Genomic DNA, 144,179 nt, shown 5'->3' on the forward strand with positions numbered 1-144,179 from the left:
AACGTGAGATTAAGATGACCTAAGAGTAGATATGAGTAGAAGCGTTCGAGTATAAATGCACAAGTAGTCAAGTAATTCCTACTTTAAGTCTATATGCCGGTTGTAGTCTAGACTCACCAATGTACCCTATGACTCGAGGTTGACACCAATGAACTCTAAATCCCTACAACCAACGCTCTGATACCATCTGTAGCGACCCGACAAAATCGTCATTGACGGCGCCGTCTACTTAGGTCCCGTTACGTGGTCATAAGTCTTTAAAACAACGTTTGACCAAAAGATATGTCGCATTCATTTCAAATGTAAAGATTGTTCAAAGTTTACAAGAATAGTTCCACCACAAGTTACGTTACAAAGTTATAAGTACAAATGAAACTTATGCGACACAATTTAAAAGTAGCCAAAAGAAGCTCCATGTATGCATATATACTCGACATCCAATGCAAGTATCAAAATAATGAGCGGAAGCATGTATCATGTATCGTTCAAGGACCTGAGAAAAACATAGAAATCTGTCAACGAAAACGTTGGTGAAATCATAGGTTTAAGTAAGTAAGTAAGTACAAATGAACCACAAGATTTATAACATTTCAATAATAGTTAACCATTCCAAAAATTTGTTATCACGAGCACCCAATTATCAATGCTTAACATTCCTTCCATAGAACCCTATCACCTTAGTGCTAGAACATACACTGTTTCTCGAAAATATATTTCATTCATAAACGGTAGCGAACCGTTTGAATGAGGGTTTGTCAAACCCATATGGCCATATAACATAAGTTCTCGCTTACACCCGGCAAGTGTAACTAATGATAATCGAATTGAGGATTTTTGTTCTAAACTCGTATGTAGAATGTTTGTTTTCCTGTACTTGTGTTCACTTAGTTAAAAAGGAACGTTTATGTTTTCTCATCCCAAATGTAAGTTTCAAAAGAGTAAAAGTGGGACTATGATCTCACCTTGAGTGCACGAGTAGTAAAGTACTTCAACAAGTAAACGTGTGCAAAGAACAATGCTAGTCTTGACCTAAACAATAGGTTGTATCAATAACGGTAAACACGATAGGTCAAAGACGTTCAATTAGTCCTATGGCTCGTTACGACTTGAATACTACAACATGTGAGTCAAATTGTCATGTTTCATGCAAGATACGAGTATAAAAGCATGTTAGAACGATTTGCACAAACATTTGGTTAAGTTTGATTAAAAGTCAACTTGGTCGGGTCAAAGTCAACGAAAAAGTCAACACATTCGGGTCGGGTCCCGAACTATTTCTCTGAGGTTTTTAATCATATATGAGCACGTTAGAACAAGTTACATGTGAATCGGAGGTGCGTAGCATAGTAAACATTTTTCAAAAAATGGTAAAACGAAACAGAAACTTCAAGTGTAACTGGACGGCGTCCAGATTTTCTGGACGGCGTCCAGTATTAAAGGACTGGATGGCGTTCCAATATCTGGACGGCGTCCAGTATCAAAGAACTGGACGGCGTCCTAATATCTGGACGGCGTCCAGATTAGTATTCAGGTTCTGTTTGCTGATAGTCTCAAGTGCACGAACCAAAATCCAAACAAACACAATTTATGATCCGCAAACAATCAAGACAAGTATCTTATACCGTTGGGAAGGTAATTTGACGAGGAAAACAACTAAACACATTTCATCAATCAATATACCTATTACAACAACCAAAACCGCATCTAATGCTTAACATTAACCGCATACAAGTTCATAAATGCAATTCAATGATTCGGGCAACCAATTTACATGAATGATATGCCATTTCGAAGGTAATCAAGCATACAATCCAACTAAACACTTACCAATAATAATCCATGGTATTCAATGCATCAAAAGTCCATTTCAAGTTCATCAAACCCTAACCCAAATTCACCAAAATCATAAATCAAGTTCATGAACTTTTCTAAAGCAACCTACACATCAAATTGAAGCTAGTGATACTAGGAACACAATTAGAACATGAACTTTTAACATCTAACAACATATGATCATCCAAAACTCAAGAACAACACACCAAAATTCAAGTTCATGCTAGTTACTTCAAAACAACAAGATCGAGCATACAATTCATATATTCATGTTAGACTTGAGCCATAGACACTAATTAACACTTTTATAAGTTAAAAACATCAAGAACACAAAATCTAGTGATTTTAGAAAGTTACCCAAATGTAATGAAATCGGTATGGAATCGAAGAGGAAGATGCAAGGATCACGAATTTGTAATTTGTTTTGTTGCTAACTTCCTAATCCGAATTTAGATGATGAATTCTTGTTGGTGTTTTTGAGAGAAAAAGAAGAAGAAGAAAGATGGAGAAGATGAAATGAATGGATGAGAGGAGTTTGACTCCTTTGACCTAGTCACCATTTTGGAATTTTGGCAAGTTTAGTCCCTCAAGTTTGAATCGGGTGCGTGAATTACCTAATCGAGATAATTTAAAACGCGTATTAATGAAAGATGTTATAAATATATAACGGACTTTAAAATAGTTAAACGGAAAGTAACCGGAAAAAGGCGGGATGTTACAATTCGAATAGTGGCCGGTTTTACAACCGGGCTAAAAGTCTCATGACAATCAATACTAATATGTTGAGAACGGCCATCACCAACTAGTCGAGCTTTATAACGTTCAAAAGAACCGTCCGACTTCATTTTGCGCCTGAAAATCCACATAGATCTAATAACCTGCATGTTAGGTAAACGAGGAACAAGTATCCAAGTATTATTATCCATAAGAGCCTTATATTCGTCGGCCATAGCATGTTTCCAATTTGGGTCCGCGAGAGCGTCTTTGGGGTTCGATGGGATTGGAGAAAGCGTGGTGGTGGATAGATTAAATGGGATTTTTGGTTTAAAGATGCCGGACATGCTTCGTGTGTGTATAGAGCGGGTTGGTATTGGAGGAGATGTAGGTGGAGATTGATCAGTATCGGAAGAGGTAGGTGAAGTTTGTGTACTAGTTTATTGAATAGAAGATTGGTTAGAAGATGGGTCCGGTGGTGTAGGTGATGAGTTTGGGCTGACAGAAGATGGGCTCGATGGTGAAGGGTTGCGATTAATAGGTGGGTCGTGAGAAGTATTGTGGTTAGAGGAAGACTGATGAATAGGTGGGATGATAGGAGTATTAGATGGAGTAGATGAGATAGTTGTATTATATGAAATAGGAAACGAATCATCAGTGAAGAGTTTGTAGGAGTCACTAAGTTGAGGATTGGACTTTGAGAATGGAAAGGTAAGCTCATCGAATATTACGTGTCCGGAGATTATTATTTTGTGAGTAGTTAAATCGTAACATTTATATACGCGGTGATTAGGGGGATAACCTAAGAAAACACAAGGTGTTGAGCGAGATTCAAGTTTATGTATTTTAGTTGACGGGAAAAGTGGATAGCAAAGATAACCAAAAACGCGAAGATGGTTATAGGAGGGTGATAATGCTAAAAACGAACATATATTTCATAGCATTATCCCTCAAGAAAGACAAGCTTTTAGTTGCAATTGTTCTATTTACAAGTGATATTCGTTTAAATAATAAAAGGTGAAGACAAAAGACAGATTCGACGAATTGAAGACGCAAACGACCAAAAAGCTCAAAAGTACAAAGTACAATCAAAGTGGTTCAAATTATTGATGAGAAACGTTTAAAAGTTACAAGAGAACGAGCTGCAAAACGCAAAGTACAAGATATTAAATAGTACGCAAGGACGTTCGAAAATCCGGAACTGGGACCAGAGTCAACTCTCAACGCTCGACGCAACGGACTAAAAATTACAAGTCAACTATGCACATAAATATAATATAATATATAAATAATTCTTAAAATTATATATATATATTATATTATATATTAAAAACCGTCGGTAAACTAGAAGACAAACGATTGTGAGCTGGATTCCCAGGCCATGCGATCGCATGGCCAGAAGGCACAAATGCCATGCGATCGCATGGAGCAAAAAGGTTGGCCACATCTATAAATTTCGCAGTTTTCAGCCGATTTATGCACATCTTTTTCTACTCTCTATCTCTCACAATATATATATATATATATATATATATATATATATATATATATATATATATATATATATATATATTATAATTATATATTATAATTATAATTATAATTTTAATTTAAGATTAATAATAATAAGGGTATATTAGCGAATGTTGTAAGTGTGTAAGTCGAAATTCTGTCCATGTAACGCTACGCTATTATTAATCATTGTAAGTTATGTTCAACCTTTTTAAATTAATGTCTCGTAGCTAAGTTATTATTATTCTTATTTAAATTGAAGTAATCGTGATGTTGGGCTAAATATTAAAGACGGAGTAATTGGGCTTTGTACCATAATTGGAGTTTGGACAAAAGAACGACACTTATGGAAATTAGACTATGGGCTATTAATGGGCTTTATATTTTTTTAATTGAATGATAGTTCGTTAATTTAATATAAAGATTTACAATTGGACGTACCTATAAATAACCACATACACTCGATCGGACACGATGGGCGGGATATTTATAAGTACTAATAATCGTTCATTTAACCGGACACGGGAATGGATTAATAGTCAATGGACTTATTAAAATAGGGGTGAATTACATACAAGGAAAATTGGTGTAATTATAGTTTAAGTCTCCAATTAGTTGGAATATTTGACTTCGGATATAAGGATAATTTGACGAGGACACTCGCACTTTATATTTATGACTGATGGACTGTTATGGACAAAAACTAGATGGACATATTGAATAATCCAGGACAAAGGACAATTAACCCATGGTAATAAACTAAAATCAACACGTCAAACATCATGATTACGGAAGTTTAAATAAGCATAATTCCTTTATTTCATATTTCATCGCACTTTTATTTACTGTCATTTTATTTAATTGCACTTTTAATTATCGTACTTTTTAATTATCGCAATTTTATTTATTGTCATTTTATTTATCGCACTTTAATTATTGTCATTTACTTTACGCTTTAAATTAAGTTTTATTCTTAATATTTTACATTAGGTTTTAACTGCGACTAAAGTTTTAAAATCGACAAACCGGTCATTAAACGGTAAAATCCCCCTTTTATAATAATACTACTACTTATATTTATATATATATTTATATACAAATTTAGTTTTAAAAATATAGCGTTAAACTTGGCTAGATCCCTGTGGAACGAACCGGGCTTACTAAAAACTACACTACTGTACAATTAGGTACACTGCCTATAAGTGTTGTAGCAAGGTTTAGGTATATCCACTCTATAAATAAATAAATAACTTGTGTAAAATTGTATCGTATTTAATAGTATTTCGTAGTAAAAATATAACTATTTCGTATACACCTCTACACACATCAAGTATTTTTGGCGCCGCTGCCGGGGAACTGCTTAAACGCCGGAAGCGAAACGCTATAAAAAAAAGATTTTTAATAAGTTTTAATTTCTTTCTGTAAAAATACGTCTTAAATATTAAAAATACAAAAATATAAAAATAAAAACCAAAAGATATATATTTTTAAGAGTTGTTCAAAATATAAAAAAAATTAAAAAGTTGGTATTTTCTTTTAGTTACAAAAACTAATAGGTAGTTTTTTTTTAAAATTAAGTATTTATTTATTTTATATAAATACTTTATATAAATATAAAAAAAAAATATAAATATATAATGTACTCGGCCCGACACTGTAGCAGCCCATAATCTGGCCTGGAACCCTAACCATGCGACCGCATGGAATTATAACTCCAAACTCATGCGATCGCTTGACTGGAATTGACAGCCCAGGTACCTGGTACGACCAGAATTAGGGTTAGTTTAATAATAATTATTATTATTAATTAGTTTAGGGTTTACTTAAATATTAATTAGTTAAGTTTTAATTAAATTTTGTATTTTTTAGTTATAATTAGTTTTATTAATTATAAACCTAATACTTTTTATAAAAATTATATTTTTATAAAAATTATATTTTTATAACTTTATTTTTATTTTTATATTTTCGTATCTTTTTGGTCGTTTAATCATAATTTGTATATTTATCGTTCGTAACTAGTTTTAATACTTAGTATTTTGCCGTAGTTTATTTATATTTATATTTAGGCTTTGTCGTAAAATCTCTTAAGTGCTTTTTCTTTAGACTAAAATTTAGGCGCTTTAGAATTTTACGACGTCGCTTATAGCCTTAATATTTTAATATATTTTAGTACTTTTTAAGTTATTGCCATTTTGGATATAGAATTTCTTTAAGCTTTAATACTTTTAGACGCAACTTTTAATTCTTAGTTTTTAGACTTTTAAGTTTCGAAGCACTACGTTCTTTTTATTATTTTTCGACCTTTTATTTTTCGACATTTTTCGACGCACTCTTTTTCTTTCTTATTTCTCGACGCTCTAGTTTTTAGGACATAGAATTTTCTATTTCTTCTCTAAAATTTCTTTAAATTTCGACAAAAAATTATTTTAAGTGGTTAAATTAATAGACATCCAAAATTTTCTGGTTCGTAGTAATAGTTGGATTTGTTAGTGGCGAGCTGTGGGCTTCCAATTTAAAGGGTCCTGGCTACCTGCTGCATCTATTGGCTATTCGAAACGTGGGCAAAATCAGAAAAGTCTATTAATTTGATAACTTATATAATTTTTATTTTTATAACTAATAGGATATTCAGTGAATGCACCGAGCAAAACGTTCACCACCTTTTATACGTTCACCACCTATAACTCGATCAAGACATCTAGCCAACATTGTCGCCGTTGATTTTTCTTTAGAATCGTCATCCAGTCGACCAAGTACTCCAATTCAAATTTCTGATAATCCATTTTTTGAACCCGACTTCACAATTGAGAACCCGGAGGATATTCAGGGACAATTCAGAGATCCTGAACCACTAATCTTTCCTCCTGAACCACAAATTACTCATCCAGAGATTGTCGAGGAACAGACCATTAAATCAGAATCCTCTAGTGATTCAGATTCAACAAATTCAATCATGGAAAATCTGGAACCTCTAAGTATGGAAGACCGAATGAGAGCTAAACGCACTGGACAAGGTCACGCAATTACTCAACCAGACATTAATGCGCCAGATTATGAAATCAAAGGACAAATCCTACACATGGTAACTAATCAATGCCAATTTAGTGGTGCGCCGAAGGAAGATCCAAACGAACATCTTCGTACCTTTAATAGGATCTGTACTTTATTTAAAATAAGAGAAGTTGAGGATGAACAGATCTATCTCATGTTATTTCCCTGGACTTTAAAGGGAGAAGCCAAAGATTGGTTAGAATAGTTACCTGAAGGGGCGATTGATACATGGGACGTCTTAGTTGAAAAATTTCTTAAACAATTCTTTCCGGCATCTAATGTAACATCCCGCGTTTTTCCGTTAAATTTATTTTAACACCGTCTTTTTTTTTAGATAATATCTTTCATTATCTAAATTTGTATCTTTCGTTAACTAACGTTCGTGATATTTCCATTATTCGATTATAACATCTCCCGTATATTCTAGCATTTTTAAAATATTCGTTCAGTTGATTCACGCACTCGCTTTCAAACTCGAGGGACCGAAGTTGCCAAGGGGCCAAACTAGTTGACTAGGTCAACTAGTCAACCCACCTTTCTCATCCATTCATTTCATTCATCTCCCACCTCCTCTTTCTCTCTTCTCTACTTCCATTTTTGGAACTTAAACACCCAACTCACAAAATCATTATCTAAATCCGGATCAAGAGGCAAACATCAAAACAAATTATATTTTCGTGATCCTCTCTTCATCCTCTACATTTTGGTACCAATTTCATCACATTTGGGTAACATTTCTAAAACACTAGATTTCTCTAAATTCGTTTTATATACTTGAAATGGTGTTAGTTAGTGTCTATGGCTCGAGTATAACATGAATATATGTTTTGTTTGCTCGATTTGTTGTTTTGGAGTAACTAGCATGAACTTGAAAATGGGTGTGCTTAATCTTTGATTTTGGATGAGTTAATGTTGTTAAATTGTTAAAGTTCATGTTTTAATTGTGTTACTAGTATCACTAGCTTCGTTTTGATGCGTAGGTTGATTAAGAAAACTTCAAACACATGATTATTGATTTTTGTGAATTTTGGTTAGGTTTGATAGACTTAAAACAAACTTTCGATGTTTTGAATGCCATGAAATGTTATTAGTAAGTGTTTAGTTGTAATGTATATTTCATTACCTTCAAAACGGCATATCATATGTGTGAATTGGATTCCCGAATCTTTAAATGCAATTTGTGAACTTGAAACTTTGAAAATAAACCTTTAATGATCACTTGACGAGATTTCGGTTATTGCAATTAATGTTTTTGCTTGATGAAAAGTGGTTAGTTGTGTTCCTCGTCAAAATACCTTTCCGACGATATAAGATACGTGTTCTAAGTGCTTACGGTTTGTGTTTTGTGCTAAATTGAAGTTTGGTTGAGACTTGAACTTTTGAAACAGACCAGGCACCAGGCCATGCCTATTGGCGCGGCGCGACACCAGGGGCCGCAGCGCAGCATTTGCCGTGTTTGGCTTCTGACCTACTTTGTCAAATTTTGAAAAATGTTTGCTATGCTACGCACCTCCGATTCACATGTAACTTGTTCTAACATGCTTATATATGATTAAAAACCTCAGAAAAATAGTTCGGGACCCGACCAGAACGTGTTGACTTTTTCGTTGACTTTGACTTGACCGAGTTTGACTTTTAGTCAAACTTAACCAAACACTTATGCAATCGTTCAAATCTTATTTTATACTTGATTCTTGCATGAAACTTGACAACGTGATTCACATGCTATATTTAATCGAGTCGTAACGAGCCATAGGACTAATTGAGCACATTTCCTCCGACCTTGTGACGTAACCGGTTAATTGATACAACTTACTTGTTTAGATCAAGGCTAAGCAACTTTCATGCACACGTTTACTTTGTGAAGTACATTTATACTCATGCACTCCAGGTGAGATCATAGTCCCACCTTTTCAACAACTTTTATACTTTTAAATAGTGGGCTGAGAAACATATACTTTGTTACGTCTTGTACTACTTACATTTATGTTTTGAACACAAGTCCGATGAAACAAACATTCTACAGCGAGTTTAGAACAAAATCCTCAATTCGATTATCATTAGTTACACTTGTCGGGTGTAAGCGAGAACTTATGTTGTATGGATCCATATGGGTTTGACAAACCCTCATTCAAACGGTTCGCTACCGTTTACGAATGAAATATATTTTCGAGAAACAGTGTATGTTCTAACACTATTGTGATGGGGTTCTATGGAAGGAATGTTAAGCATTGATAATTGGGTGCTCGCGAACAAACTTTTGGAATGCAACATTTGGATGATCAATTTTATGGAAATACTAAATCTTGTGATTCAAAAATAACGTTTATTACTACATCTATGATTTCACCAACGTTTTTCGTTAACAGTTTTCTATATGTTTCTCAGTTCATACATGGCTATTTGATACATGCTTCCGCGTACACTTTGATTACTTGCTTGGGGTCAAGCATACATGCATACACTAGTGATAGCATCTTTGGATTCAAACTTTAAGCATACATACTTACGCTATTTATAGCAACCGTGACTTTCAGCTTATATTATGTCGCAAGTTTATTTCATTTATACATTATACTTTTGTAAACTTAAACTTGTTGTCTAACCGTTTGGTAAACTAAACTTTGCAAGTCTTGTACTTTTCAAATGAATGCGACATAATTTTGGTCAAACGAGTCTCATATAGGGACTACGATCACGTTACGGGACCTAAGTTAGCGGCGCCGTCAATGACGATTTTGTCGGGTCGCTACTTCTAAAGCCGTAAGACTTCAAGGAGAAATTGTTACGTTCACACAAAAACTAAATGAAACTTTATATGAGGCATGGACAAGATTTGAAAAGTTGTTAAGAGGATGTCCGCAACATGGTTTAGACACTTATCAAATAGTACAAATATTCTACCAAGGATGCGACATCACTACAAGAAAAGACATCGATATAGCAGCTGGTGGTTCCATTATGAAGAAAACCGCAACTGAAGCTTACAAAATTATTGATAACACTGCTTCCCACTCACATGAGTGACACCAAGAAAAAGATATCGTTAGATCATCTAAAGCGGCTAGAGTCGATTCTAGCCATGACTTTGATTCCATTTCCACAAAGATAGATGTTGTCGAGAGACGAATGGAAAAGATAACTAAAGATATTCACTCAATACGAATTAGTTGTGAGCAGTGTGGAGGACCGCATTTGACAAAAGATTGTCTCAGTATTGAACAAACAATGGAACAAAGAGAGAATGTTTCATACATGAACCAAAGACCTGAAAATAATTATCAGAATAATTATCAACCACCAAGACCAATCTACAATCAAAACCAGAATTATAACCTAAATGTTCCATACAACAACCAACAAGGTCGTAGCAATCAACAAGTATCCAATAATACTTACAATCAGCAAAGACCTATTTTTCCAAATAAACTACCACAAACCGATGATAAAAAAGCCAAATTTAGAAGATATGATGTCGAAGCTAGTTGAATCTCAAACGCAGTTTTTCACATCTCAGAAACAAACCAATGAACAAAATGCTCAAGCATTTAGAAATCAACAAGCTTCTATTCAAAACCTGGAACAAGAAGTGAGCAACCTAGCAAGGTTGATAGGTGAAAGAAAACCTGGAAGTCTACCTAGTGATACAAATGCTAACCCCCGGAATGAAACAGCTAAAGCCATTACCACGAGAAGTGGTATTACACTTAAACCACCTGAAATACCTGTAATTTCTGATGACTCTATTCCTACTCCACAAGAACCACAACCTGAGCAAGAAAAGGAAACAGAACTGGTAGTTGAAAAAGTTAATGAAGATAACACAGTTAAGGCTAAACTTTATGTTAAACCATATCAACCACCACTTCCTTACCCAAGTAAAATGAGAAAAGAAAGACTTGAAGCCGAGCAATCCAAATTCTTGGATATGTTTAAACAAATAAATGTAAATCTTCCTTTCATTGATGTGATTTCAGGAATGCCAAGATATGTTAAATTCTTGAAAGATCTAATCACAAATAGAAAGAAAATGGAAGAACTCTCGGCTGTTACTATGAATGCTAATTGTTCTGCAGTGCTGTTGAATAAGATACCAGAAAAATTATCAGATCCAGGAAGTTTCATAATTCCATGTTTTCTGGGTAGTCTTAGTTCAATAGAAGCATTGGCAGATTTAGGTGCTAGTATAAATTTAATACCGTATTCATTATACGCTAAACTAGACCTTGGAGAATTAAAACCAACACGAATAAGCATACAACTAGCAGATCGATCAGTAAAATATCCTAGAGGGATAATGTAGAACATGCTAGTTAAAGTTGGTACTTTAGTATTTCCGGTAGATTTTGTAATTTTGGACATGGAAGAAGATTCTCGAGTTCCTTTCATATTAGGAAGACCATTCTTAAACACGGCTAAAGCAATAATAGACGTGTTCGGTAAGAAATTGACCCTAAGTATAGAGGACGAGAGTGTTACCTTTTCTGTGGATAGAGCCATGAAACAACCGCAATCTGCAGATGATACATGTTATTACATTCAAACTATAGATTCACATGCAGAATTGTTAGAAGAATTTACAGAATTACAAGGAACAGGAGAATGTTCTTTAGGAGAAGGAATTGAACCAATTAATGAAGCTGAAATGTTAGCTACACTCATGGCTAATGGATATGAACCAACAACAAAAGAAATTCAAATGTTAAAAGAGGAAACTGATATCGATATAAATCATCGATAGAAGAACCACTGACATTAGAGTTAAAGCCACTTCCAAACCATTTGGAATGCGCTTATTTACATGGTGAATCTGAATTACCTATAATAATATCGTCTTCTCTTACTGAAAATGAAAAATCTCAACTCATTTCTGTGCTAAAAGCTCATAAACCAGCTATTGCATGGAAGATTCATGACATTAAAAGCATAAGTCCTTCGTATTGCACACATAAAATCCTTATGGAAGAAGGTCATAAAACGTATGTGCAACGCCAACGAAGACTAAATCCTAATATGCAAGATGTTGTTAAGAAAGAAATTATTAAACTGCTAGATGCAGGTTTAATTTATCCAATCTCTGATAGTCCATGGGTAAGCCCAGTTCAATGCGTACCTAAGAAGGGTGGCAAGACTGTCATCACAAATGAGAAAAATGAGCTTATTCCTACTAGGACTGTAACAGGATGGCGTGTTTGTATTGATTATAGAAAATTAAATGACGCCACCAGAAAAGATCACTTTCCCTTACCTTTCATTGATCAAATGTTGGAAAGGTTAGCTGGAAATAGTTATTATTGTTTTCTTGATGGTTTTTCCGGATATTTTCAAATCCCAATAGCACCCGAGGACCAAGAGAAAACCACTTTCACGTGCCCTTATGGTACTTTTGCTTACAAAAACATGCCATTTGGACTTTGCAACGCCCCTGCAACCTTTCAAAGGTGCATGATGGCGATTTTTCACGACATGATAGAAGAATGCATGGAAGTTTTCATGGATGACTTTTCAGTCTTCGGTGATACATTTGAAACGTGTCTAGTTAATCTTGAACGAATGCTTATTAGATGCGAACAATCAAATCTAGTACTTAATTGGGAGAAATGCCATTTCATGGTTAGAGAAGGCATCGTTCTTGATCATAATGTAACAACCTAACCCAATATACAATCGAACACGTGTAATAAATTTTTTTTAAGAAGAGTGCGCCACGCGCATCACCTCAGGGTGCGCGGCGCGCACAGGCCCACATTCAGTTCTGACCGGTTTTGTAAATTTTCAATTAAAGATCTCACACTTCCCGACATATTTAGACGAAACGCTTTTCACAACATGTTATAATGGTTAAAACTCACACGATTCAATAATAAAATGAGTTTTACAAAACGGGGCCCACATCGGCCATTTTACGAGTTTCATACAAAAGTTCGAGTTTCGACCACACTAGTTTAAATTCCAAATGACACTATAAGCATGGTGTTTGGGGTTAAACTACCCATATCTCGGTCAAACTCCAAAAGCTATCACATCCCAAAAGCGTCCCCTAAACAACAAGCGGGATCTCTAATCCAATTGAAAGCCCTTACCCTTGTCAACGCCGGAGCCTATAAAAAAAGATAAACAACGAGAGGGTAAGCAAAGCTTAGTGAATGCAATAATTATACCCATATATATATATATATATATATATATATATATATATATATATATATATATATATATATATATATATATAATATACCTACTTGCAATCACTTACACATATACCGCATACACGCTAGCAATACAATTAGCATACCATCTCAAGTACAAAGCTAATAATCTCCAACAAATCGCTACTAGCGTAATCAATAACATATAATCGACATAATATAATATGCTACAAAACAAATACACAACCATGCTTAACCATTCTCGCGTCATGGTGCTACCGGCTCTTTGGTTCACACCATACGCATTTGTCATGATGCTACCGGCTCTTTGGTTCACATCACAACTCGAGTCATACTCACGCTAGAGTGCTACCAGCTCTTTGGTTCACACTCTAACAACGCTAAGGTGCTACCGGCTCTTTGGTTCACACCCTAACAAATCGTGCTATAGCGCTACCGGCGCTTTGGTTCACACTATAACACACGTACTATGACGCTACCGGCTCTTTGGTTCACATCATAGCACGCTCGCACATACTATGGCACTACCGGCTCTTTGGTTCATACCATAGCATACAAATAAATACATTACATACATATGCATATAATCATTCCACTCACCTTAACGATTTGGTGATGATTTATACCTCCACAAGCTTCAAAGCAAGGTACCTAATATAATAAGTACTCGATCAACAAACAAACTTATTGGACTAAATACCAACACTTCACTCAAGTGCATTTAATGACTTAAATGCATTAAATGCCCCGTTTTCACCAAAACCGCCCTTAAGGGTCAAGACCATCATTAATCACTCAAAAGCTAGTGATCAAGGTCCAACAACACAAACTATTACACAATTAAGGTATTTCATACCCATAATTCCCAACTAGGTCAATCATTAGCCCTTTGACTAATTTAAAGTCAACACACCCATTTCGGGTCATCCACTAACCCATCTAACACCCATTTACTAATTTACTAGGTGTGCTAGTGATTAACTAACCAATTAGGACTCATAAACATCAATTAACATTTTGAAACCCTAGGTTAGTCGCCATTGAGTCTTCATGACTCCATCTTACCCAAGAACACCCAAAATCATAAAATATGGGTTTTATGTTCATCACTATCCCAAACCCTAACCCTTACATAAAATAAAAGTAAGGAAATTAAAGTTAGAACATACCACTACAACCAAAACGTAGCTAGAGAAGAGATGAACAACTTTATAACTTGAGCTAAGACTCAAAACTAGCTCCTTCTTCCTTTGCTTGAGCTTTCTCACACAAGAATCTCACTCTCTCTCTCTCTAAAATTAAAGTGAAGAAGATAAGGTTGTTGAAAATGGAGTGAATGCTACTCCACAAACTGACCTACTGGCCTTTAACTCGTCCATAGGAGAAATTACCAAAATACCCATCAAAATATCTGAATAAAAGAGCTGAATTCGGCTACAGTAGAGAGTGCGCCACGCGCACTCTTAGGTGTGTGCTGAGCGCACTAAGCCCAGCTCAGCTTCTGACTTCTGTTCAACTGCACAATCATTCCCACACTTTATGTACTCTATTTACTCTGCTGTACAATGAAGATTAGGGTCTTACAACTCTCCCCCACTTGAATCGGAGCGCATCCTCGCGATCCAAGCCGCATGACAAGAGGGATGATAAACTAACACAAACTCTTCAGGCTCTCAAGTAAACTCGGAACCTATACTACGACGAAATTGAACTTTATAAGTTCTCACTTCTTTATTTCTCAACCTTTTGACCTTCTCATCGAGTATGGCAATCGGCTCCTCAATATATTCTAATTTATTGTTTAGCTCAATCTCGTCTAACGGCACCCAATAAGAATCATCCGCAAGACACTTACGGAGATGGGAAACATGAAATGTATTATGGATCCCCGTAAGCTCTTTAGGTAATTCCAATCGATACGCAACTTCACCAACACGAGCTAAAACCTTAAATGGCCCAATAAACCGAGGAGCTAATTTTCCCCGTTTTCTAAACCGAATAATGCCTTTCCATGGTGAAACCTTAAGCATCACCATGTCACCTTCTTGAAAATTCAATCATTCTTCTACGCTTGTCGGCATACGACTTTTGTCTATCTTGCGCCTTTTTCAAATGATCCCGAATCATATCAATCTTGCTATTCGTTTCTAAGACCAAATCGGTACTCCCGATTTCTTTTTGACCAATTTCACCCCAACAAGTCGGATTTTGACACCTCCGCCCATAAAGCATCTCGTAAGGTGGCATCCCGATGCTAGTATGATGACTATTATTGTACGAGAATTCCACCAAAGGCAAGTGCTCATCCCAACTACCACCGAAATCAATAATACAAGCCCGTAACATATCCTCCAAAGTTTGATTCGTACATTCGTTTTGACCGTCCATTTGAGGATGATACGCCGTGCTCAATTTCAATTGTGTACCCACATCTTCATGAAACTTTTCCCAAAATCGAGATGTGAAACGGGTATCTCGATCCGAAATAATAGATATAGGAACCTCGTGTCTCGCTATCACCTCCTTGATAAACAACTTAGCCAAAGTCTCCAATGATATCGCTTCCCCAATGGGAAGAAATAAAGCACTTTTTGTCAATCGGTCAATCAAATTGGGTTCTCGCCGTCTTTGGTAACTTTGTGATAAAATCCATGGTAATGTGCTCCCATTTCCACTTCGGGATTTCTAACGGTTGTAACTTACCATACGGCTTTTGGTGCTCGGCTTTAACTTGCAAGCACGTGACGCATTGCTCAACATACTTTACAACATCATGTTTCATGCCCGGCCACCAATACTCTTTTCTTAAATCAAGATACATTTTTATCGCGCCCGGATGAATGGAATACTTTGACTTATGTGCTTCATCAAGTAGCACTTGTCGATAATCACCCATCTTAGGCACCCACACCCTTCCTTGAAAAGACAACAAACCACGCGAACCCATAGTAATGAATTCCAATTGCCCCACAATTAGTTCCGCATGCTTGTTGTGAACGTAAGCCTCTATTTGAATCACACTGTAAAGACCCGAACTAATCCTCCCGGACGAATTCTTCAACAGTTGGTCCCATTGCGATGATCGACTCCAAGTAAGGTCCTTAATATGAGCTATTGCACAGCGGAAGACTTAATTCGTACCTGAGAATAACATGCTTTAAAAAGTCAACATAAAGTTGGTGAGATATATAGGTTTGATGCTAGCAGTGTTATAACTATGGACCATAAGATTTCATATATAAACATTTTAATAAAAATATTCTAAGTGGTTGAGCACTTGGTAACCATACTTAACATTTAATCACGTCGCATATTCCCTTTATTATGAAATCTTACTACACCGTACCAAGGTGTAGTCACGAAACGAAGTACTGTGCAACCGTTGAATACTGGTCGTCCAGTCCGGTTGGGGTTGTCAGGCCCGATAGATCTATCAACAGGATTCGCGTTTACAATACCGCTGTAAATAACAGTTACCAAGCTACAGGGAAGTATGCCAGTGGTACAACTCAACGTAGAATATATTTTTCAGTTACTTGTGTCCATAACGTAAAACATAAAATACATGTATTCTCATCCCGAAATATTTAGAGTTTAAAAGTGGGACTATATACTCACCATATTGTATTTTGTAGTAAAAATACATATAACATCATTGAACACTGCAGGGTTGGCCTCGGATTCACGAACCTATATTATTTGTAACTATATTAACACATATAATAACCGAACAAGTTTATATATTATTATTAGTGGTATAACTGTTATACCTAATAATTTATAGGCTTCGTTAAATATAAATATATATATATATTATTTAGATATATAGTTAGTATCAAAAATATTAATATAGTCTTGAAAAGTATAAATATAAATAATTTTTGTTGTAATAATAATAATAATGAAAATGATAATTTTAGTAATATTAGTAATAATAAAATGATAGTTTTTAAAAAAAATAATTTTTACTAATCAAGATAATTTTAGAAATAATGATATTTTTAATAATAATAAGATTACTAACAATAGTATTAATAGTCACAATTATCGTCATGTTTAAATTGTATCTTAAAATTATAAGCTTAACAGTTCTAATTTATAATTATAATCTTTATCGTACATGTGTTAATATAATTATAACTTTCCTCATAAATCTAACCATATCATCTTTTATTACTTTTAAGAAATGGTTAAGTCTAAATCAATAACATAATAATAATAATAATAATAATAATAGTAATAATAATAATAATCATAATCATAATCATATTAAAAAGAAAAAGAAACTACCTCAATCTAATGAGCTTTAAAAATAAATGGACGTCAACGCCCAGGTTCGAACTCCCGACCTCTCAGATAACCGCTAACACATCAAACCAGCTACGCTGGCTTGTCTTTCTGTTTTTATACTCGATAATATAGTTTATAACCCGTTTCTATTTTCTTTAATTTTCTTCTTCTTCTTCCCACAGAACCATCGACCCAAACCCTTTTCAAATATTCACCACATCGATTAAGACTTAACATCCAGTATATAAATACTCGTTTGTGACCAATTGGGTTTTTAAAAAAAAAAAAAAAAAAAAAAAAAAAAAAATATAAAAGGGACGAATCCCTGTTGCTGCTGCCGTCGCAAATTTTAATAAAAAAAAATTTGATTTTCAGTTTTTGAATATGTTTTATACAACGATTATAACACGAAGTATGTTTCAAATGATTCATAGAAGCTGTACAACTCATTAATTTCAACGAAAACAATACCTGTAATCTCAATTTGATCTTAGAACACTAGTTTGACTTTCTTTGAATAAATGTTTGACTCGAAAATTCATCCTTGATTTTGTGAATTAGAGTTTGAAAAGTTGCAGATAGTTTGAGAAGAAGATTTAAAACATGACTGCATTATTAGATTTCAAAAATCGATTCTGTTTCTAAGCTTTTGATATTATGAACCAAGACAGAGGTATCGAGTTTATTTATAAAATAAGATCTGTTTAATTTCCCTTAAAATTTGCAGTAGCTAGCTTAATATGTAATTGAGTGTTGATGATAGAAATCGACTGGTTTACATCATATTTGAGAACCGATCGGTTATGAGGGAAAAGAAAAAAAAAGACTCAGACATGTTTTCACGAGAAGCCAGAAAGGGGAAGAAAAGATGAATAAAAACAAAGAAAATTTTGATCAGATAGTGATACAGATATATGGGCCGAGATTTGAGCTGTCTCCTTATATAGAAATTTTATATTTTTTTTTTTTAAATAAATTAATAATTAATGTTAATGTTCATAATTCATAATATCATTTATAAGTTAATAATATTATCAATACTAATAATACAATAATCTATTACTAAAGTTAACATATAAATAATATTAATACAGAGAATAATAAATCTTAATGTTAACATTCATCGTAATATAATAATGGAAGTAATAATAATAATATATAATAATTTTGTTTAAACTGATAATCAAATTTATATATTATTATTTATATCACATTGATAATATATTCTATGATAATATATTTTGTATATTTATTATATATTTAAATATATATTCTTTTTAATAATAACTTATTTTTTTATGTATTACTTTAAATATTCAATTCAGTTCAAATAATTATCTTGAATTTTTATTATCTTTATTTATTATTCATACTATTAGTTACATTTATATTTATTTATATAACTATATACACATACATATTTGCTTACAACAATTGTTCGTGAATCGTCAGGCATGGTCAAAGGGTATTTAAAAATATGAACATAGTTCCAAAGTTTTCGAGACTCAAAATTACAGTTTTTGCTTATCGTGTCGGAGACATATAGAAGATAAGGTTTAAATTTGGTCGGAAATTTCCGGGTCGTTACAGTACCCACCCGTTAAAGAAATTTCGTCCCCGAAATTTGTTAGAGGTCGTTATGGATAACAATAGGAATGCTTTCATGACGAATATGAGGTGATAACGGAGTTTTATCATTATTGATAGATATAGATAAAACATTTCGATTATGTGAAGCGTACTAGCGAAGCTATCACAAAAGAGAGTGAAATGAGTAAATATAGAATTGTTGTAACCGATGACGTGATTATGATCGATTTCCGGAATTTAAGGGTTTTGAGGAAAATCTTATGTAATAAGATTTAGTTTTGCGGCGATCAGGATCTTCTTTGATTTAACGCAGCAATCTGTTTTGATTTCTTTGTCGAACATCTCACTATAAATTTACCTCCTTCTTTTCCTTACTGCCCACACCTTCTATTCTTTCTCTTTAGTTTCTACTTTAAGACATTCACTAAAAATGCTCCATCCCATTCTAATCCTTGTTATATTTTTAACTTTCATATCTTTCATTCTTCTTTTTCATCTATCACCAGAAGAATCTATTTTCTTTTATCCTTTCCTTGGAATTATAATGTCTTTAATTCTCCCGTGCCTTTACGTTGCCATACGTATTGATATGCACGGTTTGTAGTTTCAAGGTTGTGGTTAGGTTTTATATCTTCCCGTCCTCGAACCAAGCGAATAATGATCCGAATTTCGTAGGTATGAGATTCAGAATGAACATAGATATTGCTCTTAGAAAGAAATGGTAATGGTATGATTTTGATTAGTAAAAATTATCAGAATATTTTGGGAAATTAGAACTATCAGGGTGATACGTTCTAATATGTTTGAAGATTGTATAGAATGTAAGAGCCGCGTAACATGGCACATGAGGATGGTACTGTGAATCATCACATTTCATTAAAAACTTATCATAACTTAATGTAATATAATGAAGTTGATCAAGTTTCATTATATTATACTAATTTATGCATCAGTTCTCAACACTGCTTCAGAACATTCTTATTTTAACCTGAAGGTTTCAGAATTTAGAAACTAACACAGTTTCTTTTACGTTGTAACGTAGATATTACGGAGGAATGAATGATTTCAAATAAGGATAGCTTCGAAAACATCTTCAGAAATATTGAGGATATTTATAATGAATGATATGATAATGTTTTAGAATTTCTAATGTCGAAGGATGATGATGAAGATTGACCCGTAAGGGTTTAGATTCGGAAGCAAGGTGTTTGCTATGGAATTGTCATGATTCTTTTATGTACAAGTTTAGTCCTTGTAATTTGTTCAGAGTCTCCTTCACGATTTGCTCAATCCGGTTTTCAGTACCAAATTTTCTATCGAGCATTCCTAACACTTCCTCTTTTTATCATCAAGTTTTGGTCATTATGACTGTCTTACAACATGTTGCTTCGTCGGTATTTCAAGAACTACTTCATAGTTCAAGACGTTCTTCAGAAACTTCACATTCGGGGTATGAAGTTCTTAGAGATAATATCATAAGTATAGATGAAGAAATTCTAATACGACTTGCGGATTCCGTCCTAGGAATGTCAAGCTGCTGGTACATCTGCTGATAACGTTGTGAATTATAAAAGATTCTTCGGTGGTAACGGCGAAAGAACAAGGTATAGATTTCGAGATTATAGTAGGAGTAGTCTTACTGAGAAGCCGAAGTGGAGCTGTGACAAAATTAGCTTCTTGAAAAGGAATTGTAGGGTTGTTTTGCTAATGAATGACGGAGGATTCAACACAGTATGTGTTAAACTTATGAATTTGGTTTCGAGAGTTTTTCGGCGTATAAATCTTTGCTTCGGTAGACGAGGCGCGGCGGTTTCGACTTCTCGATCGAAATGTTTTCAAGAATCATGAAAGGATTTGAATACGAATTGTAATCGTCAAGATACGAATGAGGTTTGAGATAAAATCAAGTGGCAAACTTGAAGAATTGTTTAGTTTCATATGTTATATTCTATATTTTAATTCATTTTACTTGTCCATAGTTAGCAGTCTGTTAGTTCGATTGTCCAATAATACAATAGTTAAATAATATATATATATTATAATATTCGATTTAAATAATACATATCGTGACCCGTGTACCGGTCTCGGTATTGATCACAACTCAAACTATATATATAGATGGGTCGATATGATAAATCGAAACCTTGTATACGTGTCCCGTTATATAAAGTGCGTAAAATAAATAAATGTATATCATGACCCATGCACCGGTGTTGTCTCAGAATTAATCCGACGTGTTGCGTACATGTGTCCCGACAGTAATACAGTGCGGAAATTAAAATTGCGGGAATGTAAATTGCGGAAATGTAAATTGCGAGAATATAAATTGCGATAAATTAAATGTTAATCAGTTAGCTGGGAACAGTTAGCCGGAACAGTTAGCGTGAAATCCTTAATAGATTTTCAATTAGTTAAATCGTGTGTTTCTAACAATTTTAATATATCCAATGTTTTCTTCATTATGCCACTTGTTGGATTCTGATAAGTCAAAATCCGAATATGAAATGAGAATGGTTATTCTGGGATGAGCGGATACGAATACCGGTGGTTGCGAGTAAAATAATAGATGACCGTTGAATCAGATTCAAAGAATGTACAGTGTACTTATTAATGTGAATTCTAAATATTCCTCGGGTGCTACCCACCCGTTAAAATATTTTCATCATTAACAGTTTGTACGAAAGAAATTTTTAATTACAATCTTTATGAAATATACTTGCGTATATATTTTCATCGGATGTAATCATGGATTTAATGAGTCAATAAGATATTAAACTCATTTGATTTACCATTAATACTAGATTACATAATCTCTAAAACTTTAGAAATTACATAATCGCCATGTCGAGCTAAGATAATCGATGTAGAATGATTCGTAGAACGATGATTATACTCGAGGTGCAGAATGAGATGGTGAGGCATGGATTGTTGAAACTTGGGTTATTGGTGGTACTGGTACCGTTGGTGCTGAAGCTGGTGATGTTACTGGTGTTGGTGATACTGCTGGTGCTTGCAAATTGTGTACCGTGCTCTCTAAAGTTAACACTCGAGCTCGGAGTTCTTTAACTTCTTCTACTAACCCTGGTTGGTTATCAGTGTGAGGTAAAGGTCGAATATCTTCTCTAGTTCCGTTAATGGTAGCCTCAAGACGAAAAATTCTTGCAAAAAGGGTATAAACGGTGTTGCGAACAGGTTCGCCGGTGAGCGGGTCGAGCACTCCGACGTTAGGTGGTAAGTTCGGCTCGTGATATGGAGTACCTTCTTCATTTCTCCATAGGGTAAGTATTTCGCGAACCCATCCCCACTTTCTAAAGAAATCACGATAGTTGATCGGTTGGTGCGCTCCCGTCACGCTATCTTCGGAGTCAGAAGAACTTGGTCGATTCGTAGAGGCCATCGTACACGATCACAGAAAAGATTTTTGGTATGAAAAGCTTAGTGACAGCAAATAATAGTTGGATCGTATTCTCAATGCATAATATGCATAGATATATATAGTACCAGGATCCCTTAAATTACGGAGAAATTTACGGAAGATATTAAGCAAAGTCTATCGTAATAGATACGCTAAGATATAAATTTGTCTATACACTATCTATGCAATAAAGGCAGTAAGGTATGTCTAGACTTAAGAATGGTAAGCAGGCAATTCCCTAAGGATGATAAGTAGATGATTTCCGACTAGAATTGATAAGCAAAACTTTTGACATGTAGACACGGTCAAAGTCCAGACTCATTAATGTATCCTAACAACTACTAGTCAGACACACTAATGCAAGACCTGGTTCGCTAAGACCAAAGCTCTGATACCAACTGTAAAGACCCGAACTAATCCTCCCGGACGAATTCTTCAACAGTTGGTCCCATTGCGATGATCGACTCCAAGTAAGGTCCTTAATATGAGCTATTGCACAGCGGAAGACTTAATTCGTACCTGAGAATAACATGCTTTAAAAAGTCAACATAAAGTTGGTGAGATATATAGGTTTGATGCTAGCAGTGTTATAACTATGGACCACAAGATTTCATATATAAACATTTTAATAAAAATATTCTAAGTGGTTGAGCACTTGGTAACCATACTTAACATTTAATCACGTCGCATATTCCCTTTATTATGAAATCTTACTACACCGTACCAAGGTGTAGTCACGAAACGAAGTACTGTGCAACCGTTGAATACTGGTCGTCCAGTCCGGTTGGGGTTGTCAGGCCCGATAGATCTATCAACAGGATTCGCGTTTACAATACCGCTGTAAATAACAGTTACCAAGCTACAGGGAAGTATGCCAGTGGTACAACTCAACGTAGAATATATTTTTCAGTTACTTGTGTCCATAACGTAAAACATAAAATACATGTATTCTCATCCCGAAATATTTAGAGTTTAAAAGTGGGACTATATACTCACCATATTGTATTTTGTAGTAAAAATACATATAACATCATTGAACACTGCAGGGTTGGCCTCGGATTCACGAACCTATATTATTTGTAACTATATTAACACATATAATAACCGAACAAGTTTATATATTATTATTAGTGGTATAACTGTTATACCTAATAATTTATAGGCTTCGTTAAATATAAATATATATATATATTATTTAGATATATAGTTAGTATCAAAAATATTAATATAGTCTTGAAAAGTATAAATATAAATAATTTTTGTTGTAATAATAATAATAATGAAAATGATAATTTTAGTAATATTAGTAATAATAAAATGATAGTTTTTAAAAAAAATAATTTTTACTAATCAAGATAATTTTAGAAATAATGATATTTTTAATAATAATAAGATTACTAACAATAGTATTAATAGTCACAATTATCGTCATGTTTAAATTGTATCTTAAAATTATAAGCTTAACAGTTCTAATTTATAATTATAATCTTTATCGTACATGTGTTAATATAATTATAACTTTCCTCATAAATCTAACCATATCATCTTTTATTACTTTTAAGAAATGGTTAAGTCTAAATCAATAACATAATAATAATAATAATAATAATAATAGTAATAATAATAATAATCATAATCATAATCATATTAAAAAGAAAAAGAAACTACCTCAATCTAATGAGCTTTAAAAATAAATGGACGTCAACGCCCAGGTTCGAACTCCCGACCTCTCAGATAACCGCTAACACATCAAACCAGCTACGCTGGCTTGTCTTTCTGTTTTTATACTCGATAATATAGTTTATAACCCGTTTCTATTTTCTTTAATTTTCTTCTTCTTCTTCCCACAGAACCATCGACCCAAACCCTTTTCAAATATTCACCACATCGATTAAGACTTAACATCCAGTATATAAATACTCGTTTGTGACCAATTGGGTTTTTAAAAAAAAAAAAAAAAAAAAAAAAAAAAAAATATAAAAGGGACGAATCCCTGTTGCTGCTGCCGTCGCAAATTTTAATAAAAAAAAATTTGATTTTCAGTTTTTGAATATGTTTTATACAACGATTATAACACGAAGTATGTTTCAAATGATTCATAGAAGCTGTACAACTCATTAATTTCAACGAAAACAATACCTGTAATCTCAATTTGATCTTAGAACACTAGTTTGACTTTCTTTGAATAAATGTTTGACTCGAAAATTCATCCTTGATTTTGTGAATTAGAGTTTGAAAAGTTGCAGATAGTTTGAGAAGAAGATTTAAAACATGACTGCATTATTAGATTTCAAAAATCGATTCTGTTTCTAAGCTTTTGATATTATGAACCAAGACAGAGGTATCGAGTTTATTTATAAAATAAGATCTGTTTAATTTCCCTTAAAATTTGCAGTAGCTAGCTTAATATGTAATTGAGTGTTGATGATAGAAATCGACTGGTTTACATCATATTTGAGAACCGATCGGTTATGAGGGAAAAGAAAAAAAAAGACTCAGACATGTTTTCACGAGAAGCCAGAAAGGGGAAGAAAAGATGAATAAAAACAAAGAAAATTTTGATCAGATAGTGATACAGATATATGGGCCGAGATTTGAGCTGTCTCCTTATATAGAAATTTTATATTTTTTTTTTTAAATAAATTAATAATTAATGTTAATGTTCATAATTCATAATATCATTTATAAGTTAATAATATTATCAATACTAATAATACAATAATCTATTACTAAAGTTAACATATAAATAATATTAATACAGAGAATAATAAATCTTAATGTTAACATTCATCGTAATATAATAATGGAAGTAATAATAATAATATATAATAATTTTGTTTAAACTGATAATCAAATTTATATATTATTATTTATATCACATTGATAATATATTCTATGATAATATATTTTGTATATTTATTATATATTTAAATATATATTCTTTTTAATAATAACTTATTTTTTTATGTATTACTTTAAATATTCAATTCAGTTCAAATAATTATCTTGAATTTTTATTATCTTTATTTATTATTCATACTATTAGTTACATTTATATTTATTTATATAACTATATACACATACATATTTGCTTACAACAATTGTTCGTGAATCGTCAGGCATGGTCAAAGGGTATTTAAAAATATGAACATAGTTCCAAAGTTTTCGAGACTCAAAATTACAGTTTTTGCTTATCGTGTCGGAGACATATAGAAGATAAGGTTTAAATTTGGTCGGAAATTTCCGGGTCGTTACACACACCAAGTTTTTCAAGAAAATCGTTAGTAATAATCATACGTAACAATCCTAATCGTAACGCCGGGTGGTGACTCTTTTGTGATGACCCGGGAATTTCCGACCAAATCTAAACTTAATCTTTATACAGTTTTGACACGATAAGCAAAGTCTGTAAAGTTGAGTCTCAAAACTTTGAACTGTTTTTATGAATTCGATTACCCTTTGACTATTCCCAAAGATTCACGAACAATTGTTAGTTACTAATTATGTATGTATATATATGTACATTGTAATATAAAAGATATAAATATTATGTGTTGAAATTTATAATATCTTTTACTATTATGAACTAATATGATATAGTAAATAGAGATATAATAATATAAAACATTATTAAAGTATTCATATTTACATATATAATATATAATATAACTAATATGTATAAGTTATCATATTATTATCAATATTACTATTATCATTAATAAAACTAATAAGATTATTATTATCATTATTAGTAATTAAATTTATTAAATTGCTAATAATAATATTATTATTTATCATCTATTAATATTAGACTTTTTATTAATAATATTAATAATGATATTAGTACTAGTGTTATTAATTACCTTAATATATTTACACTTACTAAATATCAAAATTAAAGAAAGTGATATACACATATATAAAAAGTTATATAAACACAGGTACATATAAATACATATACATATACAAAATAATATATTTATATATGTAAACGAGTAAACAAGTATAGATATACGTATAAAATTATCGAGATACATATAAATTAATATATATACAGATTAAAATATAAACAGATATAGATATATAAAATGTTAATTATCATCACCTTTATAATAATAATTTTAATTAATATATATTATCGTATTACTAATAGTTGTTATTATTAGAATTATTATTATTATTACTATTAAAATTAATTTTGAATATTAATGTTTGTAAAATTAATATTATTAGCTTTCCTTATATATATTTAATATACATATATACATATATATATAAACAGTCGATATAGTTTATACAAATACAGATATATTTTAAATACATATATATATATATATACAAATATTTAGACTAATTATATTATGTAGGTACATACATTTATATACCATATGTTATTTATTTATTTTTTTATGTGAATTCCTTGATATATTTTTTCTGTTTTGCCTGTGATTCAATTGTCAACCATGAACACTAGATAACAAATTGTTCACTGCTCAAAAAGTGGAAATTAATACCTAATATTCGTTAACTATCGAGAGTACTATAATTGTCACAGAGTATTACAGAAATTTAATTAATGTAAACCCATTTTTTTATTTTTCTCTCTGTTCTTGATCTTTTTATTCAAAACTGGATTTCGTTTCAAACTTCAAAATCTAGAAATGTAGAATTATTAGGAATCCTCCATATAATCTTTCTGCAAAACATCAAACCCCAATTCATTATATCGAACACGAATTTTCGAGTCAAAGTTTCGGGTCAAAAAGTCAACAGATTTGTTCTTGGCGAAATTCGAGTTTGTTTTGGTCTTTCAAGTCTAATTGACGATTTGAATAGATTATAAGAGTGATTTTAGATGCAATTCGTATTATAAATTTTGTTCAAAACGTACTCGATTACGAAATCAATATAAATTTTTTTTTCTTATTTGCGACTGCAGCAGTCGAGAGTTTTTTTTTTATTTTTTTTTAAATCAAACAAAGTATCAATTAAATGTAGTTTGTGTTTACGTTTTAAAGTTAATATTTATTGTGTTGTGGAAAAACTCGATCCCTGGTCGACAGTTAAATATAGAAGAAGAATATGATGAAAATAGAAAATGGATTTTGGGTTATGTATATTTTGGTTCTATAATATTCCGGAAAATAGGCACAGCCCAATTGGTTTAGGTGTGTGTCGTATGAGCGAGAGGTCATGGGTTCGAGACTTATCTCGGACAATTCTTTTTAGAGTGATTCTTTTAAAGGGTATACAACTTTCTTTTTCTTCTAATTATTATTATTATCATTATTGTTATTAATACTATTTATTGTTATTATTATTATGAAAGTTATTATTACTCCTAAAATTTAGAAGTATGACTAAGATTACAGTTAATATTATTAATGAGTATAGGTATAATCAAAGTTATAAGGATAAAAAATATTATTATTATTATTGTTGATAAGTATTATTATGGGTGATATCATTATTATTGTTAATAATAATATTATTAATATTATTACTGATATAATTAGTATTGTATTATTATCGAAAATAAACATTTCGAATATAGTAAGTTTTACTACATGATATGATATTCTAAACATCAACATAGGGTATATATGATAAATTACATATCGTATATTTTAAATCTAATATATACATAAATATTAAGTATTTATATATATAAGATGAATATAGATAATTAATACAAGAAGTATAGTAATAATATTAATATATATAAACTGATTAATTGTAATTATATGTATTAATATGTATACTTGATATAGGTTCGTGAATCCGAGGCCAACCCTGCATTTGTTCAGTTGTTTAATGTCGTTATATGTATTTTTACTACAAAATACATTAGGTGAGTTTCATTTGCCTTTTTACCCTTTATATTTTTGGGCTGAGAATACATGCGCATTTTATAAATGTTTTACGAAATAGACACAAGTAATCGAAACTACATGATATGGTTAAATTATCGAAATCGAATATGCCCCTTTTTAGTCTGGTAATCTAAGAATTAGGGAACAGACACCCTAATTGACGCGAATCCTAAAGATAGATCTATTGGGCATAACAAACCCCATCCAAAGTACCGGATGCTTTAGTACTTTGAAATTTATATCATGTCCGAAGGAGGATCCCAGAATGATGGGGATATTCTTATATGCATATTGTTAATGTCGGTTACCAGGTGTTCAATCCATATGAATGATATTTTTGTCTCTATGCATGGGACGTTTGTTATGAGAAATGGAAATATGAAATCTTGTGGTCTATTAAAATTATGAAATGATTATTTATGATAAACTAATGAACTCACCAACCTTTTGGTTGACACTTTAAAGCATGTTTATTCTCTGGTACGAAAGAAATCTTCCGCTGTGCATTTGCTCATTTTAGAGACATTACTTGGAGTCATTCATGACATATTTCAAAAGACGTTGCATTCGAGTCGTTAAGTTCATCAAGATTATTATTAAGTCAAATATAGTAAGATATATTATGAAATGGTATGCATGTTGTCAAATTTTGATGTAATGAAAGATTGCCTTTTCAAAAACGAATGCAATGTTTGTAAAATGTATCATATAGAGGTCAAGTACCTCGTGATGTAGTCAACTGTAGTGAATCGTTTATAATCGATATGGACTTCGTCCGGATGGATTAGGACGGTTCTTCACAGTTGGTATGAGAGCAGTGGTCGTAGCGAACCAGGTCTTGCATTAGTGTGTCTAACTAGTAGTCGTTAGGATGCATTAGTGAGTCTGGACTTCGACCTGGTCTGTATGTCAAAAAGTTTTGCTTATCATTTTGTGTCGAAAATAATTTGCTTATCATTCTTAGTCTAGACACGTCTTACTGCATTGATTGCATGATTAGTGTATGGACAATATTCATATCTTAGCATATCTGCTAATTCATATCTTAGCGTATCTGTTATTGTAAACTTTGCCTGACATTTTCTATAGATTCTTCCGTAACTTATGGGATTTTAGTATTATATATGCATATGTAAATTATGTATTGGAGGGTACTAATCTACATTCTATAATCTATTTCTTATCGAAAATCCTTCATCTGATTGTACGGGATGAATCCCTCAACCAGTTCGAGTCCCTCAGACTTCGATAGCTAATCCGATAGTTATTCCGACAGCTATTCCGACATGGATGTTCACCTAAGCTCCGGAGGCAACGTCACCAGAATGAATCAACCAATCAATCATCCCCAATTCATCTGATGGGTTCGTAGTCGACTTAACCGATGGAGACGAGAGGAAGGCGATCCTTCCACCCACCAACCGAATTTACCTCTAGGCAATGAACCTGAAGCACTTACCGGTGAACCAGTCTGAAACACCATTTTCACCCCCATTTCACGAATATCTCACCACGATTATATTCTATCTAAAATTCTAAACCTTATTCATCTGCTCGTTCCGACCGACAATCATCTTGGAATAATAGGAGAAGTCAACGAACTTCGCGCTCGAGTAATCAATCTGAAGAATATGGTACAAAATGTACCAGCTTCAGCAACATCACCGGCACCAACAGTACCATCAGTAACAGCACCAGTACCATCAACAATCCATGCCTCAACATATCATTATGTAACTCGAGTATAATCATCGTTCTACGTATCGTTCTACATCGATTATCTTCGTTCTTCATGACGATTAAGTAATCTCTAAATGTTTTAGAGATTATGTATTCTAGTTCTAATGGTAAACTAAATGAGTTTAATATCATATTAACTCATTAAATCCATGATTATATCTGAAGAAAATATATATGTATATATATTTTCATAAAGATTGTAATTAAAATTTTTTTTGTACAAACTATTAATGATGAAAATATTTTAACGGGTAGGTAATACCCGAGGAATATTTAAATTTCACATTAATAAGTTACATTGTACGTTCTTCGAATCTGTTTCAACAGTCATATACTATCCTACTTACATCCACCGATATACGTATCCGTTCACCAAAGAATAACTATTTTCATTCAAATTCAAATTTCATATTAGGATTTTGACATATCGGGATCCAACAAGTGGCATAATGAAGAAAAAATGGACACGTATACAAGGTTTTGACATATCATATCGATGCATCTATATATATTATTTAGAATCACCATAGACACTCTATATGCAGTAATGATCGAGTTCTCTATACAGGGTTGAGGTTGATTCTAAAATAATATATATAGTTTGAGTTGTGATCGAGTTTGAGACGTATACGGGTCACGACACGTATTAATTAATTCGAATATTATATATTAAACTATATATATGAATTATTAGACTGTCAACTGTGGACTATCGACTGTGGACTAATAACATTAAATAATTAAAATGAATTAAAATATTGATTATAACATATGAAACTAAACAATTCTTCAAGTTGCCACTTGATTTCATCTTAAACCTCATTTGTATCTTGACGATTACAATCCGCGTTCAAACCTTTCATAATTCTTGAAAACACCTCAATCGAGTGGATGAACCAACCGCACTTCATCTACAGAAGAAAAGATTGATGCATATAGATATGCACTTACAATCACTCGAAACCTGAGTAAACGTTAAAAACGTAACTATGCAAATTTCTTAGTGTTATTATTACCCAAAATAACTTTGCAATCCCTTTCCAAATTAGCAAATTTTGTCACGGCTCCAGCAAGTTAACTTTGACTTTTCGTTCGAAACAACCATATTATAACCTTGATTTATAGGTGTACTCTTTTATTGTTACCGGGAAATCTTTTGTATTCCATCTTATTACCAGCAGACGTACCAGCAACCTCGTTACTTCTTGGCTTAAATCTCTTTGACAAATCATTATAATTATTCATTGAAACCCTATCATATACTCATCCGCATATTGTAACGAGAACTGCCATACCAATTACCGGGAATCAGCAATCAGTACTTTGAAAACTCACAGCATATCTACATCAACAGTTACATGTATAACATTTATCTCTTAGAATTATGGTCTTTCATTCTAAAATTCTGAAAAGAACCCAGTCTACAAATCAATACTCCGAATGTTGAAAAAGCTGAATGAAGCAGCAGAAACCGTAGATAGCCGTAGAAGACCTTAAATCATCGAAAGTATGATGATAAAGAATAATATGTTGGAAAAGCTCAGAAATGTTGGAACTGGAAAACGGATAGAGTTAACCATGAAGGAGACCAAGGACAAATACAAGGACCATACCCTATATTCAAAGAATCCAGATAATTCTGGATCCGTTGAAATCTTTAGAGAATATCTTGCTCCGAAGTCATGTTAAAATTTACGGAAAATCTTTCTCTATCAACCATCGAACTTAGAAATTCCAAAATATCATCATCAATATCTTCGATATTTCTGAGGATATTTTCATAAATATTCTCGTCTGAAATTATATACCTCTTCGTGCTTTCTGTGTATCATTGTATTGGAAACATTTAATAGAAAATCTAGTACCAAAAAGCGGATTATGCAAAACTATGAAAGAAGCCGTGGACAAATCACAAAGAATAAGTTTGACTTCAAAGAATTTAAATGATTCTGTTTCTGATGAAATCTTTAGCGAATACCTTGCTTCTGAATCTAAACCCTTACAGATAAATCTTCTTCATCATACTTCGATATTAGAAATTCCAAGATATCATCGTATCTTTCATTATAAATATTCTCCATATTTCTGAAGATATTTTTATAATTACTTTTATCTGAAATCATTAATCTCTTCGTGCTATCAGTGTTACATCATATAGAAACTGTTAGTTTCTATATTCTGTAAACTTTCGAGCTTAAAATATGAATGTTATTGAAGTAATGTTGGGAACTGATGCATGAGTTAGTATAATATAATGACACTTGATCAACGTGACTATATTACAGTAATTCATACTGAGTTTCTAATGAAACGTGATGATTCACAGATCATAACATCATCATGTGCCATGTTACACGACTCGTTCATTCTACTTCACCTCCGAACATATCAAGAAAATATATTCTTGATAGTTTTATTCTCAGTGATTCTGGTAATTTGACAAATCAAACCTTACTATCACATTCCTTCCTGCTTAGAACATTATAATCATTCGAAACTCTATATCTACAAATTCTGGACTATTATTCGCTTGACTTGAAGTCGGAAAGAGAAAACAAAAGCATAGAACTTTGAAACATAAGGGAGAATATAAAGCCTGATAACAACACATAAATTACAAACCGTGCATATCAATGTTTATCGCAACATAAAGACACGGGAGAATTAAAAACATTATAATCCCAAGGGCGAAGTAGAAGAAGGCAGATTCCTCTGGTGGAAGTTGGAAAAGGAGAATGATTGTTGCGATAGTAAGAATGAGGACAAGGATCAGAACTGGACTAAGCATTTTCATAATCTTTTGGATGTATGAACTAAGAAAGAAAGTATAAGAATGGTGAGAATAATGGAACGGAAGAGCTTAATTTATAATGGAAATATCAGACAGAGTAATCGAGGCAGATCACCGTATTTAATTATAGAGATCTTAATTTCCTTACTCACCGAAGAATCAAATATTTTTAATTTCGTAGATTTTCTATAAATCCCATGAATTCCGGAATTCAACCCTGTTTACGTCAAAAGCTAAGGAAAGATCTTATTTTCTTCAATTCACTATTTTGCGATAGCTTCATTCGTATTTTTAGAATAATCGAATTGTTTTATCATTATTATTCAAAGATGATAAACCTCTAATTATCAACTCATATTGGTCATGAAAACATTTTTATTGTTAGCCATGACCACATCACTCAAATTTCGGGACGAAATTTCTTTAACGGGTAGGTACTGTGATGACCCGGGAATTTCCGACCAAATGTAAACTTAATCTTTATACAGTTTTGACACGATAAGCAAAGTCTGTAAAGTTGAGTCTCAAAACTTTGAACTGTTTTTATGAATTCGATTACCCTTTGACTATTCCCAAAGATTCACGAACAATTGTTTGTAACTAATTATGTATGTATATATATGTACATTGTAATATAAAAGATATAAATATTATGTGTTGAAATTTATAATATCTTTTACTATTATGAACTAATATGATATAGTAAATAGAGATATAATAATATAAAACATTATTAAAGTATTCATATTTACATATATAATATATAATATAACTAATATGTATAAGTTATCATATTATTATCAATATTACTATTATCATTAATAAAACTAATAAGATTATTATTATCATTATTAGTAATTAAATTTATTAAATTGCTAATAATAATATTATTATTTATCATCTATTAATATTAGACTTTTTATTAATAATATTAATAATGATATTAGTACTAGTGTTATTAATTACCTTAATATATTTACACTTACTAAATATCAAAATTAAAGAAAGTGATATACACATATATAAAAAGTTATATAAACACAGGTACATATAAATACATATACATATACAAAATAATATATTTATATATGTAAATGAGTAAACAAGTATAGATATACGTATAAAATTACTGAGATACATATGAATTAATATATATATATACAGATTTAAATATAAACAGATATAGATATATAAAATGTTAATTATCATCACCTTTATAATAATAATTTTAATTAATATATATTATCGTATTACTAATAGTTGTTATTATTAGAATTATTATTATTATTACTATTAAAATTAATTTTGAATATTAATGTTTGTAAAATTAATATTATTAGCTTTCCTTATATATATTTAATATACATATATACATATATATATAAACAGTCGATATAGTTTATACAAATACAGATATATTTTAAATACATATATATATATATATATACAAATATTTAGACTAATTATATTATGTAGGTACATACATTTATATACCATATGTTATTTATTTATTTTTTTATGTGAATTCCTTGATATATTTTTTCTGTTTTGCCTGTGATTCAATTGTCAACCATGAACACTAGATAACAAATTGTTCACTGCTCAAAAAGTGGAAATTAATACCTAATATTCGTTAACTATCGAGAGTACTATAATTGTCACAGAGTATTACAGAAATTTAATTAATGTAAACCCATTTTTTTTATTTTTCTCTCTGTTCTTGATCTTTTTATTCAAAACTCGATTTCGTTTCAAACTTCAAAATCTAGAAATGTAGAATTATTAGGAATCCTCCATATAATCTTTCTACAAAACATCAAACCCCAATTCATTATATCGAACACGAATTTTCGACTCAAAGTTTCGGGTCAAAAAGTCAACAGATTTGTTCTTGGCAAAATTCGAGTTTGTTTTGGTGTTTCAAGTCCAATTGACGATTTCAATAGATTATAAGAGTGATTTTAGATACAATTCGTATTATAAATTTTGTTCAAAACGTACTCGATTACGAAATCAATATAAATTTTTTTTTCTTATTTGCGACTGCAACAGTCGAGAGTTTTTTTTTATTTTTTTTTAAATCAAACAAAGTATCAATTAAATGTAGTTTGTGTTTACGTTTCAAAGTTAATATTTATTGTGTTGTGGAAAAACTCGATCCCTGGTCGACAGTTAAATATAGAAGAAGAAGATGATGAAAATAGAAAATGGATTTCGGGTTATGTATATTTTGGTTCTGTAATATTCCGGAAAATAGGCACAGCCCAATTGGTTTAGGTGTGTGTCGTATGAGCGAGAGGTCATGGGTTCGAGACTCGTCTCGGACAATTCTTTTTAGGGTGATTCTTTTAAAGGGTATACAACTTTCTTTTTCTTCTAATTATTATTATTATCATTATTGTTATTAATACTATTTATTGTTATTATTATTATGAAAGTTATTATTACTCCTAAAATTTAGAAGTATGACTAAGATTACAGTTAATATTATTAATGAGTATAGGTATAATCAAAGTTATAAGGATCAAAAATATTATTATTATTATTGTTGATAAGTATTATTATGGGTGATATCATTATTATTGTTAATAATAATATTATTAATATTATTACTGATATAATTAGTATTGTATTATTATCGAAAATAAACATTTCGAATATAGTAAGTTTTACTACATGATATGATATTCTAAACATCAACATAGGGTATATATGATAAATTACATATCGTATATTTTAAATCTAATATATACATAAATATTAAGTATTTATATATATAAGATGAATATAGATAATTTATACAAGAAGTATAGTAATAATATTAATATATATAAACTGATTAATTGTAATTATATGTATTAATATGTATACTTTATATAGGTTCGTGAATCCGAGGCCAACCCTGCATTTGTTCAGTTGTTTAATGTCGTTATATGTATTTTTACTACAAAATACATTAGGTGAGTTTCATTTGCCTTTTTACCCTTTATATTTTTGGGCTGAGAATACATGCGCAATTTTTATAAATGTTTTACGAAATAGACACAAGTAATCGAAACTACATGATATGGTTAAATTATCGAAATCGAATATGCCCCTTTTTAGTCTGGTAATCTAAGAATTAGGGAACAGACACCCTAATTGACGCGAATCCTAAAGATAGATCTATTGGGCCTAACAAACCCCATCCAAAGTACCAGATGCTTTAGTACTTCGAAATTTATATCATGTCCGAAGGAGGATCCCAGAATGATGGGGATATTCTTATATGCATATTGTTAATGTCGGTTACCAGGTGTTCAATCCATATGAATGATATTTTTGTCTCTATGCATGGGACGTTTGTTATGAGAAATGGAAATATGAAATCTTGTGGTCTATTAAAATTATGAAATGATTATTTATGATAAACTAATGAACTCACCAACCTTTTGGTTGACACTCTAAAGCATGTTTATTCTCAGGTACGAAAGAAATCTTCCGCTGTGCATTTGCTCATTTTAGAGACATTACTTGGAGTCATTCATGACATATTTCAAAAGACGTTGCATTCGAGTCGTTAAGTTCATCAAGATTATTATTAAGTCAAATATAGTAAGATATATTACGAAATGGTATGCATGTTGTCAACTTTCGATGTAATGAAAGATTGCCTTTTCAAAAACGAATGCAATGTTTGTAAAATGTATCATATAGATGTCAAGTACCTCTCGATGTAGTCAACTGTAGTGAATCGTTTATAATCGATACAGACTTCGTCCGGATGGATTAGGACGGGTCTTCACATCTTTCGACTTAACACATCCGCGACCACATTCGCCTTGCCCGGATAAAAAAATATTTCACAATCATAATCTTTTACCACCTCCATCCACCTACGTTGACGATAATTCAAATCTCTTTGATCAAAAAGATGTTTCAAACTCTTGTGATCCGAATAAATCGTACACTTGACACCATACAAGTAATGGCGCCAAATTTTCAACGCATGCACAACCGCCGCCAACTCAAGATCATGAGTCGGATATCTCGTTTCGTGTTCCTTTAATTGTCGAGAGGCATAAGCGATGACTTTACCCCTTTTCATTAGAACACAACCGAGCCCATTTAAAGAAGCATCATAATAGACCGAAATGTCTTCCACCCCTTCCGGCAAAACTAGCACCGGAGCTTGACACAACTTCTCTTTTAACAATTGAAAAGCAATTTCTTGCTCGTTCTCCCAATTAAATCTCGCATTCTTTCTCGTCAATGGAGAAGCGATCTTAGAAAAGTCTTGGATAAACCGACAATAATAACTGGCCAATCCTAGAAAACTTCGGATTTCTGTAGGCGTAGTCGGTCGTCCCCAACTCTTGACCGTCTCTATCTTCCCCGGATCTACTTGAATACCATTTTCGTTCACAATATGGCTAAGGAATTGAACTTCCCTTAGCCAAAATTCACATTTGGAGAATTTAGCATACAACTTCTCCTTCCGCAACGTCTTTAACACGCACCGCAAATGAAGTTCATGCTCCTTCATACTCTTCGAATAGACAAGTATGTCGTCGATGAACACAATTACCGACTTGTCCAACATAGGTTGGCACACTCGGTTCATAATATCCATGAATGCCGCCGGAGCATTCGTAAGACCAAAAGGCATAACTGCGAATTCAAAATGCCCATAACGCTTTCGAAAAGCCGTTTTCTCGATATCTTCCTCACGGACCCGCATTTGGTGATAGCCGGACCGTAGGTCGATCTTGGAGAAATACGTTGCACCTTGGAGTTGGTCGAACAAATCGTCAATCCTAGGCAATGGATAACGATTCTTGATCGTCACTTTGTTCAACTCCCGATAATCGATGCACATCCGCATACTACCATCTTTCTTCTTCACGAATAAAATCGGAGCACCCCATGGCGAAGCACTCAGTCGAATGAAACCCTTCTCAAGCAACTCTTGGGTTTGATTTAACAACTCTTGCATTTCCGTTGGCGCTAAATGATAAGGAGTTTTAGCAATGGGGGTAGCCCCCGGAACCAACTCAATGCGAAATTCAACTTGCCTTTTCGCCGGAACACCCGGTAATCTCATCCGGAAAAACGTCTTCAAATTCATTCACCACCGGAATTTCACGAATGGATGGTGGCTCTTCATGAGTATCAACAACATGGGCAAGAAAAGCCATGCCACCACCAACAAGAAAACGACGTGCCCGTGCAAAAGTGCATATCGGCACAAGTCTTCTCCGCTTATCGCCATGAATAATTAACTCTCCCCCACTAGGGGTCTTCACTCGAATAGATTTTTCATGGCATGCAATATCGGCTCTATTATGATCGAGCCAATCCATACCAACAACGATATCAAAATCACCCAAAGTCATCGGGATGAGATCGATTTTAAAGTTTTCGACACCAAACACAACATTACAATTTTTACACACATCAACCACTAGCACCGTCTTGCCATACGCTATTTCAAATTCTACCAGACGACTTAACTTAGCTAACGGTTTATTAAGTTTAGGCACAAATTTTGGTGACACAAACGACAAGTTTGCACCACTATCAAAGAGTATCCTTGCCGGATTGGAATTAACCATGAAAGTACCTGAGACAACTTCGCTAGATTGCTTGGCTTCCTCATTGGTCATTAAATAATTGCGACCCCTAGCCGTACCCGCCGCCTTCTCTAGCCGCTTAACATTATCGTTGCACAATTCGAGAAACTCCGGCCTCTTGTGCCCCTCTTTGTTACAATTAAAATAAACGATTTTGTTGGAAGATGAGTTCGTACAATCACGGGCCAAGTGCCCTTGTCGACCACAATTGTAGCACGTGGGCCCAAAACTCTTAGAAGCCCCCTTTTTCGCACTAACGACGCTCTCGATCACACTCTTGTTCTTCTTGTTCGAGTGGCTAGTAGCTTTAAATTTTCGTTTGCCAAAGGTGAAGTCACTCTTTCTTGGAGCAAGCGACTCAAAACCCTTAGCGATATCAAATAGCTCGTCAAAAGTCTTCGCCGAATTCCTACTAATCCTTTCTTGATAGTTATCATTCAAGGTTCGGTAGAAATCTTCTTTCAACATGTGATCGTTCCCGTCATACTCCGGGCAAAATTGGGTCTTTGATAAGAAAGTGGACTTGAGAGTGTTCAAATCCATTGACCCTTGCCTTAAAGTACGTAACTCGTCCTTAAGCTTTGAAAGATCGGCCGAAGTTCGGTATTCTTTGAAAAATTCTTCTTTAAACTCGTCCCACGTCAAACTCATACTTTGTTCTTCGCCATAAAGTCGGATTTTCGCGTCCCACCACAACTTGGCATCACCCCTTATCATGCTACTACCAAACCTCATCTTTTTATTGAGAGGGCACTCACTAGTAAGGAAAGCCCCCTCCATATCGGAGATCCATCGAGCACTCTTGAGTGGGTCTCGTTCACCTTCAAAGGTGGGAGGTTGAGCATCTTTGAAGTTTTTATAGTGAAATTCTCGTCTTCCCGCGTTATCCTCTTTAAGAACAATCTTAACTTGTTCCTTGACTAGATTGACTACTTGTTCGTCAATCGAATCCAAGAACATCTTCTTAACATCCTCTAAGAAGGCCTCATGACGCCTTTGCATAATGGCCTCAACCTTGGCCGTAAACTCAACATCCTCGCTCGAACCCCCTTCATTGGTCTCGGGTCCGTTTCTCGTCTTCATACTATAAAACGGAAATGGTTAAGCAACGAACGAGAAAACTTAACACATATGTATGTACATATACACCACACTACCCCATCTTGCTCAACAATCATCGTACATCTCTTGTTTGACATGGTTTGAACCCGTAACAATGGTAGCTAATCATTGTTACGCCAGCACGTCGCATTAACTTGCTAGTACAACGTCTATCTCGCTTGATGATTTCTAACACAACACAAAACAATTAGCGCAAGGTTAGTTCACATAAACCTAAGCACTAATCAACTCCCGGTCCGACCAGTCTCCTACAAGTCCCGCATAAAGCGCATACACAAATAAATCTAAGTCTAGGCACCTATCTCAAGTCGCCTAAATCCCTTAGACCATGCTCTGATACCACTTGTAACAACCCAACCCAATATACAATCGAACACGTGTAATAAATTTTTTTTTTTAGAAGAGTGCGCCACGCGCACCACCTCAGGGTGCGCGGCGCGCACAGGCCCACATTCAGTTCTGACAAGTTTTGTAAATTTTCAATTAAAGATCTCCCACTTCCCGACATATTTAGACGAAACGCTTTTCACAACATGTTATAATGGTTAAAACTCACACGATTCAATAATAAAATGAGTTTTACAAAACAGGGCCCACATCGGCCGTTTTACGAGTTTCATACAAAAGTTCGAGTTTCGACCACACTAGTTTAAATTCCAAATGACACTATGAGCATGGTGTTTGGGGTTAAACTACCCATATCTCGGTCAAACTCCAAAAGCTATCACATCCCAAAAGCGTCCCCTAAACAACAAGCGGGATCTCTAATCCAATCGAAGGCCCTTACCCTTGTCAACGCCGGAGCCTATAAAAAAAGATAAACAACAAGAGGGTAAGCAAAGCTTAGCGAATGCAATAATTATACCCATATATATATAATATACCTACTTGCAATCACTTACACATATACCGCATACAAGCTAGCAATACAATTAGCATACCATCTCAAGTACAAAGCTAATAATCTCCAACAAATCGCTACTTGCGTAATCAATAACATATAATCGACATAATATAATATGCTACAAAACAAATACACAACCATGGTTAACCATTCTCGCGTCATGGTGCTACCGGCTCTTTGGTTCACACCATACGCATTTGTCATGATGCTACCGGCTCTTTGGTTCACATCACAACTTGAGTCATACTCACGCTAGAGTGCTACCGGCTCTTTGGTTCACACTCTAACAACGCTAAGGTGCTACCGGCTCTTTGGTTCACACCCTAACAAATCGTGCTATAGCGCTACCGGCTCTTTGGTTCACACTATAACACACGTACTATGATGCTACCGGCTCTTTGGTTCACATCATAGCACGCTCGCACATACTATGACACTACCGGCTCTTTGGTTCATACCATAGCATACAAATAAATACATTACATACATATGCATATAATCATTCCACTCACCTTAACGATTTGGTGACAATTTATACCTCCACAAGCTTCAAAGCAAGGTACCTAATATAATAAGTACTCGATCAACAAACAAACTTGTTGGACTAAATACCAACACTTCACTCAAGTGCATTTAATGACTTAAATGCATTAAATGCCCCGTTTTCACCAAAACGGCCCTTAAGGGTCAAGACCATCATTAATCACTCAAAAGCTAGTGATCAAGGTCCAACAACACAAACTATTACACAATTAGGGTATTTCATACCCATAATTCCCAACTAGGTCAATCATTAGCCCTTTGACTAATTTAAAGTCAACACACCCATTTCGAGTCATCCACTAACCCATCTAACACCCATTTACTAATTTACTAGGTGTGCTAGTGATTAACTAACCAATTAGTACTCATAAACATCAATTAACATTTTGAAACCCTAGGTTAGTCGCCATTGAGTCTTCATGACTCCATCTTACCCAAGAACACCCAAAATCATAAAATATGGGTTTTATGTTCATCACTATCCCAAACCCTAACCCTTACATAAAATCAAAGTAAGAAAATTAAAGTTAGAACATACCACTACAACCAAAACATAGCTAGAGAAGAGATGAACAACTTTATAACTCGAGTTAAGACTCAAAACTAGCTCCTTCTTCTTTTGCTTGAGCTTTCTCACACAAGAATCTCACTCTCTCTCTCTCTCTCTTTAAAATTAAAGTGAAGAAGATAAGGTTGTTGAAAATGGAGTTAATGTTACTCCAAAACTGACCTACTGGCCTTTAACTCGTCCATAGGTGAAATTATCAAAATACCCATCAAAATATCTGAATAAAAGAGCTGAATCCGGCTACAGTAGAGAGTGCGCCACGCGCACTCTTAGGTGTGTGCTGAGCGCACTAAGCCCAGTCAAGCTTATGACTTCTGTTCAACTGCACAATCATTCCCACACTTTATGTACTCTATTTACTCTGCTGTACAATGAAGATTAGGGTCTTACACATAAAATTTCAAAAAAAGGAATTGAAGTAGATAGAACTAAAGTAGATGTAATTGCTAAACTTCCACATCCCACCAATGTTAGAGGAGTTAGGAGTTTTCTAGGGCATGCCGGTTTTTACCGACGTTTCATAAAAGATTTTTCTAAAATTACCACTCCTATGAATAAACTCCTAGAAAAGGATGCTCCATTCATCTTTTTAGATGAATGCATCAAATCTTTTAATATTCTTAAAGAAAAACTCACTAATGCGCCGATCATGATAACGCCAAATTGGAATCTACCATTTGAACTCATGTGCGATGCAAGTGATTTTGCAATGGGAGCCGTTTTAGGACAAATGATTGAAAAACGATTTCAACCTATTTATTACGCTAGTAAGACGTTACAAGAAGCACAAACAAATTACACAACTACTGAAAAAGAACTCCTTGCTATTGTCTTTGCTTTTGACAAATTTCGTTCATATCTCATTCTAGCTAAAACGGTGGTCTATACCGATCATTCTGCTCTTAGATATCTATTTTTGAAACATGATGCTAAACCACGATTAATCCGTTGGATCTTACTCTTACAAGAGTTCGATATTGAAATTCGAGATAAAAAGGGAGCAGAAAATCTCGCCGCTGATCATCTTTCTCGTCTTGAAAATCCTGAATTAGAAATTCTAAATGAATCGGCCATACAAGATAACTTTCCTGATGATTATCTATTGAAGATAGATTATAATGAAATTTCATGGTTTGCAGACTATGCAAACTACTTAGTATGTGGATTCCTTGAAAAAGGGTTGTCGTAACAAAAAAGAAAGAAATTCTTTAGTGATATAAAACACTATTTTTGGGAAGACCCACATTTGTTTAAAAATTGTCCCGATGGAATAATACGCCGATGTGTATTCGGAGATGAAGCTAGTCAAATCTTAAACCATTGTCACACAGGACCAACAGGAGGGCATTATGGGCCTCCACTAACAGCAAGAAAAGTTTACGATGCTGGATTCTATTGGCCTACAATTTTCAAAGACGCACACCTTCTTTGTAAATCCTGTGATGCTTGTCAAAGGGCCAGAAAAATAAATCAACGTGATGAAATGCCACAAAATGTCATTCAAGTATGTGAAGTATTTGACGTTTGGGGTATTGACTTTATGGGTCCATTTCCAAAATCTCATAATAATCTCTACATTCTCGTTGCCATTGATTATGTATCTAAATGGGCGGAAGCACAAGCTCTCCCGACTAACGATGCACGAGTTGTAGTCAACTTCTTAAAACGTCTTTTTGCAAGGTTCGGAACACCGAAAGCTTTAATAAGTGATCGGGGTACTCATTTTTGTAATAATCAACTTGAGAAAGTTCTCAAAATATATGGAGTAACTCATAAAATCTCAACCGCTTATCATCCACAAACAAGTGGACAAGTTGAAAATACCAACCGAGCTTTAAAACGTATTCTAGAGAAAACTGTAGGATCAAATCCGAAGGAATGGTCCATGAAATTGGAGGATGCACTCTGGGCTTTTAGAACAGCCTACAAAACTCCAATTGGAACCACACCTATAAAGAAAGAACAAAGAAATGGCATGATAAAAGAATCAGAAGTTCAAAAGAATTTAAAGAAGGAGAAAGAGTTCTTCTTTTTAATTCACGATTCAAGTTATTTCCTGGAAAATTGAAATCTAGATGGTCTGGACCATTCATTGTCAAAAGAGTTTTCCCATATGGAACAATAGAGTTGATAAATTCCAATGGGATTGAATTTAAGGTTAATGGTCACAGAGTTACACATTACATAGATAGTCCAATAGAAGTTGAAGATGAAGTTAATCACAATTTCGACACCACAGCTAACTAAGTGTGGGAAAATTCGAATCTTTTTAGGGTAATATGTATTTCTGTTAGAGTTAGATATTCTGTTTTCGTGTAGTTTCTGAGAATGGAATCCGAATGGTCTTTCCCTAGCAGACCCTAAAGAACTTGTCTTCTCCCTCCATTCTGAATTTTTATTTTTTTAGGTTTTACGAGATGAAGAATTCCTTTGATTTAAACCATGGTCTAATGCTACACGCTTTGATTACTAAACATAATAATGACACACTCCCGAGTGACCTGGTATCAGTAATAAGAGGCAGATGTGATGAAGTAAGGAAAGAACTCAGAAAAGATCATCATAAGATACATTTTGGTAAAGGCAAATCAAAGTCCGCAACAAAAAAAAGAGCACGGCACCTAAAAGATGTCATAAATGCAGAAAATGGTCACACGAAGGTAAATGTTCAAATAATCAAATATATTCAAATACCGAATTTGTTACTCTATGCAGAGAAGGACCGTTTATATGTTTAGAAGAAAAGATATTGAAGAATCGAGGTTACGCTTACGTAGCTATGGAAAACCAAATCACACGACTCTCCTATGAGTCGGCTAAAGCAGGTCTCTGAGAATTCTATCTCATAGGTAAGTATGTACAGTTTTTATTTTTATTTTTATTGCTTTTAACCTTTTGATAATAAACGCTGAATCGTTCGCTATAAAGTATTAAATTGGTATTCAATAAAATTAGGTATGCGTAACCAAAATTATTGATATCATACAAAAATTTATTACATCACTGCGAAATTTACCGTTTATTCTTAAGGTATAAATATCTTTAATCAATCAACCCAAAATATTTCAAAAATTCGTCAGGAGTAAAACTAGGTAATATAGCCGAAATTACTTTACCGAAAAGAGGGGCGTATATTTTTGATAATATTTGATTGATTAAAGTGGGATAAAAGACCAAAAAGATTTTTAATTTTATCTTTACCATGTTTTTAAAATTAATATTATAAATTTTTAAAATCAATATATTTAAGTTTGTAAATATTTTAAACTAATATTTTTAATATAAGTTTGTAAAATTAAAAATATTAATTATATTTAAATGAATTTTTAATTTTATGCATTTTAAATTTAAGTTTGGTGTGAATTTAAAAGCAAAAATTTACTTTATTTCACTAAGCTAAAAATATGATTTTTAAAATTCGTCGTGAGTTGAAGACTAGGTCATTGAACCAAAATTGCTTTACCTGAGGGCGGGACGAGAAATTTTATTATCATTATTTTTAATCTTATTGATCTAAAGTATGCAAAAAAAAAAAAAACGCCAATATGTTTGGAAACTTTGGTAAAATTTAATCATTTTTCTACGCTACTCACCCTCAATAATTTAAATTGTTACTGATTTCTTACAAATGAGGGCATTGCAAGATCTTAAGTGTGGGAAGGGTTAAATTCTTTCGGATTTTTAAAATTTTTTGACTTATACACTTGGTTACCATTAAAAATACTAGTAACACAGTAGTTGTAATAGAATCTATTGCTCTCTGATAATAAAGAACAGCCCTAGTCTTACATACTGACTACCCAATTCTAGTAAAAATTTTCAAAATTTTCAATTAAATAAACTCAAAATCATGTTTATACATATTTATGAACGATAAAACTAGGAGTTAACACCGAAATTATTGTTACCTCGGAAAGGACATAAATTGAGAAACAACCCAAAATGTTTGAATTCATTTAAAATGGAATAGAGGAAAATAAAAAGGCAAAGAAAGGAAAATAAAAGCCAAGTGTGGGAAAAATTTACCAAATTATTTAGAACATATATCACATATTTTTGTACAAATAATTGAAGATACTTTTGTTTTGGACGATATTTATCAGTTTTACCCAGTTTATTGTAAATTAAAAGGAAGTAAAGTCTTCCGAAAAAGACACGCGCTTCTTGATTTAGGTCAGGAAGTTGTCGTCCAGACCAGTTGTAGAGTCTACGAAAAACCTTAAAAGTTTTCTCGAAAATCAGCTGAAAATCCACGGACCTCAGCATCAAACAGGGTCGCCAAGTGGTCAGACTTATCCTAACCATGAGAGGATCTGCCTCGTACAATGGGGGGCACCGTGCAAATTAGCATATAAGACTAATGAATCAGATCCCCAGAAAGGATAATCTCCTTAAAGATAAAAAATTAGCTTTTAAGACTGATATTACTCAATCCTTGAGATTGACCTTAAAGATTGAGAATTCAAACTCATGGAATTCGATGATATCTAAACTCGAACTTGAACGAGAAAATATTTTGATCAAATTACAAACCTATTTGTTTTCTGAAAACCCTATTTTCAATGCGTTTATTACCATTGAACGTAAAATCCTAGGAATTCACCTGGAATTCATTAGGTCACCTGAACCAAATCGGGTGTCAACCGTAAGAACGGTGGTTGCATAGCATGGTCAAAGACAGGATTTTGTGCCAGACCGAAAAACTATAGGGTGATCTTTACTATTGCTCCTACAAAGGATAGTAATTGCATTCGACACGTTATAGACCATAATCAAAAGCATGTCACGGGACATTGCCTTAACAGTTGCTTGTTCAACGCTTTCCTTTACAACCGGACGGTAGTTTACCGAAAGGTAATATACGGAGCAAGTATACTGGACGTGTTGCTTTCCTAATACAAGGTTAGCAAGTGGGTGACACATAACCATAAGTTTTGAGCTAAAATTTTCAATTCTGGAACCCACAAAACCCACAAAAACAATTTCGCAAACACCGGTGAAGGGTTATTTCGGAAAACTTATCTAGGGTAAAAGCGAGATTGAATTTTCAAAAGGTCAAATGTTTTCATAAAGATCCAATTTCCTAAAGGATCTAAATTTTCATAGTCATGTGAGACTGTAAACCACAACGTTACTACCAATGTTCATACCGCCGTATAGAAATCACTGATGTACAAAGTGTGAAGAATAAAGAAGTGATTCTAGTATTTTTATTTCAAGACTATATTGCTTGAGGACAAGCAACGCTCAAGTGTGGGAATATTTGATAATGCTAAAAACGAACATATATTTCATAGCATTATCCCTCAAGAAAGACAAGCTTTTAGTTGCAATTGTTCTATTTACAAGTGATATTCGTTTAAATAATAAAAAGTGAAGACAAAAGACAGATTCGACGAATTGAAGGCGCAAACGACCAAAAATCTCAAAAGTACAAAGTACAATCAAAGTGGTTCAAATTATTGATGAGAAACGTTTAAAAGTTACAAGAGAACGAGCCACAAAACGTAAAGTACAAGATATTAAATAGTACGCAAGGACGTTCGAAAATCTGGAACCGGGACCAGAGTCAACTCTCAACCCTCGACGCAAAAGATTAAAAATTACAAGTCAACTATGCACATAAATATAATATAATATATAAATAATTCTTAAAATTATATATATATATTATATTATATATTAAAAACCGTCGGCAAACTAGACGATTGTGAGCTGGATTCCCAGGCCATGCGATCGCATGGCCAGAAGGCACAAATACCATGCGATCGCATGGAGCAAAAAGGTTGGCCACATCTATAAATTTCGCAGTTTTCAGCCGATTTATGCACATCTTTTTCTACTCTCTATCTCTCACTATATATATATATATATATATATATATATATATATATATATATATATATATATATATATATATATATATTATAATTTTAATTTTAATTTAAGATTAATAATAATAAGGGTATATTAGCGAATGTTGTAAGTGTGTAAGTCGAAATTCTGTCCGTGTAACGCTACGCTATTATTAATCATTGTAAGTTATGTTCAACCTTTTTAAATTAATGTCTCGTAGCTAAGTTATTATTATGCTTATTTAAATTGAAGTAATCGTGATGTTGGGCTAAATATTAAAGACGGGGTAATTGGGCTTTGTACCATAATTGGGGTTTGGACAAAAGAACGACACTTGTGGAAATTAGACTATGGGCTATTAATGGGCTTTATATTTGTTTAATTGAATGATAGTTCGTTAATTTAATATAAAGATTTACAATTGGACGTACCTATAAATAACCACGTACACTCGATCGGACACGATGGGCGGGATATTTATAAGTACTATTAATCGTTCATTTAACCGGACACGAGAATGGATTAATAGTCAATGGACTTATTAAAACAGGGGTGAATTATATACAAGGAAAATTGGTATAATTATAGTTTAAGTCCCCAATTAGTTGGAATATTTGACTTCGGATATAAGGATAATTTGACGAGGACACTCGCACTTTATATTTATAACTGATGGACTGTTATGGACAAAAACCAGATGGACATATTGAATAATCCAGGACAAAGGACAATTAACCCATGGTAATAAACTAAAATCAACACGTCAAACATCATGATTACGGAAGTTTAAATAAGCATAATTCCTTTATTTCATATTTCATCGCACTTTTATTTACTGTCATTTTATTTAATTGCACTTTTAATTATCGTACTTTTTAATTATCGCAATTTTATTTATTGTCATTTTATTTATCGCACTTTTAATTATCGCACTTTAATTATTGTCATTTACTTTACGCTTTAAATTAAGTTTTATTTTTAATATTTTACATTAGGTTTTAACTGCGACTAAAGTTTTAAAATTGACAAACCGGTCATTAAACAGTAAAATCCCCCTTTTATAATAATAATACTACTTATATTTATATATATATTTATATACAAATTTAGTTTTAAAAATATAGCGTTAAACTTGGCTAGATCCCTGTGGAACGAACCGGACTTACTAAAAACTACACTACTGTACGATTAGGTACAATGCCTATAAGTATTGTAGCAAGGTTTAGGTATATCCACTCTATAAATAAATAAATAACTTGTGTAAAATTGTATCGTATTTAATAGTATTTCGTAGTAAAAATATAACTATTTCGTATACACCTCTACGCACATCAGAGTTGTAGCGAAAATATAATTTTTGTGTTGGAGATATGTTGTGAAGTAGTTTGCTTGGGAGAATGTTTAAAAGGTAAGTAGCCATTTCAAGGGCATGATGCCAAAAGCGATGTGGAACGCAAGAGTGAGATAAGAGAGTACGGAGAATATTGTTTATGGCTCTAATTTTACGTTCCGCTTTTCCATTTTGAGATGAGGTGTAAGGACACGAAAAAAGAAATGTCATACCATTGTCTTCACAAAATTTATGAAAAGATGCATTATTGTATTCGGTGCCATTGTCACATTGAAGTTGTTTAATTTTTCGACCGAATTGTGTATGTATGTATGAGTGGAAATTTTTAAATATTGAAAACACTTGAGACTTGTATCCAATGGGAAAAGTCCACAAAAAATTTGTGAAGTCATTTAAGAAATAAGACATAATATCGATGTCCACTACTACTCACAATTCGAGAAGTCCACAAATCACTATGCATAATATCAAAAGGTAAATAAGTAGACGATGAGGAAACATAAAATGGTTGTTTTATATGTTTGCCAAAAACACATGATTGGCAAATCTTATTACTAGAATTCGAATTACAAGTAATCGAATGATTATTTCTAAGATATTTGAGAACATCATTGCCCGGGTGACCTAGTCTATGATGCCATAAATCTTTTGATAAAGCAATAAAGGTAGATGGTGTAGATAATTGACGCAGCATGGAAGAGTGGAGTGGATAAAGATCGCCGGTGCTGTTACACCGTAGGATGGTGGTTCCCTTCGGATATTCCTTCACAGTAAAACCAAAAGGGTCAAAAGAAATAGAAACATGATTATCAGTGGTTAGACGTCGAACAGATATTAGGTTTTTAATAAGTTGGGGTGCATAAAGAATATTAGATAAGGACAAGGATTTATTAGTGCTCGGAATGTAAGATTGGCTGGTCCCGTTAATTGGAATACGATGTCCATTACCAACTAAAATATATTTTGAATGACTCGAAGGAAAATAATACGAGAGATTACCTTGTGATCATGTCATGTGTGATGAAGCACCCGTATCCATGTACCAATTATTATCTTCCAGTGGATGCAAGCTCATAGTGTACATAGCAGATTCAATGTCAATTGGGCTGGACGAAGTAACAGAATGAGCATATTGGCTGTGAGTGGGACGTGGGCCTAAAAGGCCAGGTTGGCCATTATATGGAATCTGTTTGGGCCAGGCCATTGTGGGAAAGGGGCATGCTGAAGGAACCCAATTTTGTTGTTGCCATGTCCACTGCCCGTAGTTAGCATTAGGGTTGGAATTTGGATTTGGGTATCCAGAATAGTGTCGTCCCCTACCTCGTCCATAACCCCCACGCCCTCTGTAATAGCCCCGATTGGAATTCCTGCCTCGATTGTACTGTCCCCCAATACGATTATTATCAGAAGAAGGTTGGGGTTTGGCCGATTGTGGTGGTGTGGTGGATACGAGAGCCGTTCCGGCGACGGATGCAGCGATGGTTGCTTGTTTTGATTTTCAGGTTTCTTCAAGTATAAGTTTGGATCGTGCTTCATAGAACGTCGAGAGTTTCGACATATGACTGATATGTGAGGCGACAGTGTCATAAGCTTCATTGAGAGCGGTAACCATCTGCAACACTAAGCGATCGTCATCAATTTCTGGACCCACATTAGACAATTGATCTGCAATTTGTTTAAGTTCTTAACAATATGCAGATGCATTTGGAAAATCGTCGATTTTGATGTTATTGAATTTGTGTTGCAGGTGAACGAGACGCGTGTGGCGATTGTCATGAAAAATATTTTTCAGACGCTCCCACACAGTCTGAGAAGTTGAGTTTTTCTTCATAAGGGTGTTCATTAGTTCTTTCGACACTGTGCCATATATCCACTGCATAACAATCGCATCTAGGCGATCCCAATCTTCTGTTGGAGGAGTGGTGTTGGTGCTTGTGGTTTGAGATGTGGAAGAGGAGTCTTCTTTGGGAATGATATGGTCGATTACCAGGTGAGCTCGATAATGGATCATAAACAATTCGGACCATGATTCATATAATCCGTTTTCCATCTCTAAGATTATTGGGATTGAGTTGCGGATGTTAGAAACGGTGCAGGCAGGGTGGATTTTGTAATCTGACATTTTTGTGAATGAGAAAAGAAGAAGATTGATTGAATGATTGAAGAAAGTAGAGAGGTAAGGATCGTATTACTTTACTGATACCATGAAAGAATTAGACTGTGTGTCTTGTTTATTGATTTCCATTCGTTTATATAGATACAAAACAAATCTTCTCGTATCTTCCTCTAACAAACATTCCAACATATTAGGAATGGATACACTATACAAACATTGACAGCTATACATAAAATCTTATACAAAAATAATATAGTTAACTTGTGATAGAATATATACGGCTATTAATTTTAGTATAATATATAGCTATATACAAAAAAGTGAAAATACACCTTATCCTTGTAAATTTTCTTAAGTTCAGCAACACCCCGAATCCCATTCTCCACCAACTTCTTCAAATTTCTTGGTCCCACACCAGGTATTGTCAACAAATCAGGGTTTCCAGGTAGCAACAGCTGCCCATATGAGGTTGACTTTGTAAAGCGATGTTTTGACTCCGAAATTCATCATCAATTCTTCGAATTGGGATATGAGAACTAGTAGATAGTTTCACGAAAAAGATTCAAACACATCTGCACATTTACTTTTCTTCAATTGTTCCTGAATCATCTCGGAGGCAAAATCGGGTAGTACCCATTTGCTAGAATTTGTGAAGGTGGAACTAGGGTGTTTTTTTTATTATTATTATGATGAGCTGATATATAATGATGTGAAGGTGGAACTAGAATTTGTGAAGGTAGTACACATCTACACATTTATAATTTAATTTGTTGATTTTATAAAACTAGGGTTTTTAATTTGGGAATGATGAAGTTGAGATGATGAGGATGAGGGTGAAAAGATAAGTTAAATAATAAAGAAAATAAATAAAATGAAAAGACCAAATTACCCTCACATGCTTTGCACATGACTGAACAAACGGCTGAAATTGACAGAATCTAGACGGAAGGACGAGGGATGTAGAATTGTGATACATTAGGAACGAGGAATGCACAAAAAAAGAAAAAGAAAAAAGGACATGGAGTCAAATTTGATGTAAAGTTCGGGGACGAGGAATGCAATTTTGTCAAAACGACTTTCCTTGTTATATTTGCACTACACCTGATTCGTTTATGGCAGTTTATTTCCAACCCAAATGTGGGACACCGATTACTAAATTATCACCCCTTTAATTGGTGGACACGTTCAACACCATCTCGACTCTTCTCGGAGTCCCTACCTCATCTCCGGTCACGTTCATAATCATCTCGGTTTAAACACCATCTCGACTCTTTCTGAAATCCCAACCTCATCCTCCGTCACGTCCACAGTCAACTCGGTTTGAACTTCCGCATGCCCACACATCTAGGTTACAACCTGAGTTTCGTAGTACTATAAAACCATTTAGTGGTAGAAGAAGGTTCTCCTATATGTTTCTATTTCATATCCGATGGGAGACACCGATTACCAAATTATCTCCGACAGATCTGGTTCTGAAATCTGAATATTAAACACACGTGTTTTGTTCTTGTGATGTTCCCCTTTATTCATACGTTTATGTAATTGTGAAGAGTATCTGAGAGAGATAAGTCAACTCGCCATAAGAATTTCCTTGAAGTGTAATAGGAACATGATTTGGGCATAAACTAGTTCTTCGTCATTAAGTGACTAACTTTTTACATGATCATTTATCAACCAAGTATTATGTAATAAATCTAATAAATATAAATATATATATAGCAACTCTCTTTTGGCTCTGTACAATTATAATAATTCATTTAGTAATTAGAATATAAATAAGGTAGCAACCAAAGATTCAAAAGCGCAGACGCTAGAGATAAGCTCCATGACAAACATGCCATTGTAGCAGACAACTGAAACCTGCTACACATTTTGCCGTCACAGAAGGCGGCACCCGCTTCTGTAACCATAAAATCCGATACACTTGCTGTCGAACACGCCGCTGCTAGTGATAGAAAAGAAAGAATCTGTCATCATTTTTAATTGATCAGTATCATTAAAAGTCATTTGAAAGAACTGTGATTTTAGCTGATCATATCACTATATAAAACGTACCCAATCTCCTATAACAATAACCATCACTATTAAAAAAAAAAAAATAAAAAAATAAAAAAAAAAAAAATAACCATCACTATTTGTACTTGGTGAGATAGCCGTTTCACAAAAACTGAGAATGCATCAACGATTGCAAGTGTCAAACTCCATGGAATCACCAAACCATTAATTGTCACCAAGAAGCTGAAAACCGAAATATTATTTTTGTTACATAAATGTGGAAGTAAGCTATGCTTAACAAAACAATATCAAGAAGATATAGTGAATTTTTCTATTAGGTAACCTCTTGTCCTACAAACTATTACAATACTAACAATGAGTAAAACGGGTAAACAGATAAAGGTTTCTATTTATGTTACCAGGGTAAGCGAAATTTTTTTATTCAGATGTACGCCTACCTAACCAGGTCATTTTTACAGGCTACCCAAAATATGCTTCCAGTGACGTTTAAACCTGATTACCTGAAACCTCATGTGAGGATATCAGGACCGTGACCACTATGTTATTTTGGGATGATACAATATTACTAATATTACTGAGTAATTAATCTATACTCTTATTAGAGAAAATTCGCTTTATTTACATAAAAAGTGAAGATGGATGTACCAGAAAGAAGTATAAGCGTAGAAGTCGATGCCAAGACACATGAAAAGAAGAGAAGAGAGAGAAAAGAAAGCTTGTCCTAGTCTTAGTGCCAAACTGGCGCTGGTCCCCATTGAACCTGGCAACTCGGGTTCCATCTATGGATGCTTGACGAATGCAATTCGGCTAGCTCACTTCTTATTACCAAAGAATGTAAAATTCACAGTTCATTGGCCGGAGCGATTAATGTAGCAGCGTTGCAGGTCATTCGATTAATCAGATGGTATGTGATTTGTAAATGTTAGTATGGGTTAAAGTTATTTTGTAGGGGAGGCTTAATTACAGGCCATTGAACTTTAAGTAGGAGTGGTAGTAGTATGATATTCGTTTTCCGTTAATGGACGAATATGTAAGGCTTTTGAATATCATTATTGAATTATTATAACATTAGATTATAAAAATTTAAATTTATCGTTTGACTAACATAAGAAAAGAAACTTATATTAAAAAGTAAAAGTTTTCATAAACATTTAGAAATAATTGTTACAAATACTCTTGTATTTGTATAAATGATAGTATGCATATATTGTACGTGTGAGGTTCTGATAGTTGTTTAGTGATAGCATCCTGGTATACTGGGCCAAGATATATTCCCATATCCAAATTGTACTGATGTCCCTCTTTTATTTTATATAATAAAAATAATATAATTTTTTTAAAGGCAAATTAATATAAAATACAATTCGTCCAGGGAGGTTTTACCGTACTGTATTCAGGAATTCGGTCTGGTTCACATGCTCGTATGAATTGATAGATCGGGTCTCTATTATGCGGTTTGGGTTTCCGCCCAATTGAGCGTGTGTTCGTGAAAAATGATCCGATAAGTGATTTCTTTCCCCTTAGTAATTTCAAACCTTGCCTTTCAAAAAAAAAAAAAAAAAATATATATATATATATATATATATATATATATATATATATATATATATATATATATATATATATATATATATATATATATATATATATATATATATAATTGTGTTGCTACTAAAAAATAAAATATGGAATGAGTTAAATGAATTAATTATCGTTTATTTCGTATATTTTGGTGTATTTGATGACTATAGAGTGTTAGATGATAAAGTTAGCCCAACCCGATTGTGGTCTTAGGTCCACTAGGGTTTGTAGGTTTATTAGGGTTTGCATTGTAATATAAATTTCGCATATTGAATAATAATCACGTGTTCAATCGTCTTACATGGTATCAGAAGCTAGGTTTAGAAACAAAGTTTAGAAGAATTAAAAGTTAAGAAATCGTAATCCTCCGATCACCGATTAAATATTGGTGATTCGGAGGGATTGGTCTCGTATATTGTTTCTTGCTTCAAGTATTTTATTACGTGTTTTTATTTTGTTTTTTTATCCATTGATTTCTTCACCCGTCCATCAAACTGCTCAAATTGGCTACTCTGCCTAAAACCCTTTAAAATCCCCACTAACCTATCATGCTTCTTTTTTATCGTATGGATTTATTTAGCCGCCACCTTGTCTGTTATCCTTATTTTCGCCACCTCTGCCTTTTCAAGTAGTGGTTCATAAATTCGAAATCAACCTCTACAATCAACACCATTCTTGTTTATTTTATTTTCTATTTCCTTTTTTTTTTTTTTTACCAAATCAAATAGCTGCGCAATCTTTCAACTAATAATTGTTACACACAAAAAAAAAAAAAAAAAAAAAAAAAAAAAAAAATCTTATAACTTTCGTTTTTTTTTTTCCCTGTTATGTTATCCTTTTTTTGACAACCCTAATCGGTGTGGGGATGAGCCGCCTAGCCTGACTAGGTTCCAAACCCCGAAAAAAAGAGGAATAAAAAAAAAAGAAAAAAAAACTCTCTTGTTTTGCAGCGTTGAAGAAGATTGTATCGGCGGAAAAAGTTCAAAGCACAAGTTCTGCTCAATCCTTAGGCAAGCAAGCCACGACGTAAAAAAAACGTTACGGAAAAGGAAACGCAGTCAAGCAACGCAACCAAACAACGATATCAATCAATTCGATACAACAAATTAAAGAGAAAATATGTGTTTTTTTATGTTTATTGTTTTCTTCCAGTCCGAGCTTTCGCGATTTCGCCGCTCGAACTGCGGGGGAGTGTTAGATGATAAAGTTAGCCCAACCCGATTGTGGTCTTAGGTCCACTAGGGTTTGTAGGTTTATTAGAGTTTGCATTGTAATATAAATATCGCATCAATATTGAATAATAATCACGTGTTCAATCGTCATAGAGTAGTGAAACCCTTTAATCAATCTAACTTTAATTAATATAGTATTACATCTAATTTATTTATTTATACCTTATATAACCAGTTAATTAAATAGACAGCAAACTAATAAACTTTAAATAATTAATCAAATTAAATACATAAACCATCAACCAATAATTTACCAAAATATATTCAAATGAACTTCAATTACTAGAAAATGTACGTAAAAACCTACTTATAAAAAAAATATAAAGATTTACAAATAAAATATTTCTTGGTCCGTAGTATTTTTAAAATAAATCATTTTCATTAACATAAAAATTGATTCATCATCTAGTCTAAATAATAAATGGATCTTCTTTAAATAAAGTGGGAAGATCATTTATTCTGGTTGTCCGCATTAGTGGGTTAAACAAAGAAACATTTGGTGTGCTTAATTCCATATTTGGTGATCGGATCCTGACCGGATATATAAGCTTAACGATAGACCTTTGAAATAAATAATTCAAATTCTTTATTTTTAATTTGGGTTATTTTTAATTCAAGCTTTTAGAGATTCTTGTCTTTAAAGTTTGAGGTGGTCATTTAGTCGTGAAAGTATCTTTAGAACTCGTTCTTAAAATAATTATTTGTCAAATCGATGTTTGCTTATAGTCATGCGTATAGTTTCACAGCATAAAACTTGGTTCTTAAAACTCAGTGAATTTGTAATTTTCAGTGCAAAAATTTTAGATTTTTCGATTTTGCTCTCAGTGGATTTTTGTTTGCCCAAAAGTCTTCATATTTTGCCCCCAAAACCTTTGTATTTTTCCCAAAAGTCTCTGTATTTTGAACAAAAACCTCTATATTTTGTCCAAAAACTTCAATATTTTGCCCCAAAAAAATTGCTAGGTTTTTAAAAAAAAAAATTCGCCCTGAAAAAAAAAAAATTCCTGCGTGTAAGGAAGCTTAATGGCCATATAGATATATAATTTTCTTATCCACTCCAAACTTTAAGTGGTCAAATCTATAACTAACTAAGAATTTACGTGTTTTATAGGCGGAGATTGCGCACGACAGTTATAAAAATAGCTACACTTGCAATTGATCACCGTCTAGAACTTAAGGTTTTTTTTTTTAAATATAAACTATATATGTCTTTCAGTCAAATGATCTTATCATACACTCTCTAGAGCTTTAGACGAACTCTTTTTGCTATTTACAACCATCAAATCGACCATGAATCATTCGTTGGGAATAAGTATTTAATCACCCTCGATCGATCTTCTAATCGTCAAGGGTTAATCCACGACACTCCCGGAGTGTTTAATAAACTGCACCCAAATTTTAAAAATCTTTAGGAATATACTATTTACTTGAATGTTAAGAGTACTATGCTCGATCAAGGTGTTTGACAAAATACTCGGATATGATTTGTGTAAAGTAGACATAAATACAGTGTTCATTTTAATTCGCTAGCTTATTCGAGCTTATTTACTAAAAAAATCTTACTTATGTTAAAGCTCAGGTTTAAATTCGAAATTCTCGTAATTAATTCGGCTTATTAACACCTCTAACTACTTACGGAGTATAATTATTTAAAAAAGCTAAAAGCTAGTTATTACATTTGTATTTCGGCATAAATAGTACTCTTAAGTTAATACAGAGTATTATTATTTATATAGTCTAATAAACCTCTTAAATGATGATGTTATCATTATGTTAAATACCCCTTAATTTTGCTACACCATGATGTCATTATTATTATTATTATTATTTTTAAACCACGACTAATAATGATATAAACATACTTGCCGGTTATTATTTTTTTTATTTAAGAAAAACACTGCTGATAATAATTTGCGTATAAAACCATCCTCATGCACACCAATTCCTCCACCAATTCCTTTCTTCTTTTTGTTTTCCCAATTCTTTTAATCTTTTTCCAATTCTTTTAATCTTTTTTTCCCCAAAGAACCAGGTATGTTCTTCCTATGTTTATATGTAAGTAATGGTAACAGTTTTTTATACTTTAACCATTAACCATTACAATTTTTTTTATACTCCTCCATAAATACGTAGGTCATTGTTGTGTTTGTATGCATGTATACTCATGAACGAAACAATCTCATAGGTGGGGACCTTATCATTGTATTTAATAGGTACACAAAACTATTTTAAATCAATGTCAATAGTTAAACATTTTGGAAATTCAAAATTGTTTCTAACCATCACTTGCAATCCACAATGTCCTGTTATTGTATTTTTGTTAAAGAATAAGAATTTGACAACCAAAAACAAATGCCAAATCATATTGCGATTATTTATGATGAAAGTATATAGTATAATTGAAGGATTCAAAAATCATCATGATTCTCACAAGGTTGAAACAGGTATTTTCGATCCCTTTTTTAATTCTAAATAAATACCATCTTAATTTACTAATTTTTTTTGTTATATATCTTTGCAGTTTTTTATAGTATTGCTTTTAAGACCCGTGGTCTTCCTCGTGCACACATATGTTTGAAGAACAAGAATATGCTGCTTAAGAATATGTTTCGTTACAGTCTTAATCTTTAATTTGTTTATATTGGCTCAATATTTGTTATTTGTTTTTAGTTTCAAATTTGTATTACATGCTATATTGATGTCATTAAGATTTAAGATGTTATCATGATAAAGTTTGGACGAACTTTTATAATCGTAATCTTTATTCTCATTACGGAATACACTTCCGTAATACACATCCAATGAAACAACATTGGTAGAAGGGTTAACATTTAGAGAGATGTGTAACTTTTTATGTGAAAATTATGAATAATTGTGATTATATTTATAGAGATATGAAACGTGCATTTTTTTTTTTTTTTTTTATATATATGTTGATACAAACGTGATTTTTTATTTGACTTTTTCTGATTCTTTTAAATTTCAAAAATATAATGTGATTTGAATAAATCCTTATTTGATCCCAATTCACGTTATTTAATTTTAATATTAATTAATATTAATTTAATATTAATATTAATCTATATTCTATATCTGTATGTTGATGTCAAAATAGGGATTTTACTTTTTTAAAACATAATTGTAAATACATAACTATAAACAATTATTCCCCCAATAATTTCTATAATTCGGCATAATTATAACGAAAAAATATACAAAAGGCATTAGATTTTATAGTTTTAAAACAAAACTAGATAAGTATAAACAATTATTTCCTCGATAATTCATATAATTAGCCATAATTAAATCGAAAAATATACAAAAGATTAATATAATCACGTTAAATTTTAACTAGATAAGTATAACAAATTATTTGCTCAATAATTCCTATAATTAGCCATAATTAAATCAAAAAATATACAAAAGATTAATATAATCACATTAATATTATACAAATTTGTTTCTTACCCAATTCACGTAAACATACACACAAACTATTATTTAATTCATGACTACTATTATTTATTCAACATACACAAACTTATAGTTTCTTTTTAATTTAATATAGTTTGTTACTTAATCTTAGTTTATCATTTGAATTTACATTATAACATTAAACTAAATGACTTTAAATAAATCGTTTAACTCATTCGTTTAAACAAACTCGTGTTTTCACGAGTCATTCCACTAGTTATTATTAAATCCCTATTACATTTCTCTTATGGACTCTATAACCGAATTGAGCCCAAAACATGTACACAGTTAGCCCAAAATCCAATCTCACACCTTATCAGCAGCTGCCACGTCAGCTACCATAATACAAAGTCACCATTTCTCCAACTGAACTGTTTTTTTACTCCACCCCAAATTCTGCAAAAATAAAATAATTCCGATGGCTAGATTAGCTTCCAATCCCGTCGGACTCCATAAATTCCGGCCATCTCATTTTCACCCCACCGTAGATTCACTTCATTTCATTGCGCCCTCTATTTATTCCAGCAATAAAAACCTCAGATACCAGAAGTTATACTGTCAAATTGAATCTAATTCAACCAATTCCAACCCAGAGGTTAGTAATTCAACTGTTTATGGTGATTAGATTTAACTATTACAAGTTTGAAAGTTTATTTTCCGTTTGTGTTGACCGGTATTGTGTTTTTGTTTGAGAACCCTAATTAGCTTCATAACACTTTCACACACAAATTTAAGCTTTTAGCATTGGAATTTGGGAACCTGTTCATATGGTTACGCATAATTTTATGCGCATAAGGTCTGAAATTATTACCTATCCATGTTTTGAGTGTACATTTTGAGTCCCTAGTAGTTTTAGGTTTTTATTGAAGTGCGTTGATGTTGATACAGAATCAAAATCAATATAATAAGATTGGTTAAATTCACATAGAAAGTTTAGGCCCATATATGGCTTGTTTACTTGTGATTTATGTAGCTGTGGTGAATACAATGATTATTCAGTCAGTTCAAATCTTGTTTACTTGCCTCTCAAATTAATGAAACGCCTGAATACAGATATTATTCATTAATGTGAAAAAATCACACTTGTTCCAGTATAGCTATTCTTTGTCCAACTTTTCTCAATACTACCCTTCCCACACATACGATTCCCTCACATTAACGCATAATTTCCATCACATTGATCTTTTTTTTTTCTTTCTTGTTGATGTCATTTATAAAATTCATATTAGGTTTCGGATAGTTACTATTTTTTTTTTTGAAAAGCAAATATATATATATATATATATATATATATAAATATAAATATATATATATATAAATATAAAGAAAAAAACAAAAATGTACAAGGATATGGGGCAAAAAGACTTGCACCACACACGAATACCCGAATACCTAACACATATGCATGGATCTATAAACTATTTTTACAGAAATAGTGTCCACGACTCTAAACTCGAAGCAACAATGACTCGAATCAACCAGAATACTCGAATCAACCAGGATCTCGGTTATTGATGTCCGGAAAACCTAAGTTGATCGGATCAAGAAGCCAATGAAGCCAATCTTTGTGTATATTTCTCGATCGATTGCTAATCCATTCATAAGTTTTGACTTGAACCTCGCATATGATTTTTGATGAAGACCATGAATCATTCTTAAAGACTTTTTGATTCCTGTTTTTCCAAATGATGTAGCTCGCCGACCAAGTGATTGCTTGCCAAATTTTGGAGATTTTACCCGAAAAGTTCACATAATTAGATCCTCCAAGCAACTCTTCCAGAGTGATGTGCGAAGGCAAGTTAATTTTCCACCATTTATGAATACCCTCCCATACTTCTTGAGCAGTTTTACATGAAAGAATAGCGTGGTCAATTGATTCGGGAACATTATTACACATTGGGCATAATAATGTATCCAAAACAATCCCACGTTTCTCAAGTTCCGTTTTGACCGCGATCCTTCCTTTTACACATTATTACACATTGATTCGGATAGTTACTATTTTGAAAGTAGCTTCGGAACTTTTGAGAAGAAAACTAGGGAATTTGAAATGGATTGTCGATTTGGGCTTAAAGTTGTTGGTAGTGATGATTTAGGGTTTTAAGAGTTTGAAACTTGTGATTTAGAACTATGGTTTGTATAATGGGGCTATCGAATAATAAACGAAATTAAGATGAATACAAAAATGTTTTTCTTGGTTGCCATTGCTATTTACTTCGGAGTCGTCATGTGTATAATTTTATGCATATGAATAAAAGTTGAAGCAAAAAAAGAGAGCAGATGAAGACGAGTTATGAGTTTATATTATTGCCTCGTCTTTTAAATTTTATTCCATATATTTTATATTTTGTAAACAAGTTTATAAGTTATGAGTTACAGTTTGTTATTTAATAAAATCAAACATTGTTATTTTTTAATGTAAGGGTAAAATAATCAATTATTTATCATTCAGATAGTTTATTCAGCATAAAAAATAAACAAGATTAATTATTCACTAATTACTAGATATAGTTATCTATATCCATGAGGAACATAATAGAAAAAAATAAACAGCCCCTTAGTCTTTTTCATTAATTATCCGTTTACAATTTCTTGCTCTTACTTTTCATTTAAAGTTCAGATATTTGGATAATCCGATATCCAGATCCGAAAACTGGATATCCGAATTTCGGATGACCAAATCTACTATCCGAATTTTCGGATATCCGGTTTTGAACACCCCTAGTCCAGATTACTGATTTTCAAGTTGTCAATGAGAGTCGGACAAGATACTATTATTTATTTATTTATTTATTATATTTTTAATATTCCTAGTTGTTGCACTGAAATTCATTGCAGAAAAAGTTGATTGTAGAGTCTCCTTCTGAAAATGAAAACAACAATAAGACAAATGAAGTCGAAAGTTCTTCAAGTGATGGAGGATTTCCTGAAATGCCAAACAAGAGCTTAAACCGCCGAATTGCAGTTGTTTCTGTTGTTGGTGCAGTCGGTCTTTTTTTATCAGGAAGACTTGATTTTGGTGTTTCTTTGAAGGATCTTTCTGCTGCAGCATTGCCTTACGAAGAGGTTCCTTTTTGCTTACTACCATTTGTCAGTTCAGATATATATTTTCAATGAAGCTTACACATCATTATCATCTTTTTAGGGTGCTTTATCATGTAATATAACCTTTATCAATTTGTAGCCTAAGAGTGTGTTTAGTTGCGGATAATATTTTCTAGTTAACCATCTTTACTTTCTGAAAAGTGAACGATTTTTTATCTTAAGATTCGTTAAAAAGTTTATACATAAGGAGTTTTCAATTTCCGGATAACATAACAATTGAAAAACTACAAATTGGAGTTTTCCAATGTGGTTCTTTATTTTAGGGGAATTTTTTTGAAGAAGTCATATTGAACACGTTTCTGTTTATCGGGGCTTTATATGAAAATAATTCTGGTAAAATATTTGCACTTTTCTGCTAAACACTCCTTAAGTCATATTGAACACGTTTATGTTTATCATTGGTGTAGGCCCTTTCAAATGGGAAGCCGACAGTTGTGGAGTTTTATGCAGACTGGTGTGAGGTATGTCGTGAATTAGCTCCAGATGTTTACAAAGTTGAGCAGCAATACAGGTAAATAAATCACTTGTTCTTTCTCTTATAAATTAATCTTCTTTTGATAAAAAAATCTTTTATCTTATTAGTTCGAGAATTTTCTCTAAATTTAGGGACAAAGTAAACTTTGTCATGCTTAATGTCGACAACACAAAATGGGAGCAAGAACTAGACGAGTTTGGTGTCGAGGGTATTCCACATTTCGCGTTTTTGGATGGAAACGGTAACGAGGAAGGAAACGTTGTCGGCAAGCTTCCGAAAAAATACTTGTTGGAAAATGTTGATGCTCTTGCTACCGGAAAACAATCGATCCCGCATGCGCGAGTCGTTGGTCAGTTTTCGAGTGCTGAAGCGAGAAAAGTGCACCAAGTAGCTGATCCAAGAAGTCACGGTTAACTAATTCAAGATATGTATGTAATGTAACGAACTAATGAAATATTGATTGTTTGTATCACACATCCAGACCACACAAAAATGTAATGAAATCACAATTTTTTTCTATCTAATGTGTTTCGTGTTGCATCCATAAATTTAAATGGGGTCCCACCAAATGATTTCTCACTACGATTATACGGTGAGGAAGAAACGGAAGCAGCTGATGATGTCATGGTCACATCACCATCCGTTAAGTTCCACCCAGCTAGCTTTATTACCGTCACAAATTTGACATTTAATAGGTTAATAGGTTGGTTGTAGTGAAAATGATGTTTGTTTTGATTACTCAATTCCCCTGTCTGTTCCAGAGAATATATTTGGAGAGAAAAGAGGTTTTGGAAAGAAGAGGAATAAGAAAATATGTTCCCTAGTTTTTTTAGTCTCTCTCTCTTCTGCTTTTTCTCCCAACGTAAACTTTTTACCAAGAGTGTCAAAATTTTGCTAGTCTAATTCATCAAATCTGTCGATTTTAAGAAGACACCACCACTCCTATTTAACTCGATTATAGCTAACGATCATAACCAGACCAGTCTCGTCGGCGTCGGAGGTCCCACGCGCCGCCAAGAACATCCGCCGTAGGTCGATTTTTCCGGCCAATTTACAAGCTTTTCCGGTCAAATCTCGGCGAGTGAACAATCACAGACCCCATTCCTGGCCCAAGAAGGTTTTTTTCGCATAGAATATTACCACCCTTTGCCTCACCGCATTACTCCCGCTGATCGCCACCGCCACCACCGCCGCCTGTTACCGGAAATTAAATTTTCCGGCTGGTTACGTTTCTCTCTCTCAATTTATCTTTGTGTTAACTGCTATCTGATTCTTGTCTATTACTAATATCACTGTTTTACTTGCTTTCTTATACTTGTATTTATTAGGTGTAAAAGTATAAACGTATTTCTGTCTAGACATATATTGATATATTTATATTTATATAGACTATACTGATATATTTATATTTGTAGTGATATCACTGTTACACTTGCTTTTCCTTTTGAAATCTTTATATTATCCATAACATACATCTATATTTTATTTTATTTTCTGTTCTTAATATCATAAGTAATAACAAATACTTTTTAGCATAGTCATATTTTCTTATTTTTAGTCTCTACTTGGGTCATCTTTTGATATATAGGTTAATATAGATCTTACGCATACCTATGGTAACTTGAGGTCATGTCCTCCTAGTTTAGGGGTGGGTAGGTCTAGAGGGGTTAGAGGCGGTAGTAGGGTGGCCACCCTTGGTAGGATTAGAGTGGGTAGTTGGAATATAGGAACCTTGACGGGTAAAAGGATTGAGCTCATTGATACCTTTCTTAAGTGTAATGTGGACATAGGGTGTGTTCAAGAGACTAGATGGAAGGGTGAAGGGGCAGTGGATATTAAGGACTATATGTTGTGGTACTCAGGTTCTAGGATAGCACGGAACGGGGTAGGTATCTTTTTGGGAAATCTACATAAGGATAACGTTGTTGACGTGGGTAGGTTTAGCGATAGGATTATGTCGGTTAGTCTAATTATTAAGGAGGAAACTTTCACGGTCATTAGCGCGTACGCACCTCATGCGGGTTTAAGTGATGCGGAAAAGAAGAGTTTTTGGGAATTGTTAGATGAGGTAGTGAGGGGGTGCCCAGCGGATCATCGACTAATTATAGGGGGTGATCTGAATGGACACATAGGAGTGGAGGCAGAAGGTTACGAGGGAGCCCATGGGGGTTTTGGGTTTGGTCCTAGAAATGAAGAAGGGCGCTCAATCGTTGAGTTTGCCATTGCCCACGAGTTGGTTGTAGCCAACTCTTTTTTCAAGAAGAGGGATGCTCAGTTAGCCACTTTTTATAGTGGGGGCCGTTGCACCCAGATTGACTTTTTGCTCCTTCGTAAAGGGGAACTTAGGACATGTAGGGACTGTAAGGTCCTTCCAGCATATACGTGCTCCTCCCAGCACAGATTGTTGATCATGGACCTAGTTACCCGGGGAAGAGTTCGTAGGAGGGCTAAGGTTGTGCAACATAGAATCCTTTGGAAGAACCTACATGGAGCGAAGGCAGAGACTTTTAGAACGACTGTGGCCGATAGATTGAGTGTAGAAGGGGATAACGTAGCCCCTGCTAACGTGGACCAGTTATGGAACCGCATGGCGTCCACTATCAGAGAGGTGGCAAAAGAAGCTTTAGGGATGGCATTAGGGACATCGAGAGCCCATAAGAGTAGTAGAGAATCGTGGTGGCTTAGTGACGATGTCCAAACGAAAGTCGCGTTAAAGCAGATGAGGTTTAGGGAGCTCATTACTTTTGGAGAAGGGACACCTGCAGAGAGAACTAGGGTAGAAGAAAGATATAAAGAAGCTAAAAGAGAAGCAAAGAAGGCCGTAGCAATTGCAAAAGACAAAGCTTATGAAGATTTATATAGGAAACTAGACTCTAAAGAGGGAGCCAATGACATATATAGAATAGCTAAAGCTAGGGAGCGAAGAGGCAGGGACTTAGTTAACGTCAAATATATCAAGGATGAAGCGGGTCAAAGTATAGTGAGAGAAGACCTTATTAAGAAAAGATGGGAAGAGTATTTTGCATCCCTTTTTGGTAGGGAAAGAACAGAGTGGAACGGGGAACTCCGCGAGGTTCGTGAATATCAAAACAACTGTTACTGCACGAGGATTAACCAGGAGGAAGTTAGATCAGCCCTACGAAAGATGGGGAGAAACAAAGCAGTAGGACCAGACCAAATCCCGATTGAAGCGTGGAGGTGCCTAGGAGGCGATGGGGTTAGATGGTTGACAAACCTTTTCAACACGATGTTTAGAAGCGCAAAGATGCCTATGGAATGGAGACTCAGTGAGGTCATCCCCATTTACAAGAACAAGGGAGATGCACAAATATGTAGTAATTACAGAGGCATAAAGTTACTTAGTCATACTATGAAGCTTTGGGAGAGAGTGATTGAGACGAGGCTCCGACGCGAGACAAAGGTTTCAGAGAACCAATTCGGTTTCATGCCAGGACGCTCGTCGATTGAGGCGATTCACATCGTTAGAAGCCTTATGGAGAAGTATAGGGAAAAACAAAAGAACCTACACATGGCGTTCTTAGACCTGGAAAAGGCTTATGACTGTATCCCGCGCGAGCTGATTTGGAAGACTCTTAACGCTAGGGGTGTCCCAAGTAGATATATAAGAACTATTAGAGATATGTACGATGGGGCGAAGACTCGCGTACGCACGGCAGTGGGAAACACAGAGTTTTTCCCTGTAGAGGTAGGTTTACATCAGGGATCGGCCCTTAGCCCATATCTTTTCGCTTTGATCCTAGACGAACTAACTAAGAGGATACAAGATAACATCCCATGGTGCCTAATATTCGCCGACGATATTGTTTTAGTTTCGGATTCCCAGGAGGAGCTTAACAGAAGGCTAGAGCAATGGAGGACTGCACTAGAATCAAATGGCCTACAGATTAGCAGACTTAAATCGGAGTACCTTAGATGCGATTTCAAGACGAGCGAAGAAGAACAAGAGGATTTAGTGGATGTCAGAATTGGGGATCAGATTTTACCTCCACAAGAGTCCTTTAGATATTTAGGCTCGATGCTTCACAAATCGGGAAGGATAGATGAGGACGTGACGCATCGTATACGAGTAGGATGGTTGAAGTGGAGGGCAGCGAAAGGGGTGTTGTGCGACAAGAAGGTACCCCTTAAATTGAAAGGGAAATTTTTCAAGGTCGCAATCAGACCGGCCATGTTGTACGGCTCAGAGTGTTGGCCAATGACGAAAGCCCAAGAGAGGAGGATGGAGGTGGCAGAAATGAGGATGCTTAGGTGGACGTGTGCCAAGACCATGCTAGATATGATACCAAATGGAGTTTTTAGGGAGAACTTGGAAGTTGGGAACATAACCAACAAGTTGAGGGAATGACGACTTAGATGGTTCGGGCATGTTATGAGGCGCCCACTTTTAGCCCCGGTTAGGAGAGTCGAGACCCTCGTTGTTGGGGGCGTAAGGAGAAGGGGTAGACCCAAACGTAGGTTGGAGGATAGATTGAAGCTTGACATGAAGGAGCTCTTATTGACCGAGGACATGACTTCTGATAGGAATTTGTGGAGGAGTAGAATTAGAATAGATGACTAGGTTCTACATGGTGTTTATTTATCTTATATATTTATATTATATTTCTTGCCTACTTGCTTGTGTGCACTTCATAAATTTTTTTTTTTTTTTTTTTTTCGTGGGACTTTACGTATTGGCTGGACATGTTTTATGGATATATAATATATCTATACTTATTGTAGCATATTCACATGCTTTATTGCACTATATGGTTACATATTTGTATTACATTATATAGCAATTAATTTATAGGTACCTACATATCACATGTTTTTATGCTAACATAGCATATTTATTTGTCTATGCCTACATAGTATACCATCTATTTTATACTGCATATTATACCTACATGCTTCTTACCAACATGTTTACGTATACTTATTTTACTTACATGACTTGTTATACTTGCATATTTAACACTCACATATTTTACTTATATGTTATATTACTCAATATTGTTATATGCTTTATTTACCTATATATATCGTATTGGAGTATACATTATTCATGGTAAAGCTTCTATTTTGCCAACTTTACTTGTATATTTTTACTTTACATATCGGATTTCATAGTTCTTTCTGGTCGGAGGTCCCTAGAAAGCAGCCTCTCTACTCTACAGAATAGGGAGGGACGACTTCCTCTACCTGGGGACCGATAGGTATCCTGGGTAGAAGAATGAATTTCCTTTTACTTTAGGGTAGAGGAAAAGACTGCCTACATCTAACCTCCCCATACTTCACTTTAGTAGAATTGAGTGTTGTTGTTGTTGTTGTTGTTGTTCCCTAGTTTTTTTAATGGTGGAAAAGGAAAGAAGGGGAAGGAAAATTGTGTTAACTTCCTTTCCTTATAATCCTTCCAATTTGGGCGGTTTTGAACTGATTTGGAGAGGAAGTCATTTTCGCTCATGATAATACACAGCAATCATTCCATTTCCTTTGCTAACTAGGGAACACTAAACTTAATTCTATAATCACTCCCCTTCTTTTCACTCGCATATCATTCTCTTCTCTTCATTACATTTCTTTCATCCCAAAACTCCGGAACAGAGGCAATTATTAATTCATTAACTTAAATATACTCCATTACATCTTTGGCACTGAACAACCAACTTTTTTGTTGAGCTACTCAACCCAAACCAGTTACCTCACAATTACACCATCTATAGCCCCCAGCTAGTTTTAAATTAAACCTTGACTAAAAGTGAAAATATAAATATGATAAACGTAGTCAATTTCTGAAATAAAATTGATATCGATATAATTAGGTAATACTTCATAAGCATGTATTTTTTGTACTAGTTTTGCATGCATAATTTTAAAGTGAACGAGATTATAGTTACAACTTTTTCTTTAATTTCCTTAATAGAAAAATAACATCCAACATAGACAAAATTGTAAATCTATCGAACCATTTAAGCGGTAAAGATTTTCTCCCATATCTGTACACTTTGCAACCTCAGCTAAGAGTTCATTCTTGGTTTGAACTTTTGTAAAAGTCTAAGAGGCTTCTAACACTATACAAGAAATATACAAAGATAAAAGTAAAGTGAGGCTCAGTTATCATCATTTTTGTCAAGAAAACTCAATACGAAGCCACTAACAATGCGCCTAGCTACAGGATTAGGTATAGAACGACATAACCTACCATCAACATATGCAACTAAACCTGCAAACACAAACCTTCCAACACCCCATTTCAAAACAGACACCTTACTTTGATGTTTTGTAGTAGAGGATACTGGTGTATCAATGGCTTTTTCAACACCACCCTGGCTCAACTTATTCTCCCATTCGATTTTAGAAGTCAGTTCACCAGCCTGTTTTCTTAACCACCCGATTGCGAAATTTACAAAGAGGTGCTCACACAAAGTTATAATTGTTGGACCGATTCTCCATTCCTGCAAAAGAGGGAAACACAATCACATGTTAATGCATTTTATAAGTAATAACGAAATGGTTCGAGTTGCAATTTATATGATTTATGTAGACTTACATTATCTCCTCGAAGATGACGTAATGGATACGATGAAATCTCTCCTTTCAACAATGTCTTGCTTACAAGAAAACCCTTCACATGGTCCATTATTTCGTCTATAAGAACGCTGTTTGGTGGCAGATTCTTCAGTATAACCTACAAATATTAAATACATATATGAAATATAAAATATGAAATATTATGTATAATCAAAAGCTAGCACTGGTATGAATGTTATACCTGGTCATCAATCACTCTAACTTTGAGATATTCATGTTTATACATAGTATCCAACATGGCTTGCAAATATCCTTCGATATATAACTGTCAAATCCCAACAAAATAATAATGATTGGATGACAGAAACAAAGATCCTCAAGGCAAATTTGGGTCAAATAGTCAAATACGATGAAATTACCTCATCGATACCGGGATTACGATCAAGCTTAATTTTTCTATCCGGGCCACCTTCTGTAAAAGCGCTCCCTAATACAGAGGGCTCCATTGCCAATTTCAGTATACCTTGTTGAAAACCATTAAACTGGAAAAAGAATATGCACATACAAATATTAATAAAAAACATGAATAATTTAGCTGTAACATATATTTTATTTTTTATTTTATTTTTTTTTTTTTTGAATAAAAGAAGGTTTACCATTCCATTGAACCCACTGGTTTCTGCTCCCTTCAGCACCGAATCTGAAACCTCAGTGACAGCAGCAAAAAGTATGTTCGACCCAGCCATTTTTAGCTGCAACATCAAGTCGACAACATGCTACAGAGGTCATGAAACTTGAAATTTTTTTTAACTTAAATTGATAAAATAAAAAAATTTACTTACAGTTTTCCCAAGATCGCCTAAATAACGCTTGGTACCAGAAAATCCTTTACCATCAATGCATTTACTGAGAAGCTTGAACGTACCTGTAAGCATTAAGCAAGGTGTTTAAACTTCAGCAAAAAGAAATGGGCATAAATGGGTTGTTAATCCAGCTTAAGCAATGGGTTTAAATTGTTTTGTCAGTAGCCAAACAGAATCCAAATGACAGAGATACATTTAATCTTTTAGAGGTGAAAATTTTGTTCTTACCCAGAAATGGCTCGAATTTATCGCCAACCGGTAAAAGTTTATTACTTAGCTAAAAAGAAAATGGGTTCAATGAGTCGCCACAACAAACAATCGAAGGTCACCCGATGTGTGCCCAGTTGCTTAAAGCCTCTAAATCACTTGGTTAATATAAGTAGATTATTATTTTAACAACTGGTTTTGTGAACAGTTTTGATACAGTAATTACGGCTTATAAACATATTTAATACAAATATTTTTACGACTTACAAAAATGCCAAATCATCACATTTTGCCGTCTCTAGATAAAGGTATGCAAAGAAACTATGTGCTCGGGAAACAACATGTTCCAAGCAAGTAGATTTAAGATAGACGCGAGGTTTAACTTAACAGACAAATAGCTGATATAAACTCAAAGACTTTAAAAGTTGATGAAGTTCTAAAGTTCTAAGGTTTAGTCACCAACTTTTTTTGTTGGTTTAATACAATAATCATCTCTAATCTCTATACGAGACATGTTATAGCAAGAGAATATTATAAGTGATTTTAATTAAATAAATAATGAATAAAGGGGAGAAGACCTAAGGTAAGACCAGGAAGATTGACCAAGGCACTTGACGGATCAAAGAAGACATCAAGAGACGACGAAGCTAAGTCATCAAAAATTGAAGCAAAGGCCGGAGGAAGCAATGGGCTTCCTTTTGCTATATAGACTGCTCGCATGACATACCTACATAAACAGATAATATAAAATAAAAAGATGATGAGATAACATCAAAGAAAAATATCATATTCGAGTTTAGATGGTACGGTTACCATGAATAATGTTGTGCACACTTGATAGAGAGTTCACGTATAGTAATCAAAGCATGAGTAACGAGAACCCCATTCAGTTCAACAGTCTTGTTTTTTATTTCAGGAACCTAATAGATTATTAAACAACATTAGCAAGTCCAATATATAATAATAATAATTATACTTATTATAGTTAGAATATTATTTTATAATATTATACCTTAATTACACTGTGCAGCAAAGACCTCAGTGTCTCCTGTGTTGAATTATAGCTGGAATATGAATCTCCTGGGAGAAAGCTTGCTATGATCTTCAGCATATGTAACAAATGTTGTTTAATTACTGATTAAAGATAAAACAGTGTTTAATGTACAAAAAGAGAGCAGTAATGAACCTTTACTGGATGGATCTCAAAATGATCAAAGTAATACTGCTGACTAGGCGAATTTGGGTCACTGAGAGATTTTCTATAGAAAGGGACAATTCTCATCATGGTTTCCTCATCCAGGTTCAAGTCAACTGGCTGCAGATGCACAAAAGTTGCATTAATTATATAATGAAATATTGTCAATTTATGCACTCAGAATGTATAGCACAACAATGTCGGTATTTGAATCAACCACCAATTCATATGCAGGTCGAATAAAATAGGAACTGGTCGATTGGGTTGAAAGTCACCCATAATGTTCTATCTCCTTTATTCTGATTAAGGTTTGTATTAATTTGTGACCATATTAGACACCCTGAATATTAAAATAAATATATATTATATTTTTGAGCAAAAGTATCTCAGTTCAACCTGAATGAAGCCATACAAAGAGATAATCTGTTTCGAGTTTTGACATTGCCCAACAAGGACATTTTGCAATCTCTAATTTTCTTTTAAAAAAAAAAAATGATCTAACTTATATAGAAAAAGAAATTCATAATTAGGTAAGCATATTCAATCCCAATCGTTTAAATGGCTAATATGATCATAATCTTACCATTGATATGGGTGATGATGTCATATTTGTCTCTCCTATTTTTAAACCTACGATGATTTGAATTTCAACCACTAATTTGAATTTCAACCATTGATTAGAATCAACACCAAAACCTTAATTATTACGGAGTAGTTATTTGTCCATCGCATAATTAGTTATTTGTCTCTCTCCTAATTAATTATTATTTATTATTATTTATTACTAAATATTAATTAATTAATGAACTATTAGTAAATGAATTATTGATATTACTCCGTGATGTCACAGGTAAAAATTGGTAATAATTAATTATAACATATACAATACATAAAAAAACATATTAAAATGGTGAATACTGCACTTAAAGAATTTATGTCCCTACCTGAAGAATAATTGACAAGTATTTAACTTGTCTGATATTAGAACTGGATGGAAGTAGTATTAGTACTACACGGAGCATGCTATCAGACGCATCTGAGAATCCTGTTTGATGCCTGCGCAGCATTGCTGCAAACGGAGCCCCGACCCACTTTTCGTCCACACTTATTGACTGCAATATAATTATCTTTTAATTTATCATAAATCATAAATATTCTTGAGACTAAGTAAATGAAGGATAATATAAACATAAGTATAAGATAGCTAAAACTGGCATGAACTTGTATGGAAAAGGTTACCTGAACCCTAATTTGATTAAGTTTTTGCTGGTCAGTAATCATGGAATCCAGACTGATGTTACCAAGCCGTATAACAATGATTGGTGTGTAGATAATTGACCGATCCGATTCTTCCTATTAACCAAATTTAAGGTGAAAACATAAAAATTAAAAAAAAAAATGAAATTAAGAGACTAACCTGTTTAGCACGTTCACATATGTTGATAGCAAATCTAGAGATCCTGACTGTTATTTTTGCACCAGGATAGAATACTCTATCGTGTTTACGGCTATCATTACGTTCGCAAATTCTAAGAACTCTTGTGAGACCATCCGCATAAACTTCATAACCGAAATTAACCATCTCAATCTCATTTAAGTGACTTAAACTTGTCATTTTACCCTTTTCAACTGCTTTCTTATCTGAAGGGAAACCAAACCCTAACGATCTATATTGCCCAACTTTATAAAAGGGTTTCCAATCGCGCACCTTGTCTAAGTTCACTTCACGTAGCATATGCAAACCTATAAAATGGAAGGTAATAAAGATAGCCGATAATCAAGAAAAAAAATAAATCAATTTTCATCTATCAAAATCGAGTAAATCAAATTAAATAAATACCACTTATTTGGATGACCAGTTTACGAGTAAGAGATAAATCATCCCATACATAATTAACTTCCTTTGAAGGTTCTATTGTCTCTAGTTCTGTCGAACCCTGAGAAGTTAACAATTATTAATGAAAATGAGTCGATCATGATGAAAAAGAAGCAACAATAAAGCTATAATGTAATCATGTGTTTTACACAATTTGGTTGGAATATTATATACGTGTGTTTTGTACATGAAAAAAGTCAGGGTCCCACCTTTTGATAGTAAGTTATTGATGAGCTACGCAAACGATTTTCAATCCTGTAAGGCAGACTCATGTTTGGTGGTCTGTGGAAGCGTAAAATAAGAGACGAATTCTCTTCTGAAACATTAACAACTGCAAATTCCTGCATATTTTCATCACTTGCAGTTTCTTGGTCATTTCCATTTTTCGATCTGCGAAATTTTAGAAAAAATCTCCCCATTGAAGCAACACATACTGGCCCTGACCAGCCTAATCCAGCCTCATTTGGTCTAAATTGTATAAACAACAATGAGTCATCTTGAACATTTCTATGTTTTCTGATGAAGTTTTCAAAGATGCTAGTTTCTTTTTTCCTGCTCGTTCTGTTGCAAAGACGTAACGTTTTTCTCTGTTTACTGCTGACAGTAGTCATACCATCCATGTCATCCTTATCACAGTGTAATCAAAATGCTAAATGTTAGCATAAGCATACAAAAAACGGGAATTTTCATTTTACACAATTGGTATAAGAGCTAACCTCTAAATCACACTGGCGAACAGTAATTACTTCATCTGACTCATTCAACACCACATAACGTGGACTCAAAGATACTGTTTGTGATGGTACTAGTTTCCCAATTGATGAATGTAACGAAACACCTAACTTTGTAATGTATTTCAGTCCTGGTCCTTTTTCCACTTCTAGATTTATCTCTGTAAGTCCTGATACTGCATCCAAGTCTAATAGTGCCTTTTCAGTTGCTTGGTCATCCAATAACTTCAGGGACACCTTGTTTGTTCTTAGAACATAAACAGAATATATTTGTTATTTACAATTATAATTGATAGGATAAGATTAAGAAGTCAACTTCAATGAATTATTACCTAAGAAACCATGATATAGATGACTTAGGAGGCAGTAAAGCTCCTAGACGTGTATATCCTTGAGAATGAAGTTCCTCGGCTTCATTTCTATATTATTAAAAAAGAAAAAGAGAAGTGTTAAATGTAATGAATATGCTAAAGAGTGAATGCTTATAAGATGTTGTACCTAGATAAATCTTTATGGTTCGGTGAAAGACAAAACAAACCAAAATCATTGTTGTTCTTCAGTGTGTATGATGTAAATATAGCAGCCTGCAAAAATATAAAATGAATCATCTTTCAAAAGGAAGGACTAGAAAAGAAATGAAGATACAAAATTATAGATATACCTCCAACATGCCCATATGTCCACAAGACAGCCTTAAAGAACCAAAATACATTCCATCACCAAAATTTAATTCTATGTCCAAGTTTTGATTGTCTTTATTCTTCTTCGCTAACTTTTTAACCCAATCACCACAATTTACAGGCTTACACCTTAACTTAAATGCAGTCAAAGTAATAGTAAAGAACATTGCCTCAGGGTTGGCATACAAATTAACACTTGACCCACAAGGAATGGTTGCCTGCTTACTCATGTTCTCACGGTCTTGAGGCAAATAGTGATCTGCAACAAGATCAAAGTTGTAATCTAACAAAAATGACCTGAATAAAAAAAAAAAAACAAAAAATGGACATTCCTTGTTACCTTTATCAGTCAAAAGCACATGTATCTCTAACTGTAATAGATTAGATATCTGAACGGTTGGAAGAATATATATTTCTTTTTGCTCTAAAAGTGCAACTGTTGAAGACCTTTTTTCTGATTGTAAAATAGGTACGTCCCGTTTGGTGCTCTGAATTAAAAAGTGTAGATCATCGATTTCACCCTCGTTTGATTTCGAAAGAGTACGAGCCGTACTGAAGGATGATTTTGCTGATTCAACCGGGAAAGCTTTGCGTACTTGGTAACTTATTTTATCAAATAATCCAGAGAGACGAGCAGCCTTTCCACCTTTGAGTTCATCAGACCATCCCATTGAGTCCACAGATATTTTAGGTCTGAATGAGAATATGAAATTACCTGCCAAATAATTAAAAGTTTATTAAACATTAATAATAATTCATAAAAAAGGAAGCAACTTCACAACATACCAACACTTAAAGAAACCAACGCCTTCTTTGATCCGCCAGAAGCTTTTATGGCATCAAAAGCTGCAGTAGAATCATCAAATGAGTCGCCTGCTTTAAGCACTACAGAAACGTATCCGTTTTCTTGTTGCTCGGGCCGTTGAAAACGGAGCTCCATAGGAAAATCAGTTTTGTTGTAGATCCTTAGCAAGGGGGAGACACATATAGACAAGCCACCCTACAAGCAGATTAGAAACATGAAAAAAAAAAAACAAAAAAAAAAACACCATTCAAATCAAACATGAGTACAATAAAATTCTACCTCAGGTTTCCATGAAGTTTCGACAATAACGAATGGCCCAGGAAATGCTTTTGATTCTGTTTGTGTGAAGGAGAGACAGAAGTTAAATTTCAGAAGCAATCGCTTGTTGTGGGGCCCACATTTAAAAATGAGTCAAGAAAATGGTAGAGTGAGAGACATGAGCACGAAAACGCAAACCATACCATTTTTAGAAACTATACGTGTCCTCCAAGCAAATGTTTCAACTTTCAAGAGTGAAAACTTGATTGGACGAGTTATAAAATCTCGCTGTGCAAACTGAATTGATACCATTGATGCTTCTGGGGGCTGATCTAAAGCCAAGTACCTTACAAACACACGACACAACAACCACAGTAAATATAACTTAGTGAAATGCGAATAGAATACAATTGTATTGTATCAAACTTGAAAGTAAAAATATTTTTATAGTTAATATCAGCATTTTTATCACAACTAGTTGAGGGCAAGGTTGCAAAACTCGCTATTTGATGAGTAATCGGTCGAGACTTGGACAGAGAAATCGGCAATTGGGGAATTTATCGGGGATTGATTGGATTTGACTTTTTATACATTAGAATAATAATGTGTAAATATTAGAAGAAAACCATAAACAGAATCTTTAACATAATTGTCTAAAAAAATACATATAATTGTTCATTTTGATTAAAAGAAAAAACACTCTAACATTCTTTCTTAAATTCATGTTGAAATGTTGACCAATTTTGTCTTTGACCGACTTTGACCAACGAATCCGATTTTGACCCATTCACCGACGTTGACTGATTAATAGATTTTAAAAAATCGGAATGGACTGTTCTTAAAAAGGAGTAATCGGGGATTGATCAAGAGTAATCGGGATCTTTTACAACAGTGGCTGAGGGATGTTATATATCCATAATTTGATAAACTTAATTAGAAGTTACCATTTTTATATGTATACTTATACTTGTGGATTCAATATGGCATATGTTTTAAATATATTATTAATATAGAGCTTTAGGAATTGTATAAGTATACTTGTGCAATGTATACAATTACTCACCCTGACACCATGTGATTTATGAAAATCAAAACCGTCTTGGTGAAGTTAAAGTAAGAAAATAAAGTGGGCATGTGAAAGTTTAAATTGATTTAAGATATGTAGATGTGTCATCAATCCATGAAAAGTAAGCAAATGAAAAGGACCACACGAAAATGCTTAAGCCAATGTTATAATTATTAAATTTACCGTAAAAACGCAGTTGCTGACTGTTTTCTGGCTATTGTAACATACTGCTTATCTGAAAACTGACAAACAAGAGACAAGTCTGACTGGTTCTCAACCTGCAAATTAAAATGAGCACCATAACCATATGTTAAAGACACTAATATAATCAGGTAAAATATAATATTATAATATACTTATAAAAACACATAGGAGTTAAATGATGGAATCCTATAATGGTTGTGTAGTTGCTATTTCAAACATATAAATAACTCGAATATTATGTAATTAGGATATACCTTGCAGCAGTTTGCCAGAATCAGAGTGTTTTGAACTGCGTAAGGACCAGCCAAATTCAAATTTCCAACCACAAACAGAATTATGTCCAGAGCGAGCTCAGTTATTGTTACACGAAACTGTAAATCCACAATATGATACCTTAGATTGCGATTTGCAACAGCAAATCAAAGCAGATTACTTTTAGATGCTTACCTCTTTAACGCCAACATAGAAATGAATAGGCATTCGATGTGAAACAGTTCCTAAACCATTACTTTGAAACCTCGATCGCCAGAAAAAGCTTACTTCAACGGGATGTAGAAGTGTGTTCCTGCATTTAAGTGCTATATAAGACACTTGTTTAATGCATATTCACGAAAAAAAAAAAAAAAAAAAACACACACACACAAAAATAAAAGAATAAAAAAACATGAAGATACATAAAAAGTTTGATGAACACCTACCATAAGTTTCTCTGAGCATCAAAAGTGTACACCTCAACTACTAGTCTGGTCATCAACCTGGTTTTGGTATCTACCATCTGTATGATAAACTCAGGAACGATCGTAGACATTTGGATAAGTGGGAATTTTTCTGTTATATCCAAAAGCTCATGATATATGGTGAGAGAAATTTTATCAATTGTGACATCAATGAAGGATTTTCGTTTATCTTCACATAAAGTATCATGATCACTAGTCTTAGGTTCCTGTGTAGAGACGTTATCTAGTAGTAACAGATCACGAGCCAAATGAGAACTCTGAAAGACTTTAAATTTAAAAGGGTTTCCAGGGCTGCTAACAAACTCTAAAAACCCTTCAACAAAAGCTATGGAGGAATCGTTCCTTTTATTTATTAAGTAAAATAGATTTTTTTCTGCATTGTTGTATTCCTCCAGTTCACTATCTTCCAGATTTGTAGAGTTGTAACGTACTGACCGCCAAAGTGTTGACCCACTGTTATTAGAACTGGAAAGCTCGACGAAGTTCGATCTGGGATTACAGTTTAATTGCAGGGGTTCACCAGATTCATTTTTTGCACATAATGAGGTCAATGAGAACCAGAGATATGATGACTTCCATATTCTTTGATGGTGATACTTCACCTAGAACAAAAGTCATATTTGCATCAATAGAATAATGACTTGTAGAAATAGAGAGTAGCAAATCATAAACATAATTCCAATAGTGAAGTTGCAGAATGCAAACCCTAAAAAGAGCCATTTCCCGAGCAAGTGAATAATGCATTGCACCAGCCAAATGGTACTTTCTTTCTGCATCGCCTTCGACAACAATATACATATGCTGATGGACATCCTGGATAGCAATGACACTTCCTACAATGCAGTAGGCAAATTACCGTGTCAGTAAGACAGTAATAGTGCCCTTGTTTTTTTGAGTTAATGAACATTTCCACTAACAAACAACAACAACAACAACAACAACAAAACTCAATCCCGCATATGCGAGGTTCCACTAACAGACAACAACATAACAAATAAACAAATAAAACTTCAGAAAGAATACCATCTTGGACCATCTCCTCCAACTTTCTCACAGGTTCGTCATCATTACGCAATTGCCCTCGGGATACACTGGCAGTTGTTTCTTTGCTTGAAACCCCAGGTAGTTCAGCAACCGAAAGCAACATCTGAAGTCATAGTAGCAAGCCACAAACGAACAATGTTAATTGACAATGCAATGGAATAAATAGAACTTTCTTATGTTAATACATGTATTATTATGTAACTCAAATATAAGAATTGCAGTATATACATACATTCCGCTTGTAAAGTGTACACAATTAGCTTCTAATATTTTCGAAAATAACCATGGCCATATGATTCTCACCTGAATCTCGCGTAACGATATTGAGACATCAAAGCCAGAAACAGAACCAGTGCCAACCCAAAATTGATCCAATTTCAACGTATCGGATGGAACGGGTGTGGGCTCCTCAGCTGCTATGAAACAACTTAACTTTTTCAGAATGTAGTTTCCAGGAAATTGATGCAAATTTTCCCTATGTGGTTCTATATGTAAATCAGAACTGGGGCCGATTCCATCAATTGCAACATAATGAGCCGGGTTTAGTTCTGCTGACATGTCCTTTTGTATCGATAGAAAAGATGGATCAATAGACGTGTTAGAAGACATGAGAGGAATCTGAACTTCATTAGTTTGTTGTTTGGTTGATTCTTGAAGAACTCTAGAAAGAATTGACAATTGGGAAAGATTGAATAAAAACTTTTTCTTCATATTCACAACTTTAAGATCCAACTTCATATCAGCACTAAACAGAAGTTCTTGAAGTCTTCCTGCACAAAGTCAAACACAAGAAAATGTCAAGGATATTTCAGTCAGTGTTGCAGAACTCAGAATTACTCGCCGAGTACTCGGTCAAACTTGGTCAAGATCGGCCAAACTTGGTCAAACTCGGGATTACTCGATAAATCGGTCAAAAGTCAGCCAAAACTTGGGATTACTCGGAAAATCAGTCAGAATTGGTCAAAACTCGATCAAAACAGGTCAAAGTCAAACTTTGTCAACACCCTCGTACTCCCTAAAAAGTCCAACCTTGATTGAGAACAGGAGAAAGAGTCATACCAGATTCATCTCTAGCCATTAAAGCAAGATAAAACTGAGAAAGATCCATGGTAAAATCTTCAGGGATACCCCATGTTACTTGCTGAGGTACAGTCATAGTAATATTAGCACTATTGACAGCTGGCAGGTTTTCCTGAAACGATGGTACGCCACGTAACATATGTCTGACACGACGTACATAGGAATTTACAAACTGAGTAAACATCACAGCTGATACAGGTTCCAGGAATAAAATACCACCCTGTCAAAAACACATGTTAACAAGATTATAATACGTTAACTACTCCACTTCGATACAATTACCAACAAAACAATAGAACTCAAAACAAAAGAATTGAGTCAGGAAAATGGCACCTGACAGCAACAAGAGATACTTGTCCGAGAGCCTTCATCAACAGAAAGTGTAATGTTAAGGTTACTTGAATGATGTTTTCCAACTACTACATCCTTTAAAGGGCATCCTAACAAATAAACCTCAGTGGAGGAAATTTTTGTGCGTAAACAAGTATCCGACACCGGGGCTAAAATTTGATCCTCCGCAGTGAGTGAAATATTACTTCCGGAAGATAGATTTAGTGTGCAATTAGAAACTGATAATTCACATATATCCTGAGACTTTGGGAACGGATAACTATTCATGACACCATGTTCATATCTGAATATAACAGCTCGTATACCAAAAATATCAACAAGCCCTTCCATATTCACTTTTTTCTTTTCATATGATAACTTGAGATTTATTTTCTCAATAGAAATATGAATCCCGTTATCAGGCAAGAATTGAACAGACATGTTCTGGTTCGTAAAGGATTCTGAGATGGTCACTTGATCTTCAATGGCACTAGTTTTTCTTGATTTGTGAACGATTATATCTACTGACTGAATTTCAGAAGTACATTCATAGAATAAGAGAGTGCTTGTACTCACCAGCGTCTCATATTCAGAACCAGCATGCAACGTATCATGACTATTTACATGATGAGAAGTTACAGAACTGGATGATTCAGATGTGTTTAAGGCACGAGAAGAAGCAAAACTCAAGATATTAAATACCTGTCACATATGCCTAGGAGTCAACACAGTTCAAGGAACCAAATATCCTACTAAATTTACAACAAAAAAAAACATAATACGTATCGAGAAGAAGATCACCTCAGCTAACTCAGACAATTCATCAACAAAAATTAAACCCGAGAGCCCTGAAGAATTTCCATGAAAGCCTACAGAGAAAGCATTTACACTTTCACCAAGTGACCAAGTATCCTTCCTGCCATAGTTAAGTAAGCAGAAAAATTATTATAAAAGGAGATACAAAATACACCTAGAAGAGGAAAAGAAAAAATACATTAGAAAAATAATAGATTGCGCCTACAATTTGAGTAGGTAATCTCCCGATGTGTATGGCTGAAAATTCAAAAAGCCAATGCAAAAAAAAGACTAAAATAATAAACACAAATAAAGGGATCCTAACACAAGTCAGCTTATTAATATCACTCAAACTCAAGAAACAATCAAGAATCAGCAATAAAAAAAATTTGCCCAAAAGTGGTGCATTGTATCATACTGATGTTCAATCAGGTTATGATCTTATAGTGGGGTAGTCCCACTGGCCAGTCTACATACTTGTTGATATAAAAATTCATCTTTAACCGTGATATAGAAGAGACGCCCGATCAAGGTTATACATTTTCATGCGTAATACATATATTTCTGCCCATTCGAGGTCCTTACTTTCATGGTAACATAACCAACAAGCGATTAACAATGCACTCTTAAATAACTATGGGTCAATATTCTTTCACACCTAGGCAACCAAACGGGCCAACGGCTAAGCCTAACTGAATATTGATATGCTTGGTGCTATACGTACTGGGTATACATTCGAGTAAGCTAAACTTTATCTTATTGTGGTTTTACCATAATACATTTCAACCACAAAGTAGAAAGATCACCTAAAAAAAATTCAAACAACGGGTGCTTTCCCTATTTCCAAACTACTTTGGCTTTAAGTACCACTCAACTTTATAGATCATGGACTATCTCATTTAGTATGAACATTTCTACTTTCATAAAAGCATCACATATAGCCAAACCTGCAGGTGGAGACGTTCATGACCTGATGACCCTTTTAAAAATGAATGAATTATGGAGTTAATCAAATAAGCATTGAATAGATCTATCATCTATGTTGTAAGACCATGTAACGAATTAAGTAGGAGAACCTGACAACGGTTTAAACTCAAACATAGACAGTTGAACACAAAGTATAGATCCAATTAAACAGTCTGCTTATCCAAAATAGATAAAGATTTAACACAGTAACTTGGATGTAATACAACTTACTAAACAAGCATAACAAGTCCGTTCTTATCCCATATGAAGGTACCAAAGTTAAATGCTAAAAAAGAAAATTAACAAGAGTAAGCTTGCACCATACCTTGCTGTTGAAAGTTGGATCGTTGTTGGCTTAAGTGTTACAATCTGGGACTGTTGAAGTTCAGGTGAATCATCAAGGTAAGCATTCATACCATGAATTTTCAAGAAAGCATCAAGCATTAATTGCCCTTGACACGTGTAGCTTACATTATCTGACTTACTCAAGTCAATAATAAGAACCTCCTTTAATAGTGTGGAACTAGAAGCCAGATTCGGCGAGATAACAAGTTCAATGTTTTTACAATCAAACGCTAAGTGTATATCGTCTTCTACATCACGTGAATTTGTAGTCCTGCTATGCAAACTGTCCTTTCTCAGTGAGACTTGGATTTGAGGACCAACCATAAATACTCCAACTTGAATAAGCCTTTCAGGTAAAACTTTATGCAGTGCCTTTTCCAGTTCAAAAACCAATAACTGATAATCCCATGGGTCCCCTGATGATGTGGCAGTAGATGTGAGTGTTTTCTCCCTTTCATAAATGGCAGGTGAGCTGAAAGCATTTTGTAATTGCCAAACAAGTACAGTTAAAGATAACATTGACGATTGTACCAAGCATACGTTTAACTCTCCTATTGCCAACGAAAATTTTGAAAAGAAACAAGTCGAACGACTTTGACTTTGATCATTCAACATATGCTTGATTTCACATAGAATGAAGGGATGTTGGGAGTTCTCATCCACAGTTTTCTCAAAACCCGAGTAACACGTTTTCCAATGCGACCACATCTGATTTAAAAGACTTTCCAGATTTGGAAGGCTAACCATTTCAGAATATACAGTAGGTTTACCCCATAAGATACTTTTCGATTCTAGAGCTTCATTCGTTTTGCGCGCTTTCAATGAGTATTCATAGTTATTTGTAGATGAAGACGTAACCCTGAAGGTCCCACAGGAGAAAGTCAAATGTTGCTTACAAATATTTCCATTGTAAAAAATGATAAATGTATCAAATCTCATACAAAAAGAAAGTAGATCCAAACGTGAAACCCTTCTGTCTAAAACCGTCTTTTTATCAGTATTATCAGTGGAAACAGTGATAGATATCTTCCCCAAACTCAGCCTGTAACAAACATCCGAACAGGAATCTTCCGGAAGATCCCCGATCCTTTTACTGTTAGGATCCGTAACAAATGAATTTCTCACTTGTAGCCAGAGCATTATCAAGTTAAAAATGCTACAAAAAGTACTCCATATAATACCAAGTAATAGAAAAGGATTTTGGAAGTAATCTAAGTACTTATTGACAGGTGGCTTCTCTTCTTTAGGGACATTTTTTACTGTTCTGTATCTGACTATTCGACGGGCGAGTGCAATACCGGGACCCGGTAATTCTTTCTCGATTTCAGAGATTAATTCCCATTGGCGCCTAACAGATATAGAAAACTTCAAACATTTAGACATCTTTACTGTCGATTGTTTTATCATGATGTCCAAAGGATATCCAATCAATGACAATAAATAATCCCAGGCATGTACATAACGTAACCATAGGCACACAACATTAACTAATTTCCACATTGACCATTTACGCGTTGACTTTATTCGGATTGCAGTTTCTTTCCAGAGTTGCTTACCGCTTCTTATTAACGGGGGTTTCGTTGATAATTCTCTTGTAATAACTGACATTGTTGAAACATCCGTAGGGGAAAATGAAAACGCTAACTCCACAATAGAACAATCGAGTTCAATCAATTGAAGATTGTTCAATTTCAAGAAACATATTATACCAGTGGAATAACATACCGGACTAATATGATCATGGCTCTTCAATATTGTATTTAAACCCCTAATATCAAGATCAAAATAGTTCTCTTCAGAAAAAACAAAAAGTGATTTCATGTACCCTCTCAGAAAACTTCGAGGTTTGACTATTCTTGAGTCTGCATTAAACACCTCTATCTCACACAAGCATTCAACCAGGTCATCTGATATAGAAGAGTGCAGATGTAGATTGATATCGTGCATATGCAATGAGCAATAATTCAGGATAAGCTTAGAGAGAGAAGTTTTCTGGCTTCTTGATGGGTCAATACCCGCAAGCTTTTCCATTATATCATGTAAATCACTCCCCTATTATACATGTAATGACAATATGATACATCACAAAAAGTGAATAAAAAGAGAATAACATTAGAGCTTACTAGAGTTATAATCAACATTTGATAAATTACTACGCAAGTCACTAATACACGCAATCATTCACTATAAGGTTCATAAGAACGCATTTGTTTATATGAGAAATAAGCAGCAAAGCAGATTAAACTCTTAATAAACAAGATGAATTATGCATGTACAATATCTTCTTCAATTACTTGAAGAAACTTATATTTCCTTATCGAGTTAATTACTAGTACTAATTACCCTCTCACGTCAACTTACTTCTAATAACTTGTTTCCATATACATCAAATAAACCCTAACTAAGACATCACCAATATATAGGTACCTCAAATCACATTTAGTACATTACAGTAGCACATTCAATTTCTAATAATAACTTGTACACAGAGAGTTTACCTCAGGGTCGATTTCACGTAGCACCTTCTTCTTCGCGTCGAACAGAACTTCTGATAGTTCGCAGTTTCTATCCCTCTTCACTATCCTGCCACATCCATCAACATTACAAAAATTAATAACACATATAAGTCAATATATAATAACACAAACTGCACAAAGTAACAGTATATTATATATATATATATATATATATATATATATATATATATATATATATATATATATATATATAATTATATAATTATATCGAACCTAGGGGAAATAGTGACGTGGACGCCCTGAACTTCCCAAATGAAAGCAGGAGCAGACCAGTTGAATATACGGAGCGTCAATTCATCAATTATGAATTGAGTGAAGTAAAAGCTACTAGAATCATCTAGAAGTTGGTTGAATGCAGAAGTATTAAACCCTAGGTTTTTAGCGATTACTTGACAACGAAGAAACCCTAACTTGATTTCCAATTCCGGTTCCTGTAACAGCCATGGGCGTAATACGGATGCTAACTTGCTTTTAATTAAGTTTGATATAAACATTGCGATTGATTCAAATGATGAAGTTTTAGAATGTAGATATTTACGCCATTGTAGAAAAGCTTTACTGTGAGTCTGTGTGATCAAGGTTCGTCGAATTCTGATATGGTTTAAGTTTAACTGATGATAACGGATGACAATAGTATTGTGTTTGTATTTGTATCATGAATAAAAATAAAAATACTTGACTTCTTCCGTTTACTCGTTTTACAGTGAAACTAAAACATAGTAACACACTAATTTTTGATCCTCCTCTATTCTATTACTCTAACTAAGGATATAATAGTAAATTAGGTTTGTATAGATCAATATTAAATATGTGAGTATCATCTTCAAAATAATATCTTTAGCTTTTATAAAGTGTTTAGTTGTAAAAAAAGAAAATAAGGCATTTTAGAAGGATCATTAATCATTATCATTATCACCTCTATCAATATCACTATTACATTATAGTATTTTTTTTTATATTTTACAATTTTGATTTTACATTTACCTATCTTTTTTTTTATCTCGCATGCATATAAAGTAAATTTACATCCTTATTAACCTTTATATACTAAAAGTGATTAGAAATGTTGTAGCTTTAGTTATATTTGAGTGTAATTTTGACTTTGCGTTCACATTACAACCGGCCTCTCAACTTCGCCTCAAACCCAACAACAGCCTTTCAAATTTACACTTTTTAGGGGTAAAAAGTGTAAATATATAATTTAATTAAAATATAAGAAACTAATTCCACCCGACTTTATAACGGGCCTTATCTTTTCGCTGTGTGCGATTTAAATTTTTCAGAGACCACCGTTCAACTTGGAAAAATCTTCCAAACCCAACGGGACTAACTATACGCAAAACGGACACTTCTCAAAAAAACGCTAAACACAACGACAACCCGTATCTTCCCGCTCCGCACGTGTTAAATTTTTTCGACGGCAGCGTCAGACTCGAAATAATTTTATGAACAAAACGAAACTAACCACGTTCGAAACGGGCACTTTTTAAAAAACGCTAAACACAACGACAACCCGTATCTTCCTCCTCGACGCGAGTTAAAATTTTCCGACAGCACCGTTAGACTCGAAATAATTTTATCAACAAAACGAAACTAACTACGTTCAAAACGGATACTTTTAAAAAAACACTGAAGACGACGACACCTACAACGGCGCTTAACACACGGCCCGTTTTTCCCTCTGTAAATACACAACGCTACATTAAATATGAACACGCAGGCCGAAAGCCCCCGCCGCAACGCGCGGGCCGATTCGGACTAGTTACGAAGTATATCTAATATCTAATTATTATTATATTATTATAATTATATAGACATATATCTATCTATAAATTATGATAAGTACTAGCACGTGTTATAAATTTTACATGTCATTTTCTCAATTAAATCTATTATCTATCTATCTATACATTATTATAAAGCGCGTGTCAATAATCCTACATGTCAGTCTGTTATTAGTCGTGAGCAAAATAATATCTTCATGAATTACGTATTATTTATTTAAATAATAATTAATAGTTGTGATATAAAAACTTTATACATGATTAAGGGTCGAATACAAAATATTATATGATGATGGTTCACGAGCAGTTCGTTGATATACTATTACTAACATCATTCAAAACTACTTTTAAATATTGTCAACACCACCACGGGCTCTTAAATTCAAAAGAATAAATTGTTTAAAAATTAATTAATTTTGCACGATTATTTTACTGTGTAACGCATGGGCTTCAATAATTTTGCACGGTTAAGAAATAAAAAAATTGTATCCGTTAAGTTAGTAACACCACACAAAATCACTTTTAAAATTTATGAACACCACGAGCTCTTAAACACAAAAGAATAATTGTTTGAAAAAATCAATTAATTTTGCACGATTATTTTACCCACCGTGCAACACACGAGCTCTAATAATTTTGCAAAGTATTTTATCCATGGAGTCTTAAATAATCCTAATACTTTTCTTAATTTTTTAGTATCGATATTTACATACCAATATGAACTGCAAATTACATTTTTTTCACGGTCTTTTACACACCCGTGCATTGCACGGGCTCAAAAAACTAGTTTGATTAAATAATCTTATGTGTCATTCTCTTAATTAAACAAATCTTACATGTCATTTTATTATTAATTTGAATTAAATATTAAATAATTAAAGAAGGTACAAAAAATTTATTAACGGAAACAAAATTTTATTCAAAATATAAAGAGATAATATTTAAAAATATATATAAAGAATCTAATATACATTTAGGATAAACTTAAAGTACATTTATTTAATTCTCTATTTATAAGTCAAATAAAAATTGGATTAGGATTAGGATCAGGATTAGGATTAGGATTACTTGTATTAAAATTTAATTGCTTTATATAACGATTTACTATATTTTACAAAAAAAAAGGTGATATATATTGCTAGAAATACGGAGTATATCATATTCTATACGGAGTACTTTCATATACTAACATAAAAAGTTTTAAGTGTCCAAATTTTTTAATATATAAACCCGTAAGTTATGGATGTTTTTTAATTTGGTTAGTTTTAAATATAAACATTCTAAGTATATACTTGTACTATCTAATTGTATTATTATTATTATTATTATTATTAATTATTATTATTATTATTATTATTATTATTATTATTATTATTATTATTATTATTATTATTATTATTATTATACCTATACCTATTTTTATTTTTATTTTGGATTTGGATTAATATAAATAATTTAATATAGCAATAACTTTTAACGTTAACATACGACATACATGTAACTAAAATATACGGAGTATATGTGATGTTTGTGCATATTCATAATGTTTGTGCTATTTAAGGGTTAATTGTGATTAAACTTTTAGCTATACTTAAATTTTAAATGACAAGAAAAAGATTATATCATCGAATATAGAAAAAATTAATTGAAATACTCATTTGGACAAGTATCTATAATGAGCATAATTATTTATTTTTCACCCCACTTTAATCCATCAAACGATTAAATTATATTTGATTATCCACCTGATGGGTATAACTGTAATTTTAAGTAACATGATTTAGAGAGAAACAAATATCGACATATTATGTGGTATTGGATTTTGTTGTTATTGTTGTTACGGGACTCAAATTCTATCTTCATCGATTGGGCTAGAAGATCGCACTCCTTTTGGACCCAAATCCACATAATCTATTTATGTATACAAACACAAAAGCTCATTTAGGTACGCGAACATGTTTGAGCTCGATATAAGAAGCTCAGTTCATCTACTAAACAATCTTCAAAATATGTTCAAACTCCGAGTTCGTTTAAACTCGAGTCGAATTGAGTTTTTAACTAATCGAGTTCGAGTAACTCACGAGTACCTCAGCTCATTACACCTCTATCAATACATACCGAGAGCAAATAATTTGGCAATGTGTTCACGCAAACTTCAGTCTTTATGCGAGGAGGATTGCAACTGTTTTTTTTTTTTTCTTTTCAAAATCTGCCTCAATGGATGCGGTAGTAGAAAATTCAGTCATTACTATCAAAGCTAAATGACTATAAAAGCTATCTGACATCAATATTATGACATCAATATTATCAGAGTGCGCCTCTTCACGAGGGTGATTACATAAGAATATGCCCCATTCCCGCCGTAGAGAGAGACTTAAATAGCTATAGCATTGGCTTTTTCTGGAGTGTCCAACTCAATACCGAAAAATGAGAAAAAATTAGTTGACTTGAATTGAATCATTGCCTTTTACTGATTTATCGTATACAGCAAACAAAATTGTGCTTGTTAATCGACCAAAGTTGGACCTTAACGTATTGAAACTTTACAGGCTATTTCATGACTCCGTTAAGGAGTGATCTTAGTCGTCTATGAAACTAAACCTAGTCTGTTCGTCTGTACTCAGCAAAATATTTTTACAAATCCAACCTAATCTAACCATCTTCTCATTAACCAACAACATATCTTCCCTTGCAGATTGCTTGCACACATCAGCAAGTTCAAACCAGTCGGTGTTCGTCCCATACGTTAGCCGTTCACGGATGTAGCATGCCTGCAGCATGACAACAATAAATCCAAGTCAAAAATCATAAAATACACTAGTTTCCGGAAATTTCCATTTTCATTAAACTATATAAAAAATACATATTTGATATTCAACGAAATTTCAAACCTGTAAGAGACCCATGATGATGTCTTCAGTACTGGCTCCTTCACGTAAACAAAGAAGAATACCCTATGATATTATAACAAATATAAGATCTTGATGTTGTGACATCAAAAAAAATTTTAAAAAATAAAATAAAATTGCACGTACTTCCGTTTTTTGAAAGCCATGGAACGAGATCTCGGGGCATAGAAAATAAAGATCGTCTTCACTTAAAGATTCCATAGCCATCACCGAAGTCTTCGGTATTTCGTATTTGGGATTCAAGCAACCGATCCTTATTGGCCATTTTAGTCTATCTGGAAAACGAAAACCACACTTAAATTCAAAACCAACTTTATGTTACAACTAAAAAAAAAAAAAAAACAACAACAATAACCTTTGCTACGAAAGAAATTGATTCCTTCTTTATTACTAACTTCCGCTGGTGATGGGACATATTTCAACTGAATCCATGTATCTATAATTATCTCTAGTCGATCCTAAACATTAAACTATAAAATAATGAAATAATGAAATAATGGAATACTAAACAATGGTTTTAAGAATTTGAGAAGTGGAAATATTTGGACTAACCTTTGTTAACGTTTGCAAGTGGACGTGTTTTAAACTCTGATATATCCCATACAGATCAATGGCTGTGAAAATTGGGTATACGACGAAGGGGAAACCTGCTTGCAATCTTTTGCATAATCAAAGGGTTAGGTCAGGTCAAAATATGATAAAATCAAAAATTTACATAATCTTGTTATCATTAACATTAAAGGTCATAAAACTTGTCCAAGAAATACAAACCTTTGGTTATTTTTTAGCATAACATTTAAGGCCGCAGCCAGCATAAGACCAAGATTATCGAAGCAGACTGTTTGAATCTACAACACAAATAATATTAATATTAATTATAAATTATATTTAAACTTTAAAATAGAGAAAAAGTTCGATTTAAAGATGAACGAACCTGTGCCTTGGCAGAAACTTCACCGAGGTTATCTGCAACTGCGAAGCTTCGGTGGACAGCTGTCTACTAGTCCGGAAAGAAAGAAAACAAATAGTACATGCATGAACAACATGCAATAAATAATAAATAATAAAATTAATAATATATGGATGCCAAATAGATTAAACAATTAGCCAATGTATTTATACACACGGGAGAACACAGGGACATGTGTGCAAATACAAAAAATTTCACATTTTTCATATACTTAAATATATTAAGAAATTCATGTTAAATTAAATAACTTTATCAATCATGCTCTATCTTAGGTAGAAATATCAGTAATTTAAGCATTTTTTGGTACGGAAGGATAAAACAACCCTATAAGAACATTTAAGGTTGCAAAACTCGCTACTCGTGGAGTACTCGGTCGGGAATATTTTGAAATGAACTAGGCAACTCGGGGAGTACTCGGATGTTGACCAAGTTTGACTTTGACCGATATTGACAGATTTTTCAAGTAATCCAGAGTTTTGGCAGAGTTTTGACCAAGTTTCAACCGATTTTCCGAGTAATCCTGAGTTTTGGCCGACTTTGACTGAGCAATCAAAGCTCTACAAAAACCGAGTACTTTGCGAGTAATTATGAGTTATGCAACACTAAGAACATTTTAACCAAAAGTGTTTTCCACCTAAAGCACGTGTTTGATTTTAATTGGCTAAAATGCATGTACATAGATCTACCCATATAATATACTTATACATTCAATAACATAAGCAGGTACACCATAAATATTTTACATGGCTCTATCTTATATATGATCAATTTTGTTAAGGGAAAAATTTCAAAAACATACATTTGGAAGCAGAAATAAATAAACTTACACCAGTTGCAAGGTAACACGCGAGGCTGATCTGCTTAGCAATGTTGGCTATTGATGCAAGGAGTAAAAAGTATTGTGGGAAAACAGGAGTCATCAACTCAACTCCAATGCTTAAACTGAAAACAACGGATGTCGAGAACCTAACTCTCTTCCATTAAGACAAAAAAAAACATAGATTAGACATGCATACAAATCTTAAATGTAGATGTGCCAAATGGGTTGGATTGGGCCGACTTGAAACACTTCATGTCCAAAAATAAAAAATAAAATAACTTCCACTGAATTTGTACTAATCAGATTGAGCCATTTGCTAGTTAAAAAATCTGGCTTTTTTAATATCATTTGACCCATTTGAAAACAATTGCAGATATTACATAACCCACCTTATAAGTAAATGGGCGAAAATTGCCACACCTAATTGAAAGTTATTGAAATGCAATTACCTTGAGGTTTGTATCAAAAGCAGACGCTAAGCTAGCCGTGTAGATACACCTACTTAATCGTCCAAGACCATCTTTCAAAACCCAATTTAGTGCTGCTGCTGATGGAAGTGATTTAGCATATCCAATTCCAATTGCCCGAAACATCGCCTAAAAACCGCCATAAACAAACCTCATATGAATTCATTTTAGAGCCACAAATCAGTACTAAAAAACAATGGTAACTGCATAAAGACTCACATCTGCTATACAGACTCCAAATTCATAATTATGTGCAAGTATGGAATAATAATTTACCTGTGTAGCAAGAACCTGAAGAGCAGAACTGAACACTCTATGCAAAAACTTCCATTTCACATATTCCAAATAATTTTCATTAAATTTCCTGGGAAGCAAGAAATTTCTAACAACCAAATTACAATTTCTAAAAACCCTTTGAAACCCATCTCCCAAATCGTTTAAATTATCGAAAGCAAACGCCTTTTTATCAATAGCAACCAATTGCAAATTATTACCATCCCAAAAGTATCGAGAAACACCATCAGACTGTCGAATTACAACCGGAAGTAAAGTGGGTTTTGTAAGTTCATGTTCTTCTTCGTCAAATTTGAATTGGAACGATGTTTTTAATGAATTTGGGACTCTTTTAGAACAGGGGGTTTGCTTAATTGGAAGAAAGATTCGAACTTTACAGTGTTTTTCCCATTGTGAGTTCAAATTGTTGAAAGGGGAATTTGAGGTTGGTGTACATATGGTGGATTGCATGAGAGATTGAAGAAGAAATTCAGGATGTAATCTAGGGTTTAAGGAATTTTAATGAGTGGTTTTGGGGAATCTGTGGTTTTGGGGTAGTGAAATACTGACCTGTGGTGATGGTGATTTTCCAGTTACTCACTTCTTCCGGCATGTACCTACGTATTTATTTATAGTTTATAGTTACTATATGATGTGATTATTAAACTAATTCTTTTGTTAAAAATATTATGTCATTAATCTAAATAATTTTGAATTAAAATTAAATTTTATTAATTAATTATTACTATTAAATCTTATTAATAATTATTTTAATTATTAAAATTAAATAATTTTAAATTATTTTAATTAATTATTTTGAATTGAGTACGAGAATGTATAAAAGCTAGGTAGAAGGAAATCAATTCTAAATTTATATTTTAATTTACAATTTTAAAATAAAATGACAACCAATATTATCTCTTATGATTGGATGTGGATTGTTTAATATGCATTTTATGTGTTCGATGAAATGTTCAGCTGACGAGTTTCTTAGTCAGACTATGTGGTTCCACGGGTCATTAAACTAAATAACTTTAGCATTTACGTTCACTTAATACCTAAAATATATCATTAAACTGTTTCGTTTAAACAAATCCGTGGTTCCACGGGTCATTTCACTAGTTGTCTATTATTCCTTTTTGAATGTTCTAAATTAATTGTCTACTTTTATAAATTAAAAATAACAATGTGATAAAATTTCCGCCCTTACTTTATATGTAAGACAAAATGATATGTAAAAAATAAGGGGTAAGACTGGAAAATTAACAAAAAAGTATATGTGTCAGATACTTTTTCTTAAACTATGTGTTTTTTGTCGAGATAATAGATTTGGGATGAAGGGAGTAATTAACTATTACTGCGTTCACGTTATGCAATGCATCGGATATAGATTAAGTTAGGGCAAAGTATATAAAAAGGTAACTTATTTTCTCCGTTTTCTTATTTTAATTAATCTACTTCATTCGAATATAAAAAAAGTCTTTAAAAAGTTAATCATAAGAGGGGTGTCGTTAACTTTTGTTAACTTTCTCAGGTAAGTGTCAACTTTGCATAACATGTCAAGTCCTTTATCGACCAACATTTTCAACTCTCGATTTCGACGCAGAGTATACGAGGCGCAATTCCGACATGCGTTTCCGACTTCCATTTTCGACTTCCGTTTTCAACGCACGTTTTTTGAGGCGCGTTTTCGAAGCGCGTTTTGTTACCAGAGTTTTCGACCAGCTTTCTGAAGGCGCGTTTTCAACTCGCGATTTCGAGGCGCGTTTACGAGGCACCCCCATGCTTTTTGTTATGAACAAACCAACCCCGACAAAAGCCATTACAAGTCATTTCCAGACACACACAAAACTTACGACCCAAACTAATCCCTACTTCGAAACAAGTAGACCCCTCACAACTCAAAAAGGAATTCTATCAGGGGCGATTCTATTTACTACTATGTGGGGTCACGGGACACCACTAGTTCGAAAATTTTTAGTAGAAAATACTCTGTAAATTGTATATGACACCACTAATTTTAATTGTAGGACCCCATATATTTTTCGAAATTATATTTTTCCTTTGAATTGTATAGGACACCACCAAATGTAACTACTCAGACCCTATATATTTTCGAATTTTGTAGTTTTGTGAAGGTAAACAACCACTAAAATAGCATTTAAATATATTTAGTATTGAAAAAAATTTCGGGACCCCATTGGATTTTGATCCTGGAATCGCCACTGAATTCTATGAAGTGTGAATCTTATAGAACTATTTAACTTAATACCTATTGGAATTCAAACTAAAGTCCAACATCAGATTATTGAACGGGTTGATCAATGTATTTGGTCGAATATTCCATAGTATTTTGGAGTATGTGGGCAGGGTTAGAGCTTCTCTCACTGAAGAATTGGTTTGAAGTTGTCGGATATGAAGCATTCGACTGACGCTTTGGGTTTGGTTGACAATGGTACAACAAAGCAAGCGGGTTTTCTTCGGGGTGACCAATTAGGAATCTTTAGGTGATGGTAAAAGTGGATAATCTTGTAAGTCCTGGAACTTGAGCTTTCTAGAGGGAGTCGGGAACTCAGTGGGAGTTTGGTAACCGACAGAAGTACCGAGCTAGTGGGAGTTATGAAGACAGTTATGCGACGTGGGTCTCTAATCTTCACAAGTTTAGTGCGGAAAACACTAGGGTACTTGGATGCTGCAATATACCCTCGAATGACAAAGAGATTTGCAACTGACCATGGTATGAATCATATTCTTCTCGGTAAGCCGCAGTTTATTTCTTACTCGTACAGTGGGAGCGTGCTTGGGAATGAGAAGATGTTTTTTTGAAAAATTATAGCTATGAGGTGGGTCAGTGTACTAGCGTGAAAGCGGGAAAAATTCAAAGTTGTAGATTTCAAGGTTGTGATTGCGTTCTCACGGGAGCCTTGATGAATAGTCTATTAAGGCGTCTGTTGGGGTTTTTCAATTGTTGGGAAGGAAAATCATAGATAGAGGAAAATTTTGTACGAGTGATCGTTGACACGGGTTTGACGGGATTGGACGTGTCTTGAGCGATGGGTGAGGCGGTGTTGTCTCATGAAAGAATCATGTAATTGAAGTTTCACATACTTCAATTGAGCTTCTTGTGTAAGAAGATGGTGGTGCAAGAAACCGAGATGGACCATGTTAGTAACTGGAGATCGGGTTGAAGCTTAGTGGTTTTGGTGTCGAAAGACTTCCTTCCCTCTAGTGTGGAAGAGCGGCGTGACCCGAATGTTTGATTTTGGCGGTATCATAAGTCGTAGCGGAGAGGAGATCAGGAGTTGCTATGGGTGTGAAAAACATTGACAATTGAGGCAATTATTGGTTTCTAGTTCTCACAAGTAGTGTTAAAGACCTTGTATCGAAAGTCTACTCATCCGAAGTATGCGTTGAGTGTGTGTATCTCAAATGGAGTTTGGCGGTATAATGGTGGTTTGGATTTCTTGGATGGAATGGAGATTGATGTTCGGGTTTGTTCAAAATCTTCAAGTGGGAGTCTGTTGAGTAGTGAAGAGTTTGCTCAAAGTCTTCAAGTAGGAGATTATTGAAGGTGTGAAGAATTTGATCAAAGGAACAAGTTGAAGAAAGCTTGACTTGGTGAACAAGTCGTAGGGAGCTTGACTTGGTGAACAAGTCGTATGGAGCTTGACTTGGTGAACAAGTTTGGTGAACAAGTTGTAGGGAGCTTGACTTGGTGAACAAGTCTTATAGATCTTGTTGCCTTAATTAATTCTTCTAGTAAAAATTGGAGTATGGAGCAATTAATAGATATTATGGAATGTCTTTTGCTTGAAGGACAAGTTTAACTTGGTGGACAAGTTTAACTCTTCCTATAAATTGTAACTCCTAGCCTCATTGTAATGTGTACACAATAATATAAGAAAATCTCTGGTTTGCGCCCGTGGTGTAAACCCTACTCCGTGTTTTGGAATTGGGATATTGATAATGCTAAAAACGAACATATATTTCATAGCATTATTCCTCAAGAAAGACAAGCTTTTAGTTGCAATTGTTCTATTTACAAGTGATATTCGTTTAAATAATAAAAGGTGAAGACAAAAGACAGATTCGACGAATTGAAGACGCAAACGACCAAAAAGCTCAAAAGTACAAAAGACAATCAAAAAGGTTCCAATTATTGATAAGAAACGTCTCGAAATTACAAGAGTACAAGATTCAAAACGCAAAGTACAAAATATAAAATTGTACGCAAGGACGTTCGAAAATCCGGAACCGGGACCAGAGTCAACTCTTAACGCTCGACGCAACGGACTAAAAAGTACAAGTTAACTATGCATATAAATATAATATAATATATAATTAATTATATTAATTATATATATATTATATATATTATAAACCGTCGGTAAACAAAGAGCCAAACTCCTCTGAGCTGTAAAAGTAACCTCCGCGACTCGCGGAGTTTGAAGAGGTTTTCACCGCGAGTCGCGGAGCCCCAAAATTTGACTTTTTCTATAAAAGCAACCGAATTCTGATCGCAATTCATAATCTTTTTCTCTCTTCTCTCATATATACGTAAAATATATATATATATATAATTTATATTTTAATTTTAATTTTAATTTTAATTCTAATAATAAGGGCATGTTAGCGAATGTTGTAAGGGTGTAAGTCGAAATTCTGTCCGTGTAACGCTACGCTATTTTTAATCATTGTAAGTTATGTTCAACCTTTTTATATTAATGTCTCGTAGCTAAGTTATTATTATGCTTATTTAAAACGAAGTAATCATGATGTTGGGCTAATTACTAAAATTGGGTAATTGGGCTTTGTACCATAATTGGGGTTTGGACAAAAGAACGACACTTGTGGAAATTAGACTATGGGCTATTAATGGGCTTTATATTTGTTTAACTAAATGATAGTTTGTTAATGTTAATATAAAGATTTACAATTAGGCGTCCCTATAAATTACCATATACACTCGATCGGACACGATGGGCGGGGTATTTATATGTACGAATAATCGTTCATTTAACCGGACACGGGAATGGATTAATAGCCACTAGAATAATTAAAACAGGGGTGAAATTACATTCAAGGGTAATTGGTGTAATTGTTAACAAAGTAGTAAAACCTTGGTTTACACGCAGTCGATAACCTGGTGTATTCATTAAACAAAGTATTAAAACCTTGTTACAATTCGAATCCCCAATTAGTTGGAATATTTAACTTCGGGTATAATAATAATTTGACGAGGACACTCGCACTTTATATTTATGACTGATGGACTGTTATGGACAAAAACCAGACGGACAGATTAAATAATCCAGGACAAAGGACAATTAACCCATGGGCATAAAACTAAAATCAACACGTCAAACATCATGATTACGGAAGTTTAAATAAGCATAATTCTTTTATTTCATATTTAATTTCCTTTATTTTTAATTGCACTTCTAATTATCGCATTTTTATTTATTGTTATTTAATCGCACTTTTAATTATCGTACTTTTTAATTATCGCAAGTTTATTTTATCGCACTTTTATTATTCGCAATTTCATTATCGTTATTTACTTTAAGTTTTAATTTAAGTCTTTTATTTATTTAATATTTTACATTAGGTTTTAACTGCGACTAAAGTTTTAAAATCGACAAACCGGTCATTAAACGGTAAAAACCCCCCTTTATAATAATAATATTACTTATATATATATTTGTATTTTTATAAAAGTAAACTAATATAGCGTTAACCTTTGTTTAAAGATTTCCCTGTGGAACGAACCGGACTTACTAAAAACTACACTACTGTACGATTAGGTACACTGCCTATAAGTGTTGTAGCAAGGTTTAAGTATATCCATTCTATAAATAAATAAATATCTTGTGTAAAATTGTATCGTATTTAATAGTTTTTCCTAGTAAAATATAAACTATTTCATACCTTAGCTTTGACATCAAGTATTTTTGGCGCCGCTGCCGGGGACACTCTTAAACGCCGGAAGCGCAACGCTAATATAAAAAAAAAGAAGAAGATTTTTAGTTAGCTTTTATTAAAATTCGTTTTTGTAAAAATACGTTTTAATTATTCAAAAATATAAAAAGAAAAACAAAAATATAAGTATTTTTAAGATTTTGTTAAATATTTAAGTTTTATAAGTTTCTTTATTTTTAGTTTAGTTTATAAAAAATATAAGTTTTATTTTAATATCTTTTATTTATTTAAAAACAGAAAACAGAAATTAAAAAAAAATAAATAAATAAAGAAAAAACGCGTCGAATTTGAAACCTGTCAGCTGAAATTTGAAACCCCGCGACTCGCGGGGTTTGAAGCATTAAATACCGCAAGTCGCGGAGCTTCTCTGACACGCGAACAGGAAGCCCTAATTCAGCATTAATTACGGGTATTAATTAATTATTATTATTATTTAACCCTAATAATTATTATTATTATTATTAGTTTTATTTTAAGTTTTACTTTTTAATTAATTTGTATTTTTAGTTTAATTAATTTATTTAAATTGTAAAATTAGTAGTTTTATTAAATAAATAATATAAAAATAATATTTTTATAAAAATTGTAATTTTTACAACTTTTTGTATATTTTTATATTTTGTCCCTTTTTAATCGTTGTAGCATAACTTTTGTATTTTTAGCTCATATTTAATTTTAAACTTAGTTTTTGCTATAGTTATTTTTACTCCTAGATTTTTAGGCTTTGCCGTAGAATTCCTTAAGTGCTTTTTCTTTAGACTAAGATTTAGGTGCTTTAGAATTTTGCGACGCCTTTTTAAGTTTTAGTTTCTTTTTAAGTTATTTCCATTTGGGATTTAGTTTTTCTTGTAAGCTTTAATATTTTTAGACACCTTTTACTATGTATCAATTATCATTCCAATTAGTAATTTCAATTTGCTATTATAATTTTAAGTTAGTTGTAGTAATAAGGTTAGGTTAGTTAAGTATTTTTAAGTTTTGATAAGTTTCTTTTATTTTTTTTCGTCATTTTTTTCAACCATTTTTTCTTTTTCTACCTTTTGCGACGAACTCTTTTTCTCTCTTATTTCTCGCCATTCTAGTTTTTAGGACTTAGAATTTTTTCTACTTCTTATCTAAATTTCTTAAAATTACGAAAATTTATTTTAAGTGGTTAAATTAATAGACATCAAAATTTTCTGGTTCGTAGTAATAGTTGGATTTGTACGTGGACCGGGTTATTGGAGCCAAACAGTCCTCAATTATATTGAGACCAAACGAATCCTGCCCCTCTGCTGCATCTTTTGGCTATTCGAAACGTGGGCAAAATCAGAAAAGTCTATTGATTAGATAACTTATTATAATTTTTCTTTCATTTTTAAAACTAATAGGATATTCAGTGAATGCACCGAGCAAGACGTTCATCACATTTTGTACGTTCACCACCTGTAACTAGATCAAGACATTTAGCAAATATAAACGCCGTTGATTTTTCTTTAGAATCGTCATCCAGTCGACCAAGTACTTCAGTTCAAATTTCCGATAATCCATTTTTTGAACCCGACATCACAATTGAGAATCCGGAAAATATTCAGGAACGGTTCGTAGATCCTGAACCACTAAACTTTCCTCCGGAACCACTAATCATTCAAACAGAGATTGTTGAGGAACGAACCATTAAATCAGAATCATCTAGTGATACCGATTCAACAAATTCAATTATGGAGAATCTTGAACCTTTAAGTATGGAAGACCGAATGAGAGCTAAACGCACTGGCCAAGGTCACGCAATTACTCATCCAGACATTAATGCGCCAGATTATGAAATCAAAGGACAAATTCTACACATGGTGACTAATCAATGCCAATTTAGTGGTGCGCCGAAGGAAGATCCAAATGAACATCTACGTACCTTTAATAGGATCTGCACACTATTTAAAATCCGAGAAGTGGAGGATGAACAGATATATCTCATGTTATTTCCCTGGACTTTAAAGGGAGAAGCCAAAGATTGGTTGGAATCGTTACCTGAAGGGGCGATCGATACATGGGACGTTTTAGTTGACAAATTTCTTAAACAATTCTTTCCTGCATCTAAAGCCGTAAGACTTCAAGCAGAAATTGTTACGTTTACACAGAAACCAAATGAAACTCTATATGAGGCATGGACAAGATATGGAAAGTTGTTAAGAGGATGTCCGCAACATGGTTTAGACACCTGTCAAATAGTACAAATATTCTACCAAGGATGCGACATCACTACAAGAAAAGACATAGATATAGCAGCTGGTGGTTCTATTATGAAGAAAACCGAAACTGATGCTTACAAAATTATTGATAACACTGCTTCCCACTCACATGAGTGGCACCAAGAAAAAGATATCGTTAGATCATCTAAAGCAGCTAGAGCCGATTCTAGCCATGACTTAGATTCCATTTCCGCAAAGATAGATGCTGTGGAGAGACGAATGGAAAAGATGACTAAAGATATTCACTCAATACGAATTAGTTGTGAGCAGTGTGGAGGACCACATTTGACAAAAGATTGTCTCAGTATTGAATTAACAATGGAACAAAGAGAGAATATTTCATACATAAACCAAAGGCCTGGAAATAATTATCAGAATAATTATCAACCGCCAAGACCGATTTACAATCAAAACCAGAATTATAACCGAAATATTCCATACAACAACCAACAAGGTCCTAGCAATCAACAAGTATCCAATAATACTTACAATCAGCAAAGACCTAATTTTCAAAACAAACCACCACAACAAACCGATGATAAAAAGCCGAATTTAGAAGATATGATGACGAAGCTAGTTGAAACTCAAACGCAGTTTTTCACATCTCAAAAACAAACTAATGAACAAAATGCTCAAGCATTTAGAAATCAACAAGCTTCTATTCAAAATCTGGAACAAGAAGTAAGTAACCTAGCAAGATTAATAGGTGAAAGAAAACCGGGAAGTTTACCAAGCGATACAAATGCTAACCCCCGAAATGAAACAGCTAAAGCCATTACCACAAGAAGTGGTACAACACTTAAACCACCTGAAATACCTGTAACTTCTGATGAAACTATTCCTACTCCACAAGAACCACAACCTGATCAAGATAAGGAAAAAGAACCGGTAGTTGAAAAAGTTAATGAAGATAACACAGTTAAGGATAAACCTTATGTTAAACCATACCAACCACCACTTCCTTACCCGAGTAAAATGAAGAAAGAAAAACTTGAAGCCGAGCAATCCAAATTCTTGGATATGTTTAAACAGATAAATGTAAATCTTCCTTTCATTGATGTGATTTCAGGAATGCCAAGATATGCTAAATTCTTGAAAGATCTAATCTCAAATAGAAAGAAAATGGAAGAACTCTCGGCTGTTACTATGAATGCTAATTGTTCAGCAGTGCTGTTGAATAAGATACCAGAAAAACTATCTGATCCAGGAAGATTCACAATTCCATGTTTTCTGGGTAGTCTTAGTTCAATAGAAGCATTGGCAGACTTAGGTGCTAGTATAAATCTAATGCCGTATTCACTATACGCTAAACTAGACCTTGGAGAATTGAAACCAACAAGAATAAGCATACAACTAGCCGATAGATCAATAAAATATCCTAGAGGGATAATGGAGAACATGCTAGTTAAAGTTGGTACTTTAGTATTTCCAGTAGATTTTGTTGTTCTGGACATGGAAGAAGATTCTCAAGTTCCTCTCATATTAGGAAGACCATTCTTAAACACGGCTAAAGCAATGATAGACGTGTTCGGTAAGAAACTGACCCTAAGTATAGAGGATGAGAGTGTTACCTTTTCAGTTGATAGAGCAATGCAACAACCACAATCTGCAGATGATACATGTTATTATATTCAAACTATAGATGCACATGCAGAATTATTAGAAGAATTTCCAGAATTACAAGGAACAGGAGAATGTTCTTTAGGAGAAGGTAATGAACCAATTGATGAAGCTGAAATGTTAGCTACACTTATAGCTAATGGATATGAACCAACAACAGAAGAAATTCAAATGCTAAAAGAAGAAGACAGATATCGATATAAATCATCGATAGAAGAACCTCCGAAATTAGAGTTAAAGCCACTTCCAAACCATTTGGAATACGCTTATTTACATGGTGAATCTGAATTACCTGTAATAATATCGTCTTCTCTTACTGAAAATGAGAAATCACAACTCATTTCTGTGTTGAAAGCTCATAAACCAGCCATTGCATGGAAGATTCATGATATTAAAGGAATAAGTCCTTCGTATTGCACACATAAAATCCTTATGGAAGAAGGTCATAAAACGTATGTGCAACGCCAACGAAGACTAAATCCTAATATGCAAGATGTAGTTAAGAAAGAGATTATTAAACTGCTAGATGCAGGTTTGATATATCCAATTTCTGATAGTCCATGGGTAAGCCCAGTTCAATGCGTACCTAAGAAGGGTGGCATGACTGTCATTACAAATGAGAAAAATGAGCTTATTCCTACTAGGACTGTAACAGGATGGCGTGTATGTATTGATTATAGAAAATTAAATGACGCCACCAGAAAAGATCACTTTCCCTTACCTTTCATAGATCAAATGTTGGAAAGATTAGCCGGAAATAGTTACTATTGTTTTCTAGATGGATTTTCCGGATATTTTCAAATTCCAATAGCACCCGAGGACCAAGAGAAAACCACATTCACGTGCCCTTATGGTACTTTTGCTTACAAACGCATGCCATTTGGACTTTGCAACGCCCCTGCAACCTTTCAAAGGTGTATGATGGCGATTTTTCACGACATGATAGAAGAATGCATGGAAGTATTCATGGATGACTTTTCAGTCTTCGGTGATACATTTAAATCATGTCTAGTTAATCTGGAATGAATGCTAATTAGATGCGATAAATCAAATCTAGTACTTAATTGGGAGAAATGCCATTTCATGGTTAAAGAAGGCATCGTTCTTGGACATAAAATTTCAAAAGAAGGAATTGAAGTGGATAGAGCTAAAGTAGATGTAATTGCTAAACTTCCACATCCCACCAATGTTAGAGGAGTTAGGAGTTTTCTAGGGCATGCCGGTTTTTACCGACGTTTCATAAAAGATTTTTCAAAAATTGCCACTCCTATGAATAAACTCCTAGAAAAGGATGCTCCATTCATCTTTTCAGATGAGTGTATCAAATCTTTTAATATTCTTAAAGAGAAACTCACTAATGCGCCGATCATGATAACACCAAATTGGAATCTACCATTTGAACTAATGTGCGATGCAAGTGATTTTGCAATGGGAGCCGTTTTAGGACAAAGGATTGAAAAACGATTTCAACCTATATATTATGCTAGTAAGACGTTACAAGGAGCACAAACAAACTATACAACTACTGAAAAAGAACTCCTTGCTATTGTCTTTGCTTTTGACAAATTTCGATCATATCTCGTTCTAGCAAAAACGGTGGTCTATACCGACCATTCTGCTCTTAGATACCTATTTTCAAAACAAGATGCTAAACCAAGATTAATCCGTTAGATCTTACTCTTACAAGAGTTTGATATTGAAATCCGAGATAAAAGAGGAGCATAAAATCTCGCCGCTGATCATCTTTCTCGTCTTGAAAATCCCGAATTAGAAGTTCTAAATGAATCAGCCATACAAGACAACTTTCCTAATGAATATCTATTGAAGATAGATTATAAAGAAATCCCATGGTTTGCAGACTATGCAAACTACTTAGTTTGTGGATTCCTTGAAAAAGGATTATCGTACCAAAGACGAAAGAAATTCTTCAGTGATATAAAACACTATTTTTGGGAAGATCCACATCTGTTTAAAAGTTGTCCCGATGGAATAATATGCCGATGTGTATTTGGAGATGAAGCTAGTAAAATTTTAAACCATTGTCACACAGGACCAACAGGAGGGCATTATGGGCCTCAACTAACAGCAAGAAAAGTTTATGAAGCTGGATTCTATTGGCCTACAATTTACAAAGGCGCACACCTTCTTTGCAAATCCTGTGATGCATGTCAAAGGGCCGGAAAAATAAGTCAACGTGATGAAATGCCACAAAATGTCATCCAAGTATGTGAAGTATTTGACATTTGGGGTATTGACTTTATGGGTCCATTTCCAAAATCTAATAATAATCTATATATACTCGTAGCCATTGATTATGTATCTAAATGGGCGGAAGCACAAGCTCTCCCAACTAACGATGCACGAGTTGTAGGTAACTTTTTAAAACGTCTTTTTGCAAGGTTTGGAACACCGAAAGCTTTAATAAGTGATCGGGGTACTCATTTCTGTAATAATCAACTTGAGAAAGTTCTTAAAAGATATGGAGTAACTCATAAAATCTCCACCGCATATCATCCACAAACAAGTGGACAAGTTGAAAATACCAACCGAGCTTTAAAACGTATTCTAGAGAAAACCGTAGGATCAAATCCGAAGGAATGGTCCATTAAATTGGAGGATGCACTCTGGGCTTTTAGAACAGCCTACAAAACTCCAATTGGAACCACACCTTTTAGACTTGTTTATGGAAAAGCATGTCATCTTCCAGTAGAAATTGAACACAAAGCATTTTGGGCTTTGAAGACATGTAATCTTGATTTACATGAAGCCGGACGTCTACGATTAAGTCAACTAAATGAATTAGAAGAATTAAGACATGAAGCATACGAAAATTCGTTAATCTATAAAGAAAGAACGAAGAAATGGCATGATAAAAGAATCAGAAGTTCAAAAGAATTTAAAGAAGGAGACAGAGTTCTTCTTTTCAATTCACGATTCAAGCTATTTCCTGGAAAATTGAAATCAAGATGGTCTGGACCATTCATAGTCAAAAGAGTTTTCCCATACGGAACGATAGAATTAATAAATTCAAATGGGATTGAATTTAAAGTTAATGGTCACAGAGTTAAACATTACATACATGGTCCGATGGAAGTCGACAACGAAGTTAATCACAATTTCGACACCACAGCTAACTAAGTGTGGGGAGAATCAAGTCTTTAAAGGATAATATGTATTTCTGTTAGAGTTAGATTGTCTGTTTTCGTGTAAATCTCGAAAATGGAACCCGAATGGTCTTTCCCTAGCAGACCCTAAAGAACTAGTCTTCTCTCCCCATTCTGAATTTTTATTTTTTTTTAGGTTTTTACGAAATGAAGACTTCCTGTGAATTAAACCATGGTCTAATGCTACACGCTTTGATCACTAAACGTAATAATGACATACTCCCGAGTGAAATAGTATCAGTAATCAGAGAAAGAATGGACGGAGTTAGAAAAGAATCCAGATGCGAAGATAATAAGTTACAATTTGGTAAAGGAAAATCAAAATCCGCAGCGAAAAGAAGAGCACGACACCTAGAACGATGTCACAAATGCGGAAAATGGTCACATGGAGGTAAATGTTCAAATAATCAAACCTATTCAAATACCGAATTTGTTACTTTATGCAGAGACGGACCGTTCACATGTTTAGAAGAAAAGACACTGAATGCTCGAGGTTACGCCTATGTAGCCATGGAAAACCAATTAAACCGACTATCTTATGAATGGGATAGATCATATAACTAAGAAATCTATTTCACAGGTATGTCTGTACAGTTTTTTATTTTTATTTTTATTTTTAACCTTTTGATAATAAACGCTAATTTGTTCGCTAAAAAGTATTAAATTGGTATTAAATAAAATTAGGTTTGGCGACCGAAATTATTGATATCATTCAAAAATTTATTACATCACTGCGAAATTTAACGTTTATTCTTAAGGTATAAATATCTTTAAACAATCAACCCAAAATATTTCAAAAATTCGTCATGAGTTAAATTAGGTCTTGGAACCGAAATTACTTTACCGAAAAGAGGGGCGCATATTTTTGATAATATTTGATTGATTAAAGTGGGATAAAAAGACAAAAAGATTTTTAAATTTATTTTTACCATGTTTTTAAAATTAATATTTAAATCCTAAATTAATATTGTAAACTTTGTAAAAACAATATATTTAAAATTGTAAATATTTGAAAAATTAATATAAGTTTGGTATGAATTTATAATATGAATTTTTTAAATTAAGATCAGTGTGAACTTTTAATTTTTAAAATATGAATTTTTAATTTTATGCATTTCAAATTTTAAGTTTGGTGTGAATTTTTAATATTAATTTTGAATTTCATATTTAAGTTGTGTGAATTTAAAAACAAAAATTTACTTTATCTCATTAAGTTAAAAATATGATTTTTAAAATTCGTCGTAAGTTGAAGACTAGGTCTTTGAACCGAAATTGCTTTACCCGAGGGAGGGACGAGAACTTTTATTATCATTATTTTTAATCTTATTGAATTAAAGTATGCCAAAAACATTGAAAAAACTCAAAAATCTTAGCTTTTAAAACAATCGCTACAAAAAGACAAATTTTTAAATTTTGTAGAGGGACGGACTAGGACATCAATCCGAAACGACCTCGTCCTAAATAACAAGGGAAACAAAATTTTAAAATTAATTACTTAATTGTTTTAATAAGTTAATGATTATAAAAAAAAAAAAAAAAAAAAATACCAAACTCCGAGACTCGCGGAGTTTGGAGCATAAATCTCCGCGACTCGCGGAGGGGTCGGAAATCAGAAAAAAAAATATAGAGCTGCAAACTGATCAGTCCCCAACCCACAAAAACTAAAAACCTGCGAAAATAGCTGCGAAAAACCCGAGAAAAAACCCAAAAAATCACAATTTTTAACCGTTAATCACCAAATCTTTTGCTAAAATCATGTTGAGAAGGATGCTATCTAAGAATTACTCAAGAAAAACGGTAAATTTCTACACCTAAACACCATTTAATTCGAAATTTGATGTTCTTGAGCAATTTTTTCCCCAATTTGATTTTGATGCTTTTTAGTGTAATTAGGCTTAAATTGTTTATGTATTATGCTTGTATAACCTAGATTGATGCTGTTTAACATGATTAGAAGCCTTAAACTTCAAATTTTGAGTAATCTAGGGTTTGTGTTCTTGAGCAATTTGGGGCTTTTTGATATAAACAGGTTATGGCCGATTTTTGTCATGAATTGTTGCTAAATTAAGTAGTGTAACATGTTTAGGTAGTTAAATGATCCAAACTTTGAGCCTAAACATGATTTTGAGAATTAAAGTGGACTTTTTCAAGTCTAAAATTCATGAACTTGATTTTTGAAAGATAATGCCATTTGAGACTTGTTTAATTGCTAGTAATGATTATTTTGACATGTTATTTGAGTTGAATGTTTATGAACTTGGCGAACATTTTCGTATATGCTTATTTGAAAAAGTGTAGATTTGATAAAAATGTGAAAATGAGCTTAAGTTTGATATAAATTGATAATGTCATTGTAATTATTTTGATTGATGATTTTGCTGACACTAATGCATATTTGGATGCACAAAATTTGTGTTTGATGTGTTTTGCAGACTGAAAGGGGTGAATCTTCATCCCAAGCCCGCAATGCTCCTGCTGAGAATTTGGAACAACAGGAGGTGGATAACTACTACAAGCAGGATATACCTCATCCAGTCATGACCTTTTTCGATATGCACTTGGAAGAGTTGCACCCGAACCTGAGATTTGACAGACTTTGGATAGATTATCCAAAATATCAACGGGGTTTGCATACTCTTCATTCTAAGGTTGTTGAGGTACCAAGGGTCATAGAATGGGGACCCTTAGAAGCTGTAGAATTGGCCGGGCCAATTAGGGAATTACTTGTACAGAGGTATGGTAATTCTTCTTTTAATGACTGGGTATGTTTATTCACCATACGTAGACCTGTATATAAAGTATGGTGTGAAGAATTGTTATGTAGTATAGAGTTGAATGATCGGGTAGCTAGTTTAACCGATCGTTCTTTTATTAGATTTTTGTTAGGCGGTTCGATGCGCCACATGTCTTTACTGGACATGGCTCAGGCTTTACGTATATATACGCCTGAGGAGTTAGCATCTGCCGATTGTAGAGGATTGATACTAAACGGTAGAAAGATAGATGAAAATTTTGATACACACGGTGTGTGGAGTCAAATGACAAGCCATCACCGTTTCAAAGGGGGAAATTACTCTTATTTGGATATAGATAGAGCCGAATTAAGAGTGATACATAGGTTTTTAGCTAATTCGATTACACAAAGGGGTAAGAACAAGGAAAAAGTAAATGAACAGGATTTGTTTTACCATATGTGTATTCGAGACCCACAAAGCGCTGTAAGTATACCGTATTGTGTGGGTTATTATTTATCAGCTATGGTTCGGGGGATGCGACCGCATAGCATAATAGGAGGTGGTATTTTTATTACTTTGATTGGTGAATATCTCGGTGTGGATATAAGTCGGGGGGGATTATTAGTAGAAGAACCAGAACCCCGCGATACTATAGGTTTAAATGTATACCATGGTGCGAAAGTTTTGAAGAGGCGAAATAACGCCGCAGTACGATACCATGGTAGACATCCACAGGTGGAGAGAAACCAACAGCGAGGTAATGTAGGAGGGGGGAATGAGATGCAAGAAATGCATAGGTTTATAGCTTCTCAGGAATACGAAAATGCTAGACAGAGAGCATTTGAAGATTGGCAAGTTCATCAGAACCAAATCATAGCTCATTGCCAACATATAGGTAGAAACTATATTCCTACACCGAAACCCATCTTCCCTCCTTGGTCTATAGAGATGCAGCCACCATATCCTACGTATGACCCTGCCGAAGCATCCTATAGCACCTATGGTTATGCCTGGAACCCTTATTGGTACCAATATCATCCTTAGTTTACTTATTATTTTTTTATTATTTTGTAATTTGTAATTATTGATACGTTTAATACTTTTGTTAATATTGTAATCATTTTTATAATTATCTAACTTTTATTCTTAGATTTTAATAATTTTTGAATGTGGGGTAATATACCAAACTTCAAAAATATGTATATATGTTTGCAGTTTATCTTATGTACACAACAGGGTAAAACAACGCATTTTCAAAGACTGGCATTAAGTTCAGCAAAAGCAACTAATTTTGACGACAAGATGCAAAATATATGTGAAATAACAACAAGACGGAATGAACAAATGATGTGCACCATTTATCATTCAGCAAACAAACGCCAATATATTTGGAAACTTTGGTAAAATTTAATCATTTTCACACAAATCACCCTCAATAATTTAAATTGTTACTGATTTCTTGCAAATGAGGGCATTGCAAGATCTTAAGTGTGAGAAGGGGTTAAATTCTTTCGGATTTTTAAATTTTTATCTTAAACACTTGATTACCATTAAAAATACTAGTAAAGCAGTAGTTGTATTAGAATCTAGTGCTCTCTGATAAAAAAGAACAGCCCTAGTCTTATATACTGACTACCCAATTCTAGTAAAATTTTTCAAAATTTTCAATTAAATGAATTCAAAATCATGTTTATACATATTTATGAACGATAAAACTAGGTTTGAACACCGAAATTATTGTTACCTCAAAAAGGACATAAATTGAGAAACAAACCAAAATGTTAAAATTCATTTAAAATGGAATAGAGGACGATAAAAAGGAAAATAAAAGCCAAGTGTGGGAAAATTTACCAAGTTATCTTAAACATATGTCACATATATCTGTAACAAATAACTGAAAATACTTTTGCTTTGGACTAAACTAAACTGTTTTACCCGATGAAAGAAAAGAAGAGATGGATCTACACGATGAATCAATTCCATCATTAAAAGGAAGTAAAGTCTTCCGAAAAAGACACGCGCTTCTTGATTTAGGTCATGAAGTTGTCGTCCAGGCCAGCTGTAGGTTGACGAAAAATCTAGAAAAGTCATCACTAAAATCAGCAGGAAATCCACGGACCTCAGCATTAAACAGGGTCGCCAAGTGGTCAGATTTATCCTAACCATGAGAAGGATTTATCTCGTACAATGGGGGGGCACCATGCAAATTAGCTGGATAAGACTAATGAATCAGATCCCCAGAAAGGATAATCTCCTTAAAGATTAAAAATCAGCTTTTAAGACTGATATTACTCAATCCTAGAGATTGACCTTAAAGATTGAGAATTCAAACTCATGGAATTCAATGATATCTAAACTCGAGCTTGAACGAGAAAATATTTTGATCAAAAATTATAAACTGATTTGTTTTCTGAAAACCCTATTTTCAATGCGTTCATTACCATTGAACGTAAAATCCTAGGAATTCACCTGGAATTCATTAGGTCACCTGAACTAAATCGGGTGTCAACCGTAAGAACGATGGTTGCATAGTGGTCAAAGACAGGACCTTGTGCCATACCGAAAAATCATAAGGGTGAGCTTTACTATTGCTCCTACCAAGGATAGTAATTGCGTCCGACACGTTATAGACCATAATTAAAAGCATGTCAGGGGACATTGCCTTAACAGTTGCTTGTTCAACGCTTTCCTTTACAACCGGACGGTAGTTTACCGAAAGGTAATATACGGAACAAGTAAACTGGACGTGTTGCTTTCCAAATACAATGTTAGCAAGTGGGTGACACAAAACCGCAAGTTTTGAGCAAAAATTTTCAAATCTAAAACCCACCAAACCCACAAAAATATTTTGCAAACACCGGTAAAGGGTTATTCCGGAAAACTTATCTAGGGTAAAAACTAGATTTAATTTTCAAAAGATCAAATGTTTTCATAAAGATCCAATTTCCTTAATGGATCTAAATTTTTATAGTCATGTGGGACTGTAAACCATATCGTTACTACCATTGTTTATACCGTCGTATAGAAATCACTGATGTACAAAGTGTGAAGAATAAAGAAGTGATTCTAGTATTTCAAGACGATATTGCTTGAGGACAAGCAACGCTCAAGTGTGGGAATATTTGATAATGCTAAAAACGAACATATATTTCATAGCATTATTCCTCAAGAAAGACAAGCTTTTAGTTGCAATTGTTCTATTTACAAGTGATATTCGTTTAAATAATAAAAGGTGAAGACAAAAGACAGATTCGACGAATTGAAGACGCAAACGACCAAAAAGCTCAAAAGTACAAAAGACAATCAAAAAGGTTCCAATTATTGATAAGAAACGTCTCGAAATTACAAGAGTACAAGATTCAAAACGCAAAGTACAAAATATAAAATTGTACGCAAGGACGTTCGAAAATCCGAAACCGGGACCAGAGTCAACTCTTAACGCTCGACGCAACGGACTAAAAATTACAAGTTAACTATGCATATAAATATAATATAATATATAATTAATTATATTAATTATATATATATTATATATATTATAAACCGTCGGTAAACAAAGAGCCAAACTCCTCTGAGCTGTAAAAGTAACCTCCGCGACTCGCGGAGTTTGAAGAGGTTTTCACCGCGAGTCGCGGAGCCCCAAAATTCGACTTTTCCTATAAAAGCAACCGAATTCTGATCGCAATTCATAATCTTTTTCTCTCTTCTCTCATATATACGTAAAATATATATATATATAATTTATATTTTAATTTTAATTTTAATTTTAATTCTAATAATAAGGGTATGTTAGCGAATGTTGTAAGGGTGTAAGTCGAAATTCTGTCCGTGTAACGCTACGCTATTTTTAATCATTGTAAGTTATGTTCAACCTTTTTATATTAATGTCTCGTAGCTAAGTTATTATTATGCTTATTTAAAACGAAGTAATCATGATGTTGGGCTAATTACTAAAATTGGGTAATTGGGCTTTGTACCATAATTGGGGTTTGGACAAAAGAACGACACTTGTGGAAATTAGACTATGGGCTATTAATGGGCTTTATATTTGTTTAACTAAATGATAGTTTGTTAATGTTAATATAAAGATTTACAATTAGGCGTCCCTATAAATTACCATATACACTCGATCGGACACGATGGGCGGGGTATTTATATGTACGAATAATCGTTCATTTAACCGGACACGGGAATGGATTAATAGCCACTAGAATAATTAAAACAGGGGTGAAATTACATTCAAGGGTAATTGGTGTAATTGTTAACAAAGTAGTAAAACCTTGATTTACACGCAGTCGATAACCTGGTGTATTCATTAAACAAAGTATTAAAACCTTGTTACAATTCGAATCCCCAATTAGTTGGAATATTTAACTTCGGGTATAATAATAATTTGAAGAGGACACTCGCACTTTATATTTATGACTGATGGACTGTTATGGACAAAAACCAGATGGACAGATTAAATAATCCAGGACAAAGGACAATTAACCCATGGGCATAAAACTAAAATCAACACGTCAAACATCATGATTACGGAAGTTTAAATAAGCATAATTCTTTTATTTCATATTTAATTTCCTTTATTTTTAATTGCACTTCTAATTATCGCATTTTTATTTATTGTTATTTAATCGCACTTTTAATTATCGTACTTTTTAATTATCGCAAGTTTATTTTATCGCACTTTTATTATTCGCAATTTCATTATCGTTATTTACTTTAAGTTTTAATTTAAGTCTTTTATTTATTTAATACTTTACATTAGGTTTTAACTGCGACTAAAGTTTTAAAATTGACAAACCGGTCATTAAACGGTAAAAACCCCCCTTTATAATAATAATATTACTTATATATATATTTGTATTTTTATAAAAGTAAACTAATATAGCGTTAAGCTTTGTTTAAAGATTTTCCTGTGGAACGAACCGGACTTACTAAAAACTACACTACTGTACGATTAGGTACACTGCCTATAAGTGTTGTAGCAAGGTTTAAGTATATCCATTCTATAAATAAATAAATATCTTGTGTAAAATTGTATCGTATTTAATAGTTTTTCCTAGTAAAATATAAACTATTTCGTATACCTTAGCTTTGACATCAGATATAACCACGTTAAATACCCGTGTCGTTTGTACTTTATTTATCGTTCTAATTCGTTTGTCGTTCGTGGGTTAGTGATTGAGATCAATCGCTTGTCTTGGTTGGGTCCCTAAATTCCTAACAATACCAACATAACGACAATTCGCAACCGATCTACCGATGTTGAAGTTCGAATCCATAGCAACAGTCTCACCTCTCTTACTCAAACTCATTGTAGGTAATTAAATTAACAATGTAGCACTGTTTTCTTTGTTAAAATTATGTTTTGCTTTTAAAAGTATTCACTATTCACTATTCACTATTTTTACTCCTTTTCTAAGTGTTTACCGTTTATAATTGCATGATGGAATGTGTCAATGTGTTAAAACAAAGTAGAGAACTAGAGGACAAAAGAAACCTTTACCATTCAAACTTTTAAACTTCTTTCTAATAAGAGAATGAGAAATTGAAATCAAGACCTTTGTAAAACACATTAGCAATTCATTCACATTTCACCAATCAACCATTACAAAAATTAGATCTTCAACTAATCAAATCCTTTATACGGAGTAAAAATCTTTACCATTTTCCACATTGTCTTTTAAAGTTGCGAATCGGGGCTGATTCTGTATCGGATAATGGTTCATCTTTCACGCGAATGAAGGGTTTTGTAAACTCTTGATCTTCTTCAACCTTACATGCATCTCTACCAAAGATTCTAACAGTGAATGATCCAGATTCTTTACAATATCTAAAAACCATAAATTGGCCTAACTCTAGATTCTTTTCAATCACAAATCTATACCAACCATTCTTGAAAAAAACACCATTTTTCTCTTTCTTTAAATCTACATGCCACACTCTGTTTTTAAGATCTTTAATTAGGACTGCTTCTGGTATCCTCTCATCAAAATATTTAATAAAATCCGGTGGTACACGCTGCACATGCACTCAAACATTAAAGATTATAAAATTAAATCAGTTTCAGTTTTCTTGAAATTCATGTATTGAACCCAACTCAATAAACCGATATATTCATGGATAATAATGGAATAAAAATATAAATAAAATAAACAAAGCGTAAAAAAAGGATTCAAGAAAACGGTTTAAGTATGTACCAGTTTGTGAGAGCAACGATCTGGAATGAAAATTTCAAAGAACTCAGGATCTTGATTCAAGGTTGGAACGTTTTCAGGATCAAGATCTCTTATTCGTTTTATCATCATGACTGCTTTTAATGCAAAAATTGTGGGTTTTTTTTTAGGGTTTTAAGGATTCGAATTTTCGATCAATTTGGGTGGGTTTTTGTTTTGAATTGAATTAGAAATTAGAATAGTAGAGTGGTTAAATGTCGAGGGTCAATCAATTACTTAACATGATTCGTTAGGAAGAGATGGAATAAGAAGGTGAATCATTGCATGGGAAACCGGAAAGATCTTTTGTTCGATCAAACCGTCAAGATATGTTTCGAGTGCTATATATACGTGATGGAAATTATTCGGAGAAATCATTATTTTATTTATGATTTATGATTTATGATTATGATTAATGAGGAATATTCATTTGAGTCCATAAATTAAGTTGAGATTCAAGGGACCAATGAGAGCGCGACATGTGTCGCGAAAATCACATGTGATTGAATTTTTTTTTATTTTTTTTTAAAATTTTTTTTTTTTTACAATCATATGTGATTTACCTGCACAATCACATGTGATTGAATTGTACAATCACATGTGATTGGATTTGCCATGCATAATAACATGTGATTGGGTTTACAATCACATGTGATTGACATGCATAATCACATATGATTTTAAAAAAAAAAATCGAAAAAAAAATTTTGAAAAAAAAATTTCGAAAAAAAAATTTCAAAAAAAAAAATTTTCGATTTTTTTTTCCCTCAATCACATGTGATTTTCGCGCCACATGTCGTGTTCTCATTGGTCCCTTTGTTTTTAAGCAAATTTATGGATGCAAGTGATTACAACTCTATGATTAATTAAGATAAAAATCAGATTAGTTAAAAACTAGTGCGGTGGGCCGCGCGTTGCGGCGGCATTTTGCGACTGACGTTAATTATTATAAGCAGTATGTTGCTAAATCTTGTTGTACATATTTGAGGGACTTGATGTTTGCTACTAAATTTGGAAGAAAGAAACTGATTAAAAAAAAAAAGGAAACTTTACATTCACTATTAATGAAATTGTGAAAGATGAAAAGTGAAAATATGTACACAGTTTTCGGTTTCAAACTCATCGAAACTTAAAAAAAACATTTGTCTCTAACCACATTATAAACTATTAACATAATCTGACAGTGGGTGCACTTTTGCAATTATAACTTCAAAGGCCAAAATTATGAATATAGTCACATGGTCAAGTGAATTGGTACAACTTTAGCCCTCCCTCTCAATTCTCCTTTCCTCAATCTAATCTGCAATTCACATTCACATAATGTAAACTAATACTATAGAGGTGCAGGCATATCGCGGGCGAACTACTCAACTGACCCGGGCTGCATAAAATTCACTCGAAAGCTCCAAAAAATTCTCTTGATTGGTTACTGAATACTGAGTGTATAAATTTGTGCAAATTTTGGGTAAACTATTAGCTAATTTATAATGATACTTACAGAACTATCACATATCACAAACGGTTCACATTCGTTACAACAAATTCCTCTTGTTTCCATATTGACGTACAAATGGCGTGGTCGCATCCAATGTGCAACTTCTGCAATCGATTAAAGTGGCATAATGTCAATCATAAATGAAAGCTAATATTAGAGGGGAAAATTTTTACCCATTTACTTAGAAATAAAGAGTTTCGTTAACATGGTGAAGAATCAAAAACGTAGAAAATTATTAGCCAAATGACATTTTTACCTGCTTAATTGGTTTTGGTTTACATATATGATATTACATTAGTGTATCCAAAAAATAATTGGGAAAAAAGAACATACATCTATGGGTCAACTTGCCCGTATAAAAATATACTCGATCATGTTTTTACCCGTACCAAACCTACTCATCTTACCATACCTGATGTTATATATGTAGCGACCCGACCAAATCATGTTTGACGGCGCCGACTACTTAGGTCCCGTTGCGTGGTCATAAGTCTTTAACATGACGTTTAACCAAAATATGTCGCATTCATTTCATAAGTAAAAGGGTGTTTCAAGATTACAAATGTAGTTCAAAAGACTAGTTACATTACAATGTTTAACGTACAAATGAAACCTATGCGACACAATTTAAAGTAGTCAAAAGACGCTCCAACTATGCATGTATACTCGACATCCAAGCAAGTATCAAAAAGAGTGCGGAAGCATGTATCAAGTAGCGTTCAAGGACCTGAGAAAAACATATAGAAAACTGTCAACGAAAACGTTGGTGAAATCATAGGTGTTTGTAAACGTTGCATTTGAACCACAAGATTTAATATAATATGATTATCAAAATCATTTGCATTCTAAAGTTGTTATTTGTTTCGCGGACACCCAATTATCAAACTTAACTGTTTTGCACCCTTTGCATAGTGTTAGAACATACACTAGACCCGAAAATATATTTCATCCGCTAACGGTAGCGAACCGTCCGAATGAGGCTCGTCAAGCCCATGTGATCACATAATATAAGTTCACATTTACACCCTGCAAGTGTAACTAATGATAATTGAATTGAGGATTTTCGTTCAAACCCGTACGTGAAATGTTCGTTTTCGTACTTGTGTTCAATGTGTAAAAGTATGATACGTATATGTTTCTCATCCCATAGTTTAAAGCATAAAAGTTGTTTGAAAGATGGGACTATGATCTCACCTTGAGTGCACGTATGAAAAGTACTTCACAAAGTAACGTGTGCAAAGGATAATGCTAGTCTTGACCTAAACAAATAGGTCGTATCAATAACGGTAAACACGATAGGTCAAAGATGTTCAATTAGTCCTATGGCTCGTTACGACTCGATTATGTAGCATGTGAATCAATTTGTCAAGTTTCATGCAAGATACAAGTATAGAAACAAGCTAGGAAGGTTGCATAATCATTTGGTTAAGTTTGACAAAAAGTCAAACTTTGGTCGGTCAAAGTCAACGAAAAAGTCAACATGTTCGGGTCGGGTCCCGAACTATTTTTCTGAGGTTTTTATTCATATATAAGCATGTTAGAACAAGTCTCATGTGAATCGGAGGTCCATAGTGTGCCAAACATTTTTCTTATTTTGACCAAGGAGGTCAGAACCTGGGCACGGCTTAGGTCGCGCCGCGATCCAGGATTGCCGCGTCGCGGCATTGGTCGTGTGCTGGTACCTGGTCAGTCTCAATTGTTTAAGTCCCAAATCAAAACTCTTTCAAGCATATTTTACAAACCGTTAACACTTAGAACTCGCACCTTATATCGTTAGAAAGCTAATTTGACAAGGAACCCAACTAAACATATTTCACCAACCGAAAACATTATTTGCAATAATCGACTTTTCAAATCAAATGATCAATCAATGCACACATTTAATGCTTCAAATTTTACAAGTGTACATTTATGATTCGGGCATTTAATGCATACATAAATCACGCCGTTTTGTAGATAATCAAGCATACAATACAACTAACTACTTACTAACAATAATTCATGACTTTCAATGCATTAAATGTTCACATTCAATTCTATCAAACCCTAACCAACCACATCAAAATCACTAATCATGTTTATGAAGTTTTCTAAAACAACCTACACATCAAATTGAAGCTAGTGATGTTAGGAACACATTTAATACATGCATTTATAACATTTAACATCATTCAAACAACCAAATCACCAAATCAAACACACCAAAGTTTATTCATGCTAGTTACTTCAAATAACAAAATCGAACATATAAATCATATATTCATGTTAGACTTGAGCCATAGACACTAACTAACAACTTTATAAGTTAAAAACATCAAGAACACAAAATCTAGTGATTTAAGAAAGTTACCCAAATGTAATGAAATCGGTATGGAATCGAAGAGGAAGTTGCAAGGATTCCAAATATGTAATTTGTTTTGCAAGACACCCGCTAGCTTGGATTTAGATGATGATTCTTGAAATGGAGAAATGAGAGAAAATTGGAAAGTATTGAAAGAAAAAGGAAAATGAAATGGAAAAGAAAGAGGAGGTGGGTTGACTAGTCAAATGCTAGTCACCTCTTTGGCATTTTGGTGAAACTAGTCCCTCGAGTTCGGTTGCGGGTGCGTGAATTACCTAAACGAGATATTTTTAAAACGCGTAACAACAGGAGATGTTATAAACATATAACGGAATTTAAATAGTTAAACGGAAAAGTAAACGGAAAAAGGCGGGATGTTACATTACCTACTCCTTAAAAGAAATTTCGTCCCGAAATTTAAGTAGGCGTAGTAGTCGTTGTTTCTTCCTCAGAATTTTGCGTTTCCGGAATCGGGAATAAGTGAGGGTATTTCTTTTGCATTTGATCTTGCCTTTCCCAAGTAAACTCGGGTCCTCTTTTGGCATTCCAACGAACCTTGACAATCGGGATTCGGCTTTGTTTCAATGTCTTGACGGAGGTGTCCACAATTTCAACCGGTTCCTCCACAAAATGAAGTTTGTCATCAATAGTAAGTTCCTCGAGAGGGATGACGATATCGGGTTTGGCAAGACACTTTTTCAAGTTAGATACATGGAAGGTAGGATGAACGGAGCTCAATTGGGGCGGAAGATCTAAACAATAAGTAATTGTTCCAATACGCTCCAAGATTTCGAAAGGATCAATATACCGCGGATTTAATTTCCCACGTTTTCCAAAACGAATGACACCTTTCCAAGGTGCGACTTTTAACATGACGCGGTCACCGACTTGAAATTCAAGGTCGTTGCGTCTTTTGTCGGTATAGCACTTTTGACGACTCCGGGCCGTCCGAAGCCTATCTCGGATTTGAACGATCTTCTCGGTGGTTTCGTGAATGAGTTCGGGTCCGGTGATTTGTACGTCGCTTACTTCGGCCCAACAAAGAGGAGAACGGCATTTTGGGCCATATAACGCTTCGAATGGGGCGACTTTTATACTCGCGTGATAACTATTGTTGTAGGAGAATTCGGCGAGAGGTAAGTGCTTGTCATAAGCTTTTCCAAAATCAACAACACAAGCCCGTAACATGTCCTCTAAGGTTTGAATTGTGCGTTCGCTTTGCCCATCGGTTTGAGGATGATATGCGGTGCTCATGTCTAAACGCGTTCCCAACGCTTCTTGCAATGTACGCCAAAATCTAGAAACAAAACGGCCATCTCGGTCGGAGATAATCGATAAAGGTACACCGTGTCGGGCTACGATCTTCTTGATGTAAAGTTGTACAAGTTTCTCCATTTTGTCGGTCTCCTTCATGGCGAGAAAGTGTGCGGATTTGGTGAGACGGTCAACAATAACCCAAATGGTATCATAACCGCCCGTCGTTTTTGGTAGTTTGGTGATAAAATCCATCGTTATCCTTTCCCACTTCCATTACGGGATCTCGGGTTGTTGAAGTAGTACGGACGGTCTTCGGTGTTCGGCTTTGACTTTGGAACATGTCAAACACTTGGAAACATAAGTAGCTACGTCCCTTTTGATGTTCGGCCACCAATATTGTTGTTTAAGGTCATGGTACATCTTATTGGCACCAGGGTGAATCGAGTGTCGTGACTTATGGGCTTCATCTAAAATAAGACTTCGTAGGTCCCCATAACTAGGCACCCAAATCCTTCCGGAATATCGGAGTCCGGTTTCCTTAGTTTCGAATCGAGAGACGAGAATGTTCAAGAGCTCGCATGAAACGTTTTCATCCTTGAGAGCTTCATCTTGGGCTACCCGAATTTGGCTATTAAGGTTTGTGTGGATGGTGATGTTTAAGGCTCGGACACGAAGAGGCACCGCTCTTTCTTTTCGACTTAAGGCATCAGCTACTACATTTGCCTTTCCGGGATGGTAACGAAGCTCGCAATCGTAATCGTTTAAGGTTTCAATCCACCTTCGTTGTCTCATGTTTAGTTGCTTTTGATCGAAGATGTGTTGGAGACTTTTGTAATCGGTAAAGATAGTACTCTTGGTTCCATAAAGATAGTGTCTCCACATTTTAAGTGCAAAGACAACGGCTTCGAGTTCGAGATCATGTGTCGTGTAGTTTCGTTCATGAATTTTGAGTTGTCGAGAAGCATAAGAAATGACTTTCGTTCGTTGCATCAACACACACCCTAAACCATGTCTCGAGGCGTCGCAATACACAACAAAATCATCGTTGCCTTCGGGAAGTGACAAGATAGGAGCGGTGGTTAGCTTCGTTTTCAAGATTTGAAATGCGGATTCTTGTTCGGTTGCCCAAACGAATTTTCTTCCCTTATGAGTTAACGCGGTTAGAGGACGAGCGACCAAAGAGAAATCTTTGATGAATCTACGATAGTATCCGGCGAGACCCAAGAATTGACGAATGTGAGTAGGAGTAGTAGGAGTCTCCCATTTACTAATGGCTTCGATTTTCATTGGATCGACTTTAATACCTTGGTCACTTACAACATGACCAAGAAATTGAACTTCCTTTAACCAAAATTCACACTTGGAGAATTTGGCATAGAGTCGTTCTTGTCTTAAAAGTTCAAGCACAAGTCGGAGATGTTCCTCGTGTTCTTCTTTGCTTTTAGAATAAACCAAAATATCATCGATGAACACGATAACGAATTTATCAAGATACGGTTTGCACACACGGTTCATAAGATCCATGAACACCGCCGGTGCGTTAGTGAGACCAAATGGCATGACAAGGAATTCATAACTACCATAACGAGTTCGGAAAGCGGTTTTGGAGACATCTTCCCCCTTAACTCTTAATTGATGATAACCCGAGCGGAGATCGATTTTCGAATATACACAAGACCCTTGTAGTTGATCAAAGAGGTCATCGATGCGAGGAAGAGGATATCGGTTCTTAACCGTCAATTTGTTTAGTTCACGATAATCAATGCACATTCGTAGGGATCCGTCTTTCTTTTTAACAAACAAAATCGGAGCGCCCCAAGGTGAATGACTAGGTTGGATAAAACCACGATCAAGTAGTTCTTGGATTTGACTTTGCAATTCTTGCATTTCGGATGGAGCGAGTCTATATGGTGCAAGTGCTACGGGTGCGGCTCCCGGAATAAGATCGATTTGGAATTCAACTGGTCGATGAGGTGGAAGACCCGGCAATTCGTCGGGAAATTCATCGGAATAGTCACTAACAATTGGCACATCATCGATGTGCTTCTCATCGGACTCGACTTTCTTAATGTGAGCAAGGATCGCAAAACAACCCTTACGGAGTAGTTTTCTAACTTTAATGCATGAAACGAGGTTGAGTCCGGTGCAACTCTTATCGCCATAGACGATCAAAGGTTCACCATTCTCGATAGGAATTCGGATTGCGTTAAGATCACAAAGGATGTGAGATTTTGTTTTGGCTAGCCAATTCATACCGATTATTACATCGAAGCTTCCTAGTTCCATGGGTATCAAGTCAATTTCAAACTCATTACCCAAAATGTTTAACGTACACCCCCGGTAATATGTGTTGGCACTCAGTAGTTTTCTGTTGGCCACTTCAATGGTATAAGTGGTATCTAGTGGAAGTAGTGGAGTGTTAAAAGAATGAGTCAAAGTCTTGGATACAAAACTCTTATCAACACCCGAATCGAATAAACAAGTAACATAAGTGTTGTTGAGGAGAAACGTACCCGTGACTAATTCATTGTTATCTCGGGCTTCCTCGGTGTTGATGTTGAAAGCTCGTCCGCGTGTGTTGGTGTTGGCTTTCTTCTTCGGACATGCATTTCTAAAATGACCCGTTTGGCCACATTCATAACAAGTACCCGGTTTTGGTGCATTGGGCACCTTTGGAGCGACGGGGGCGGCACTTCTACAATCGTTGGCCACATGACCACCCCTTTGGCACCGGTGGCAAAATAGATTGCTACATTCACTGTAGTGGTGTTTGTGGCATTTATTGCAAAAGGGTTTATTTTCGCCATAACTTTTCTTGGCGTCGGAGGTGAAAGGCTTTTTGGTGAAGTTGTTGTTGTAGTTGTTGCTTGATTGGGGGGCTTCCCATTTTCTTTTGTTGCCGCCCGATTTATCCTCAGCCTTAGGTACCAGAACTACGATTTCGTCAACCATTTCGATCAATTGACGGGCCATGTTCAAGGCTTGTTGTAGGTTAGCGGGTTTGGATGACATCACTCCTTGTTTGATGCTCTTTGGAAGACCATCCATATAGAGTTCAACCCTTTGAGATTCGGGGTTTACGAGGGTGGGACACATCAAGGATAGCTCGGTGTATCGTTGATTGTAGGCCTTGAGATCGTTTCCGACTGCCTTTAAAGTTCTTAGCTCTTGTTCGAGCTTTCGGGTTTCTTCACGAGGAAAAAATTCGACGATCATCCTTTCCCTTAAACCGGCCCAAGAGAGGGCGTGAGCTTCATCAGTACCCACCGATTGTACATACGTGTTCCACCACGTGAAGGCGATACCGGCAAAGGTGTGGGTGAAATATTTGACTGTATCTTGGTCTCGACAACCGCTTATGCTAAAAACGGCTTCCGTTTGTTCGAGCCATCGAGTGAGTACAACCGGTCCCTCGGTTCCATCAAAGGTGTGAGGTTTGCACCCCATGAAGGCTTTGTAGGAGCACCCTTCGCTTGAGTTGCCGGCCCCTTGATTGTTGTTGTTGTTATTGTTATTGTTGTTGGTGGAGTGATAGTCCATGGTCGCCTCTACGGCGGTGGCTACCATTCGTTGTAGAGCTTGTTCGGGTGTCTCATGGAGTGGCACACGACGAGGAGGCATTGTTCCTTCAAAACACAAGAATACCGTTGATTAGTATTCTTAATAATACTAACCATGATATGGAATAAGGATAGAGAGAAATTTTCCTTGACTCGCCTTAAATTCTTTATGTCATAATGTCGGAATGTTCATATGCGTCACCGTAATATAATCCCGGAAATTATATTACCCTAATTCATATGACCATTCGACACTAATTCATATAGTCAAGGTGGCGCGTCAATTAAATCAAGTAACGTGAGATTAAGATTGAATAAGAATTAGATATGATAGACGAGTTCGAGTATAATGCACAAGTAGTCAAGTAATTCCTACTTCAAGTCTATATGCCGGTTGTAGTCTAGACTCACCAATGTACCCTATGACTCGGGGTCGACACCAATGAACTCTAAATCCCTACAACCAACGCTCTGATACCATCTGTAGCGACCCGACCAAATCATGTTTGACGGCGCCGACTACTTAGGTCCCATTGCGTGGTCATAAGTCTTTAACATGACCTTTGACCAAAATATGTCGCATTCATTTCATAAGTAAAAGGGTGTTTCAAAATTACAAATGTAGTTCAAAAGACTAGTTACATTACAATGTTTAACGTACAAATGAAACCTATGCGACACAATTTAAAGTAGTCAAAAGACGCTCCAACTATGCATGTATACTCGACATCCAAGCAAGTATCAAAAAGAGTGCGGAAGCATGTATCAAGTAGCGTTCAAGGACCTGAGAAAAACATATAGAAAACTGTCAACGAAAACGTTGGTGAAATCATAGGTGTTTGTAAACGTTGAATTTGAACCACAAGATTTAATATAATATTATTATCAAAATCATTTGCATTCCAAAGTTGTTATTTGTTTCACGGGCACCCAATTATCAAACTTAACTGTTTTGCACCCTTTGCGTAGTGTTAGAACATACACTAGACCCGAAAATATATTTCATCGGTCCGAATGAGGCTCGTCAAGCCCATGTGATCACATAATATAAGTTCACGTTTACACCCTGCAAGTGTAACTAATGATAATTGAATTGAGGATTTTCGTTCAAACCCGTACATGGAATGTTCGTTTTCGTACTTGTGTTCAATGTGTAAAAGTATGATACGTATATGTTTCTTATCCCATAGTTTAAAGCATAAAAGTTGTTTGAAAGATGGGACTATGATCTCACCTTGAGTGCACGTATGAAAAGTACTTCACAAAGTAACGTGTGCAAAGGATAATGCTAGTCTTGACCTAAACAAATAGGTCGTATCAATAACGGTAAACACGATAGGTCAAAGATGTTCAATTAGTCCTATGGCTCGTTACGACTCGATTATGTAGCATGTGAATCAATTTGTCAAGTTTCATGCAAGATACAAGTATAGAAACAAGCTAGGAAGGTTGCATAATCATTTGGTTAAGTTTGACAAAAAGTCAAACTTTGGTCGGTCAAAGTCAACGAAAAAGTCAACACGTTCGGGTCGGGTCTCGAACTATTTTTCTGAGGTTTTTATTCATATATAAGTATGTTAGAACAAGTCTCATGTGAATCGGAGGTCCATAGTGTGCCAAACATTTTTCTTATTTTGACCAAGGAGGTCAGAACCTGGGCACGGCTTAGGTCGCGCCGCGACCCAGGATTGCCGCATCGCGGCATTGGTCGTGTGCTGGTACCTGGTCAGTCTCAATTGTTCAAGTCCCAAATCAAAACTCTTTCAAGCATATTTTACAAACTGCTAACACTTAGAACTCGCACCTTATATCGCTAGAAAGCTAATTTCACAAGGAACCCAACTAAACATATTTCACCAACCGAAAACATTATTTGCAATAATCGACTTTTCAAATCAAATGATCAATCAATGCACACATTTAATGCTTCTAATTTTACAAGTGTACATTTATGATTCGGGCATTTAATGCATACATAAATCACGCCGTTTTGTAGATAATCAAGCATACAATACAACTAACTACTTACTAACAATAATTCATGGCTTTCAATGCATTAAATGTTCACATTCAATTCTATCAAACCCTAACCAACCACATCAAAATCACTAATCATGTTTATGAAGTTTTCTAAAACAACGTACACATCAAATTGAAGCTAGTGATGTTAGGAACACATTTAATACATGCATTTATAACATTTAACATCATTCAAACAACCAAATCACCAAATCAAACACACAAAAGTTTATGTTCATGCTAGTTACTTCAAATAACAAAATCGAACATATAAATCATATATTCATGTTAGACTTGAGCCATAGACACTAACTAACAACTTTATAAGTTAAAAACATCAAGAACACAAAATCTAGTGATTTTAGAAAGTTACCCAAATGTAATGAAATCGGTATGGAATCGAAGAGGAAGTTGCAAGGATTCCAAATATGTAATTTGTTTTGCAAGACACCCGCTAGCTTGGATTTAGATGATGATTCTTGAAATGGAGAAATGAGAGAAAATTGGAAAGTATTGAAAGAAAAAGGAAAATGAAATGGAAAAGAAAGAGGAGGTGGGTTGACTAGTCAAATGCTAGTCACCTCTTTGGCATTTTGGCAAAACTAGTCCCCCGAGTTCGGTTGCGGGTGCGTGAATTACCTAAACGAGATATTTTTAAAACGCGTAACAACAGGAGATGTTATAAACATATAACGGAATTTAAATAGTTAAACGGAAAAGTAAACGGAAAAAGGCGGGATGTTACAATATATGTAACGACCCGACTTTTTCGACTTATATTTATGTGATCTATACTTTCACGAATCTGCGTATATGTGCGTACTGAGCTAGTTTATGCTCTGGGATCTTATTTCATGATTAATTACTTTCGTTAATGTCTTAAAACGTGCTATTAAGTGTTTAATCATTTAACTCGATCCTCTAATGCTTTTATGACCGTTAGTGTCACTTGACGTTTAAAGCGAGCTACGTACTTGGTACACGTTTAACTTTTGTCATAACTGAAATATTATGACTACGTAATACTAATTGTTATTTTCTAATAATAATTACTTGGTTTATTGGTTGCTTAATTACACTTAGTAATTTACTAATGCACACTAGTTAATCATGTTGGACTTTCTACCTTATTGGACTTAAGCCCACCCTACTTTAGTTATTGGACTTTTAAGTTAGCCCAATTTTAAATGGATTATGACCCATTAAAATGTAAGACAAAAACCCATTAATATAAGTCAACATACTAGCATTTTTGTTAACCATTACCATACATGTTGCATGAGATCCCAACAATAAGCACCACCTTTAGACCACCACTAAGCAAAAAGCAAAAAGTTGTCCCCTTGTCCCCCCCCCCCCCCCCCCCGATACCTACGACCACAAGCACCACCACCACACTATAAATATCAAGCCTTGATCTTCCATTTCACACTTGATCTCATTCACATTTTACACACACTTGCTCTCTAATTCTCTCTCTAGTCTTTCTCACACTAAAAAAATTGTAAGTTTAAATTTTCTTCTTATTCTTCTTCTCTTCTTCTACACGACATCATCATCATCATTAAAGGATCAAGCTTTTTAGCTTCTTGATCTTGTAATATCTTGAAGATTCAAACTTTGATTTGAATCCTTCAAGAACATGAAAGATTCAATCTTTCTAGCTTTGAATCTTCATTACTTTGTTGGATCTAAGTTTTCTAGCATATGATCCCTTTATTTTGTTAAAAAGATCAAAACTTGTGTTTATGATCTTCATGAAACTTGAAGATCTAGCCTTTTTCTTTAAGGATCTTCAAGAACATTAAAGATCTAAGCTTTCTAGCTTAGGGTTTCATTATTTTATTTAAGATCTAAGCTTTTTAGCTTATAGTCTCATTACTTTTACTAGATCTTAGCTTTCTAGCTTATAGTCTCATTAATTTTGTAAAGATCCAAACTTTCTAGCTTAGAGTTTCTTAATACTTGAGATCTAAGTTATTATTGTAGATCTCACTTACTTGGAACCTTTTTATGATATTTATGGTGATAAAAATCAAGTCTTCATCATCTCATATGATGAAGATGCATAAACTTGTGTCAAAAGGACAAAGGTTGAAGCTTTATTGTGTGTATGCAATAAAGAGACAACCTTGATGTTCAAAACTTGTAGAATGTTAGCTTTTACTCTTAGTTGTGTGTTTATGGTTGAAACTTGGTCAAAGTGATGCTAAAACATCAAAGAGTTGTACACTTGAAGCTTACACGCATCAAGGATGAGAACCGTGATGAGCATCAAGCACCAAGAAACCCACCGGAGCACTTGTTTGCTATTTTTCGGGGTATGATCAGACTCCTAGGACTTCAACACGACTCGGAAATTTCTGACCAAATTTAAACTTGATCTTTATATGATCTCAACACGATAAGCAAAGTCTATAAAGTTGAGTCTCGAAAATTTTGGAACTATGTTCATGTATTTAATTACCCTTCGACCATTACCTACGATTCACGAACAATTAGTTACAAACAAATATATATAGATGAATAAATAAATGTGTGTGTATATATATATATATATATATATATATATATATATATATATATATATATATATATATAAACAAAAGTATATATAATAATTTGAATTTATAAAATACACTCTAATCAATTGGAATTAGAAAATACAAAATAATATATAAAATTATTAAGTTACTAATAAAATGGATATATATATATATATATATATATATATATATATATATATATATATATATATATATATATATATATGATATTACTATTTATATATATATGATTGTTATTAAGAATTATTATATTGTAATATTTATTAAATGTAATTGCAAGTAAAAATATAGTTGTTATAATAATACTGTTATTACTTTCAATATTAATATCAAGACTAATGATGCGAATTTGACATATATAAATTGATATAGTATTATTATTAATATCATGGTTATTATTAATAAAATTAATATTATTATAACCAGTATTATTGTTATTAATAATATTATTGTTATACATTTTATAGTAAGTATTATCATTATCATTATTAATATTATTATTATTATTATTATATTATTAATAAGATTAGTCATTATCTATAAATATATTATTATTACTAATATTATTATTAATATCAATATAAATAGTATTATTGTTATAATTTATTATTAATAATATTATCATTATAAATTTCACTAAAATTATTATTATTATGACTTATTATTAATATTACTCTTGCATTAGTGTGTCTAACTGATAGTTGTTAAGATACATTAGTGAGTCTGGACTTCGACCGTGTCTGCATGTCAAAAGTTTTGCTTATCACTTCTAGTCAGAAATCATCTGTTTATCATCCTTAGGAAATCACTTGCTTATCATTCTTAGTCTAGACACATCTCACTGCATTGATTGAATGAATAGTGTATAGACAAAATTCATATCTTAGCGTATCTGTTACTGTAAACTTTGCCTGACATATTCTGTAAATTCCTCCGTAATCTACGAAATCTTCCGTTCTATATATAGATATTCTATATAATTAGAATACCAGTCGATAGCCGAAAATTATTTCATATCGAAAAATCCTATAATCAATCGTACGAAATGGAACTCGTCACTAGTTCAAGTTCTTCAGAACCCGACAGCTATTCCGACTTGGATGTTCACCTAACTTCGAAAGTAGCATCACCAGAATGAATCAACCAATCAGCTATCCCCAATTCATCTGATGGGTTTGTAGTCTACTTAATCAATGGAGACGCGAAGAAGGCGATCCCTTCCACCAACCGAATTCACCTCTTGGTGAAGAACCTGATGCACTTACCAACGAACCCGTTCGAAACACCATTTTCTCTCTCATTTCCAGAGTATCTCGCCCCGAATATATCATAACTCAGATTCTAAACCTTATTCATTCGCTCGTTCCGACCGACAATCATCCCGGAATAATAGAAGAAGTCAACGAACTTCGCGCTCGAGTAATCAATTTGGAGAATATGGTGCAAAGCGTACCAGCTTCAGCAACATCATCGACACCTACAGTACCACCAACATCAATACCAGTACCACCAACAACCCAAGTTTCAACATCACACGTCTCAACATCACAATCCATACCTCGAACTTAATCATTGTTCTACGAATTGTTCTACATCATTTATCTTCGTTCTGCATGACGATTATGTAATTTCTAATGTTTTAGAGATTATTTATTCTAGTTTCAACCGAAAAGCAAATGAGATTAATATTATATTAACTCATTAAATCCATGATTACATCTGAAGAAAATATATATGTATATATATTTTCATAAAGATTGTAATTAAAAATTCTTTCGTACAAAATGTTAATGGTGAAAATATTTTAACGGGTAGGTAATACCCGAGGAATATTTAGTTTTCACATTAGTAAGTTACACTGTACATTCTTCGAATCTGATTTAACAGTCAGTTACTACCCTACTTATACCCACAGCTATACGAATCCGTTCACCACAGAGTAACCATTTTCATTCAATTTCATAATTGGATTTTGACTTATCAGAACCCAACAAGTGGCATAATGAAGAAAACATCGGACAAAATAAAATTTGTTAGAAACAAATAATTTAACTATGAGAAGAATTTTGTTAAGAATTCACGCTAACTGTTCCTAGCTAATTGTTCCTAGCTAACTGATTACATTTTATTTATCGCAATTTATTTATCGCAATTTATATTCTAGCAATTTTATTTATCGTCATTTAATTTCTGTTATTTATTTTACGCACTTTAAATATCGGGACACGTATACAAAGTTTTGACATATCATATCGACGCATATATATATATATATATATATATATATATATATATATATATATATATATATATATATATATATATATATATATATATATATATATATTTGGAATAACCATAGACACTCTATACGCGGTAATGATCGAGTTAGCTATACAGAGTTAAGGTTGATTCTACAATAATATATATACTTTGAGTTGTGATCAAGTCTGAGACATGTATACGGGTTACGATATGTATTAATTAATTCGAATATTATATATTAAACTGTATATGAATTATTGAATTACTAACTGTGGACTACCAACATTGGACAATTAAAATGAATTAAAATATTAATTTTAACATATGAAACTAAACAATTCTTCAAGTTTGCCACTTGATCTCATCTTAAACCTCATTTGTAACTTGACGATTACAATCTGCGTTCAAACTTTTCATGATTCTTGAAAACACCTCAATTGAGAGAATGAACCAGCCGCACTTCATCTACGGAAGAAAAGATTGATGCATATAGTTATGCACCTGAAAACACTCGAAACCTGAGTAAACATTTAACACGTATCTGTAATAGCTCCTTTGGCGTTGTTATTACTGAAAATAATTTTACAATCCCTCTTCAAATTAGCCAATTTTGTCACAGCTTCAGCAAATACATTTTGACTTTTCATTCGAATGAACTCTGCTATAACTTTGATATATAAGTTTGCCTTTCGTCATCGTTACCGGAGAACCGTTCATTTCCACCACATTAGCATTAAACTTACCAGCAATCTCGTTACTCATTGACTTAAGTTTCTCCGAAGAACCATTATATTTGTTCATTAAAACCTTATCATATATTCATCCGTATCTTATAACGAGAATTGCCGTACCAATTACCGAGAATCAACAATCAGTATTTCGAATCTCGTAACGATTTTACATCAACAGTTATATGTATACATATAACATCTATTTCCTAGACTTACGTACTTCAATTGTGAACTTCTGAAAAACACCCCAAAACTACGAATTAGTCCTCCGAATTTTTGGAAAGTACTGATGAAGCAGTGAAAACTGAAGACTGCCTTAACAGTCAAAAGTTTGATGATAAAGAATGGAGTGTTGAAAAAAAAACTCAAAGATTTTGATACTGAAAAATGAATTGAGCAAATCATGAAGGAGACTCTGAACAAATCACAAGGACTAAACTTGTACATAAAGAATTTAGATGATTCTGTTTCTGATGAGATCTTTAGAGAATACCTTACTCCTTAATCGCTCTAAATCACTGTGAATGAATTTCTTCATCACAGTTTGATTCTGAAATTCTAAGATATCATCATATCTTTCTTTATTAATATCCTCAATATTTTTGAAGATATATTCATAAATATTCTTGTCCGATATTAAATATCTCTCCGATCTATCTGTGTTATATCATAAAAGAAACTATTTTAGTTTCTAAAATTCTGAAAAAATCGAATTTGAATGATTTTGAAGTAGTGTTGGAAATTGATGCATGAGTTAGTATAATATAATGACACTTGATCAACGTGATTATATTACAGTAAGTCATGCTGAGTTTCTAATGGGACATGATGATTCACAGATCATAACGTCATCATGTGCCATGTTACACGACTCTTACATTCTACCAAATCTCCAAACATATCGAGAACATATCTTCCTAATAGTTCTATCTTATCTCTTGAATTCTAGTAATTTAACCAATCGAGATCGTGCTAGTATAAATTTTATCTTAAAACATTAATCATGTTCATTCGAAACTCCATACCTACGAATTCTAGACCATTATTCGCTTGACTTAAAGTCGAGAAGAGAAAACAAAAGAATAGAAGGTATGAGCTATGGGAATAAGGAAAACGAAGGGAATAGATTTATATAAAAATGTCCGACAGAGCAATCGAGACAGATTATCTCATTTAACCAAAGAGGATTATAATTTCCTCAATTACCGAAGAACCAAATCTTATTGCAAATATTTTCTTTAATCCCTTGAATTACGGAAATCAACCATATCTGCGTCAAAAGATTTGACGAAACACTATTTACTCATTTCACTCTTTTGTGATAGCTTCACTCGTACGCTTCGAATAATCGAATTGATTTATTTGTACTACACAATGATGATAAAACTCTATTTATCGACTCCTTTTCATCAAGAAAACATTTTTATTATTAGCCATGACAACCTCGACCAAATTTCGGGACGAAATTTCTTTAACGGGTAGGTACTGTGACGACCCGGAAATTTCTGACCAAATTTAAACTTGATCTTTATATGATCTCAACACGATAAGCAAAGTCTATAAGGTTGAGTCTCGAAAATTTTGGAACTATGTTCATGTATTTAATTACCCTTCGACCATTACCGACGATTCACGAACAATTAGTTACAAACAAATATATATAGATGCATAAATAAGTGTGTATATATATATATATATATATATATATATATATATATATATATATATAAAGTATATATATCTATCTTTATATATATATACATATATATATATATGTATATATATATGTATATATATATATATATAATATATATATAATATAATATATATATATATATATATATATATATATATATATATATATATATATAAACAAAAGTATATATAATAATTTGAATTAATAAAATACACTCTAATCAATTGGAATTAGAAAATACAAAATAATATATAAAATTATTAAGTTACTAATAATATATATATATATATATATATATATATATATATATGATTGTTATTAAGAATTATTATATTGTAATATTTATTAAATGTAATTACAAGTAAAAATATAGTTGTTATAATAATACTGTTATTACTTTCAATATTAATATCAAGACTAATGATGCGAATTTGACATATATAAATTGATATAGTATTATTATTATTATTATTAATATCATGGTTATTATTAATAAAATTAATATTATTATAACCAGTATTATTGTTATTAATAATATTATTGTTATACATTTTATAGTAAGTATTATCATTATCATTATTAATAATAATATTATTATTATTATATTATTAATAAGATTAGTCATTATCTATAAATATATTATTATTACTAATATTATTATTAATATCAATATAAATAGTATTATTGTTATAATTTATTATTGATAATATTATCATTATAAATTTCACTAAAATTATTATTATTATGACTTATTATTAATATTACTCTTATTATTATTATTATTATTATTATTATTATTATTATTATTATTATTATTATTATTATTATTATTATTATTATTATTATTATTATTAATGATTATTATTAAATACAATTATAATTATTAATTAATAGCATTATTTCTATAAAATATATATATATATATATATATATATATATATATATATATATATATATATATATATATATATATATATATATATATATATATATATATATATGAACTAGAATTCACAGAATTTGCTTTATGTTACTATCATACTATTTTTGATTTACAAAATTCGTACAAATCAGGTTCAATCAATACAATAAATCCAAATTCAGTTATCAGTCTGTTTCATTTTTTTTTTTTATTTCCTGTCTGACTTGAACAATGTCGATGGAATCCTTTATAAGTCAATCAATTCTAGTAGTAATGTATTCACTCGAACTTCTTGTCATTACTAATATCAATTACAACGAATCAAATCATATTGAATCAGTTTAAATTCATTGATTTTTTTTTTAAAACAGTCGATACCCTGTTCTTCAACTTTTTGGTCAGATCACGATTTCGTAACACATTTTAAAATCCTTAAATGTAGAAATGTTAGAAATCTTTTACTTAAACTATCTGCAAGTTTCCGATTTTCAATTTCTCAGATTGTTATCGAATTTTGGAGTCAAAGTTTAGAAACTAAAAGTCAACGGTTTTGTTCTTCATAAAATTCGAAGTTGTGTTGATATTTCAGGATCAGTTGATAAATGCAGAGTATTAGGAACATGATTTAGAGTATCTTTCATGAAGGAATCGAGTCTTAAAAGTCTTTCAAAAATCCAATTGGAATTTGAGCTCATATTGGTCCTTCGCGACTGAAACTGTATATATTTTTTCCCCTTCTGTTATGAAATCCAACCCAGTCAAATCGTGGTTGTTTTTGTTTCATATGTAAGTCCTAAACCGATAAATTAGTTTTCTGATTTGAGTACCCTCTGGTCGATCGAATTGGGAAGAAGGAGGGAAAGGAGTTAGATAATAATACAGATTATATTTAATTTAAGTGAGTTTATCCCAGGAAGATTGAAATGGTCGGCTGGTTTAATGTGCTTGCGGGTTAACGAGTGGTCAGAGGTTCGAACCTAGGCATGGGCTGTAATTATTTTTGGAACTAATTCTTTTTGAGGTTCATGAATCCGAGGCCAACCCTACATTTGTTCAATGTCGTCATATATATTTTTACTACAAAATACAGGATTGTGAGTTTCATTTGCTCCCTTTTTAAATGTTTTTGCAATATATATTTTTGGGACTGAGAATACATGCACTGCTTTTATAAATGCTTTACGAAATAGACACAAGTGATCGAAACTACATTCTATGGTTGGATTATCAAACCGAATATGCCCCTTTTTAGCTTGGTAGCCTAAGAATTGGTGTTTATGATAATTGCCACCAATTGACGCGAATCCTAAAGATAGATCTATCGGGCCCAACGAGCCCCATTCGAGTTACGGATGCTTTAGTACTTCGAATTTATCATGTCCGATGTGAGTCTCGGAATGATGGGGATATTCTATATGCATCTTGTTAAGGTCGGTTACCAGGTGTTCACCATATGAATGAATTTTAATTCGCCAGTTACGCGTGACAATATATGAGATCTTGTGGTCTATTAAAATGATGAAAATGAATGATTGTGATAAACTAATGAACTCACCAACCTTTTGGTTGACACTTGAAAACATGTTTATTCTCAGGTTTGAAAGAAATCTTCCGCTATGCATTTGCTCATTTTAGAGATAATACTTGGAGTCATGCATGACATATTTCAAAAGACGTTGCATTCAAGTCGTTGAGTTCAATAGAGATTATTATTAATTAAATGACGGATTAGGTCATTTATAGGTTGGATATTATGAAATGGTATGCATGCCTGTCAACTTTCGATGTAATGAAAGGTTGTCTTTTAAAAATGAATGCAAGGTTTGTAAAATGTATCATATAGAGGTCAAATACCTCACGATGTAATCATATGTTATTGTATTCGTCCTTATGGATTGGGACGGGTCGTCTCAGGTTGAAGCACTGAAATCTCGTAGTCTACATTACATTACTGAATACAAATAAACTATTGCTCACCAACATTCGTGTTGACTTTTTAAGCATGTATTTCTCAGGTGCTTAGACGTTGTTGCTTCCACTGTTAGACTTGCTGTTATAGTCTTGGTGTTATAGACTTGCTGTTACAGACTCGCTGTGTTAGACTTCCGCTGCATTACTTAGAGATGTCTCAATCAAGGAACTTTTACTTTGCATTCACAACTTACGTTACATTTGAACAATGGCTTTGTAATGACCTTTGTGTCACGTACTTATGTTAATGCTTTCTATTCGTAGAAGCACGTTACCTTTTGTAAAACATTTGACGTTGGTGATCGGTTCATAAATACCGATTGTGTTTTGATATTAAAAGATGAATTTTATGTGTGCATTTGAGGTTGAAAAGGCTCTTTTTAAAAGGTTTTTATAATGGGTAACGAGTCAAGACGAAACGCGAAAACGAGGATTAAAATGAGAAAAAGGGCGAAAAAAGTACCCAGCCGCAAATTGCGGCTGGTGAGAGTAAATTGCGGCTGGCCTGAAATTAAAAGTTTGCTCAGGTCAGAAACGGGCATAAGGAGGCGCTTGGGTTTTTACAGTTGGGCGTAAATTGCAGCGGGTGAGAGTAAATTGCGGCTGGGCGTATTTTTGGATAGAATTTAGAACCGGATTTGAGGGATTTCAAGCTTGGGGAATACCCTACTTCATTCCTATATAAAGGAAACCCTAGGCTACGAAAAAAACATCTTTTCCATCAGTTTAAGGAGCATCAAACACACAAATACACACCATCAATCATCATCAAATCAAGATTCAAGCTAGGTTTCAAGGAGTGTTCATCATGCAACTTCAAGAAGCAACCATGATCATCATCACTAACATGCTTGGCTAGTTTCTTTTACTTTATTCCTTGCATAAACAATTATTGTATGTTTAGTTCTTCATTTACTTACGTGATTCTTGATTTTGTAATCCTTATGTCTTTTGGTTTATAATTTCATTGAATCTTTTGAATTATCATTTAATGCAAGTTTGAAAGTTATTGATTGTTGCAAGACAAGTGATTGATATTTAACATCTTGTGCTTAATCCAACCTAGTTACAATTTAGTATAGGGAAAAAGACAACGTGTGTAAGTAGCATTGCTTGTGCCCAAGATAATCATAAATTGGAAAACTGAAGAAGTCTTGTCTATGAGATTTAGTTGATAATTTGATAGCATAAGAATTTGTTGAACTAGTACATGCATAATTGGGATTGCTAAGGAATAAAGGCTTCCATCCAATTGATTACAACCTTTTTGTTTAGTTTATTGTTTATGCTCTTAAATACTCAAAGTTTACATTTGCTTAGTAATTGTTAATCTAGTCTTTACTTTAGTTAATTTTAGTTAATCACAAACAAACCAATCTTGAAATTGCTTGATAATTAACCATAACTTTCCGTGGAACGAATCCTGCTTACCCTATCTAAAGCAGAGTAATTAGGCTATTTTTGACCGGCCCTTCGACACCGATCAAATTTTGGCGCCGCTGCCGGGGAAGTGTGCGCTTGATTGCAAGCTCTTATTTTATTGCTTTCGTGTTAAATTAGAAAAACCATAAAAATTATAAAACCAATAAAAATCCAAAAATAGTGTTTTGTTTATTTTGTTTTTGTCAGTTTTATGCTCGATGTTCTTGTTCTTGTTGAAGTGAAGGTTAGTGTATGCAAACTCAGAGTTTGGGAGATCAAAATCTTAAGCCTTTAGACCCAGAAATCGAGAAATCTGCAAAAGCTAATCAAAAAGCTACAAGAATCTTAAAGGGTTCGACAGTGGCTTCAGCATCCACTCAACCACAGTTAGAGATACATCCGATTATTTCACCAAACTCTCCTAAATCAGAGTCTGACACTGAAGAGGAAGTTTTTGATCAACGAGACGAGATGGCCGAACGACCAAGAGGATTTGACACCTACTACCAACCGGGTGATTTTGAGGATCATTCACCCATTGTTTATCCTACACCGGCAGGAGGAAACAACCGACGATTTGAGGTCCGACCTCAACTCATTTCGATCTTGCCAACCTACCGAGGTATGGCTAATGAGGAACCATATGAATACATCACTGAATTTAATGGGATATGTGCTACTAATCTGGTAAACGGTTTCACTGATGATGAGGTACGTCTTCGATTATTTCCTTATTCACTTAAGGATAAGGCAAAAAGATGGTTTCTCTCCTTGCCCGCCCGGAGTATTAATACTTGGGCGGAAATGAAAAAACGATTTTTAGAGGAATTTTACCCCATAAGTAAAACTTCAGACATGCGTACGCAAATAAAATCTTAAAACAATTACCGGGTGAATTATTTCGTGAAGCGTATGAACGTCTGAAGGAGTTACTTAGGGCATGCCCACACCATGAGATACCAAAGTGGGAATTGGTTAAAGTTTTCTATGATAGTTTGGATTCCTAAAATAGGCAATTCCTGTTGGCGGCTAGTGGTGGGGCGTTTTTAAGTCGGTCTAGTGATGATGAATGGGCGTTCTTTGAACAGTTAAGCAAAGGTTCAAAAACCCAAGCTTCGGTTAATCGTAAACAACCTAGTACCTCCCGAGTGAATCATGTTTCCGATTCAGGTGGTTCATCTAGGAACTTAGAGCAAGAATTAGATGATTTGAAAATGCTTATATTTAACAACCCAAACCAGGGTCTTGCTTGTAATGTTTCGCAGGTTCATGAAGTTTGTGAGATTTGTGGAGATCCTTTTCACTTTGCATACGGATGTAGAAATGGGCTTCCACCGGTAAATCAACAAATAATGGAAGAACAGGTTCATGAGGTTCAGGGAAGGAGGTTTGATCCATACTCCAACACATATAATCCGGGATGGAGAAATCATCCAAACTTTAGTTGGAGCAACAACAACGCTCTAAATGCTAACAATTAAGGAACCCAACCAAGACCTCAAAACAACTTCCAAAACCAAAACAACTTTCAAACCTAAGGAAACTACCAAAGAAACTATCAAAACCCTTATCCCAATAACCGAAACCAAAACCAAAACAATTACCAAAAATCAACACAATTATCAAAACCAAAACCAAAATCAAAACAATGTGCCACCCAATCAACCATCGAGCTCGGATGCCAAGATGGCCGTGTTTATTTCTGAAATACGAAAAATAGTGGAGGTGCAAAACAAGTCTATTGGTGCATTGGCTAAAAAAAATGGTAATGTAGCAGAGAGTAAGGGAAATCGGGAGCCGGGTACTATTCCGAGTTATACAGTATTAAATCCAAATCATAAGGATTCGGTCAAAGGACATAGTGTGAATATGGTAGGTACCTTGCGAAGTGAAAAGAAGTATGACAATAAGGTTGGTGAGAAAGAGGTAGCCTAACGCGATGCACGTAAGTTTCCTATCGTTCTTGATGAGGAGGATGAAGTAAGTGAAAATAATGACTTTGGGAAAGGGGTGGAAAATAAAGAACCCATCATTGAGGAAATTGGGAAATCGGGTACGGAACCAAAAATCGTTTCATTCCCCAAGGCTTTGGAGTCCCCAAACCTATTCCCTTATGGGAAAAAGGGACCAAAAACGGATGATATGTGGGAGACATTTAAACAAGTAAAAATACATATTCCACTTATTGATGCAATCAAACAAATTCCAGCATATGCTAAGTTTTTAAAAGTTTTGTGTGTTTAAAAGCGTAAACTCAACGCATCATTGCACAAAAAGGTAAAATTAACTGAAAAAGTGAGTGCTGTAATTTCGGGTTCACTTCCACCTAAGTTTAAGGACCCGGGGACACCATTAATTTCGGTTACGGTGGGTAATGTTAATGTCAAAAAGGCTTTGTTGGACTTAGGGGCTAGTATTAACATACTTCCATCGAGCCTTGTTGACCAATACGAGTTGGGAACTTTAAAACATACAGATATTCTCGTCCAACTTGCGGATCAGTCAATGAGAACTCCACGGGGTATGTTGGAAAATGTGATTGTGAAAGTGGAAGACTTTTATTACCCAGTAGATTTTATAGTTATGGACACAGAGACCACTTTTAGGGAGATCCAACCGACGATCATTCTTGGTCGTCCATTTTTGGCCACAATTGATGCTCTTATCAATTGTAGAACTGGGGTTATGGACATTTCTTTTGGTAATAAGAGATCACGGATTAATATTTTTAATTCATTACATACACCGGATGTCCAGGATTGTTTTTTGTTGGATACTAACCATGAACAGGTTCAAAAGTATGCACCGGATGTGAGAGAGAAAGAGGAGGTAAGAAAATCTAGTGAAGATGGTATGACAAGTGAATTCATGGAATCTCAAATAAGAACTAATGCAGAAATTTTGATGAGTCAACAAGAGTCGATACAAAATCATGAGCGAGAATTGAAAAATCTGAGTCAAGTTCTTGAAACCAAGCTGAGTTCATTAATTAGCAACACTTGTTCATTACCGATGAAAGAAACCATGATAACAGTATCCACATTTGTTGGGATAGATGAAAAAGTTTCTAAATGTGAAGAGGATGAATATTTGGTAACCCCAAAGACGATTGAGCCTAACCGACCACCATCAATGAGAAAATTAAATGAACAGGTATCTAGTGATAACCAAATGGAGAATTGTGTTGGGAATGTGTATGTTGATACACTTGAAAAGTCTGAAGAATCCGATGAAAAAGTAGTCAAAGTAATGGGGAAAATCGTAGAAAAACTCGTTGAGCGATTTGGAGGTCACAAGATCAATGTGAATAAGAATGAAAAGGTGAATTCTCGAGTTGATTATGAGGTGATTTCCAATTTAGAGGATCTTGAAGGGCCTAAGTGTGGGGGAGATAGTGAAAACCCGCCACATAGTTCTTTGAGGCATGATATTGAGTGTAAGGAATATGTGGATGACCCGGTGCATGATCGTTCCATGCGAAAGTTACATAGACGGGTCCACGATGCTAGAAGTAGAGGAGATGAAAGTTTGAGTAACCGTCTTGTGTGTAGCTTGTCTCCTAAAGAAAAAGCTAAATTGTTTGAGTTAATGCATGTGGCTAAGGAGAATGATGTGTGGTTGGATTCTAAGTTGAGGAAAGTTAGAGATAGTGAAGGTTCCCATAAAGTGAGGGAAGGAGGAACCTTCTACAGTCCTGGAATTAGCTAAAGTGAAGAAAGAGTCGTGTGCGCGACTCGAAAATAAAAACTGCACAAACTTGTGTAGAGTTTGTAAGTCTTCTTTGTTTCATTTTTAGTTTATTTCTATTTTTTTATTTTTTAGATAAATGAACTTTGTGGGTATGTTCACTGCAAGCCCTCACGAGATAAAACTCGTCCACCGAGGGAATCGGGTGGTTTAAAGCGGATCCCTCCGAAATTGGGCTAGTTAGATTTTACACTTTTTCTTTTGTTTTTCTTTTCTAAGTTGTAATGGAAGAATAAACGTAATCGAATGGAATGTGTGATGATGAATCAAAATGATGTGCGATGGTTACTATTGGATGGTGAACTTGCGAGTATCTTGGTAATGTGTTAGATTTTCCCTTTTTATTTTTCACATAAATATTATAATAGTCTACACATTCGTACGAGGGCGTAGCATGATTCAAGTGTGCGGGAGAGGGGAAAATTAAAATTTTCTTTTTTGGGATACATTACTTGGGTTTGAAGCTTAAAATGAGTAAAACATTATGATTATTGTGAATGAATAAAATTTTTGGTTTATCATAATTTCATCACAACCCAAGTGTAAGGTTGTTAAAAAGATTGTGAAATGATAAAAAGGAATGGCATGTGGTAATAATGAATATTGTGGGTATTAACATGGAAATTGACTTTGTGATTAAAAAGAGTGAAACATCATAGTTTATAAGCATAAATTTTGAAAAGTTAAAGACTTTTTGGTGATTAAATTGTGATTTCAAAGAAAGTCAAAATGTGTTACAAACCGAAAATAACTCGGGAAGGTTAAATCCCGTGCGTTGTCCAGTGTATGATTGATTACAATGTAAAGCTGGAACATGATTGTCCCACGCAAAGCTTAGTCTTTGCAGTTATAACCCATGAATTGACGAATTAAAAAGTACAAAATGTCGTTTCCTGTTCATTCACATCTTGTTTCGATACCGGAAATAAATGCTAGTGCTTGAACTTGTTTCGTGTCGCTATCCAAAACCAGGATTAGCTGTGGATGACACTAGCTATACCCGCAGTTTACTACAAAATAGCCAGTTTGGGGGCTGGATAAATATACCTAAACGAGAACCATGCTTGGGGCTAAAACCACAAAACAAGAGCTCGATGGAGCCAAATCCATAAAACAGCCAGTATAGGGGCTGGATAAATATTCCTACACGAGAGTCTTGTTGGGGCGTATAATACCGCTAAAAATAGAGCTAGATGGGGGCTAAATTCACAAAACTATTTCTCATTATAACTCACGTGGGACTTAAATTCCACGACCCTTCGTCATTTGTCCACCCTGCTCCAAGAGTCACCGGAGGAGTTATTGGGGCATGAGATGAGTGCCGTGATCCTAAAACACCGGGAGAACCAAAAAGGGTGTCTTCGGACACTCTGGCACACCAACCTTTAAAACAAAATATGGAATTGACGGTATATGGTTTTTTGTCTAGTTCATATGGCGGATGGCTCTCACTTGACTTATGTTTTATTTGAAGATCACCAAGTTTGGAGTTTTGTTACATTTTTAAAGTATTTGCTCGAGACGAGATGTTCACATAATTGAGAAGTTAAAGTTGATTAAGTGAGAGCCATGTCGGAATAATTTATGTTCCACATTGAGTTCCAGACATTGCGGTTTTATACAATCCTTCGAAGATTTATCAGTTGTTAAAAGATCAATTAAAGGTTCATTTCGAAGATTTGAGTTTGAGATTGTTTGAGGACAAAAAATGATAAGTGTGGGGGAGTTGATCGGTTCATAAATACCGATTGTATTTTGATATTAAAAGGTGAATTTTATGTGTGCATTTGAGGTTGAAAAGGCTCTTTTTTAAAAGGTTTTTATAATGGTTAACGAGTCAAGACGAAACGCGAAAACGAGGATTAAAACGAGAAAAAGGCGCAAAAAAGTACCCAGCCGCAAATTGCGGCTGGTGAGAGTAAATTGCGAAAGTTTGCTCAGGTCAGAAACGGGCATAAGGAGGCGCTTAGGTTTTTGCGGCTGGGCGTAAATTGCGGCGGGTGAGAGTAAATTGCGGCTGGGCGTATTTTTGAATAGAATTTAGAGCCGGATTTGAGGGATTTCAAGCTTGGGGAATACCCTACTTCATTCCTATATAAAGGAAACCCTAGGCTACGAATAAGAAATCTTTTCCATCAGTTTAAGGAGCATCAAACACACAAATACACACCATCAATCATCATCAAATCAAGATTCAAGCTAGGTTTCAAGGAGTGTTCATCATGCAACTTCAAGAAGCAACCATGATCATCATCACTAACATGCTTGGCTAGTTTCTTTTACTTTATTCCTTGCATGAACAATTATTGTATGTTTAGTTCTTCATTTACTTATGTGATTCTTGATTTTGTAATCCTTATGTCTTTTGGTTTATAATTTCATTGAATCTTTTGAATTATCATTTAATGCAAGTTTGAAAGTTATTGATTGTTGCAAGACATGTGATTGATATTTAACATCTTGTGCTTAATCCAACCTAGTTACAATTTAGTATAGGGAAAAAGATAACGTGTGTAAGTAGCATTGCTTGTGCCCAAGATAATCATAAATTGGAAAACTGAAGAAGTCTTGTCTATGTGATTTAGTTGATAATTTGATAGCATAAGAATTTGTTGAACTAGTACATGCATAATTGGGATTGCTAAGGAATAAAGGCTTCCATCCAATTGATTACAACCTTTTAGTTTAGTTCATTTTTTATGCTCTTAAATACTCAAAGTTTACATTTGCTTAGTAATTGTTAATCTAGTCTTTACTTTAGTTAATTTTAGTTAATCACAAACAAACCAATCTTGAAATTGCTTGCTAATTAACCATAACTTCCCATGGAACGAATCCTGCTTACCCTATCTAAAGTAGAGTAATTAGGCTATTTTTGACCGGCCCTTCGACACCGATCAGTTGGTAAAAATGTTACCTTTTCATGAATGCAAAACTTGTTTAAAACAACATATAGTATTATACCATGTAATGGACCTGTTGTTGATAATCCGTACATGATTGTTTTGTACGGGGCGTCACATTTGGTATCAGGGCATTGGTTGTAGGGAATTAGGTTGCATTAGTGCGTCTTGACCGAGTCGAGTAGGATTCACTAATAGGACTAATCTACAACTTGCTCGTTTACTTGTTTCTGCGGAACTGCTGCATGCTACTGCTTACTTTTACTGCTATATGATCTTGCTGTATGCTACTGCTTATTATCGTTACTGCATGCTACTATCTGCTTTTGATTGCATGTTACTTCTATTTGATACTGCTTATATTGCCATGCTATGTACTGCTGTAGACGATCTAGGCTGCTGTAGTTATTATGCCTGATTACGTTCTTGCTACATGTCTGATATTCGCTGTACCGACTTGGAGAATTTATCTTTCCTAGTTCAGATGTTTTTCTGAACCCTTTTCCCACTCGTCTAATGTGACGACCCGGAAATTTCCGACCAACTTTAAACTTAATCTTTATAGGGTTTCGACATGATAAGCAAAGTCTATTTAATTGAATCTCAAAAATTTTAAACTGTTTCATATATTCAATTGACCTTTAACTGTTTCCCGATGATTCACAAACCACTATCATCAAACACCATAACCAATCGACCACTTCGGTTTTCTTTTATTTTCGATTCACCGACACAAACACCACGTCACTCTCTTCGCCTTGAAACCACTATCACTTTGAAAACCATTTGAAACCTTCGGCCACCAAAGATCACATACCACCTTTAACCACAACACCTTAGAGCTGTTTCACTGCTATTGATGTTCCATGATTGTTGTACCTGCATAATACTATCTTCCTACTGTATTCGACCCTAATCGAAATCATTCT

The 144,179-nt window shown here is 33.8% G+C and overlaps 6 protein-coding genes and 1 non-coding gene across 7 annotated transcripts; 2 read left to right on the forward strand and 5 right to left on the reverse strand.

The window, feature by feature from the left end:
• Positions 1-9,879: 9,879 nt before the first annotated feature.
• Positions 9,880-9,986, reverse strand: LOC139851177 (small nucleolar RNA R71). Its single transcript, XR_011760534.1, has one exon. It is a non-coding gene; the product is annotated as a small nucleolar RNA R71 (small nucleolar RNA).
• Positions 9,987-52,811: 42,825 nt separating this feature from the next.
• Positions 52,812-53,849, reverse strand: LOC139850626 (CASP-like protein ARALYDRAFT_485429). Its single transcript, XM_071840179.1, has 4 exons — positions 53,716-53,849; positions 53,191-53,292; positions 53,110-53,140; positions 52,812-53,021 (listed from the first exon to the last, which is right to left on the reverse strand). Exons 1-4 carry the CDS (start codon positions 53,847-53,849, stop codon positions 52,812-52,814), a joined length of 477 nt encoding a protein of 158 aa, XP_071696280.1.
• A 5,900-nt stretch (positions 53,850-59,749) lies between these two features.
• LOC139850285 (thioredoxin-like protein HCF164, chloroplastic) lies at positions 59,750-63,394 on the forward strand. Its single transcript, XM_071839874.1, has 4 exons — positions 59,750-59,952; positions 62,196-62,423; positions 62,870-62,973; positions 63,069-63,394. The coding sequence occupies exons 1-4, from the start codon at positions 59,776-59,778 to the stop codon at positions 63,349-63,351; spliced, it is 792 nt and encodes a 263-aa protein (XP_071695975.1). The 5' UTR covers positions 59,750-59,775; the 3' UTR covers positions 63,352-63,394.
• Positions 63,395-63,490: 96 nt separating this feature from the next.
• Positions 63,491-68,119, forward strand: LOC139848960 (uncharacterized). Its single transcript, XM_071838640.1, has 4 exons — positions 63,491-63,529; positions 64,526-65,661; positions 65,800-66,135; positions 68,068-68,119. The coding sequence occupies exons 1-4, from the start codon at positions 63,491-63,493 to the stop codon at positions 68,117-68,119; spliced, it is 1,563 nt and encodes a 520-aa protein (XP_071694741.1).
• Positions 68,120-68,992: 873 nt separating this feature from the next.
• On the reverse strand, positions 68,993-85,713 carry LOC139848961 (uncharacterized). Its single transcript, XM_071838641.1, has 36 exons — positions 85,401-85,713; positions 85,149-85,233; positions 82,631-84,702; positions 81,346-81,460; positions 80,548-81,246; positions 80,194-80,434; positions 79,438-79,904; positions 79,114-79,237; positions 78,796-78,923; positions 78,052-78,692; positions 77,801-77,918; positions 77,608-77,724; positions 77,333-77,427; positions 76,287-76,429; positions 76,105-76,160; positions 75,807-76,020; positions 75,361-75,735; positions 75,002-75,279; positions 74,839-74,924; positions 74,673-74,759; positions 74,326-74,587; positions 73,819-74,235; positions 73,574-73,670; positions 73,151-73,476; positions 72,973-73,086; positions 72,678-72,845; positions 71,725-71,853; positions 71,551-71,640; positions 71,352-71,458; positions 71,117-71,265; positions 70,311-70,393; positions 70,125-70,220; positions 69,888-70,010; positions 69,710-69,793; positions 69,488-69,625; positions 68,993-69,392 (listed from the first exon to the last, which is right to left on the reverse strand). Exons 1-36 carry the CDS (start codon positions 85,679-85,681, stop codon positions 69,048-69,050), a joined length of 9,150 nt encoding a protein of 3,049 aa, XP_071694742.1. The 5' UTR covers positions 85,682-85,713; the 3' UTR covers positions 68,993-69,047.
• Positions 85,714-89,418: 3,705 nt separating this feature from the next.
• On the reverse strand, positions 89,419-92,985 carry LOC139847651 (protein root UVB sensitive 4). Its single transcript, XM_071837371.1, has 10 exons — positions 92,414-92,985; positions 92,120-92,266; positions 91,678-91,824; positions 90,815-90,877; positions 90,652-90,728; positions 90,433-90,538; positions 90,236-90,338; positions 90,007-90,155; positions 89,863-89,925; positions 89,419-89,742 (listed from the first exon to the last, which is right to left on the reverse strand). Exons 1-10 carry the CDS (start codon positions 92,879-92,881, stop codon positions 89,551-89,553), a joined length of 1,515 nt encoding a protein of 504 aa, XP_071693472.1. The 5' UTR covers positions 92,882-92,985; the 3' UTR covers positions 89,419-89,550.
• A 20,755-nt stretch (positions 92,986-113,740) lies between these two features.
• LOC139846531 (putative B3 domain-containing protein At5g66980) lies at positions 113,741-114,473 on the reverse strand. Its single transcript, XM_071836013.1, has 2 exons — positions 114,340-114,473; positions 113,741-114,160 (listed from the first exon to the last, which is right to left on the reverse strand). Exons 1-2 carry the CDS (start codon positions 114,445-114,447, stop codon positions 113,801-113,803), a joined length of 468 nt encoding a protein of 155 aa, XP_071692114.1. The 5' UTR covers positions 114,448-114,473; the 3' UTR covers positions 113,741-113,800.
• Between the last annotated feature and the right edge of the window lie 29,706 nt (positions 114,474-144,179).

Source organism: Rutidosis leptorrhynchoides, chromosome 5, assembly GCF_046630445.1.
Source record: "Rutidosis leptorrhynchoides isolate AG116_Rl617_1_P2 chromosome 5, CSIRO_AGI_Rlap_v1, whole genome shotgun sequence".
NCBI classification, from domain to species: Eukaryota; Viridiplantae; Streptophyta; class Magnoliopsida; order Asterales; family Asteraceae; genus Rutidosis; species Rutidosis leptorrhynchoides.

Excerpts from the sequence above, each read along its gene's own strand:
- LOC139850626 (XM_071840179.1), bottom strand. The coding sequence starts at position 53,849 with ATGGAACCCGAGTTGCCAGGTTCAATGGGGACCAGCGCCAGTTTGGCA. Across the intron at positions 53,293-53,715 it reads TACGCTTATACTTCTTTCTG|CTTCTTGGTGACAATTAATG; the intron begins GTACATCCATCT and ends TTCGGTTTTCAG. Across the intron at positions 53,022-53,109 it reads TTATTGTTATAGGAGATTGG|ATTCTTTCTTTTCTATCACT; the intron begins GTACGTTTTATA and ends AAATGATGACAG.
- LOC139850285 (XM_071839874.1), top strand. The coding sequence starts at position 59,776 with ATGGCTAGATTAGCTTCCAATCCCGTCGGACTCCATAAATTCCGGCCA. Across the intron at positions 59,953-62,195 it reads CAACCAATTCCAACCCAGAG|AAAAAGTTGATTGTAGAGTC; the intron begins GTTAGTAATTCA and ends AATTCATTGCAG. Across the intron at positions 62,974-63,068 it reads AAAGTTGAGCAGCAATACAG|GGACAAAGTAAACTTTGTCA; the intron begins GTAAATAAATCA and ends CTCTAAATTTAG.
- LOC139848960 (XM_071838640.1), top strand. The coding sequence starts at position 63,491 with ATGGGGTCCCACCAAATGATTTCTCACTACGATTATACG. Across the intron at positions 65,662-65,799 it reads GTCGCGTTAAAGCAGATGAG|GAAACTAGACTCTAAAGAGG; the intron begins GTTTAGGGAGCT and ends AGATTTATATAG. Across the intron at positions 66,136-68,067 it reads ATCCCGATTGAAGCGTGGAG|TTCTTTCTGGTCGGAGGTCC; the intron begins GTGCCTAGGAGG and ends CGGATTTCATAG.
- LOC139848961 (XM_071838641.1), bottom strand. The coding sequence starts at position 85,681 with ATGTTTATATCAAACTTAATTAAAAGCAAGTTAGCATCCGTATTACGC. Across the intron at positions 78,693-78,795 it reads GGGAAATGGCTCTTTTTAGG|GTGAAGTATCACCATCAAAG; the intron begins GTTTGCATTCTG and ends CTTTTGTTCTAG. Across the intron at positions 71,266-71,351 it reads TGTGCACAACATTATTCATG|GTATGTCATGCGAGCAGTCT; the intron begins GTAACCGTACCA and ends CTGTTTATGTAG.
- LOC139847651 (XM_071837371.1), bottom strand. The coding sequence starts at position 92,881 with ATGCAATCCACCATATGTACACCAACCTCAAATTCCCCTTTCAACAAT. Across the intron at positions 92,267-92,413 it reads TTCAGGTTCTTGCTACACAG|GCGATGTTTCGGGCAATTGG; the intron begins GTAAATTATTAT and ends GGCGGTTTTTAG. Across the intron at positions 90,339-90,432 it reads ACTTGCAAACGTTAACAAAG|GATCGACTAGAGATAATTAT; the intron begins GTTAGTCCAAAT and ends TTTAATGTTTAG.
- LOC139846531 (XM_071836013.1), bottom strand. The coding sequence starts at position 114,447 with ATGATGATAAAACGAATAAGAGATCTTGATCCTGAAAACGTTCCAACC. Across the intron at positions 114,161-114,339 it reads ATCGTTGCTCTCACAAACTG|CGTGTACCACCGGATTTTAT; the intron begins GTACATACTTAA and ends GTGCATGTGCAG.